Raw genomic sequence first — 142,337 nt, 5'->3', positions numbered from 1 at the left:
GAAATTCTATTTCACAGCTTTAAACTCAAGAGTGGGACCAATCCTACAGTTTTGGATTATAATGTCACCTAAATCATCCTACTCTTCTATTCTTGGTAGTCAAAAGGTTGTCTTGGCCCAAGAGAGGAATTCTCACTTGGATGTCACAATCTTGTAACAACACTTATGCTATATTCCAAAAGATAAAAATCTGTTGTGTCTTTGATTTGACACTTCACAACAAATGTGATGTGTACTCTATATGACATAAAAAGTGTCATGACATCCAAGCATCTCACAAGTGTAAATGCTGAGAAAATCCCTTTGTTTTTAGGGCGATGACTTGTTTGTTTGAAGGTCCTGTTGAATTATGGGATGTAGAATGTAGTATGTGTTGTTTTGAATAAATTTACATGAAAGTAAACTTAGATAAAAGGAAAGTATAAAATGATCAAAGTAACAAACAACATACGAAGAATTAATGTATAATGTATATTTTGAGTAACCTATACGTAATACTAAAATTTTCATTTGGATTTTTTAGTAACCTTAAGAAAAATAGACGTGGAAAGATAAGTTCTTTAAGTTAAGAGAACTTCCATTAGATGATGGATTGAGTTTGTGCGATTACTTTCCAGGAAATCTTTCTTTCATATAATTCCATATAGTTTAATTTTAAAATTTTTTCTAATTATAGTCTTAGTTCTTCTTTCCTAACAATAACAAGATTACATGAGTGGTAGATTTTCACTATAAACCACGCATAAAAACGCACAAATTTATTTGCTATAAAATACGCACGGAGGCGCATAAATTTAATTTGCTATGAACCACACACTAAGGCAGACAAATTTAATCTGCTATAAACCACACACTAAGGCGCACAAATTTAATTTGCTATAAACCACACCCTGAGGTACACAAATTTAATCCGTTATAAATCATGCACTAAAGCACACGAATTTAATTCGCCATGAATCAGGTATTAAGGCCGATGAATTTAATCCACTACATATCATCATAGAATGTACAAGTTCAGTTTATAAGGAAATCCAATAGAATTGAGCAACTCGGAACCATGAATAAAGTTTCTCAAAGTAAAAGAATCGACCTAAAGAACATTCACGATTACCTTGAATCTGTTCGATGTGACTCATTTAGAGGTATTGACACCATGTCCAAAGTTTTTATACTCCTTATAGAATAAGGGGCTAAGACCAAAACTGGTCCTCCCACTCAAACCAGTTAGTTGGGTGAATTATATCAGTCATAGAACTTTACATGATTATAATCTTGGAATAATTCTTGAAGGACCTCCCAAAATATGTTAGGAAATTTTGTTTCATGACTTCAAACTCAGGAGTCACACCAATCCTACAATTTTGGATTACAATGACACCTAGATTGTTCTCATCTTCTCTTCCTAATGTTTTGATGGCTCAAGAGTGGAATTATCACTTGGATGTCACAATCTTGTAACATCACTTGTGTTGTGTTCCAAAGATAAAATATATTGTGTCGTCGATTAGGCACTTCACAAAAAAAAAAGGATTACCTTGCATGAAGTAAAGAGTGTCTTGATATCCAAGAATCTCCCAGATGTAAAATGTTAAAAAAATTCCTTTTACGGCTAGGGCGATGACTTGTATATTTGAAGGACTTGGTGAATTTTGAAATGTAATGTTATTGGTCAGGAAACATGTAGTTTGAACAATTGTACCACCCATCAAAACAAGAGGTTAACTTTAAAATTGTTTATTTTCTTTCAATAAACATTTTTAACCATGCAAGGTCATAGTTAAATAGATTAAAACAAATTATTACTTTCAAAGGCCATATATCATCATAGCATGTAAGTAGACATGCAAAATCTCACCTTGGCAGTTTCCAAGGTTTTGAGACCATCACGCGTGTTTTTAGTTGCGGTAACGACGGTGATGCCACTTCCATCCCAAACCAAAAAAAGGTTAGTCTTATTAAAAGGAACTACCATATTCTTCTCATATGTTCCATGCTTAATTTTTATAATAAATCCGCCGATACTTAACACCAAAGCAACTTTGATAGCTTTATAGAAAGTAGTGAAACTACCATAACTTACCAGGCTCAAGCCTTTGAGGCGAAGTAGTGTAGGGGTCTTACGACTTAGTGTGAAGAAATTGTGGCATCCTACGCAAGATTTCCACAATAAACCACGCACTGAGATCACAAAATTTATCTGCTATAAATCATGCACAGAGCTACACAAAGACGCACATATTTGATCTGCTATGAACCACACGGTTAAACAGACAAATTTAATCTATTATGCCCTACACACTAAGGCGTACATATTTAATTTGCTATAAACCACACACTAAGGTGCACAAATTTAATCCGCCATAAATCACACACTGAAGCACACAAATTTAATCCGCGATAAATCAGGCATTTAGGCGGACAGATTTAATCCGCTATATATCATCATAGAATTTACAAGTCCAGATTATAAGGGAATCTAGTAAAATTGAGCCACTCGGAGATTTTAATAAAAGTTTCTCGAAGTAAAAGGCTCGGGTTTAGCATGATTTGTGATTAACTTCTTTTAGGTTTGGTGGATTGTAATAATCGAATAATAGCAGTTGTGATGTGCAGGAAAATGACGGGGACGGAGTATATGCTTAGCGAAGTTATGAAGCCACACCTATTTGTTATTCGCAAGCAGAAGAGAGATAGCCCCGACAAAGTTATGCCTATGCTCGCCTACTACGTCCTCGATGGTTCCATAAGTCACGCTCTAAGACGAATAAAATTTATCTACTATAAACCACACATAGAGGTACACAAATTTAATCTACTATGAACCACACACTAAGATAGACAAATTTATTTTGCTATGAACCACACACTAAGATAGACAAATTTATTCTGCTATGAACCACACACTAAGGCACACATATTTAATTTGCTATAAACCCTAAACTGAGGTGCACGAATTTAATCCGCTATAAATCACGCACTGAAGCACACAAATATAATTTGCGGTGAACCATGCATTAAAGCGGACAAATTTAATCCGCTATTTATCATCATAAAATTTACAAGTCCAAATTATAAGGGAATCCAGTACAATTGAGCCACTTGAAGACATTAATAAAAGTTTAACGAAGTAAAAGGCTCGGCTTTAAAAGGATATGTGATTACCTTCCTCCTATGTGACTCTTTTGGAGGTATCACCAACTCCAAAGTTTTTATACTCCGTATAGAATAAGGTGTTAAGACCAACACTAGTGCCTTCCCACTCAAACCATTCAGCTGACTGAATTATATCACTCATAGAATTTTCCATAATTACAATCTTGGAATAATTCTTCCAAGGCCTTCCTAGATATGTTTGGAAATTCAGTTTCACAGCTTCAAACTCGGGAGTGACATTATTCCTACAGTTTTGGATTATAATGTCACCTAAATCGTCCTCAACTTCTATTCTTTAGGAAGTTATAAGGTTGTCCTGTCCCGGAAGAGGAATTATCACTTGGATGTCACAATATTTTAGCACCACTTGTATTGTATTATATTCCCAAGGATAAAATTTATCATGTCGATTAGACATTTCACAAAAAAATGATTACCATGCATGAAGTAAAGAGTGTATTGATATTCAAGCATCTCATAGTTGTAAAATGCTTAAAAAATCTCTTTTACTACTAGGGTGATGACTTGTATGTGTGAAGGTCTTGCTGGGGTGATTACCCTGTTTGAATAAGTATACCACCAAGACAAGAGGTTAACTTCAAAATTGTTTATTTTCTTTCAAAAAACATGTTTAACCATGCAAAGTCACGGTTAAATAAATTAAAACAAATGATACCATCACTTTCAAAAGTCATATCCCCGTAGCTTGCAATTTAACGGTGATGTCACTTCCATCCCAAACCAAAAAAAGGTTAGTCTTGTTAAAAGGAACTACCATATTCTTCTGATATGTTCCAACTTTGATTCTTATAATAAATTTGTTGGAACTTAACACCAGGGCAGCTTTCATGGCTTCATAGTGAAACTACCACATCCTCTCAGGCTCAATCCTTTGAGGCAAAGTAGTGTAGGGGTCTCACAATTTAGTATGAAGAAATCGTGCCATCTTGTGCACGATTTCCACAATAAACCACGCACTAAGACACACAAATTTATCTGCTATAAACCACGCACAGAGACACACAAATTTAATATGCTATGAACCACACACTTAAGCAGACAAATTTAATCTGTTATAAACCACGCACTAAGGCACACATATTTAATTTGCTATAAACCACACACTTAGGTGCACGTATTTAATCCGCCATAAACCACGCACTGAAGCGCACGAATTTAAGGCGGAAGAATTTAATCCGTTATATATCATCATAGAATTTACAAGTCCAGTTTATAGGAAAACCCATTATATTTGAGCCACTTGGAACCACGAATAAAGTTTCTCAAAGTAAGAGAATTGACTTAAACAACATTCGTGAATACCTTGAATCCGTCCCATGTGACTTTTCTGGAGATATTAACGTCGGGTCAAAGTTTTAATACTCCTTGTAGAATAGGGTGTTAAAACCAAAACTAGTGTCCTCCCTCTCAAGCCAGCCAACTGGGTGAATTATATCAGTCATAGTGAAATTCATTTTCTATAAAGTTGTCAAAACCAATTTTGGTGGATTTGCTGTCTAGTTGAGTTTGACATATAATTTTGAGCATTTGGAGTTTTTAGTGCAGTTTAACCATTCATTTTACTTAGTCATACATATATAAACTTATCTAGGTCTTTTCCATTGCATAAATAATAGTTTAGCTCATTCAAGCATTTCATCAAACACTTGGTCAAAACTAAGTTTTTTTAGGCATTTCATCAAACCCTTTTATGTTTTGCATTTAGGATCCATTTTAGGACGATTTAAGGTCTGGAACATCTTTCATTCAAGTTTCTTGATAGCTTTACAAATTCATTCATCATATTATAGCATTCCATCATCATTTGCATATTGATTTGAGCTTTTTCGTATTAAAAATCCATTTTTACTAGTGTTGCCAAGTTTGGTTTCATGGGTGATTTTGTGATTCCAGCACATTTGATCATGTTTAAGCATTTCATTTCCATGTTCATGTATATAGAAACATGTCCAGACCTTTATCATTGCATCTAAACCCAAAAAACTGCATAAAATTCATTTTCTAAAAAGTAGTCAAAATACGTTTTGGTGCATTTGTTGTCTAGTTTAGTTTGACATATGATTTTGAGCATTTGGAGTTTTTAGTGCAGTTTAACCATTCATTTTACTGAAATTTACATATGTAAACTTGTCTAAGTCTTTTCTATTGCATAAATAATAGTTTAGCTCATTCAAGCATGTCATCAAAATACTTGATCAAAACTAAGTTTTCACTTAGGCATTTCACCAAACACTTTTCACTTTTGCATTTAGGTGAAAAGTTGAAGTGTGAAGGTGCAAATTATTTTGTATCTTTGCGGTTGATTTTTGACTTAGTTAATATTCTTTTTGTTAAGGTTGGGTTTCATGAGTGGTAAATTAATAATTAAACAAAATATGTTTTGATGAAAAAAATTAGATATTTTCGTTTTTAGAGAGACGTGTGCTTTTCAAATTAATCAGTTAACCTATTAGAAAGAAATAGCAATAACCTTTGCTTCACTTCTCTCAATTTTATTTAAAACTACAAATGTACTTAACTAAAATGTGTCCATGATCTAATTATTTATTGAAAACTTAAATTTCACTCTAAGTTATATATTTCTTTTAAGGGATCTAATTTTAATATTGAATAGAATTGAAAAAATTAAAATGTATTTCTTATGAGGTCTAGAAAAGCTTTCCCTTTCCGGTATGTTCCCTTAAAGCCCACAATATATTGTTTTATAATTTTTTATAGTTTTTAACTTTAAGCAAATCTCCCTCAAATAATAAATCACAAAAGGTTATGTATGTTAGAGGAAATCTGTGTTTCTAGAAGAGAAAGAGAGATACGATGTTATTTTTATATCAACTGAGAACGATAATGTAATAAATTAATATTTAATTTTAATAGAGAAAATTATAATTTTAATATATTCTTTATTTGAGTTTTTTTAAAAAGTAAATAAAACTATAAGAATAAAAATAGAAAACTTTTATCTTAATTTATATCTTCAAATATTTAGAATATATTATTTTCAATAAAAAAAGTTAAAATAATTAACAAAAATATAGGTCTATATATTATTTTACATATTAAAGTAAAACTTGTATTTGTTTATATGATTAAATAGTTGATTTAGGATGGTTTATATATTTTTCTCTCAGAGTTTGAGTTATAGCATTATTATTAGTATGTAGTTTATAAAGTTTATGATTTAAATGGTCATATTTGTGTTTAAATTATATTATTAAAATTCGAGGCATTTAAAAAAAAATCGTGATAACTTTAAATCTTTATTATTATAAATTTTATTATATTTTTAACTCTATTAGATTCACCTCATAATTGACTACTTTAATGTAGTTTGAAAACAAAAAAAAAATGAAGCTGATCAGTTTTTTAAAATTATGAACTATATGATTTATATGGTGAAGGGTGAGCCCAATTTCAATTACAACATCCAACCTGACAAGCTGATCATTAATGTTATTTGTTTGTATTAATTATATTTTAATTTTAAAAATTGAATAATTAATAAATTGTTCAAATTGACAAATTGGTCATTAATGTTAAATATAATAACTATGAATAATTTGACTTTTAAAATTTAATTATGATTAAAATAAATAAATAATAAATTTCATTGCAATGTATAGTTCAAAATATATTTTTGAATTTAGAAATAATTTAAAAATTTATTAATTATATCCATAAATGTGAAAGAGTCATTTCGTGGAAGAAAATTGTATTCTGAACTAATTCAACAGATAGTTAGGGTATGTAAGAATTCATTGACAAAATAATTGGTAGATTATATTATAGTTATTGTGGAATTTTGTTTGACTCATGAAAAATATTCCATATGTAATTTGTTAAGAAAAATATTCCATGTCATTTGTTAAGAAAAACATTTTAAATGATTTGTATAAAGTATAATGAAAGAATAGATATAATTTGACAAATTTTTTAAAATAATTTAAACACAAAAAACATATTTAATTATCATTTTAATATTATTAATAATTTTGTTTTATGTATAAAAAAATGATACGTTAACCCGTGAGATGTTTAGTTATTCTTTAAATAATATGCAAATGAATAATATGTACCTTATAAGTTTAAGGAGCTATTTTTCAGTTATATTCTACAAATTTAATAAATTAATATGTGCAGTATATCTTACTCTTGAGTGATTATTTAACTTTTCATTTGAAACAAATATTAATTAATATAGGCTAACAAAAGTAACAATTTTCAATTTTGGAGCAAAATGGAAAATAAAATTTATATGAAAACGTCTAAACTAAATTATTTATTTTTTTAGGAACTAATTAGAAAAAAAAATAAAAAATAAAACTTACAATTAATATCAATGTGACTAAAAAATAAATTATTTCAATATTAAAATATATTGTAGAAAAACTATATTTAATTATGGTACGTTATCACAAAATTTATATTCAATTATGGTGTGTTATCACAAAATTTGAGAGTTACCACTTAAAAAAAAAAAGCAACAAATAAAATAATAGTTTGAGTGTAAAATTATGAAATGAAGAACTTTAGTAGTGTTCACAATGCTTTTGTACCATAAGAAATACTTTAGAATATAATTTGTATCCCAATAATCATTCCAACTTAAAATTAAATTGAAATGCTTTATCACTCGATGCATTATTATTATTATTATTATTATTATTATTATTATTATTATTATTGAACAAGACATTTTTAAGTTTTTATCATAATATTAACGAAATGTAGAAATATAAGATTGAATTTGTTGAAGACTTAATATTCATTTGATAACGGAGATTTTCCATCTGTTCTATTATTTAAATAATCATGACACACTTCAGATGAACTATGTGAATGATATGACAAAAGAGTGTACAAATCTTTAGACTTCAGACGACCATCGCATCATAGTAAGAATATACGAGTGAAGATCAGAACATACGAGTAATTTTAGGTATTGACTTTGATTTTTTTTTTTCATTCAGTTTTGCTTTCCTACATTTATTTTATTTTCTTTTGCATCAATTGAAGTTGATGATAAGATAAAGTTTGGTTGATAACCCCAATTACTGTTTCTCAAATATAAAAAAAAAAAAAAAAACCATTTTCCCTTTTTAGCAAGTAAGTCTATTTTGTTAGGTTGCTTTGATTTAGAAGTTATAATTCTGCAGTTCTTTTCTTCAACTAGTTTGATTAATCTGTAAATGATGTTCACTCATATATGTTTTCAATTTGCATTGCATGGTTGAATCAGTCCAGCTGACAGAATTCACATTTGATAAACTGATATAAGCATCGGTGTGTTGTTTGCTGTCAAAATAGGTTCTACTTAGTGATTTTCGTTTCTGCATACATTTCTTGTGATTAAATAGCATTTTCCATTCATATTCATCATTTTAGACTTGTTCCATTCATTGCAGATTCATGTTCTGCTCGTTTAATTCATTTTAAGCATTTTCACAAATCGGTAAAACTGCACATTCATTCAAGCATTTTATCAAACAGTTTAAGATTTGTAATTAGGCATAGTTTTTCATAATTCCAAGCATCCAAACATATTAAATTTGTGCGTATTTGTGCGTGGTTTATAGCAGATAAATTTGTACGTCTCGGTGTGTGGTTTATTGTGGAAATCGTGCGCAAAGTGGCACGATTTCTTCATACTAAGTTGTGAGACCCCTATACTACTTCACCTCAAAGGCTCGAGCCTGGGAGGATGTGGTAGTTTCACTATGAAGCCATGGAAGCTGCCCTGGTGTTAAGTGCCAACAAATTTATTATAAGAATCAAAGCTGGAACATATCAGAAGAACATGATAGTTCCTTTTAACAAGACTAACATTTTTTTGGTTTGGGATAAAAGTGGCATCATTATCACATCATTTGTTTTAATTTATTTAACTGTGACTTTGCATGGTTAAACATGTTTCTTGAAAGAAAATAAACAATTTTGACGTTAACCTCTTGTCTTGGTGGTATACTTGTTCAAACAAGGTAATCACCTTCACACATACAAGTCATCACCCTAACAATAAAAGAGATTTTCTAAGCATTTTACAACTGCGAGATGCTTGAATATCAATACATTCTTTACTTTATGCAGGATAATCATTTTTTTGTGAAATGTCTAATCGACGACATGATAGATTGTATCCTTGGGAATACAACACAAGTGATGCTACAAGACTGTGACATCCAAGTCTGGGACAAGACAACCTTATAACTTCCCAAAGAATATAAGTTGAGAACGATTTAGGTGACATTATAATCCAAAACTGTAGTATTGGTGTCACTCCCGAGTTTGGAGCTGTGAAACAGAATTTCCAAACATCTACGGAGGCCTTGGAATAATTATTCCAAGATTATAATTATGGAAAATTCTGAGTGATATAATTCAGTCAATTGAATGATTTGAGTGGGAAAGCACTAGTGTCGGTCTTAATACGCTATTCTATATGGAGTATAAAAACCTTGGAGCCGGTGATACCTCTAAAAGAGAGGAAGGTAATCACGGATCCTTTTAAGGCCGAGCCTTTTACTTCGTGAAACTTTTATTAATATCTTCGAGTGGCTCAATTGTACTACATTCCCTTATAATTTGGACTTGTAAATTCTATGATGATATGTAGCGGATTAAATTCGTCCGCTTTAATACATGGTTCATCGCAAATTATATTTGTGTGTTCAAGTGTGTGATTTATAGCGGATTAAATTTGTGCATCTCAGTGTGGGGTTTATAGCAAATTAAACATATGTGTCTTAGTGCGTGATTCATGGCAAATTAAATTTGTTTGTCTCAGTGTGTGGTTCATAACAGATAAAATAAATAAATTTGTGCACCTCTGTGTGTGGTTTATAACAGATAAATTTGTACATCTCAGTACGTGGTTTATAGTGGATATCTACCACTCATGTCATCTTGTTATTGTAAGACAGAAGAAGTAAGACTATAGTTAGAAAATACGAGTAATTTTGGATATTGACTTTGATTTTTTTTTTCATTTAGTTTTGCATTCCTACATTCATTTTATTTTCTTTTGCATCAATTGAATTTGATGATAAGATAAAGTTTGGTTGATAACCCCAATTACTGTTTCTCAAATATATAAAAAAAACACCATTTTTCCTTTTTAGCAAGTAGGTAAGTCTGTTTTGTTAGGTTGCTTTGATCTAGAAGTTATAATTCTGCGGTTCTTTTCTTCGACTAGTTTGATTAATCTGTAAATGATGTTCACTCATATATGTTTTCCATTTGCATTGCAGGGTTGAATCAGTCCAGCCGACAGAATTCACATTTGACAAACTGATATAAGCACCAGTGTGTTGTTTGCTACCAAAATAGGTTCTAGTTAGTGATTTTCGTTTCTGCATGCATTTCTTGTGATTAAATAGCATCTTCCATTCATATTCATCATTTTAGACTTGTTTGATTCATTGCAGATTCATGTTCTGCTCGTTTAATTCATCGAAGCATTTTCACAAACTGTTTGGTAAAACTGCACATTCATTCAAGCATTTCGTCGAACAGTTTAAGCATTTCATCAAAAAGTTTGAGATTTGTAAATAGGCATAGTTTTTTCATAATTCTAGGCATCCCAACATATTACATCACATCATTCTTACAGTTTGAAGTAATAATTCTCATTTTCTAACTGGTCTAACATCATTTCATCATACATTAATCATCTACTTAGTGTACAGCTCAGTTTAGGAATAGTCCTTGAATTAGAAATAGTAATTTACATGCATTTTAATTCATTTTATCATTCACCATCTGTGCTTATATGTTTTAGGATCGAATCTATACAAACAATTCATTTAAAATTTCATCCCATCTCTTTTAGGACAAAAATATATCATTTTTGTCATCAAAACATATGCTGTTTAATTACTAATTTATCACTCATAAAACCAAAAGAATATTAACTAAAGTAATTTGAACATTCACACTTCAACTTTTCACCTTTCTATCAATTTAACTCACTTTTGCAATACAAAACGATAAGTAAATAAAAATAAATAAATAAATAAATAAGGTGAACTGAAATGACATGTCATTGAAAATAAAAGGCATAATCTTTGGTTATATTTGCAACCGTAACATGCTTCCCTATTGGCTACTTTACAACATTAGTCACTAACAATAATTTGAATTTAAAATTAATTATTTTATTTTTTAAACTTCAGGACAATTATAAATTTTTAATGCAGCAAGGTATTTGACAGATTTTTATTAGGAGAATGTTGAAGTCAATATACAAATGATAATGGAATGCTATAATATAATGAACGAATCAATAAAGCTATAAAGAAACATATATGAAACATGTTTCAGAACTTAAATCGTCCTAAAATGGTTCTTAAATGCAAAACATAAAAGTGTTTGATGAAATGCCTCAGAAAAAACTTAGTTTTGACTAAGTGTTTGATAAAATGCTTGAATGAGCTAAACTATTATTTATGCAATGGAAAAGACCTAGACAAGTTTATATATGTATAACTAAGTAAAATGAATGGGTAAACTACACTAAAAACTCCAAATGCTCAAAATCATATGTCAAACTCAATTAGACAGCAAATGCACCAAAATTAATTTTAACAACTTTATAGAAAATGAATTTCAGTATGATTGATATAATTCACCCAAATGGCTGGTTTGAGTGGGAGGACACTAGTTTTGATCTTAACACCCTATTTTACAAGGAGTATTAAAACTTTGACCTGGCGTTAATACCTCCAAAAAAGTCACATGGGACAGATTCAAAATAATCACGAATGTTGTTTAGGTCAATTCTCTTACTTTACTTTGAGAAACTTTATTCGTGGTTCCGAATAACTCAATTCTAATGAGTTTCCCTATAAACTAGACTTGTAAATTCTATGATGATATATAGCGGATTAAATTCTTACTCCTTAATGCCTGATTCATAGCAAATTAAATTCGTGCGTTTCAGTGCGTGGTTTATGACGGATTAAATATGTGCACCTAAAGTATGGTTTATAGCAAATTAAATATATGTACCTCAGTGCATAATTTATTACAGATTAAATTTGTCTGCCTTAGTGTATGGTTTATAGCATATTAAATTTATGCGTCTCTGTGCGTGATTTATAGTAGATAAATTTATGCGTATCGGTGTGTGGTTTATTGTGGATTTGGATTTGACACCCAAGTCTTTCCCTAAACTACATTAGGAGAATTTGGTTTTTGTATGAACTTGATGTGACTATACAAGTTCATCACTGAGACAAGCATGTAGCTATCCTATAATGTGATGGAAAAGGAACCGATAATGAATGTTCTTGATCATGGGAGAGCTCTGCCATTTATTAGTCATCATTACGAAGATCTCCCCATCTAACATTATGCCTTGCAGCAAGGTAATGTGCTCCAACCGGTCTTGATTAAAAAAATATACATTTTTTTTATGTTTTTTTACATCCACGGAGAACGATAATGTAATAAATTAATATTTAGTTTTAGTAGAGAAAATTAGAATTTTAATATATTCTTTATTTGAATTTTTTAAAAAAAGTAAATAAAAATATGAGAAAAAAAAACAGATTTTAACTAAAATATATGACTATATATTATTTTACATATTAAGCTAAAACTTATATTTGTTTATATGATTGAATAGTTGAAAAAAAAACTTCTCTATAACTTAAAATTAACTTACAAATTTAAAAAAATGAAAATATAAGATAAACTATATTTAAGAATAACCTCATTTTGATTTAAGAACAAAATTATTTTATGTTTCGTGTTGCTTATTCTTTTTTATCTTAAAGGTCCCTATTAGAAAAAATGATCTAAATAGGAATCAATAAATCATAAAAGATAAAATTAATAGAATTTAGATATAACTTTTACAGTACATAAACTCTTAAAAACTCCTAACATGAGTCTTTATTAAAAAATACTCCTAAAAACATAGGAATCAAGCTATCCAGATTTGCATGGACTCTCAAGTTTTGCAGAAGCTTTGTAATAATAGATTTTGCCAATGTATTTAACTGTTAAAGTGCATTGAATGCAAACAATTGTATATTTTAACACTTTGAGAAATGGGAACAGCTTGAATTTAATATTTGTGAATAAAAACAAAGTGGGTTTTCATATTTACATACAAGATTCTTTTCATCCTATTTAGCGATTAGTATGTATTTTCTAAGTCCAATGATGATATCATATCATTGGTGAATTACCAACATACTGAACAAGTTCTGAGACCCAATTCACTGCAGTACCAAAGAATAGCTCCCAGAACCACAGATCCAATGCTAAGACCGATGAAAAAAATGAACAAATGAATTTGAATATCACGATGATCATCTCGTTCATCAAAGTCGTTCTTCACATTGACAATACCAAAAAAAAAACTTGAATTTAATCATCTACACGCAATGTCATTAGTCTAATACAAAACCACGAAAGTTACAAATCAGTAGTTTGTTAGACTTGCATGAACATTTATGTCTAAAACCACCCTCATCAAACTCTTAAGTTAACATCTTTGATTTTCACATTTATGAGCACATTCTTTATAATTGGTTAAAATTCTTTGGAACTGCAGAATCATGAGTGAGACTCACTCACTAAATAAAAGACAGATCCACAAAAATTTTGTAATTTTCAATAAATTTCAAACCAAATTAGAGTGAGCATTTCTCACTCAACAAATACTCGCTATTTGAAATAAGATTACGAACTTCCTAAACAAACTTGAGAAAAACCCTCCCTGAATGGCGTATACCCCAACAAACTTGAGTCTTGCTCTAAAAAGTTAAAGGAATTGTAATAATTCTCTCCCTCGTGTTGAAGTTGATGATAAGACAAAGTTTGGTTGATAACCCCAATTACTGTTTCTCAAATATATAAAATAAAAAAACCATTTTCCCTTTTTAGCAAGTAGGTAAGTCTGTTTTGTTAGGTTGCTTAGATTTAGAAGTTATAATTCTGCAGTTCTTTTGTTTCAACTAGTTTGATTAATCTGTAAATGATGTTCACTCATATATGTTTTCAATTTGCATTGCATGGTTGAATCAGTCCAGCGGACAGAATTCACATTTGATAAACTGATATAAGCACAAGTGTGTTGATTGCTGCCAAAATAGGTTCTAGTTAGTGATTTTCGTTTCTGCATGTATTTCTTGTGATTAAATAGCATCTTCCATTCATATTCATCATTTTAGACTAGTTCCATTCATTGCTGCTCGTTTAATTCATCGAAGCATTTTCACAAACTGTTTGGTAAAACTGCACATTCATTCAAGCATTTCATCAAACAGTTTGAGATTTTGTAATTAGGCATAGTTTTCATAATTCTAAGCATCCCAGCATATTACATTACACCATCCTAACAGTTTAAGTAGTCATTATCATTTTATAATCGGTCTAACATCATTTCATCATGCATTAGCCATTTACTCAATACATATGCACACTGTGATAGCTCATTTAGTTACATGCATTTTAATTCATTTTATCATTCTCTCATCTTTGCTTCTGTGTTTTAGGACTGAATCTATACAAACAATTCATTTAAAATTTCATCCCATCTCTTTGGATTTGACACCCGAGTCTTTCCCTAGACTACATTAGGGGAATTTGGTTTTTGTATGAACTTGATGTAACTATACAAGTTCATCAGTGAGACAAGCGTGTAGCTGTCCGATAATGTGATGAGAAAGAAACTAATAATGAATGTTGTTGATCATAGGAGAGCTCTGCCATTTATTAGTCTTCATTACCAAGATCTCCCCATCTAACATTGTGCCTTGCAGCAAGGTAATGTGCTCCAACCGGTCCTCTACTACCATAGGGGTAGAGCTCTGGAGCAATCTTCTTGTTTTCAAGTTCTTTAAGCAAAGGAGTGAACAGAGCCCAAGCTGCATCAAGCTCATCACTTCTAATGAACAGCCTTCGCTCTCCTTCAATGGCATCTAGGAGTAACCTCTCATATGCATCTGGTATTTCACTTGGATACCTTCACACAAAATCAAAGTTTCGTATTAATGCCCTCATCAAACACATGTTAGTATTCCCTCAAATATACTAATGAGCATTCTTAGCATGTGGAATTTTTTTAAGATTGGTAAGCTATGTTTCACAAGCAGTAGTTATATCCAATTCAGGTCTAGTACCTTGCTCGGAAAAGCAAATTCAGGTCACTTCTGTCTAATCTCATTCCCAGACCTGGTACTTTATTGTTGATTTTCAAATATATAGCTTCATCAGGCTGTACACGAAGCACAAGCTCATTTGTAGCCTTGTCTAGATCAGTTCCAAAATTCCTCTTGTACAAGTTACCTGGGACATGTCTGAATTGTACTCTGATTTCTGCACTGGATACAAATTTTAAATTTTTCTTGAAATAGTTTCAAACCGTATAGAGAAAACTAGCAGAGAATCTGGACTCAAAAGGAAACTTGTGTACCGCTTAGTATGGAGAGCCTTGCCAGCTTTCATGAGAAAAGGAACCCCATCCCATCTGGCATTGTCTATAAAAAGAGCTGCTGCTGCAAACGTTGGAGTAAGACTACCCTTTGGAACAGTTGGATCATCCGTATAAGCAGGATATGATTTTCCACCCTTGTTGTGGCCCTTGTATTGACCAACAACAACATTTTCAAGCTGCAGTGGTCTCATTGATCTCAGAACCTTCACCTGATTTGAAACCATTCTCAGTAATAATCACTGAACATCATTAATATATTGGTTGAAAATTTTTCCATAACATTTAGGACCTTTACCTTTTCATTTCTGATGTCCTCAGCAGCTAAGCTGACTGGTGTTTCCATTGCAAACAAAGCTAGTATTTGCAGAAGATGATTTTGCATTATATCACGAATGATTCCATAGTGATCAAAATAGCTAAAGAAAACCACAAAGCCAGTTCAATTGGTGTGTGAATTATCATTCTCTGAAATACCATCAAGACAAGCATAAGACAAGATTACTCAGAACTCACCCTCCTCTTCCTTCAGTTCCAAAATCTTCAGAAAATATTATCTGCACATTGCGAATGTAATTCCGGGACCATAGAGGCTCAAAAACAAGATTTGAAAAGCGAAGCACTGATAGATTCTCCACAAGCTCCTTGCCCAAGTAATGGTCAATCCTAAAGAATTTCCAATGAGTCCAGGCTTTTCACTTTAGCTTGTTTAAAAAGAAAAAAGAACCAAGTGAACCTGAATATTTGGTCTTCAGTGAGGTACTGCTTCAAGCATTTTGTTAGCTCACTAGATGATTCAGAGTCACGACCAAATGGCTTTTCAACAATAACCCTTGTCCATCCATCTTTGGAAGAAGCCTTTTGGCTAGCGCATCTCACCACATCCACAAATATGTTTGGAGGTATTGACAAATAAAACAATCTGTTTGATAATTTTCCACCCTACAAAAGACCATTGTCAAATATATCAGTATAATCTCCAATTTTGTTTTATTTTTTTGATTTTCTGATATATGGATGTACAGGGCTCAGTGCAGCAGGGTAATATGGCAGATAGTATTATATTACCTCTTTCTCTTTGAGCTTGATATCCAATTCTGAAAAGTGCTCCTCAGAACTATATTGACCAGAATGGTAAAAACATCTTTTTAAGAACTGATCCATTTTATCTTCGCAATTTTCCCTGCAAGTTTAGACTAGTATCAATATACATAAAATGAAGGTGAGTAGGGGAAAAGTATAAGGTAAGGTTTAGTCCAATAACATAAAAGTTAAACTGTATGAATGTGCTTTGGTGATATAGACTTAAGAAAGATACAAGTGAAAAGAAAAATTTCACAGCATTTATTCAAATACCTGTTATGCATCTACTTTTTAAACCTTACACTTGTTTGTCTTCAACCATGATTTGTTACAACTTTGTAGCAAATAGGGTTGCTGTAATGAAATTTACCTTTTGTCAATTCTGCATGTTAAGGTTTTGCTAATCATGTTCCTTAGTTCTTCATTGGTCATTTTAGTCCGAGCAAATCCAAAAACAATAAAATTCTGCATAAAGATTACAACCAGACAGACTCATACACAATGCTCCAAAACATTTAAATCATCTAAAAGACATCTCAATTCCCAAGAGATTAAGTATCTATCACTACTAAGTGAAACTAAACACTATATAATAACGAGTCCAACCTCAGGTAGCCAATCTTCATAAAAGAGTGCAAACAGTGCTGGAAAAATCTTCTTTTTGGCAAGGTCTCCAGAAGCTCCAACAACAGTTATACTAAGATTGGATCCTGCACATTCTGAGTCTGACAATGGAAATACTCCATCAAGTGGTTGGAGCTTGCTATCTTCCTTAGCCAATGAAGTTCCAGCTAAACCTAATTAATTTATGAATATATGACATTTGACATTAGCTAAACTAATCAAGTTTAGTTAAATGCTAACTCTAACCTATTTGAAACATTTCTAATTGAAAGGAGAAACAATTGCTAGATCAAACAAAAGGCATGTTCAACCATTTCAAAAGGAAAAAAAAAAAAACAGATCATGTAAAAGTGAGGTGGAAGAACAAACCATCATTTGAAGAAACAGCATTCAGTGGAAGCCCATTTGAGGATTTGAGCTGAAAATGGTTTCTTGCAGATTTTCTAGGGCGAGTGCAAGAAAACCATAGTGGTGAATGAGAGTTTTCTCCTACTGCAGTGAATTTAGAGAAAAAAAGTGGCTCATTTCTTGATGCATAGGCCGTGACTATGCTTAAAGAAGGGCCTAGAATATTGGCCATGCAAGAAGTTGGTACTGAAGATTTCAGAAGAAAAACATAAGAACAACAGAGCAACAAAATAAAAATCCAAAGATCAGAAACAGTAAGTTGAACAAGGTGCAGGAGTTCAGTTAATATAGTTAATTGTTGATGAAAACAAAAATGGTTAAAATCTTGTAAGTGTTATGATTTATGAATGCGACATCATGCCAAAATTGCCCTTTGGATATGGGAAACGACCACATCAAATTGGAGGGGTTGCTCTGTACACGCATGACAAAATATCCTGAAACGTGAGGTCCAAATTTTCTTACTCTTTTTTATTTTTTTTCAAATTTCTGAAATAATAATAATAATAATAATAATAATAATAAATGAAAGGAAAGATGAATGCTGTGTAAAGAAAATTAGTATTCATTGGTTATGTGAAACAAAAAATAAGACATCTTCGAATGGGCAGAGATTGCTTCTATGTGTATGCAACCCACAAATCATCCATATTGATTATAGGAAAAAATTAAATGTGTTTTTTTATATGTAGAAAGTATAAATATATATATATATAATAAATTAAATATCTTTAGTTAAAATACATAAAGTAAAGATAATTTGATATTTTAATTTTACAGAAAGTAATTTTTTTTTTTCTTTTGAAGACTGTATTTTCATCATAGTTGTGATTTGCATAGAAAAATAAGAGTGGAAGCAAAAGTCACACATAATATATGAGAACTTAAATGAAGATTGTTTGGGTTTTACAACTGAAAGTAAATATGTAGGGGCTTAAAAGTGAATTATTAAATAGTGATTAAATTTAAAAATAAAAAATAATTAGTTATTACATTAACTCAATTAGAGATAATTTTATAAATTAAAATTTATAAATTAATTTAAAATAAATAATAATAAAATGTTAAAACCTTGATCATTGATAACCGATTAATTTAAATTCTAATTTACAAACCAATAAATTGTAATTTTTTTTATTAATAATAGAGTCTTTATAATAGTAATAGGTAAAACTTAATATTTAATATTTAATATTAGTAACCGATTTAGATTTAATTCAAAACAAATCATAATTTTTTATGATATTTAGTTTATAAAATTATCTATAATTTAGTTAATAAAATGATTAATTAATTTGTTTTAAATTTAATTATTATTTAATGATTTTTTTTATAGTGTGTTGAATGTATGCAAATATAATGACTAATATTTTTTATTTTTTAATTTAATTATTATTTAATAATAGTGGGTTGAATGTATACAAATAGAATATATGGTACATTTAGCTTGTTACCTATTAGTTATGTTGGTATGGATAGATATGCATTCAATACACAAATGTAATACAACAAATTTTCATAATTTCATATAGTAGTAAAAGAATAGATATTTTTGTATCTTTATATTGTATATATTTATTTTTTGTTAAAAATAGATGTGAAACTAAATCTATTTTATAAAATATGAAAATATACTTAAAGGTAATAACATTATCTTCCATATAAATTTTGTAGCAAATTATTATGAATATAATGTAGGAATTGAAGAAAAAAAATTGTAGTTAGAAATATAAATTTAAACTCAAATTTATTTAATTTTTTGAACATTTTAACTTTGAATTCTATTATTAGTTTTTGTATTGGTATTTGTAAAAAAAATGTTATTAACTTAAATAAAAATCATAATTACATTAGACATACTCAATTAACATTATATATCACTGCTACAAAAATTCATATTTTCTGTTAATTTTGTTTTAAAAATTTTTTCGTAAGAAATATTTACAAATTTTGTTGTGAAAAAAAAATTGCAAGAAATTGCTATCAATTTTCTTGCAAAATATTTTGTATGAAACACTTTTTGCAACAAATTTTGTAGAAAATACTTACAAATTTTATAATTTTATAGGAAATGATTACCCACGAAAGAATTGCCTGCCAATTAAAAATCTTAAAAAAATGATAGAAAAAAGTCATTTCTTGCAAATTTTTTTAACAAATTTACAAGAAAAATCCCATGTAATATGAGAATTTCTAGTAGTATGAAAAATTATGTAAAAAAGTAAGCATAAATATATATATATATATATATATATATATATATATATATATATATATATATATATATATATAGGGATGGCAACGGGGCGGGGTGGGGACGGGTTTCGCTATCCCATACCCATCCCCGCATAAAAAATTCATCCCCAAATTCAACGGGTATCAAACTTTTTTTCCATCCTCATCCCCACCGGGTAACGGGTATAATCTCGTACTCATACCCGTACTCGTGTTCTAACTACTTCAATATTAATTTTTATAAAAGAAAAAAAATTACGTTAAAGAAAACATAATATTATGAAATATTCAATATTAGGAGGATTTTCTTCGATGCCAAATACCTTAAAATAAATTATAATTGTTTACATTTTATATTAGAATACCAAATAAAATTTTATGTGAACCAAAACATTTATTAAATTTGCAAACTACAACATTGATGAACTTAGTTGATAAAATTAAAAAATATTTCAAAAAAATATAAAAGGAAAACAAATATTCAAATTAAAATATATTTTAAATGTTTGTTTACTTCAATTTTTTAAATTCTAATGAATCTCTTTTTTATACACTAATAAAAGTTATAATATATCCCTTGATCAAAATGACACAAAGAACAAATAATAAAAGAAAAACAAATATTCAAATTAAAATATATTTTAAATGTTTGTTTACTTCAATTTTTTAAATTATAATGAATCTTTTTTTTATACACTAATCAAAGTTATAATACATCACTTGATCAAAATGACACAAAGAACAAATAATAAACATAATAATAAAATTTTGACATAGATTTTGTATCTTTTGAACTTCAATATATGTTAGATAGTGACAAAAATATTCATAGAAATTACATTAAATTTTTATATTGTAGTAAATAAAAGTGAAAAAAATTACAGTATGATTAATAGTGAGTTATAAAATAACAAATAATTAGATAGAATATATCGAAATATTATTCTACATGATGAAAATAAACAATAAATAAAAATATTAAAAAACTAACAAATGTGTGTTTTAGAAATAATTTGAGAGACTATCGAAAGAAATCGCACAAAAGAAATCAAATGTATAATTAAGGTATGATAAAATGAAAAAAAACCTTATAGAACTAATTATTAAATTATGTTTGAAGTGGTTAAAAATAAATAGAAATATCATTAGTGACAAAAAGATTTGTCATTAAATTACAAATAAATTAGTAATTAAATTGGTCACTAAATCAAGTACCGATTCAATCATTGAATCGGTCACTAATTTAGTCTTTGATTCAGACAATAAATCAACTACTACCACCAATGACGAAAAATAGTGACTGATATGGGTTACTGACTAAATCAGTCACCATTTCATGCTTTTCTTGTAGTGAATTATCATATACTATTCTTAAATATCATTATATATATATATATATATATATATATATATAATTTTAACCACTTCAAACAAAATTTAAAGTGAAAAAATTACATTATGATTAATAATGAGTTATAAAATAAAAAATAATTAGATAGAATATATCGAAATATTATTCTACATGATGAAAATAAAAATAATAAATAAAAATATTAAAAAACTAACAAATGTGTGTTTTAGAAATAATTTGAGAGACTATCGAAAAAAATCACACAAAGGAAATCAAATGTATAACTAAGGTATGATAAGACGAAAAATATCTTAGAGAATTAAGAAAACTTTTCAAATATCAACATATATACTTAATGGTTGAAAAATAACGAAAATTATTTTAATGAAACAAAAGATTTCTTCAAATTAAACAAAAATTAATAATAATAATAATAATAAGTAAAGAATTTTATTTATATTACCTTAAATTGAGAGTATAAACATTCTCATGTGAAAGGAAAATTTATAATAAATAAAAATATTAAAAAATAATATAAATATTCAAATGTGAGGCATAATTTTTTTTTATTAACATACATCATTTTAACATAATTACATAACGGTTATGATAAGATAAAAAATATATTGGAGATGAGAATAAGTTTCATGACAAATGAAATAATTAAAAGAAAAAAAAATAGAAAAAAAATATATATATATAGGGGTTACTTGATTAATTGTGAATATTTTAATAATTTAAACGAGAATGGAGATATGGCGGGGATGGGTATTATGGCGGGTATATGTACATCCTCATACTTATCTCCATACCCAATTGAAAAAGTCGGAGATTCCCCATACCTATACTCATACCCAGTCAATGCGGGGATTCCCCTTCAAAACGGGGACGGGTTCGGGCAATACCCACGGGGACGAGTTTATTTGCCATCTATATATATATATATATATATATATATATATATTCACTAGTAATTGTAATAAATAAATTCTCATATATTCTAAATATTCTATAGAATTCTGAAATATTATGTAGAAATATAATCATAAAAAAAACGGGTTAGTCACTTGATGTCACTTTCTTTAATATTTGAGTAATTAAAAGTATTTTTACATTTTGGTCAAGATAACTACACTTAATTTAAAATATAGTGGATCATATTCCAAAGAATTAACGCGTGAATGGATCATATATGTTTCAACTTAGACAAATTCCATATATATGTTTTAAAACACAGAACTCATCAGGACTTAATCAGAGAAATGGTTAAACATTTTGTTCTGGCAATCTATCTCCTCTGTTTCACTCTTGAAACTCTTGTTCATGCCCAAGATCAATCTGGTTTGATCTTCAATTACATCTAGACATGTCAAAGTGAACCAACCCGTTCACATGGGTTAACTCATCACGAATTATGTTAAAAATGAGTGAATTTAACCTGACTTATTTTATGATAAACCAGAAATTTTATAATCCGACTTAATTCACGGGTTGGTGGATTAAGTAGTTTGATTAAGTGAGTGGATTCACCATAATCACTTTATACTTTATGTGTACCACTTTTCAGGATTCATCAGCATCGATTGTGGAGTGGTGGATGAAGAAAGCTACAAAGATGAAAGCACCAGCATTGAATACAGTTCAGATGGAAATGCCACAGACAGTGGTATAAACAGGAGCATATCATCTGAATACATGGTGAAATCCTTAGAGAGAAGGTTTTGGAATGTTAGAAGCTTCCCAGAAGGCACAAGAAACTGCTATACCCTTTATCTTCCTCGAATGAATAGCAACGTGCGTCTGATTAGGGCAAGGTTCATGTATGGAAACTATGATGGAAAAGATTCCCTCCCCAAGTTTGATTTGTACCTTGGACCCAACTTCTGGGACTCTGTGGAGTTTCAAAATGCTTCCACTGTCACAACCAAGGAAATTGTTCATGTTGCAACATCAGATTATATTCAAACTTGCCTTGTTAACACAAACGAAGGCACACCCTTCATATCAACCTTGGAGATCAGAGTTCTAAATGATGCTAACTATGTTTCTGACTCAATACAGCTTCTGCAAAGATTTGATGTAGCCTTACAAGAGGGTCAAATTGTCAGGTAACTGAAATCATGCACTACATAATATTCTCTTTTAAGTAAAAATTAGAATTATTTCCTCTTTCATTCAATTCATTTTTCTTTAGGTATCCTGATGATATTTATGATCGAATTTGGTCACCCTACAATCCAGAGGGCTGGAAAAAGATTAGTACATCCCTTGCAGTACCTAATGGAGGACTTTTCTCTTATGGGGTACCCTCCATTGTCCTGAAAACAGCAGCAACACCAGAAAATGCGAGTGATAATTTGGAATTTTCGTATCAACTAAGCAATAATGGTGCAGTCAAGTTTTATGTATACATGTACTTTGCTGAGATAGAGAATCTTGCAGCTGATGTAACCAGAGAATTCGATGTTTATGTGAATGGGAGGCTCCTTCAGAATAATGTCAGTTTACCTTTCCTAACTCGCGTTACTTTGATCTCTGAAACCCCACCTCAAACCATGTTACAAATTTGGATCAACAGAACAAATAAAGCAACCATGGCCCCTATACTGAATGGCATCGAGGTTTATGAAGGGAAAACCCTAGATTTACCAGAGACCCATCAAGATGATGGTACTTATTACATTACGTAAATACTTTACTTAATTTCTTATATATTATGCTTGTTGAAATATTCTCTGTCACAAATTAATACTCTCCTAACTTGTCTTTCTGATATTGTGACGTATATGTATGTTACTAATTTCATACATATATAAATATAGTTGGTGCCATCATGCAAATAAAGTCAACGTACGGCATCAAGCAAATGTGGCAAGGAGATCCTTGTAACCCTAAAACTCACCTGTGGAAGGGTGTAAACTGCAGCTACAATGGACACAACCAACCTAGAATCACATCTTTGTATGTTTGGTCTCCACAAAACCTAGTACAATATATATATATATATATATATATATATATATATATATATATATGTGTGTGTGTGTGTATAAACACATATTTACTTGAGTGCTGGTTTTCATTTGTGAGTCAATTTTTCAGGAACCTGTCATCAAGTGGGTTGACCGGGAACATAGTTGTGGCCATTTCCAATCTGAAATTGATACAATATTTGTAAGCATATATACATACATATATATATATATATATATATGAGTATTTTGGATAAACTTGATGATAATTTCCCATAATTCTCACATGAGTGAGATAATATGCAGGGATTTGTCCAATAACAGTTTAACTGGTTCTGTGCCTGATTCATTATCTGAACTGGAGTTCCTGAAGATTTTGTGAGTCTTAATCATGATTACATTTATTGATTTTGATATTGTTGTGAGAATATTGAAAATTATATGAGTGTCTTTCACTGCAGAAATGTTGGAGGTAATAAACTATCTGGCTCAATTCCTTCAAAACTCTCTGAGAGAACAAGGAACGGGTCGCTGATTATATTAAGGTATGCGTGATATCGCTGTCGCTATGTTTTATCTGTTAAAACTATTCTTTGGAGTTTTGAACAAGTTATATATTCCACTAATCCCATATATTAAATGATCCAATATAAATTTTTGAAATATTAAATTTGGGTTAAACTATGTTGATTAGGTTGGACCTGATATCCAATCACAAACCGACTTCTTGCCTTGTTTTTAGGATGACAAAATTTTTTTATCAGTAGGATGACAACTAAATCTCTTGTTTTCATTTTGAAAGAAAATACATGTTTTGACCGAGTAAAAATACAAATATGGGTAATAAATGATTTGTTATAAGAGAATATATAACTATTCTCTGTAAATAGATAAGATTTTTTTTTTTAGTTATATAAATTGATTTTATCTTTAACTATTAATTGATTATATATAGTTTTCATATTTATTGATTATGGTTCTGTATATTGATCTTGTACGTATAAGACATTTGACATAATTTTTTACTCTTATATAATGTTTAATTTTATATTTTTTATCCAATGTAAAACTTTGACTCATACTTAAATTATTCTGAACAATTACGATAATGATTCAAATATATATTAATGTTGAAGTCTAACTTAATTTGACGTACACTCAATTTCTAATGATTTTTTATATATAATATTTTTTATTATAAAATTTATTTTTTTAAGAAAAAATAATTATTAATATATAAGTTAAATCATTATGTTGTTTCCAATTTGTCCCAATTTATGTAGAGAAATCTCAAATCGGACTCCTTTTTATTTGTCTCAATTTTGTTCCTATTTAGGGAAATTCTTTTTATTTGTCTGAATTTTGTTCCTGTTTAGGGAAATTTAGTATAATCAAGTCATCTCTGTTGATAAGATGCGTTACATATGTATTACTTGTCACCTCGTGATTTTTTTTATTTTTTTATTTTTTTAATAATTTTTTAGAAAAAATAAAAAATTTTGAATATGGATGAAATTGTTTTAAAACTGTTTTAAAATAAATTTATTTAAGAATTATATTTTAAATTGTAAAAAAACTAGTTTAAAATTTTACATTTCAATTTATAAATTGTAACATCCCATTTAATAGTTTGTCAAACTATCAAACAAAACATTATATCATGATCAAACATAGCAGATAGTAGGGCGTAACGGTCATACGCACAAAGTATATGTATCTAGTACAGTCCTCCACACTGCTACATTTATATACACATACATACACCAGGTAAGAGTAGGTAGAAAGGATGCTAAACTACACCCAAACCCTCAATGTATACAGTAGAAATCTAAACTACAGTGGGCACTCCTTGCCAGGCTCCAACTTCTACTCAAGAGGGGGTATCTCCATCTGGTTTCTGCTCTGCTCCCACCAAACATAGGTGATCATTGCAAAGGGATATAATATGCAAAAGCAGACAACACAAACAAGAAGGGTAAGCTAACTGAAAGAAACAACATCAATACACTTCGCAATTAGAGAAATCATTCATAGCATATAATTCAATCATAATTTATAGACTCGATATCCGGATTGTGTAAGTGACGTTGGAGCTCTTGGTGGCTTGCACCTGTAACGGTTCTCAGACTCTACAGAGTCTGGACACATGGAGTATTCACCCGACCATTCCCAGGGTAAGTCCCCTCCACGTCTAAGACTTGATCAAGTCCGACGACGAGGACCTCCTGCTACTCCTCACGACATAATCCATTCTACTCTATCTGAGCTTGAATGTTTATTGGAGTTTCAGGATACCAACCATTATAGATTCCTTACATCCTTACACACACTACAATTCCACTTGGATTTCCCTTGAAATTCCATTTTAACCTCATCTTCTCATAACTTATATTCATCCAATTTAATCACTCAATACATCAATGATAGCATTCCAAACATACAGAGCCTAAATTGCACAAAGATGCATTAAAACATATATTTTTACCAAAGAAAATAGATTTGAAGCACTACTACTGCAGTAGCTTTGGCTCAGGCTAAAAAGTCTAGCCTAGGCGAGAGGTTATCTCGCTCAGGCGAGTCAGTCTCGCCTAGGCGAGACACTAACAGTGGCAAAAAGAGAAAACCTGGGCGAACTCTCGCTCAGGCTAGGCTGGTTCACCCAGACGAGGTCGTTATCTCGCTCAGGCGAGACTTCGCGCAGGAACAGAGGTGCGTTTCCTGGTGTTTTCACTCAGGCGAGCGTCACTCGCCTAGGCGAAAATACCAGGTCACGAACCTGTTCCTTCATGCAGCAAATCAGTTTTCCTTCAACACCATTCAATTACTCACCAAATCATACAATTCAACCATCAATCCATAAATTAAACATACAATTCAGGCTCATTCACGGATTATCTATGAATTTTAAGAAAAGGGGTTAGCTTCCCTTACCTTCTCAAAACAAAACCCAAGCAAGATCAGCTCTCAACGAAAGGATGGTTCAATTTCAGCACTTAAGGAGCTGAAAGGAAAATTCTAGACATGAGTATGATCCCTAATTCGACCCAAAAGATTTAAGGACCCTAAATTCATAAAGAAAAAAAGGTGAACTGAGGAAATTGAAAATCAACTTACGCGTAAGGATGGATCGAACAGCTTGGGGAGGAGATTCTGTGGTAACCTCAGGTTGGATTGCTGTTACAGAAAGAAGGAAAACAGAATTTAGGAACTGAATTGGAACTTAAACCTCTTTGGTGGTTAGAGAGAAGGAGGAGAATTTGTGTAGCAGAGAGGTGCAGGTGAGTGGAGCGTTACATCTGTGTGAGTGTTGGCAGAGAGTGCACTTAGAAAGGGGAAAATAAAAGAAGGTTCTCAAATAAATAATTTTTTATTTTTAAACAATCTCTAACATTTTTTCTTTGAAATTATTAGTATATCAATTTTGAAACAAAATTTAAATAAATTTTAATACAAAATATAAATTTAAATAAATTTAATCTTATTAAAAATTTCATTGTAACATTTAGACATGAAACACAAATTTTGTACTTGACAAAAATAAAAATAAGGATCAGCTGTATGAAATTTTAGAACAATTAAACTTTAGGCTTAAATAGTCATTTGATTCTAGTTTTGGTCGACTTTTTTCACTTTGGTCCTACTTTTGAAAATGTTTTCAATTTGGTCCTACCTTTCATATTTTTTTTTCCAATCAACTCCTTTTCGTTTACTCAGTCTAAATCATTAACGGAACAGTGGCCAGCATGGTGATTTTGTGTGACGTGGATACTGTTAAGTGATGTGTCTGTTTGCACTGTGCTGACCATTTTATTGTAATTGCAGATTCATTTTAGGGTTTAAGTTGGATTAAATTGGGTTTAGGGTTGTTTATGTCGAATTGGGATTTGGGGGTCGAATTGGGGATTTTTTTCGTCGCTCTGTGAAATTCTGGAATTGCGCCTTTGAGATCAATTTCTGGCATCCAAGGTTTACGCTCATCTTTGTACAATCGTTGCGGAGGGAAAAACGTGTTCATCGCGGAGGTATGTCCTGCTTTAGGGTTTTATTTTTGCTCAGTATTGATTGGGTTTAGTGTTAATGATTAGGGTTTTTTTTATGCATTCCATGGAATATTTTAAATTGTAGTTGCTTTTTCGGTGGTGCATTGTTTATTGTTTTCTAAAAGTGAAAGAAACACCCAAAGTCGAACACTAGGAAACAAACCTTAAAGTTCGCACAACTCCAAAATTGTTTACCCAAGTTCTTTGTAGTTCTAGCTGTGCGCATCACTACAATGTCTCCGCAATCGCAAATTGGGGGTGAGCCTCGGTGAACCCGGCTATTGCAAGAAGATGAAGATGTCCCACGAGTCATTCCTTTTCAGTTGAACTTTAATGGAAGACAACCACAATGAACACAAACCCTAAATTTCAATTTAAAATCTGGGTTATCACAGTGCAAACGGACATGTCACTGAACAGTATCCATGTCACACAAAATCACCACGCTGGCCACTGTTCCGTTAACGATTTAGACAGAGTTAACGAAAAGGAGTTGATTGGAAAAGAAATTACGAAAGGTATGACCAAATTGAAAACATTTTCAAAAATAGGATCAAAGTGAAAAAAGTTAACCAAAACTAGGACCAAATGACTATTTAAACCTAAACTTTATTATAGTCAGTTCTTTGATAGTATGATCCGAACCGATATAATTTTCATATCACTATTAAATCATCGATGTTTTGGGAAGATCAAGACTTAAAGTAGTAGTTGATAAATGTAAGTTACTACAGTATAATGCAGCAACTATAATGTTACCTTTTTTATTAATTTTAAGTTATTATTATTATTATTTAAACTTAAATACATTATTAAAATAATATGATAATATTTAAATTAGTAAAGAATACAAAAGGACTAACAGCACCTTCTGTCTCAATTGGGCCTGTTTTGCTTCTAAACCACCAAGGAAAAAAGAAAGAACTAACTTACATGTACAATATTATTTAATAAATTAATATTGATGTAAATTTTACATATGAAATTACTAAATTACAATATTGAAACTTATTTATAAATTTGAATAATATAAATTATAAAAAAATTAATTATTTAAATATTATTTATTTATTTTTAATAGATTAATGTTCCGCATGACTTTAATATACTAAGAGAAATCAAGTAACTTTAATTAGCAATTATTCTCAACTTATTTTTTCAATTGAATTCATGTCAACCATGCAAAACTTTAATTTATCTAAAAAAAAATTAAAAATATTATTAATCAAAATCGTGTTCCCTAAAATCATGTAGGATTACTTATATGTTATATCATAAATTAACAAAAATTACTTATATTTACAATTAAATTATATCTTAGACATGTCAAGCACTTTTTCATAACAACTTTTAAGGTTTCTTTCATAATGTTATGCAAGTCTTGGTGGAAATCCCGATCTCTGCTTCTCAAGTTCTTGTCACAAGAGGAATAGGATAGTAATTCCGTTGCTCGTAACAGCTCTTGCAGCTCTCGTTCTTTCTGCAGCACTCTCATTTATTTGTAGAAGAAGACTTCAAGGTACATGTAACAATTTCTCGGAATTCGATTTATTTGTTCAGTTTTTTTATGTTATTCTCTATGTAACATTAAAAACAGACTGTTTTAGTACTTTAAAAATAATTTTATTATATTTTGAAATTAATGATTATTCGTATATTTTAAAGACACAATAGAAAAAAATCAATAAAAAATCTAAATTCAATTTTTCATTGGCTTTTTTTCTTGAACGAAGAGTTCTACCTTGGCCATGAAGAATCTTCATCATAAGAAAATAATGATTAATGATCCACAAATGTTTTTTCTTTCACTCCTATCTCATTTTTTTCATTTCTTTTCTACCACATTACATGCCATATTTGGCTATACCACTATTAAATATACTTATATATACTTTTCTTCTATATTAGTTGTGATGAATAGGCACAAGGTGAGTTTTTTGAACAACACTGTGAGTGTGGATTCAAAGAAACAAGAGTTCAGCTACTCAGAGGTTCAAAGTATTACCAATAATTTTGAGAGGGTTGTGGGTAAAGGAGGATTTGGAACTGTCTACCATGGTTGCATAGGTGAAACACAAGTAGCAGTCAAGATGCTCTCTGCTTCAACTCAAGGGTATCAGCAATTTCAGACAGAGGTATAATCAGTTCATCAAAATTATTATATTTATCACATAACTATCTTTACTGGTTTTTCGGTATTGTCTTCTGTTAAATATTAAAAATACACTGTGCTAATACTTTAAAAATCTTTTTAATACGTTTTAAAACTTCAAAATCAATCAGTTATCTATTTTGAAGGCACAGCACATACAGTTAAGATGATAATGGAATAGACTCTGATATGATATGCAGGCAAATATTCTCACAAGAGTGCACCACAAATGCTTGACTCCACTTATTGGATATTGCAATGAAGGCAATAGAACAGCACTCATCTATGAATACATGACCAACGGAGACTTATCTGACAAACTATCTGGTTAATTTCAAATGTCATACCTAAAAGTTTTTATTTTCAATGTCATATATGCAGGTTAATTTCAAGTATATGCAACAAAAATGTGTATCTTGGTATCAACACTTTCCCTTTTTACACCTTTTCTATGATGCAGGTGAAAGTCAAACTTTCTTAGATTGGAAACAAAGACTTCAAATTGCACTGGATACAGCAATAGGTGAGGAATGAATTTGGATTCTTTGTTGAGTTTTTATGTTGTTCTTCAGTTGACTATTTAAAACATCAATATTATCTGCTATGTAACACACTGAACTTTATGTGCAGGCTTGGAGTACCTTCATAATGGTTGCAAGCCCCCAATTGTTCACAGAGATGTTAAGACCAGAAACATTTTACTAAATGAAAACCTACGCGCTAAAATTTCTGATTTTGGATTGTCAAGGATGTTTTCAGATGAAGGTGACACCCATGTATCAACAGTTATTGCAGGCACCCCAGGATACCTTGACCCTGAGTATGTATTCTTCTCATCTCAGTTACCATTTCAAATTTAATATGCAATAACTTAACCAACTTAATAATCCTTCTTATTTTATCAAAGTGTTCAAAATTGTCATATCAGCTATGATGATCAGACACGCCTCATAAATTATGTGTCCCGTATCCGATACATATCGGATACCGACACTCGTATGATATTTGTAGGACATACTATATCCAATTTGAAAGATATTTTTTTTATCTTTGACATGATTTTGACAATTAAAATAAGGAACAAATTTTATATTATCACTACTTTTTGCATATTGGATGTTAGATAGATAGATTAGATTCTATTTCTGTATTAGTTGACAATGTGTTAGTTGACAGTTTCAAACTTAACATGTATATACATGCCGTGTCCAGTATCCTATATTTTTTTCAATTTAGCCGTATTTCCGTGTCCGTGTTCGTGTTCTATCTGTATCCGTTTTCGTATCCAGGCAACGTAGCATATCAGCATCTATATCAGATGCTAAAAAATGGATTACCTTGACACACATGTTAAACTTGTAGCCACTTTTTCTACACCTTTTTTATAAGTACTGATATCAGTGTATTTTGAAGGCTACAACACAAAAAAAAAAAACTCAGTAGAGAATCTGAAGTCAGAAATATGTGTTTTTCTTGCAGATACTACATAACAAACAGGTTGAATGAAAAAAGTGACGTGTTTAGTTTTGGAGTTGTTCTTCTAGAGATAATGACAGGGAGAAGAGCCATATCGAAAAGCAGTGAGAAAAGTCACATAATTAAATGGGTGAGTTCCATTGTGGAGGGTGATGGTGAAATTGATGGTGTTATGGATGGAAGGTTAGAAGGAGATTATGACAGTGAGGGTGCAAAGAAAGTAATAGATTTAGCAATGGTTTGTGTGGCTCCAAGTTCTGTTAATAGGCCAACAATGAGTGAAGTGGCCATGGAACTAAAACTATGTTTTCCCATTGGAGAACTTAGGAGTGCTTCCACTGGATCCATTGAAGTTCCCTCCATTAATGAAATCAGTGGATTTAGTTCGTTAGAAAGGTAAGAGGATTCAATATTTGAAACTTGTGAACATGTTCTGTTACTTTTGGTAGTACTGTCTGCTATGGTTGTATTAATTATTTATGTTAAAAATGATATTTAGGTTTACTCATACATTTGTCCTTTCCATTAGTTTAGACTTTTTCTTCTTTTACAAATTTAAAACTAGATATAAATAAAAAGGAATACTCGATCAAATAATTGAATCAAAACAAAATTATAATAAAACAATAAAAAAATGAAGAGTTTGATGAAATTTAATAATTGCAAAACTCTAGTCCGATATAAATAATATATTTTTCAATTTTCAAATGTGATGCCGACTCAAATGTGGACTTTTCTCTTTTAGCAAATGTTGTTCTAACTAATCAAGATAACATCATTGACCACTTCCCTAACTCATTTTCTTTGGGTAACAATTTTACTTTTTCCCTTATTGATTAATAACCCTAAACAATAATTTAGGGATTTAATCAAGTAACAACATTAGATTTTAAAGGGACTTAATTCTAGCCAGCAAATTTGCCCTTATAATCTTCTGTTTAGTTTACTTATAAAAAATGAAACTTTGAGAGTTTTATAAATATTGAATTTTGATTTAAAGGATGTTGGACAACTAAGAAAAATGAGTTGTTGCAAATATATTTAGGCAATGGGGAGAATCAACAGCTACAACACAACTGTTTGTGAAGCAAAGTCTAGTCTTTGTCATATCTCTCTCTCCCACTTGTGAAAAGCCTACAAAATAATTGGTTATCTATTGACATTTTCAAGACCCAAATGGGTGCTTATTCACATTTTCTTTATTAATTTATTACAACATAACTTGCTCCAAGAGATCACTATTCCATGTCACAACAAAGTTTCCTAATTTGGCAAGGAACTCAACCTCTATAACCCTTTTGATCCGATCATGACAACTCATCGTGATGGATGCTATTACTTTTTTTCAAAAAAATTCACATCATTTTTCAGATAATGATATTTTAACTCATTTTTCTATCCATTTTTAATTGAATTAAATATGTTTTTAGTCTCTTAATTTTCAATCAAAATTTAGTTTATCCTCAAAATTTTGAACCAATTTAGTCTTTCATATTTAGAGATGTGTGAATTTAGTCATTTTAACTAAATTTTATTAAATTTATTTGACGTTTCAAGCATATTTTATGATAGTGTTTGAGTTGTTTACACCGTTTGACACATTTTTGTTTCATGATAGTGTTTGAGTTGTTTATACCGTTTGACACATTTTTGTTTCAATGTTAACTCAAATATTATCATAAAACGTCTTTGCAATGTCAAATAAACTTAACAAAATTTGATTAAAAGGACTAAATGTACGCATTTCTAAAGTTAAAGACTAAATTGGGTCAAAGTTTTGAAGAGTGTCTAATTTTAATTTTTACTTCAAGTTAAGGAACCAAAAATATATTTAAATTTTTTTAATTCACCACTCCAATCACCCTTCAATTATCTATTTTGATTTTTTTTAGTGGTGTGATATGATAATTGAAAAGTGGTTGGAGTAACAGGTTAAAAATGAATAAAAAAATGAATCAAAATATCATTAAGTAAAATTAGATAATTTTTTTGATAAAAAATCGTTGAATCTGTCTCCGCCAATCGTCATCCCAAATCACTCGAACCTTCACTAACTCTGTTGATCAAGTTGTTGATTGACTTCAAGTTTCTTTAATTTTCTTAAAGTACAGTGAAATCAATAGCTTATATGATATTTATTTAGAGTTTGAATTCTCTATTGAGTTTTTTTATTGTCTTCTATTGAATATTAAAAATACACTATTTTGGTGCTTAAGGATAATTTTAAAATTAATGATCTTCGGTGTAGAAAATTCAAACTCATTTATTTATGTTTTTCTGTCAAACGTAACCAAACAGTTAGTATTAGTTGTTAAAGAATCGAAAAAGCATTCAAAAAACGCTATCTAAGACCTTAAAGCATAATTGTACAAAGCAAGAAAAGTAGTGATAAACAAAATGGCAGAGTAGAGACAAAAAAAAAGTGAATTAGTGGGAGAATTGGGTTTTGTGTTCGTGATCAGAAAAAGTGACCAAAAAGTAGAAATGTTTCTTAAACAAAAGGGAGATAAAGGGGGAAGAAAGAAAAGAACTTCACTTTGAAAAAACCACATGCATGATGCATACACAGTAACAATAGCTCCAAGACGTGCTTAGTGAAGAGATTTCAGCACATTAAAATAACCCCTGTTTGATGACAATGCCAGAAGCCACAAATCACGTTTTGTTGTAGCCGTCGTTGTCATAATAATCATCATTAACAATATCATTAGTTGCATTCACAAAAGAGAAAATGGTAGGTTTAAATAAGACACAGAGAGCTTTTATATAGTGTTACTTGTGACAAACACTTCTGCTAAAAAAGAAGAATATGATAAGCACGTGCTGCTGAGCAATGGAGTGGGTTTCAAGAGCACGCGTTGGGTCGAATCAAGGAGACAGGACCACTGACTATGCTCACTAATCCTAAGAGAATGTCTCGTGCATTGGTTATCTAACAAAGCACATCAATTATAATATGTTGTTAAAGGTTTCTCCAAGAAAAATGCACCTTAAACTATAATATTAAACACTTAAAAGTCACAATCACTTTCTCTAGCCCTTTATCTCAATAATAGGCCTTTCTGCATGCTAAAAGTTAACTAGTTTTCATTGTTTTCACTACTTCGGGGTAGTCTAAATCAATTCATCACCACAGTTATAAAATTGCAGTGACAGTGGTGGCATTATAAGTAACACTGTAACCGAAAAAAGTGAGAATTGTTCATGCAAGGTGGTGCTGGTGGTGCTGGTGCAGTTGATTAATTATGATAGAAACCAGAGAGAGAGAGAGAACATCATCATTGATATGTAATTCTAAACAAGTCATTGATGATTACACTAAAGGCAATTACAATACAATACAATGCAATGATACAAGTCATTATAATTAGAGTTTTCTTTGGCTAGAAAATGAAGATCAGATATGTTAATCATTGTGATTGGTAACGAAATGATTAGAGTTGATGGGGTGATAGTAAGAAAACAACATCAACCCTGGGAATGATGGATTGTTTGCATGGGAAAAGAAGGGTTGAAAGAGAAGGCAATGCTTGTAGGAGGACAATTCATTGCATCAACTTTGTTTCCTAGACATTCCAGTGCCTTAACCTGTGATCTGAGAAACTTGAGGTAGTTTGCAGCCTCATCAAGCATTGATGCTGTGTCCATTTTGCTTCCACCAGGCACAAGCTTCTGCAAAACCCTAATCCTCTCACTTATTCTCTCCCTTCTGTGCCTTGCAGCCACAGTTTGTGGATCAGTTGATATTCTCACATTCTTCCTCTTTGGCTTTTCAGCAGCATCCAAGCCAAAGTTCACAGGCCTAAAGGCTGCAGCCCTATATATCATTTCCTTCATTTGTGCAATGGCCTCTGGATCAGGTTCCTCAATGGATGAACACATGGATGAATTTGGTTGCTGGAAATTGATGTTATTTGAAGAGGAACTCTTCTCCCATCTGGGTTTCTTGCTTTTTGATGGATTATCAATGAGTCTGAATCCACCTTCCTCAACAGAAGAACAATTCTGCACAATACTGAAGCAGGAACCACTGCCAGTGCCACCAACTTTGATCATTTCAGTTTCCTCATGGCTCCTCTTTGAACAATCAGCCTTTGATTGTACTTTTTTCCCTCTATCCAAGGAGCTTTGAGAAACTGTTTCATCAACTTCATTCACCGGACACTTCAAGTCCTCCTTTCTACCATTGGAAGCATTACTCTCAGATTCACCAGTGGAAGCTGCACTGCCATAGCTGAAGTTCCACAAGTTTTTTCTACAGTCAGATAAAATCATTGAGATGCCATCATCATCTTCAACAGATGTGTCTGTGTTGCTATTGGTAGCTGAAATCAAGCAGTCAAAAGACTCAAGAGAACAAGCACCCTTCCCATTTTGTGAGCCATTGACAAGTTGTTGTTGGTGGGCCATGTTGAAATCCGGCATGTAGTTGCTAATCAGGTTCATACTTTGAGGTCCATTGACTGACAGAGACGGATATGATTGAGATGTGAAAGCTTCTCCCCAACTGGCTCCAGTTCCTGATTTCACTGGCATCATCATTCTTGGTGCGTGCTGTAAAAGATTTGTGTTTTGCCTTTGCATTTGCATCACATCCATTATCTCTGAAGAAGTGGTGGTAGCATCTGCTGACTGATAAATCACTCTTTCAGAATTTGAATCTGCATGACCCGTTTCAGCTTTCTGCAAATCCTGTATTTGATTTAGAACATTGGGCATGGAGTAACCTCCTTCAAAGTCTGCTGGTGGCTGAATAGTACTCCACAGGATTGGTGTGTTTGCTTCAAATTGAGATGTATCCCAGCTCAAACCATCCATAGATGATAGTAATTTTTTGATAACTTGGAGGAGAAACTGATCCTTGTTAATTACCTATCATGTTAAAGACAATAATATATCAGATAAAATAAACAAAACCCAGATACTTATCTCAGTAGAAAAAATAAAAATTGACCTGAAGGGCCTTATGGCCTTATGGCCTTACTAGTTCACACTGGTAGAACAACTGCTGCCAGAACAAGATTAGAATCCTTGATAATTGTTCAAGAGTCTTCAATGTTAGAGATGAAACAGAGGACCAAACCCAGCTTTTATATCAAGATTTTGCACAATCTGGTTGTGGCATTAACTTGCCTCTTAAAATTCAATGTGGAGGTAACTGTTAGGAGGTGGAAAAAAAAGAAGCAAAGGGTTAGGTCAGATTGAGAAACTGAATTTTATGCAGTACTCTATTCTGAAAGTAGTACAAGTTGGAGAAGAAAGAGAATTTATGTGTCCCTTATAAAAGATATATGGTCCTGGTACATTTAACAAACTGGAAAGAGAAGAGAAGAGAATAGAAAGTGAGACAACAAGGTTAAGGTTGTACCTTGAGCTGCCATTGAAGAAGTGCAGAACTGATGCACCGTGTTTGTTGTGGAGAACCTTGTATAGGTAGGAAGAACAAAAGGTACATGCTTTTATAATAAAACAAATATTGGTACTTGAGCAATTACGTCAGGAAACTGTATAATAAACAACTCCTTCAACACGAATATAAAAACACACAAAAAAGAGGCTATCATTAACTATAATGTTATAATAATCTGGTTTTAACAGTTTAGAGCAATTTCAAAAAGGATAATGCTTTTTTTTATCAGTTATGTGGGTCTATAAATAAAACTGTTTCTGCAGACAGTGAGCATGAAACTTCAGAGTGGTATTTTGAATGTCAAATCCTCATATTTTATCGTATACAAACATTTTTTGTATTCTTTTCAAGTGCGGAAAGCTCTGAACCCCTTTTAGTTGCTTAGTAAAAACTGCACTGTAAGTGAAGCATCTTTTAACACCAACACCCTCTTTATAAAAAAGCTTTCTGTGTTAATCATGGTTTTAATCATAACCTGCAAATGTTTTCACTTTCTACCACCATATTTCTATATGTTCATACACACCCAAAAAAATAACTGTTACAGTAAGAAACTCAGATTAACATATGAAATGGTAAAGATATACATATATATGCAAATAGCATAATAACTCCTAAAATTTGGTGTGAGAATTAAATAATGTATAAAGTAATGTTCATAGGAGTGACACCTGAAATCTTATTAGAATAAACATATACACAATCTGAAAAGATTTTGTTTTTGCAAAATATAGTTTGATAGAATTGTTTACCTGATAGTGGAGAAAGCCACAGTGGCAGAAACAAGTTGCAGCAGACAGATTAGCACAGAGAGAAAGTTATAATCTTTTGTTTAGATTTATTTGAAGTTCTGTTGTGGCATTGTTGTGTTCATAGTGAGGATCAAGTTACTTCTGATCTCTCCTGATTAAACTCATATAATATATATATATATATATATATATATATGTGTGTGTGTGTGTATGTATATATAACATGCACATGCATCCCACCTTTACATTGTTCAGGTGAGTGAATGGGTTCCCATTTCTTATGCTTTCTGCAGATGGAGTGATGTTTATGAATACATGTCAAAGAGTAATGCACCAGAGAGTCATTTGATTCTGTTATAATTTTAGTTACCACATTATAATGTTTAATCTGATATTTATGACGTCAATTTTATGGTGTTATAAAGATGTTTGAATAATATTATGAAATTAATCCATAGTCCATGCACCAAAATAGAGATTTGTTTTTGTAATAAATTAAATTTTATATATTTATGAAGCTTTAAGTTGTGAATCGGGAAAGTTCCATTGCATAGTTATTGGGGCATTTGGGTGGGCCCACAGATTGGGCCTAGCGGGTTTGTCTTCGATGAGGATGTCAAAATCTCAATCAATGCCAACACGGGCGTGAGTTGTCGGCTCAGCATTGCGTCATTTTATCGGCTCGGCTCGGCTCAATCACAAGAGACCTCGCACGTGAAGGGAAGGGTTCTCTTCACACGTGTCAACCATCTATTGGTGGAAGCTTGATTTGATAGGTCTTGACCCACGTGGCATGCAAGATGAAAACAAGAAACATGTCATGCAGTTGCATCTTAGTGGCTTAAAAATGATGAGATTTTTCGAAATGTTACAATATTCTTTCTTTCATATATTCATTTTAGATTTTGTCTGATGTCACAATTATGAACTTAGACACATTACTTATAAACATTGATAATAAATTAATTATTAAAAAGGAAAACAATCCTCGTCTTGCAAAAATTTTATACAAAATATGGGTTAGAGATCTCGGACTAAATATAAAGTTATTTTATATGATACTTTTAAGTATATATATATATATATATATATATTTCTCCATCTTTTTCATAAAAAAATTAATATATTTTCATGTATAAAATATTAACATTTATGAAGAGTAATAAATGATTATTTTTCTGAAAAGATAATATTTTAATAAATTATTGTAATATTTAGTTATATATTAGACATCTAAAAACTAAGTAGGTCTTTCTTAGGGTGGAGTTTAAACAAAAATTTAGATAGTTTGATGTTTTATTCTTTTGTAGTAGTGAAGTCTTTCTTCAAATTAATTTGAACTATCAGAATGTATTAAACATAGTTTTGTATCTTGTTTTCTATAGTTTCTACGTATGCTTGTATTTTTTGTTATATTTTAAAATACACGTCTTCCGAATTATATATATATATATATATATATATATATATATATATATATATATATATATATATATATATATATAGTGTGTGTGTGTGTGTGAGAGGTATAAAGTATTTGGCTAATTAATGTTATGATAATAAAAGAAGACATTTATTTATAAAATTAATCAATTTAATAATATTTTTTCAACAATAACAATAAAATTATTGAATGGTTCAAATCTAAATTATTTATCTTTTAAAAAATTATTTATCAATTAAAAATTTTAAAACAATACAAAATTTTATAATAAATTTGTAAAAAAATAATGAAATATAAATTATTTATTAATATTTATTTAAAATTTAAATATTTTTATATTATATCTTTGTATGGAAAAACGGGTCAATGTGTCCAATTTGATTTCAAGCAAAGTGAGACGTATTGACTTGCAGATGGAATTGAATGAAAAGAAATGTAACCTACTCTATTTAAAAGTGAATATAAAATTGATGTATCAAATATATGGTGATGTAAAATACTAATTTGTTTCTTTTTAACAAAATACTTGTTTTATTTTTTTAAGTTCATATACATGTTATCTATTTTAAATTAGTTAAAATAAAATACACAATTTAAAAATTACGACTTAGTTTTTTCTTTAATAACTGCGAATTCTATCTCTAGCATATCTTAAATTTTCTATTATTTTAATGTCAAAAGTATTTGAAGTTTATCTTGATTTCGAATTATTCTATTTGCACCGAAAATAATATTTTATTCTTAGATGTCTATTTCAACACAAATAAATACAAATTAGTCAAATATATCGTGCACTATATGAATATTTTCACATAAAATATAAAATATGAATTAAAAAACATAAATAAAAACTTATTATAGTAATAGAAAAACTATAAGTAGAAATGCAAAGTTAATTCAATTAAAACGATCATATACAATATAAACAAACTGTTATTGCAATTACTATTAACAAATCAATATTTATTATTAAGTGACTTTAAAATAAATTGGTTTTATTGTGGGACTTCCAACTATATTTGCAATTTATTAAAAATAAAACATTTTAAACTACATAAAAATATATAATTTATTCATAAAAGGTGTATGTATCATAAATTGAGAGAAAAAGAAAAGTAAAAGAGAACACCCTAAAAAAATTGTTATATAATATTAGTCCACCTAAATAAATCACAGAAACTTAATCTTTCACAATTAAATCATTAATTTTCTTCAGTAAGAGTTCCACCAAACTAATAACTAGTACTTCTTCTAGAAGGAAAATAATGGTGATGTTCTGAATGCAATTAAGTTCAACTTTTATGACAGAGAAAAAGAATATATCTGAACCCAAACATAAAATATATGTAATTTAATTTTGTTCAGATTAAAAGTTTAGGGTTTAGGGTTAGCTTGTTAATTGTTTATACATGTTTGTTAAAATAATTTTAACTTCACAACTAATAAAATAAAAAAAATCCAATAAATATAAATATAGTAAATACGTGGTTTAAATTTAATAGAAATAGAAAATGAAACTAAACAATGGCCAAAAAAAAAATTGTTTGGTGATTACTTTTTCCACTCCCGAATCAAAATATTTATAAATTTAAAACCACTATTATTTTGAACACGTATAAAACAATTACGTTGGTATGTTTGAATTTGTTTATTAAAAGAACATTTTACAATATGTTCACATTTTGAAAAGTATATATTTCTCAAAAGCAGCCTAAAATATAAATAAAAAACATATAGAAGAGAGGTTGTTGGATAAATTAAATAAATCAAACTACTTTTTCACATGTGAACATTCTTTTTCAACAATTACCGCAACAATTTTGACTTTTTGCTTTCTGTTGAACAGAAGGTTCAATAATTGAATGGCTGAAATTCAATGTAAAAACAAAAGGAAAAAATTATATATATATATATATATATATATATATATATATATATATATATATATTACATGTACATGTATATGTGTATGATAAAGTTTTTGATAAAGTGATAAACTCAATCAAAAACCAACCAATTGTTGGAAGACTTAACTGAGCAGCAACTTTGATGTGTATATAAATATTAATAAAATAAAATTTGTTTATGTATAATTTAGAAATAAAAATTAAAAAAAGAAGACGAAGGTGTTTTCTACTATTATGTATAAGCAAAACACAAGTTAATTTTAGTTTATAAAAAAGATAATTTATTTTAGCTTCTCTCTTTCATTAGTCTCTCTAAGAAAATTCGTTGGAACAAAATTATAACCTCGTTGAAAATTTAAAAAGGATAAATATGGAAAATCGATAGCCATCAAAATGAACAAACCGTTTGTTAAACGATTAAGAAATCTTTATTAACAAAGTAAGAAAAAAATTCTAAGTGAATTTGATAATATCTAAATTAGTTATTGAATTTTGACATGAAGTTAGATTTATTTGTCTTTGATATATTTATTAAAAAAATACATGTTAAATGGTGATCGAAAGAATTTCCTTCGATTTTTCCAAGAAATTGTGTACTTCAATTTTTTTTATTGTAGAATTAGGTTAGTGACAACATTGAATGTCCTTAGGTCAACAACAACCTAATAATTGGGACTCTATTATCACTTTCTCATAATAAATCACATTTTTCTATTACCTTTTTTAGAAATATATTATATGGTTTTATATTTGAATTTCCTAAGCTGGCTTTGGCCTAAGGTGGGTGAGGATAATATGATGTTGACTCCCACGTGCACAACACAGGCCCACACAATCATGTCCTTTTTTTTTTCTTTGTTTGTTAATACTTCTAGAAACGAATTCACCGTTGTTAATTACCGTTATTACGGTTTCATTCATCATGAAAAATATTTGTTGTTTAATTTGTTAATAAACAACATTGTGTTATGTAACCATTGTTGTTAACAAACATTTTTCACTTGTCATACTGTTGTTAAGCAGTTTTTAGATATCATACGAACATTTTATAAGATAATTTTAATGTTGTTGAGTTTTCTTATTTTGCAATTAGTATGACACTAACTCTTTTGGTTAATTGTCGGTTTAATTTATATGTTACTAGCGTAAACACATACGCTATCACGTATGTGTGTACATATTTTTTATATATGTATGATATTATATTAATAATTGATGATATTGTAATGTTATTAAGTTAATAAACAAAATAAAAGTATATTTATAAAAAATAAAGTGAAATGTATGAGAAAATATTTGATGGATAGTAGGAGAAGAAAAAAGAAGGAGATAAGTAAATAGTTTTATAAAAACTTGTAAAAGTAACCATTAATTTTTAAAAATTTAATAAATAATTAAATTGTAAAGGATAAAATTGGAATTATGAAATGTGGACACAAAAATAAGATTATCTCCTTTATATATAGTTATAGATATATAAAATAAGATTATATTTATTGAAAATAAAATAAAATATATCAGAAAAATGAAAGAATAACGGTTCATAAAAAAAGAAGAAACAAAAGAAAAAGAGAAAAAATAAGATAGACGATTTTATAAAAAGTTTATAAAAATAACGGTTAATTTTTAAAAATATAATAAATAACTATATTTTAAAGGATAAAATTGATATTTTGAAATGTGGACAAAAGAGAGAATTATGTATTGTTATAAATATGTAATTGTGTCTAAAGATATATTAGTTGAAGTAGATTTTTCATTTTATCAATCAAAACCTCTTTCAAAACTGTACAAACTTCTTAAAAAGCATCACATACTATTTCGTTAAAAATAATATTTTACATGATTTTTATAAATATAAAAATTAAAGACAAAATATAATTTATTGTAATAATTTAAGAAAAAACTAGATTTAGCCGTTACAAAATTATGAAAATACCCAAAGAAAAAGCCTTCAATATACTGTTTCAAACTTGATTGAAAACACAATCTACGACTAGATTGCGCAACATGTTAGGATTGGGCATTTGCTTTCTGGATCCCATCAATTTCTTTTTGCACTCCGTCAATTTTTTAATGAAATTTTATTTCTGTAAAAGTAACTTTCGGAATATTAATTCCGAAACAAAATTTCAGAAATTTTTGGAAAAACATATGTTGGAACGAACTTTCCCGGGAACAGAAGTTCTTGAACTAAATTTTTGAAATAAAATTTTCGGAAATAATGAAAAATAGTTTGGAATATATTTTTTGAAACAGTTTGTTAGAACACAATTTTCAGAATGTACATAAAATCTTCTGGAATGAATATTCCAAAACATTATTATATGATATGTGTTCAGGATTTAGAGTTTCGAGTTTTATTTTCTGTAATGAACATTCCAAAACATTCTTATGTGAAACTTTTAAGAACACATGAAATATTTTTGGTAAAAACGTTATAGAATGAGTTATTTTAGCATTTTTTTTTTCTCTTTTTCTTCCTCTACAACGTTTGGTAAATAACGTTGTGTAATATTGAAGGGTATTTAAGTATTTTTCTTGTATTGTGGAACGCAGAAAATAAATTAATGGGTACAAGAACAAAATTGCCTTATGATTGGGCTCGTATTCCTGGTCCAATGATACTGTACACACAAAAAAAATCAATAAAATTACGTATTTTATCTTTTAAATAAAGATTATGTTAGGAATTAAAAAAAGAAAAAGGCAAGAGCATAAGAGTTAAAATTTAAAGAAAGTTATGAGAAAATGAACAGATATTCGAAGCTGTTTAAAATAAGGAATGAAAGAAAGAGAAAAGATGTGAAAGGCAAATAGGTTCTTCATTTATTTGGTTGAAAATAAATTACAAAAAAAAAATCCAATTGAATAATTGTATTTACTTTCTTTATCATTATAACTATTAAAGTATAATATTAATTGTAACTGTGCAAAATCAGGATGGAGAATGAGAAATTTTGAGGCTCAAAAATTTGTAATGAAAATGGAAAGACAATAATATCTTTGACGACAAGTTTCCTAGCTACTCTGAGCAATATATATCAAATAATTCGGATAAAAAGTATAATAATATTTAAAAAATTTCATTTTGATTAACCTCCTTTTTTTGATTAACATCAATGTGGATTCTCATTATATTTTTAAGCACCCAGAGACGTTTTTCTATAAATATTTTTTATGAGAGAAAAATACCAAAAAAAATAATATTTAGCATCATGAGCGTGTGCCACGTAACCTAAGTAAGATCGAAAATCCTCACGTGTCTGAGATGAAATAATAAATATCCCCTGCTTTTTATATTAAAAAAAAAAAACCGATCATGTTTATCTTAAGACAAACTAATCACGTGTTAGTAAAAAAAGGAGACAACTTTAAAAAGAAAAACAAAAAAATCAAACATCATAACCTTTGTTGTTGAAGGAAGGTTGAAGAGAGACACGGTTCAAAACATTAAAAAATGCTAAAATAGAAAGACAGGATTTTTATTTTTTTCATGAGATTGGGGAAACACAACGTGTGGTAACCATGCAGTCTCTTACCCTTTGGTGTTGCCTTGCACTTCGCCAAATGCAAGAGAAAGTGAGTGCGTGCAAAGGAAAATAAGAAACAGAGACTCGGTCACTGCCTCTGTCTCCAATCATCCACATTCATTATGCCATGTTACTCTCCCTCTTATACTCTTTGCCTCCGCTTCCTCATCAATTCAACAACATGGTAGGGTCACTCACAACGTTCTTGCATGCTGCTTCTTCATACTCATTCCGGAACAACCCTACTTTCTCTTCCAACAATATTCGGTATATTATTATTTCACATCTCAAGTTCAATCCCTTCTCACTTCTTTTACATTATTTTGTTGGTGAAGCCCTCGTGGTTTCATGGTGGCCTTGTTTTCCAACTCAATCTATCTATTTATCAATCTATCTATCTATCTGTTTCAGATATTCCTTTTTCTCTGTGATAGACAAAATTATCTCTCTCTTCTGTGCTTGCAAGATTTAGCCTTTGATTTTCTTGTCGTTTACGTCTTAACTGACCTTCATTAGGGTTCTTGTGCTTTCCAAGTGTTTGTCGTTTGTTTTCAGCTAAAAAGTTTAGTTTTTGACAACTGGGTAGATTTGTGATTTTTTCTTTAATTTCTGCTATGTTTTGAGATGTTTTCCTCTTCTTGTCAATAATGTGGGATGGGATCAGAAAAACTGTTGCGTTGGAGCTGGTGAATTTATTTTTTTGCTCTTTGTTTTGATTTACTAAGAATTGCTTGTGGATGGATTGATTTGTTTTTGCTGGTTAAATTCGCCAGCAGAGCTTGTTTCTGTTGTGTGGTTTTGAGTTTCTGATGCTTCTGAAGTGGTTTTTATGCTACTGAGAAATACTATGAGAGGATTGAAAAGTATGTTTTGTGAAATTGGCAGAGATATAAAATTGTTGCATGTGGATAGTGTGTAGAAGGATGAATAGGATGAGAGGGGGAATTGAAGAGAGCAAGGAGATTAGTCCAATGTTTCCAAGATTGCATGTTAAGGATGCAGAGAAAGGAGGACCAAAAGCACCCCCAAGGAATAAGATGGCACTCTATGAACAATTCAGCATCCCTTCTCAAAGTTTTGCACCAGCATCACCATCCTTGTTTCCACTCCCGCTCAGAAACTACACACCTCATACATCATCAAGCCACGTGAGTCAAGTGCAGTTCTTCAAATTCTTGCCTTTCATAATTTTCTGTAACATAGTATCTTTCTCTTATTTCACAGATACTTGGACCCCAACTCTGTTTTTCTTATCTCTATCCTTTTGATAGATGTATTAAGCTTGAATAGAGGTATTAAGTTGCGTGAATTCATTTGAGAGTACTAGACATTTTCAAACATAGTTTAAGTAATAGTGATAAACAAAATACACAAGTATTCTTTTCTTTTAGCTACTTCTTTCTCTTATTCTCAAATACCTATCTGTTTCTGCCCCCTTAAATTTTGTTTAGGATCTTTGAATTATGAATATCACTCTTTTTTTCTTATGGAAGTGGCAGTACCATCTTTTTGATTCTCAAGTAGTTATGCTTTCTATCTAGCATGGTTTTTGAGTTAGGAAATAATATAAAATGTTTTGAATTAGAGAAGCTTACAAATTTTATGGAGTTTAACTTGCATCTATGTACGCTCAAATAACTAAATATAAATTTTGCTCCATGATTTTAGGAGTTGCTAATGGTGACTGAATAATTGAATCTGAAATTAAATTATCCACTAACAACTAAAATCAAGATACTATATTCTTATGAATTTAATAATTGACTTATTCAAAATTAAAATAATAATTATTTTGACATCATCCTAGGAACATTTCCAGAACTCCTTCTCTTGGAGGTTGTAAACTCTTATCTTCCTAAAAAAATTAACTTGCTGATTTAGAATGACTTGGTAAAGACATGATCTCCTGTTCTAGTTTAATCTTCTCCTACTGAAGTATTATCGTCTCCCTCTGATATATTTGGGCCGTAACATGCACAACATTTAACTTCTTAGTAAACTCTTTGATTTTCATCCTTGGGTGATTTTTTTTTTTCGCATCAAAACTTCTTATCTTTGTATCAATAGCCTTCAATTTTAAATTCAGAGTTTTTAGACCCTTCTCCACATGCTCAACCTTTTCAACTTTCTCTGAAGCATATTTTGTCTTTCTAGTGACATACCATACTTCCTTTTCTTTTACCATGTTCTAGCTTGTTGGCTTTTAGCTAGTAGAGCATCTTCAATAGCCTAAGGATGAACATCAAAGAGTTTATTAAGAAGCGACAAGCTAAGACTAGAGGTGTAACTTGTGAGAAATTTGATTCAACATCCATTTTCATAGGTCTCTCAAGAAGAAACTCGGGTACCACTTGTTGGTTTTTGTTTAAGGATAGAAGAAAAACAATCGAGCAAGGAAATAATATAAAACTTTTATTGAATATGTCTTGTACTTAATTACATTGACATAAATTAAGAGAAATCTTGCTCCATGATTTTTGGAGCAACTACTAATAACTGAATTATAAAATTTAAAACTAAAAGACCGCAGATAAAATCAAGATATTACATTCTTATGAATTTAAAATTAATATGGAATGCTCGGTGAACATTAAAACTCGTTGAGGAGCTAACGCGTAAATGTTCACTGAGCATTCCATATTATTTGGCGTGAGACTTAAACACTCCACACATACTACTCAAGTCCTTGGCAGGTTAGAAGCATCCATAACACAAACGTGATACATGGTTAGATATTTATACCAATAAGTTTTTCTGTTCATCCTTTGCAACCATTTTTAATTGTTATGTTTTTGCTGTGCTGCAGATCAGTAGCAACCAAAGCATCCAATTCAACTCCAGTGCTCCTTCTATTCTGGCTGAGAAGAGTCAAGCTTACAATTTTAGAAGGACTAACTTAACCAAATACACGGTGAGTCGTGAGTGAGAGAAACGAAGAAGCCTACAAGTTACCAAATTTAAACTTCTTATGCTCATTGTCATTTACTAGTAAACACAATTCATTTCAGCAAGACAATTTCATCAATAGTAAGAATTCTCTGAAAGCACTTGATGGTGAAGATGCTTTTATAACTTCTGGTTCTGCACATGGAAAAGGCTCATGCTGTAGCATCATCCAAAATAATAAAGATGAAGACGGTTGTAATTTGAGCTGTTCTCTTAAAAATCTGAATTCATTTAGAAAGAAGGTGAATTCACCTGGTGTTGTAGACCTGAAGTCAGCACAATATGGGAAGATCCAGATGGAGGAGCTTACAAAAGTGAGTCAAAATGGTCAGAAGCCAGAGGAAGTGCTCTCGTTAGATGGTTTTGGTGACATGACAGATGCATCATTAATCTCATTGGTGCAAGGTAGGGATTCTAAATCAATGAATAAAGAACATAAATCTTTGAAGGATGAAATTAGAAGTATTTCAGTAGATAGCTTGAAAACGTTGCAAGGTAACAGTGTCCATACACATGAAGAACATGCAGCTTTTGGGGACAAATTCAACTCAAGGGACCATCACATTGAGAAGCCAGCTGCCAGTGATGTGCACAAATGTTCTGGAGAGTTAGAGATTGGTAGAAGGTTCTTCCTTGACAAGGGAGCTGGGAACGAAGATGAGGAGACATCGGTTATGCATATTTCCCCTGACAATGTTGTAGGAGCTATAGGTGAACAACAATTTTGGAAAGCCAGAAGAACTATCGTCAAGTAAGTTTACCTGTCTAGTAACATGTGTTTATGATTTGGCCTTGCTCTCTTTCTGTTAAACTACTTCTGAACTTTGCTGATTTTGTTATTGTTTGCTGAAAATCTTTATAAGTTTTTGACGAACTTACAGCCTTGCAATTCTCAAATTTCAATGCAGATTGAATATAGTGATCTAGTTCTTGGTGTGTTCATTTTTCATCCATTTATTTTTTTTGAACATGGTATTTATATTATGTTCCATACTTTGACCTGATACTGACATTGCTATTTTCAGCCAACAGAAAATCTTTGTCATGCAAGTGTTTGAATTGCATAGACTGATAAAGGTAATTGCCAAACTAGATACTCTTAACTGTTTGTTCTATTAAATATATGCACCTCGTCTTCACTCATCATAACATGAGAAGTAACTTCACATTTCTTGGAAGCAGGTGCAAAGATTAATTGCAGGCTCACCCCATATATTGCTTGCAGATAACCTTTTGCTTAACAAGCCACCACCCAAAACATCCACAACCAAGAAATTTCAATCTGATTTTGTTAGTGAAAAACCATCCTCAGTTGCTAAACTTGACAGTAAATCCGTGAAGGCCCCTACTGCTGAGCATGCTACAAACAGTGCAGTTGAGAAGATTCCCATTCCTTGTGTCAACAACATAACCAAAGGCCATGCTAATCAGCTGCCAAACTATGGCCATCACTTAGCAAACCTTCCAATAGCCTCCTCTGATACAAATTCCAAACAGTCCCCAAGCTATGTCTACCCTCCACCAGGAAACCAGTGGCTAGTTCCTGTCATGTCACCATCAGAAGGCCTAGTATACAAACCAGTCATAGGGCCATGCCCTCCAAATGCAGGCTTCATGGCACCCATATACGGCACTTGTGGCTCAGTTAGCTTCAATCCTTTAAGCAAAGATGCTTCTTCAGAAGCAGCTCTTGCTCCAAGTTCTCACCAAAAGTTTGGAATCCTTTCTGGTTCATCTTTGCCCCAGTTCTTACCACCACCATTCATCCATAATCCATCTTCTATGTCAGCTTCAGCCGTTGAGCAAATGGGGCAGTCCAATGGTCCTGAAAACCACAACTCATGTGGAGAAGTCAATTCTGCCATAATATACCAAAGCTCATCTAACATATCCAGCCCCACAAGCCAAGTGATGTCAAGAAACATTTCAACTCACCACTCACCGAAAGATAAAGAACCACAGAGAAGCACAGCTAGCAGTCCTTCCAAGAGGGGGAGTGCTGGGGAAGTGCTTCCTTTGTTTCCTTTGGCTCCAACATTTTGGCAAACAGAAGATAGGCACACTCAGGTTGAACTGCAGCCAAGAGTAATCAAAGCCATGCCTCACAATCCAAAATCAGCTAGTGAATCAGCTGCAAGGATATTCAGATCAATACAAGAAGAAAGGAAACATTTGTAACTAGTAACATGTTCTGTCTCATGACAAGACATGTCTGTTTATTCCTGATATTTCTAGTTTGACACTCTAACACTGTATGTACCTATAACCATTTTTGTCTGATAATAATATTGCATGGGTGGAAGCAGAAGCAGAAGCAGCATTGTAAATTCATGAAAACAGATAAAAAAAAACATTTGTACCAATCACTTGAAGAAATGCAGAGATCTCGGCAGCTCTTTCGGCCTTGTACAAACAAGTTATTCAAATTATTTATAATATCTTAATTGTATAAATTTGGTGATCCAAATTTGATTCTCACTCAAATTTTAAATGTGTAATTTTTATTTATTTATTAACTTAACATTTAATATATTCATTTAGGAAATGTAGCAATGATGTAGAGTTGGAAACTAAAGATATTCATTTAGGAAATGTAAAGAGAAACGTTAGTTCTTAAACTTAGATCCATAACCACACAATTGTGGATCAGTATAAACATCTAGATCTAGCAAATGTAGAATAAAAATAACAAAATTATTATACGTTAAATTCTTAAATAGTTTGAGTTAAAAACTAGCATAGTATTTTATTGAATTAATATATGAACTATAAATATATATAAATCTACAAAGTTGATTCAAATTTATGTGTCCGATTTCAAAATGTTTATATGTTAAGCTTTATCTTTATTTTGAAATTATCTGTTTTAAAAATTTCTTTATTTTAAATTTTATAATTTTTTATATAAAAAAACAAGTAAACTACTTTTTTGTCTTTAATATTTCCTAAGTTAAGTTAAATATACCCATAAAGGAAAATTGATGTTAAATTAAGAATATTTCATATTTAAAATAAACAAATAAGTTTAGAGTGACTATAAACTTTTATCTTATTTCTTATTAAAAAGTTATTTAATTTTGTTCCTAAAATAAGTTGTTTAGATTTAATTAAATTTTAAGTTGAAGATAGATTTGAGGTGGATCTTTATTAAAAAAAAATCATTGTCTACTAAAAAAATTATATTTCTTAATTGAGTTTCAATCATTTAATATTTTTTGTTGATTAGATAATGTGATTATTATTTTATCCTGTTATCTTTTAAGTTGTTGTCTTCACATATTATTTGTCTTAATATACTAATATAATAGGCAATTCTTATGATTGAATAAGAGTAAAATAAAATGAAAAGGGAAACGAAAACTTAAATATAATGTTGGGAGACTATAATTTGAATAATAAAATAAACGTTAGATGAGATTGAAAAGAAAGTAATAACGAAAACATGTTGGATAAAGATAAAAATGAAAATAAAAATAAATGAAGAGAAAGTCTTTTGTCACTCTATTTTTTTTTTCAGTTTATCTTCATAGAAACACCACGTGTTGTATTAACACATAATTAAATTATTTAATATTAACACAAAATAACATTTGAAAATAAATAATAAGTAAGTATTTTTAATAAGTATAATTAGACTTGAAACTTAATTAAATATTTTTCTTTTCTTTTACTATATGTTATACTAACTTATATGATTTTTTTAAATGACAAACATTTACTAGTGGCCGATAATGCGAACATTTAATATCTTTAAAAAATATTTTTAATTTTTTAAAATAAATATTTACCTTAAAATGAACTTCAAGACTTAAAGTAGTAATTTTTTTTTTTCACGAACATGTTTACTTTTAAGCTAAGAAATATGTAAAGCACGTTGAATGATTATTTCCGCCATTTTGAAAGAACTAAAAATAAAGAAAAATATTTTATGCAAACCAAGATTAAAATTTATTCATTTCCTAAAGGGAACAAACAAATCATTATTTTTAAATTGTGAAGTATAAAATATATAGAATTTGATATTAAATCGAATTATAATATTTTTGGTTAAATATGTTTTTTGTCCCTTAAGTTTCAGTGAAAGTTAAAATTAGTTTTTTTTTTCAAAATTTTTGACCAATTTAGTCATTCATCTTTAAAGATGTGTGAATTTAGTCATTTTAACAAAATTTTATTAAGTTTATACGACGTTTCAAGCGTATTTCATAATAGTATTTGAATTGTTTATACCGTTTGACACATCTTAGCTTCAATGTTAACTCAAATATTATCATAAAATGCGTTTAAAATATAAAATAAACTTAACCCTAAAAAGAACTAAATCCACGTATTTTTAAATATGAATGATTAAATTGGTATAAAGTTTCGAAGAATGACTAGTTCCAAAATTTACTGAAACTTGAAGATCAAAAACATATTTAACCCTAATATTTTATAGTAGTAAAAAAATGATTTCCTTTTAAAAATTTATCAATTGTTTAATAAAAAGTGTAACATACTATCAATTAAGACTCTTAGGCATACTTCAAGAAAGAGCATATTTGAAGCATTAATTAACAAACAAGCAATTTTTATTTTTTATTTTTGGCAAGAATCTTTAGTGAAACGTTGCCATCATCACCATCAAAACTTTGAAGGAAAGGAAAAAGAATAATTTGGTGAATGTATTCTTAATGGACTGAAAAAGTTTGGTGGTCCACCAATTATTCTACCATGCCTCACTATGATTGGGGAAAAATGTTCACAAATAAACAAAAATCAACAACAATAAAAGGAAAACCCTACACTCACCCTACAACAATTTCACTTTCCCAAAGAACTTGGACTCAAATAATCAATTAATGAAATCAAAGAAAATCACATTACAAGTACAATATGGGGCATAATGGGGAATTTTCAACCAATAACATGTGCTTGTACAAAATTCTAACAACATGGACATAAGGTCTAACACCTATAATCATAGATGGTAAAAAACTACAAGAAAAGTTGTATTTTCTTTACAAGATTCTAACTCAAAATTGGAGTAAAGTATTTGCTCTTAATTTCTAATATTGGTAATATGGTATAAAAAGAAGAAAAATAGAAAAAGGAAATGCATCAAATAAATGTTTATATTACTATCTAATTCATTATTTTATTTTTATACTTGTGTAACCTTGAAGTTTTTTTCTTTCACATGCTTGTAAACTATAATTTTTATATGCATTACATTTTTTTTAAGAATTATATTTTAATAGTATAACGGTCTTTTTAACTTGTTCGAATAATTAAGATGCATTGAGTCTTACAAAAGTACATAGTTATGTGTGATATTAAATAAAATGTAACCTAATAAACATGAATATAATTTTATTTGATTTAAAGAACAAAAATATTCATAAATGTCGTATAAATGTATTTAATATTTTATTTAATGCTCAACAATAAAAATTAAAAAATAATTAAATAATTATATTTTGATGTTGTTAAAATTTAAATATAATTATACATAAAAAATTTAAATTAACAAAAAAATCAGAAAAAAAAAATAGTGTTAAACATATAAAAAATTTATAAAAAAAATAAAGATTTTTTTTACCTTTTAGTAGAGACCATAAAAATTTTAAATTACTTGTTTTGTATCAGAAAAAGTTAACAATTTAAAAAGTTACTTTTGTCTTTATAAGATCTGTTATATATATTTATACTATTTCAATTAATATATTAATTATTTCAACTTTTAATGTAAAAATATAAAATTAATGTACATTAATTATTCTTTAACCGAAAACTGATTGGCCTTCTCCATAATATAATTTAAAGGCTAATGCTAAAATTGTGGGAAAGTCTGTGTATGAAAACTAGATTAATTAGCTTTTAATTAAGTATTATAGTTGTAAATGATTTGAATAAAAAATTAAATGTAAATATGAAGGTTGAAACTAGAAATCAACGTGAATGGCGTGGGCCGAATCCAACCAAACCCAAAACGACAGCAACAACTTAAACTCAAAAAGTAAGAGACAAAAATCTATGAAACTGATCTTAGGTTAGTAATAATAGGTTTTAAAATAATCATGCTGCCGTTTATTTATTTATTTATTATTATTTGATTTTATTTTTCTCTCTCCTACCTAGGAGTACCCGTTTGGTTTCAACCTTTAACTGAGGCTCTATTCAAAGCCTAAAACAGAGAGAAAATTAGACAGTGATGAATGAAAGTGCAGAGATAGCAGAAAATTCCCACTTCCATTGAAATCTGGCGTTATTCAAGAGCGAGGGAAAAAAGTGTGAAGGGATCCACCAAACGTTATTCTTTTCCATTGATTGAACCGTGTATGTAACTTGCTTTTCAACATGGCATCATGGTAATGCGCCTCTCACGCTTTTCTGCGTATTTTTTTCTGGTTTTTCTTCCCTCACAAATCCTCCCTTCAATGCCGTTTCCACCCTTTCCGAGAAAACGTGACACCAAGCTTTTGATTTGTTCGTAAGTCGGGAAATCCTGGTTTTTGAACGGTGTGAGCATTGTTGGTTTTGTGGGAAGCTGATTTTGTTTCGTTTTTGAAGTGATCTCGTGCTTGGTTTGGGTTTTGATCTGTTATTTGATATGGCTTGTCATTGGTTGTCCCAATAAAGAAGTAAGGATGCCCCATGTGGTGGAAATTTGAATGGTGTGGCTCGTTTGTGTAGATTTGGTTTCGCGTTGAAAAGTGAGGCTTTTGATGCGTATGAGGTGTTTGTGAGATGTGATTATGTGTGAAGGAACACGAGTTTTACTGTGATCCTTGGTTTGATTGGTAGATAGCTGAGGAAAAACCATGCAGTCTAGAATGGAAGAAGGGAAGGACCCTGCTGCATTGAGAACTACTCTCTCTAGGCCCTTCCCTTTGAGGCTTCTGAAGTTCTTCTTGGTATTTTTGGTTATTGGCCTGGGTGCTTCGTTTCTTAGCATGTACATGATTAGGCATTTTGGTATTCACAATGTGGCTTTGATACAGTCTACCATTAAACCTTGCTTTGAGCAGCCGGTGACCATAGAAAGTTGGATTAGGCCTCCATCCAGTTTGCTGCATACCATGAACGACACTGAACTCTTCTGGCGAGCTACTTTTGCTCCGAGGATCAAGAGTTATCCCTTTAAAAGAACTCCCAAGATTGCCTTCATGTTCTTGACCAAGGGACCGTTGCCAATGGCACCACTCTGGGAGAAGTTCTTTAAAGGGAATGAGAGGCTTTATTCAATCTATGTTCATTCGCTGCCATCCTATAGTGTGGATTTTCCATCATCATCAGTTTTTTATAGAAGACAGATCCCAAGCCAGGTATAGTTCAGCTTTATTCGATATGAATTTTGCTTTCAATGTCTCATGGTGTTAGGTGCTATACGTATTCATTTGGAAAATCATTATCTATATGGATTTCCATGTTTCAATTGTTCATCAGCACATTTTTCATCCAAGCTCTATATTATTAGCCGTAGGCCACAGCAATGCAATGCCATTTATTTGTAGGTGTTTCAACCCATCCACATTTATTATGGAGTTTTATGATGGGTGCTGCTAATTTATGGTCATATTAAATGATGGTCAGATCCCATTCCTATGTCTGTTAAATTGTCTATAAACTTTATGATTAAGGCTTAATACAACATTTTATTCAAAGACTAACACTCAAACACTTATGTTGACTAACTAATGGACTCTGGTAATTCTACTTAAATATGGAAACAAATCACGATAATTGCTAAGAAATATGTAAACAAATCCTAGGATAAGAGACTATTCTAAAGCATGAGATATATGTATCTGGATCCCATCTTCCTGCCACTCCTACTAGCCCTCTCCATACTCTATATTTCCTCCTTCCTATCTTTCTTTCCCACTTTAACCACTTACTTCTCTATTCTCTCTTCCTTCCTCACTTTCTTTCTGCTAGCTGCAAAGGCAAGAGGCCAACAAGGACGATTTGATAAGATACTCTAAGATAACAATTTAATGCTAAGAGGTAATTTTAGACATTCTATAATAAATTATAGATATTGTTTTTAGATTCTGTTGTTCTCCATCAAACTAAAGCTTATTAAGTTTTAATCTTGTTACAAATATAACTTTGAGATCTTAAATCGCAAGACCGACTTGTCAACCAAATCAATTATGCAAGTTGGCCAAGTAGTTGTTGAAGGCCCTTGGTCAAAAAGAAAAGAGCTTGGGTCTCAAATGAATAAGAAAAACCTCCGATTCAGCCACAGACACAGCAACTAAAGACCAAAATATTTCCGACAAATGCAACTAGCAACTTAGAAACGGCTGCACAGGTAGTCAAATAGAGGATACAACATCACAAACCAGCACCTATAAGGAAGGTGGCACAACTGGCCCACATATTGACGAACTCCCAACGGAAAAAGTCACGGGAAAGAACCTCTAGTCACGGCTCTTGAACATAAGGATGATCAGTGGCCTCTGAATTGAACAGTGGTAGCCATTCTTTCCCTTGATGGCTTCGTAGCAGCTGAAACCTTAACGAGCAGAGGAGAAAGCACTGAAAAATGACACAGTGGTCTAGTCACGCAAGTGCTTGCAATGACTAAAACCTTAACAACAAATGAGGGTTGATGGACCAAACCAATGCTACAACCTGACAAACTGACAAGGAAAAATATCTCTCTAGGACGAACTGCAGTGACATCACACAATAACAAGGAAAAATTTCCCCCACTCTCTTAACTAGTTGAATATCATCTACTATTGACAACAAGGTACTGCACTCCATATTATAAATTGATTGAATTTATAATTTGGTCTTGTCCAAACCTGTGATTTTGGTCTAATAGATCTAGTGTAGTAACAGTCTGTCCTAATTAGGAGTAAACCCCTTGTATAATATTTCTATATTTATAATAGAACTGGGAGACTCTTCCAAACAAGTTTGTCTCACTCAGATTTTGTGCTTTTCTCTGCATTTTAAGAATGGTATTATCCAACGTATGGATCTGTGACATATTTTCTTGGAATAAGATCCTATTAGGGAAAGAAAAATTCACATTACTGGTTCTTCGTATACGAACTATACCCTGGTAAAGGGAAATTTCTTCTCTTTGGTCTGTTTAATAGATTTTTCTTAAAAAGTACTGCATTCCAGCTGTAGTATGCTACATATAATGTGTAGTAGGGAAATAATTTTTCCGAGGATAAACATATATGGTTAATTTGACCATTGATTTCCTTTACAAAATTTTTGGCTGTTTTGTAATTATGCACAAATTTGTGATTGCTAACAGTTAAAAAGTGATGGACCGGTTTGAAGGACTAATTCAGTTTGTAGTTAGCAAATGGTTATTAAGACTAGCATATTATTAAAAAAAAACAGGCTTAAGTCCACTTCTAGTCACTGTAGTTTCTGGATAAATTTTTTATTGCATATTTAGTTCTCCTGTTTTCCAAAATCAAGTTTTTTTTTTTTCATAATATATCATTCATCATATTCGTCATAATAACATGTATTAGAGTTAATTGTCAAATTTATTATAAATATATCACGTAAATGAGTAATTGACACTGTTATCACTTACATACATGTAGCATTTTATTAGATGGAAGATTAATAGTGGATTAAAATTACTCAGTTTTTTTAAATTGGAGGACAAAATGTATACATTTAAAATTTTATTAGGACCACAATTGCATATTCATGAAACTATTGGGATCAAAAGTATTAGGTTAAGGTCGAATATTTTGTGATTTTAAGAAATTTCTAATCAGTATTCTCCTTCACAGGTTGCTGAGTGGGGAATGATGAGTATGTGTGATGCTGAAAGAAGACTTCTGGCCAATGCATTGCTTGATATCACAAATGAATGGTTTATCCTCTTATCTGAATCCTGCATTCCTCTCCAGAACTTCAGCATTGTGTACCGTTACATATCACGCTCGAGGTATAGCTTTATGGGTGCAGTTGATGAACCTGGCCCTTATGGCAGAGGACGCTATGATGAAAACATGGCACCTGAGATCAACATGAGTGACTGGCGTAAGGGATCTCAGTGGTTTGAAGTTAACCGGCAACTCGCCGTTAGGATAGTTGCAGACATTACTTACTATCCCAAGCTCAAAGAATTCTGCGTTCCACACAAATGCTATGTTGATGAGCACTATTTCCAGACAATGCTAACCATTAATACTCCTCATCTTTTGGCAAATAGAAGCCTCACTTTTGTGGACTGGTCGAGGGGTGGTGCTCATCCAGCTACTTTTGGAAAGGATGACATCAAAGAGGAATTCTTCAAGAAAATTTTGCAAGACCAGACATGTCTTTATAATAACCAGCCATCTTCACTCTGCTTCTTATTTGCAAGAAAATTTGCACCTAATGCTTTAGGCCCTCTTTTAGACATAGCAACCAAAACTCTAGGAATTTGAGAAGTGCCTAGTTGATAATCTGTATCTTCGAAGGAGTGCTGACTGGAGCATGTTAGTTACCCTTCTGCTACTCCATTACAGTCACATGATTCATTATCCCTGCATTGCAGAAATTTTGTGCTGCTCCTCCGGCATTTAGTTGTGTAGGACATTGAATCTAAACCACATTTTTTTACTGGTATTAGCCAAAATATTGGCTAATACTTTATTGGATCTCTCATTAGATAAATAAATATTGTAGTTATCTTTTTGGAAACACTAGTTGTTCTGGTCATTGAAAAATGCATTAGATCATATATTAGTCTACTATTTTGAGGCATCTAGTTTGTGGTTCTTTCAATTGGCAGTTTCAATCTGCTACTTGGTTTATCTTGTAACTAAGATGCTAAGGCCAGGGCTATGAAACATACCCAGATGTCAGAATTATACTTTTGTTTCAAGTTATCAACAAGCCCCTCTGTTTACCTTATTTTGCTGCATAGTTGTGGTACCAGTGTCTGTGCTAAACATGACAAAAACATAAGACATGTTTTAACAGTTGTGAGTGCATTTTAAGTAAAAAATCGCCTTGCAATATTTTTAGGGTGGCTAGTTTCTTACTAACTACTTGTAAACAAATTATTATTTTTCTATAAATTAAAGTCTCTCATTTAACTTGTTCAGAAAGTGAGGTATATAAATTATAATTTCTAAGAAAAGTGGAATTTTTTCCTTTTCCATTCATTTTTCATCTCTTTTTGCCCTGAGCTGTGTTTATTGATCTCATTTGCCTAAAAGCTAAATCCACATTTGGTGATTTCAAAGGTAAAGTACTTAAGAATCTAACCCAGGCGACAAATAAAAATGAATTATAATGCCACATGTATGTGAAGCTATTGCTTCAAGACTACATTACTTTTTAATAATTTTATTAGCAATTATAATTCATCATGATATTTCCATACTACCTTGGCAACATTGTGCTGGTATTTATAATGACAGAATGAATCAAATGAAAGTGTGGAATGACAGAATGGTGTTTGAAAAACTTGGGAAAGGAAACACAACTCTTTCTGCTGTCTTTAGCCTACTCTGAAACCAAATCAAATGAATCAATATGTTTTTATTTATTATAAAATAAGTTTGTTTTATTTTAGTTTTTTGTTAAAAAAATATTTTGACTTTCATATTTTAAAATTAAGAAATAATTGTTACTTCCCCCAATTCAATAAAAACTTTAAAGTGATATTTTTGTGTACAATAACCACTTTTTCATCATTATAATTCTTCATTGTCATAAGTTCACAAAATATACTTCTGAAATGCTCAAAATAGGAAGCGTCACAAACTAAAAGAAAATTAAGAAAAGCCCAACAATAGAAAAATAATTATTTGATAATTAATATATTCATATTTTAATTAATTTTTATTTAATATATATATATATATATATTATTAAATGAGTTATACGATGAGTATATTTTTAAGAATATCAAAGTATAACTTTTTCAAATTTAAATGAAAAAATATTATTTGACGCCACTTTTTCTATTTATATTTATTTGATAATTTTTTATAATAAAATATTATGTCAGAATAATGTAAATGAAAATAACAATTTATAAAATTGTAATTTGAATGTAACAAAAGAATAAATTTTAGAAAACATTGACTAATTTTGGATACAAGATGGAAAAATTTTAAATACAATAACACGACCTGCAATAAAAAGAGTGTCCTTACAATTTTGTTTTACATGAACTAAAAGCAAACCAACACAGAAAGTAAAAAAGAAATTCACAACCCATCTACCCTATATACCATTACATAACCTATTTAAATTTTAAATAATTTTTTATTAATTAACTTAAATATAATTTTTTTTATTGAAATGAAGTTGTTATTATTTACTAAAAGTGAATTGCAAAAATGTGTTAATTAAATTTTATCATTTATTTATTTTATATTAACCAGGTTTTTTTTTTCATAATTAATTACATTTTATAGTGGAGTATATGAAACAAATAGTAACATTTTCTTTTTCCTCATTATAAAAAATATAAATTCACTTTAAAATGTGTTGATTATCTTTTATTCTTTATTTATGAATAAATTAATAACGAGATATTTATTCATTCTTTCCTCAAATCCCACCCCTTATCCCTTCTTTCATCTAGAAATATTAATAACAAAATAGTTTTACAAAACTGATTATTTCGAGACATAATTACTCCACTTTGCACACATTCAAGTACTAAATTAGAATCTTCATATGTTGAAGAACTACACTAACACTCAGTAGACCCAGATGACAAATGTGACAACTTTGAATGGAAGCAAGAAGAAGGGTAAAAGTTCACAAGAAAAAATTGGTAGTTTATTAAAATGTAAAACAGCTTTATTTTCTTAGCTCATGCATAAACTCAACACCAGGTTTAATAAAAATTTAAATACAAACCAGTTCATAATGTCATTGCTACAAGAAACAATATATATATGTATATATATATATATTGCTATTATTTTAGTGACTACTAACGGTCATTTTTTCCAACAAAAAGTAAAGTTCTGTTACAATTCATCATGATATTTCCCCTCTGCAGGGGCTATGTCCTGCGGATTTTTCAGAAGATAACTAACAGCTAATGAGGCATGAAGTGCAGCTCCATAAGGAAGAACATCTTCATTGACTTTGAAATAGGGTGAGTGTACCTGCTCAAGTTTTTCATGTGAAGCATTCTGCATTCCAACCATGAAAAAGTAGCCAGGTATAACCTCTTGATAGAATGAAAAGTCTTCAGCTCCCATCAATGGTTGCATGTCATTTACTTTATCCACGCCAAGCAAATTCCCTGCAACACTCCGAAAATGTTGATGCAAGTCATCATCGTTTATGGTTACGGGAAAGAAAGGATTCAGGTCTTGAAGGAAGTTCACTGTTGCATTGCACCTCTGCACAGCAGCTTGTGCAATCACAACCTGCATAAACGAATCAGCCTTAGCATCTGCCAATGAAAACTGTATGATGTGAGTGAATCCATTTTCTTAGTTGAAATTATCATGTAAAGGTGTTTCTTATTTTTATTGTAACACGTTTCTGTTGATAATTACAAGTGCATTCAAGAGCATACGTTGACTTTAATATAAAAGGAGAAACCTAACTAATTTTATTTGCTGATCCTATAATTACAATTCAGAAATGTACTAACAAGACTAAAAACAAAAACAAATTCTGAACATTTTCGTTCTTTTAGTTTATGCATACAAAAAAATGTTATTCTTCTCCATGACATACCTGCTCAATGCGGTGTCTTAATTGCTGGAAGCTTTCTTTTGAAAAAGCTCGGAAGGTGCCACCGATCGTGACAGAATCTGGAATGATATTGAATGCACTACCTCCTTGGAATTTTCCTACAGTCACAACCTGTGCGGAGATGCTTTCTATTTTAGGAAGGCACAGAGGATTCAAATCAAATTCCTTCTCGAAACAGCACTTCGTAATATTTAATAAGTAAAAATCACAAACCCTTTAAATCCACTCTCATCAAAAGTTACTCTCTATAGCACAGCCCTTACTCTCTACAATCCAAACCCAAGTTTAAAATCAGCTGCCATTAAATTTTAACATTTGGAAAGAGAAAAAAACTACCAGGATAAATTTTCTCTTCAAGGTTTTTGCACCTGCATCAATGTCATGAGAACCTCTTCTAGTATTTAGTACAAGAATATATACATATCTAAGGTGTCAAAAAAGTGACCAAAAGGTAGAATTGGTACTTTCAAAGTTTATGTGGATAACAGAAGGAAAAGTTTACTTAAATGACAAGGCAAGTTTGATTGAAGTGTAAGCAATAAGTTTCTAGCTCAATCACAAATTTTGCATAGCCTTGGGTTCAGAAAACACTATAAATTCTTTTATTTAGCAATCAAATAAGAACATCACTAATTAAGTGGGAGCTTTGCGTTTTAAATCTCAGTTGTAAGCATAAATGAGTAGTTGGTGGCAAGGGAAAAGGAAGAAATGAAGTTGAAGCGAACTTACCTGGGAATCCAGAGGGTCAGCCTCGCGAGAAACAAGATTCTGTAAGCTAATTATAACATTAGAAGTTGCCAATATAGGGTCTATAGATTGTTGAGGAATAGCTGCATGACCTCCTTTTCCCCTTATTATAGCTTCAAAAAAACCATTTCCTGCCAACATTGGACCAGACCTAGAGCCCACTTCACCTAATGGGAAGTCACGTGACACATGCAATCCAAAAATAGCTGTAACATTTTCTAAGGCTCCAGCCTCCACAATTTTCTTGGCTCCCCCACCTCCTTCCTCTGCTGGTTGGAAAACAAGAACTACAGTTCCCTATTTAGACATCAAAATAGTGAAATTATCATGGATGCATGACAGGGTGAAAACAAGAGAACACGACAACTAACTGAAATTTCATAATAAAGAAGCAGATGTGGGAGACTGTCCTTGTCAAGTAGAATGATATAGTAGCCAACTTTCTTTAACTTTTCATTCACAAATACCTTATAAACAGAGCACATGCTTGATACTGACATGATTGGAATCATAAAACAAAAAGGTTTGCATAAAAGAAACATATAAAATCATTAAGAGGGCCAAATTTCTTGAGCATATGACAAACTGGACAGCAATGAGTAGTGATCATATGTTTTAAACGGAGATAAGAAGTTCAGTGTCTGCAAAAGTAAGCAAAACCACAAAGCAGAAGATCCAGGAATCGAAAATAAAGAAGTCAATATAAAAAGTCAAACTTGTATCTCTTTTTCATGATGTTTAAGAATCTTCGCAGCACCGAGAAGCATAGCCACATGAGCATCATGACCACAAGCATGCATCTTTCCAGGTACTTTACTCTTGTGCTCCCACTCCACCATTTCCTAAAGTTATATACAGTAATAAGTCAATGAAAAAAGCACAAAACATTACAAAATTTTGAGAAAAGGCAAGCAAAAACTCTTTTGTTGTCTTATCCCATAACCAACCGATAGAAGTAAAACCATCATAATTCAAAAGTCAAGAGTGTTGGAAAGGAATCACACACACAGAGAGAAGAAGAATATTACAGAAGTAAGTTTTTGTATTGATTATGTACACACACATATGCGCACCTATATCACACTTACAAAAAATTACAATCTGTTCATTACTCTAACTAACTCATAACATAGTTAACTACAATAGATATTTGAATTATCTAATAACATTCCCCTTTAATTCAAATGATTCAAGGAGACAATTCCTAACATATCTCTTAGCTCTCTGAACCTTTCCCCATGCCTTTGTAAAGATACCTGCTACTCATAATTTTGTTATGTGGTGTTCTCGAATCAGTCTCCCATTAATCAATTGATCTTTGAGGAAGTGAAATATTATTTCTGTGTGTTTACTCCTCGCATGTGCTGCTGGATGTTTTGCTAAGTCAATTGTTGATTTGTTATCTACAAATAGCTCGACTTCTCCTAAGTTCTTCACTTTGATCTCTTGCATTAATGTAAGCCACACAAGCTTGACAAGCACTCATTGAAGCTCACATGAGGATAGGACCACCACGGATTCCTTTTATGAGCACCAAGAGGTTGGTGCTTATCCACACATAAAAACATAACTAGCAGTACTCTTTGGATCAGATTTATAACCATATCAATCAGAGTTAGAGTACCAAAGCAATTCAATTTCTGAGTTATCACTTCCTTTAGGAAATAGAATTCCGTAATCCAAGGTTCCTTTCACATAACACATTACCATTGATTACCAATAAGTGAGCTTTCCTTCGTGTCTCCATGATTTTGTTCATTAAGCCAACATTAAATGCTAAGTCAGGTATAGTATTGCATTAAGTGATCCAACAATTAGTTTGAAGCAGGTAGGATAAATAAGTTCCTTAGTCCCTTTTTTTTCAAGTATCAATCTAGATGCAGCTGGTTTGACAGTGAAGTTGCACTTAAACATGTTGAATGTCTTTAATAAGTCAGAGCATATTGAGTTTGAGGCATCACAATACCATTCCCTGTTGTTTTATATTCAGTGCCAAGGAAATAAGACAAAGGCTCCAGATCACTCCTTTCAAACTCTTTAATCATCTCTTGCTAAAAAAAGGTCTTTAATCTCCCCTTGATTGCTACCTGTCACCAATAAGTCATCTACATAGAGACAAACAATTAACAAATCTGTATCAGTGACCACATCCAAGACCTTTACAAACACTCCATGCTCAGATATGCATTTAACAAAGCCTATTTGGCTAAGAAAATTACCTATTCTCTTGTAGCAAGCCCTTGGGGCTTGCTTAAAAAAGCCTTCCTCGATTTGTATACTTTCTCTTCCTGTCCCAATATCTCAAAGCCTACAGGTTGAATCACATACACTTCCTCATCTAGCAGTACATTTAAGAAAATCAATTTCACATCTAATTGATGCATAGACCACTTTCTTAAATTTGCTATATCATCCATAAATTTCACTCTTTCTAATATTGTAACATGTGCAAAGACCGCCCCATGGTCAACTTTCAGCCTTTATAAAAAATCTTTGACTACTAGTCTGGCCTTATATTTGATCACTTCATCACTTAGATTCACTTTCACTTTATACACCCACTTTAACACTATAGGTTTCTTTCCATAAGGCAAACTGACAAGTTCCCATCTTTCATTCTTTTCAACAGAACTCAATTCTACTTCCATTGCATTGACCCATTTAGGCTCTTGCATTACTTTCCCAAAACTGATTGAACCAGATTCAAAAATGGTGCATAGCGCACCAATTCTCCTTCTGAACCAGCAGCAGAATCTTGCATCATTTCATAGTCATATCGGGCTGATGCTGGAGCTGGTTGATCTCCTCAATCCAGTTGCTGTGTCAGTTTCATGTTCATCAAGACTGTTAAGATCTATTAGCATCGCATGATCCCTTCTCAGCTTCGGTGTTCCAATCACAACATCTCTAGTGATTAAAGATAGCATTCATCTTCACCCACCAGTCTTCATAGTTCTTCTTGCCAAACAACGGTAAGACTGCTGGAACAACACCACTTGAACCCACTATGATTCACCACTTGAACTCTGCAAAGACTCACAGCAGAGGAATGCCCAAGACAGAGATAAACCACACTTTAATCACGCAGCAGAACTCTCACACTTTAGTGGGTAATTCATGCACACAAATTTGTTGGGAAAGGAATAACACACACGGAACAAGAAGAAGATTTATGTATTGATTTTGTACAGACACACGTATTGTACAGAGAAATGGTGTTTCTATCACACTTACCAAAATTTACAATCACCCCATACCTCTAACCTACTCAGAACATAATTTATTTGGATTATACAATAACAAAAAGCACAATAAAACATTTATATGCAAGTTTTTAAGAAAAGGCAAGGATTTCCTTCAAATTCTCACTATCAAGAAAAAACTGCCACCAAACTGTCTAACCATAGAAATCAAGAATACGCAGAAGTTATGTGACCTGCATGGGGAGAGCATCCATATCAGCTCTGATAGCAACAAAAGGCGATCTTCCAGTCCCAATGAAGCCAATTATACCAGTTATTGCAAGTGGGTGTTTATAGGGTATACCCAGTTGATCCAATTCTGCTCTAATCAATTTACTGGTCTCAAATTCCTCATAACCCAATTCTGGATTCTCGTGAATCTTCCTTCTGATTCCTACCATATAGTCAAATACCTCAGGCTTCTTGGCAGCATCTAGAAAGTTGATAGGGGGTTCTGTGGATGAATCTGTTAACGAGAAGATGCGAGGTGTTGCAGCAAAAACGTGAAAAACAATGAACAAAGAGACCAAGTTGAAGAAATTCATGGTGAATGGGTGTGAGCAAGAATAACAATGAACCCAAGTAGATGACAAACAGGGAGTGATCAGAACTCTTATATTAAAATTTGGAAAACTTGAATAAACAATAAAATTTTATAATAATTAAAATAAACACAGTAATATGAAAGTATTTAAAAATAAATAGATATAATTAGTCGGATGACACCCACTTTTGTTCGGTCAATTGGTATTTATCTTTGAAAAATTGTCTTAATCAAGTTTTTTCAAACAAAAATATTAAAGATCGTTAACTTAATTTTCATTATTTTAATCACTAAATTTTAATATAAATATTAATACTTAATTTTGTAAATTATTTTAAATATTTTAATATATGATATTAATAACATTTTATTTTAAATGATTTAATTGAGATATTTTTTCAAAAATTTTTCTCAATTAATAATTTTTTAACGAGTATTAAAAACAGGTATCGCGTCAATAATTAAAACAAATAAAGTCTCAATAATTAAAACAAATAAATAATGTAAAAACTTACTTTCTTCAAATTCTATCCATTCAATATAAGCTATTTACATCAACAATGACTGCAGGAACTACACAGATTGAAAATTGTAGACCACAAAGGGTTAAAATATTAAAATTTAAAAAATGCTTCACAATAATAATAATAAAAAATGCTTCACAAAAAATGCTTCTCAAGTTTCAGCGAAATTTGGAATTAGTCTATCATCAAAATTTTTGATCAATTTAATCCTTATCTTTCAAAATGCATGAATTTAGTCCTTTTAACTAAATTTTGTTAAGTTTATCTGACATTTCAAGCGCATTTTATGATAGTATTTAAATTATTTACACTGTTTGACACATTTTTGCTTCAATGTTAACTTAAATACTATCATGAAATGTGCTTGAAACGTCGTATAAACTTAAAAAAATTTGGTTAAAAGGACTAAATTCAAACATTTTGAAAGATGAATGACTAAAATGATATAAAGTTTTGATAAAGGACTAATTTCAAAATTCACTTAAACTTGAGGGACCCAAAACATATTTAATCCTTATTTCTGTATAATACTTACATATGTTTCTGTCATCCTCCTTTTTTCACTCTTATTTTAAGGAAAAAATGGAAAGAGAGGCGAAAGAGAAAGAAAAAGAAAAAGAAAAGTTAAAGAAATTTTAACCCTTTTCGTAATAAATAAAGAGAAACTGTTAAATTAAATATATCACAAAGTGATGAATATGAGATTTTACAGAGCTTCTCCATGCCATTTCCACAAACTTTGGAATTTGAGAAACAGAGTTATTTTGACTAATATTAATTTTAATATAAATACTGATAAAAATTTGTGGCTGAAGTTTCCTAGGAATCCAATGAACAGTAACAGATAACAGCCACATCATAAATGAATTTTCTCTGCACATTTGGCAGCTTTTAATTACACATAACATAAACATTCTCCACATTTATGTGAGTTTGAATAGCTACATATATATACCAATTTTCTTTTGTGACAGATTAAATTTTTGTTTAATTAGGATTTCATTTATGTCTTAGCTCATAAGTCTCTTTCATGGGGAGAAATTAAATGCACCTCTGTATAATTTTTTTTAAAAAACTACATATTGGATTGGGTTTTTTCTGAAATCCATAAATCAATTAATATTTGTTGAATGTAATTTTGATTGTTTAATTTTTAATCATGTATTGATTCAAATTGAAAACGTTTTTTTCTTTTTTTTCTTCATTCTCGTGGATACCATCTTCTCTTTCATTTCTCTTTCTAAATTTTCTTTTCTTCATTTGTTTAGAATTTTTCATTTCGTTTCTTTTTTTTCCTTCTCTAGTTTATAGTAATTAGTAAGTTTGAAATCATTCATAACCGACAAAAAAAATAAATATAACTTTTTGTTTTAGAATGTTTTTATTCTTTTTTCTGTTTGTGTTATGGTTGGGGAAAGTGACATTTTCAATTAATTTGTATCCTTGAAATTCAGTTTTAATTGGTTATAAATTCTAGAACTCCAAGGTCTTGAAATTCTTTAATTATTTCATGTGTTTTTATTTTTTTAAACTTCATTTTCTTAAAGGTAAGTAGAGTTTTCTCGTTTTTTAAATTTGATTATGTTAAGACTAGATTGAATCTCAAATTGAAGAAATGAAAAAAGGTTAATTTGTTAACTTTAGTTAAAGTTGTTAAAATTTATTAAAATTTTATATTAAGTAAAGTTTTATTTTAAAACTTAAAGTCTTCACAAGATTTGTATCATTTTCTTTTTAGATTTTCTTTTACGAGTTATGTTTGAGAACGAGTGAAACTTGATATCAATACGTATCCTTATTTATTATAGCAAAGTAATTTATATATTACAAGCTGTTTTAGACTTGTTGCAGTATAATAAAGTAACATCATAATATATTATATGAAGATTATGTTAAATATTATTAATTTATTTCAATATTTTTATATTTGTAATTTTAATTTATTATAATAAAATTATAACTATATTTTACATATTTATTTTTAATGTTTGAAATTAAACAATTAATGAGAATTGATTAATATTATTAATAAGTATATAGACCTTAAAATTTATATATATATTTGTAATTTTATTTATATTTGTTTGAAATAAAGACCAGTAGTTATGTTTAAGTGTATAGAATATAGTTCATTGTTTCAAAAAGAAAATGTATTGTATTTATTGACAGATATTTTCATTTTGTAAATTTATTGACGACTATATTTGTTCGTAATATTGTGAGAATTAATTATCAACGAAATTATCAGTCAATAAATGGTTTTCTCATTTATCCATAAATATTATTGGTAATGTTTTCTATTGACAATTATTTTTTCCGTCCAAAAAAGACATTCACTAACTAATGTTTTTTATCTTCAAAGAATTTCAGCTGTCAATAATACCGATTACTTTTGTGGTGGTAGATTAATGTAGTATATTGCTTACAAAAGGAATTCTTACTAAATAAATAATATGTGTATTTAATATGCATATATTAGTAAATTCAACAAGGGAATTCCGATTAGATTACTTAACAAAACCCTACTAAGGAAATTATACAAAAATTATAAAAAGTAAAGTTTATTTTACTTTTATTTTTAATTGTAACATCCCATTTTAAATAGATAATTCCAATTTAAATAAACACCATATATATATATATATATATATATATATATATATATATATATATATATGTATATATATATATATATATATATATTAAATATTTAGAGAGTGTGGAAAGACGGAATATGACGTACACAGTACCCCAACATATCCATAATAAAAGGAAGTGGCTCCACAGGCCTAAACGAGGTACAAAAACTTGCCAAGAGCGAGAGAAACTACTACTACTACTAAACTCCAAACGCTAAGACCCCCATAGTGAGCCTGATAGTCGTCCAAGATATCATCAAACCGCAGCATCTCTATTATCACCACTGCCAGGTTCTCACATCTGCTCACATCAACAAGGTTGATGATCATCGCAAAGGAAGAAACCACACACAATCATACAAACAAGCGAAAGGGTAAGCTAGTGTAACAGATCCTTATATTATAACACTCAGCAGGTAAATTTAAAACCAATCATAATTAACAAACATCCACACATGATATACCCAAACCACTTAGGGCTTTTAAACTTGACTAATCCGGATACATACGATGAGGCACCACCACCAAACTGTGAAATTATGTCCTAGCAGTGAGGCATCACCACGAGGCCTTCGCGGAATTACATCCTTACATGAGGCACCACCACGAGACCTCCGTGGAATTACGTCCTGGCCTTGAGGCACCACCACGATACCCCCGTAGAATTAGTCCTTATGTTGAGGCACCACCATGAGCTATCACCCCGAGGTCCATGGAATTAAGTCCAATAGATGAGGCACCACCATTGACTCCCCCCCTAAGAGGGTCCATAGAATTACGCCCATACGATGAGGCACCACCATTGACTCCCCCTAAGAGGGTCCATGGAATTAGGTCCTATTGTTGAGGCACCACTGGGGACTCTTCCAAGAAGGGCCCGCAGAATTACGTCCGTAAGATGAGGCACCACCACGAGCCCCGCTACAAGGGTCATGGAATTATGTCCTAAACCACCCTTACCCATACATTATCAATCAATCATGAAATTCCTATGCATACCCTTAACATGTCATTTAGTATGAGTGATCAACCATCAAATATATCTCATGCCAAGCTCATTTTCAATTCATTTGTTCTCACCCATAACATACATAGCACATGCATATCCACCCCCTTTGTACTTAATAAGTCAATGAACCAGCCAATCAAACAACCATCAACATTCAAGAGACAAAGCATAGCAAAAACCCAAAAGAGGTCTCGCTCAAGCTGGAGTCCTTGCTCATGCGAGAAGAGTGCTCTCGCTCAAACAGCAGACTCTCGCTTAGGCGAGACTGCAACAGTGGCTCCGGGAAAATGTCGTGAGCTCTCGCTTAGGCGAGACTGTTCGTCGCTCAAAAATACAGCAGCTCGCCTAGGCGAGCGCTCGAGCAAAAACCTGAGCGAGTTCCCGCTGTTCTCGCCTGGGCGAGATGAGCTCGCCTAGGCGAGTATATAAGTTTCCACCACTGTTCCACGCATGCTCAAACACAGACTCACTCATGATAGCACCCAAGGCATTTTTACATCATCATAAGCAACATGCTAGCACCAGAACTCGAAACAGAACCAACACATACAAAAGTGAATCAAAACGCGAAGTCTAGCTTCCCTTACTTGGAGAGGGCTTATACGGGACCTCGACACCAACTACGGAGTGCAACAGTTCGAGAAGTGGTTTCAGAAAATGGAAGAACAGCGGGGCAAAGGAAGAACAAAGTTATTATGGAACCCTAGAAGGAAGAACACGAAAATAAGCTTTAGGGAGTACAGGTACGAGCTTGAGAAACACTTACACGGAGCGAAAACAAAGCTGAGCTAGAGAAATCTTTGGCCAAGATCGGAGTCAAGCCCTAGCAGAGCGTCCTGAAAGGAAGGGGGCAACGTTTAGGGTTCTATTTTGCAAGAAATGAATCAGAATTGGAAACCCTAGCAGCTTTAGGGCCTTAGCACCCTATGGGCCAGCCCTTAGGCCCAACAGATTAAGGCCAACCCTTAAACATTAGGGCAGAAATAAAACTGGGCCTTACATTAATTCATATATTGCATTTATTATGAAAGAAATTAATGAGTTTTTTTTTCATTTTTGGAAACGACATCTATATTAAATAATATGGTTAAATATGTTCTTGATCCTTAAACTTGAAGTGGATTTTGGAATTAGTCCCTTTCAAATTTTTGGACTAATTTAGTCATTCATCTTTCGAAATACGTGATAACGTGAATTTAGTCATTTTAATCAAATCTTGTGTTAAGGTTATTTAACATTTCAAACGCAAACGCATTTCATAATAGTATTTGAATTAACATTAAAACAAAAATATGTAAAACAATATAAACAAGTCAAATACAATAATCAGATACGTACAAAACATCAAATAAATATAATAAAATATGATTAAAATGACTAAATTCACGTATTTCAAAAGATAAATGACTAAATTGATCCAAAATTTTAAAATTGACAAATTCTAAAATTGACTGAAAGTTAAGAGATAAAAACGTATTTAACACTAAATAATATTCATCTCTGAAAAGCATACAAGATAGCATAATATAAAATGTACATGTTCAAAATAGAAAAATAAAATAAAATAAAATAAAACTTAAAAAGAAAACACGATGGTATAATTCATAATAAAATAAATGTATTAAATTTTATTTTAAATACCAATGCATAAAGTCATTTTTCAAACAACTCATTAAAAACGTGTTACATTCTGTAGTGTGAGTTTTTAAAATACTTCCAAGTCTTCTCTCATTGAATAAAAAACATAAAAACATGTGATTTACTCCATTTTGGCCGGAGCCATACACATTAAATAACCCATTTTTAAGAACAATTTATTCCAAATAAAGTCATAAAGAAAATAATGATAATTAGTGAATGAAAAATAATATAAAAATTGAGAAGAAAAAGATGAGGTAAAAAGATTAATAACAAGGAGCACGAAGAAATCTCACAATCCAGTTTTGTAATATTAAAATTAATCAACAAATTAAGAACTCATATAGTATTTAAAAAAGTGTAGAGAAAAATATTTTAAAATTGAGGTTATAAGATAGTATCACTTTTTTTCCTCATCTTTCTTTCACTCTTTTTCTTTTCTTTTTTTCTTCTACTTTTCCTTTTGTCTAAACTAAGATTCTTTTTGAACGTGTACATGATTCATAAAGGGAACAACCATGACTCATGCAAGCATATTATACTATTGCTAAATCTATTTGGATTTTCTATTGAGATTTTTTTGCTATATTTCAACTAAAATAAACTAAATTTTCAGACATTAAGATGAATCGATTAAAATGTAAGATTTAAGATTTAAGGTTGAATTTCAAGATTTTGAGATTAAAATTGTTCTTGGTGTTTTAAATTTAGTTTTGAGAAACTAAAGTTCTACTTGAATAGATTTGAGAGACTAAAATATTTTTTTAATATAAAATACTGAAAATATATATTTCAAATTTCAAAGACATGAATAAACCAATACTTAGTTACATAGTTAAACTATATATTAAATCATAATTTATTATAGATCTATAAATTACCTATATAAATTTTATGATTAATCTGTGGAATTAAATTTATATTCTATATTTAACTTTGACTTAACATGAAAATTAAATAAAATATGAAATTATATATTGTTAAACTATTCCACCATACACCAGAATAAAAGTATAGGTTACAGTTTATGGTAGCTTAAATACTGTCCATGTTTATTGAAAAAACTAAAAAAAGAATTCATGTGGACATTTTATCTCCCATACTATAAGGAGAAGAGAAATTTATTCTTAAAATTGGAAGTTATCATTTATAATTTTAAATTTGAAAATATGTTTAATTTTTATTATCCAATAAAGATAAATATTTTTTAATATCATATTTTCATTTTTTAATAATTAATTATCAATGTTTAATTTTTGTTTACATTTATGTTTATATATATATATATATATATATATATATAATATAAAAGTAATGTTTGGAAGAAAATTATTTACTTCATGCATCTTGTTTTTATATATTAAGAAATTATTTTTAATTTGCGTCTCGGTGATTAAAACAGTGATTATGACAAGGAAATTTATTATAGATGATAGGTTAACAAATAAAAAAAATATATAAATCACAACTCGCTTAAATTAAATATATATATATATATATATATATATATATATATTAGTTGAGATGATAACATTAGTTATAATCATTTTTAACTTGTTTTTAAATAATGAATATATAAAATAATAAGTGTGGTAAAATTCTAGAACTAAAGTCTTAAATTTTGTAGTCTTGATTTATAGCAAAAGAAAAAGAAGATGTCTTGATATCTATTATTTTGAACCGAGATAATTAATGTAAGGAAAAACTACAAAAAAAAAAATGTAGAATGGATAAGAAAGTTCAAATAAATTGTATGCACTGAGAGAAAGAGTATATAATTTGGGAGAACTTTTTGAAAAAATAAAAAATAAAAAAGCACAAAATAGCAATGTTTGTGTGTCTGTCTCTCCCTCATGAGAGGTTTTTGGGACACCTTCCTCAAATTTGTTCAAATCCTCCTTCATCATCCTATTTTTCTTTTTTCTGTCATTTTCCTCACGTTTTAGTTTGTGTTTATAGTATTCAATTCAACCGTTTCCTTTGGAATTCTCGCAATTCGGGTTTGTTTGAACCCACACATACTACACATTGTCTTAATTTTCCATCCCCTGGACGGTGACACCTTTTTCAACGCAATACACCCATTCCTCCTGGGAATTCTTCATCTTTATGTCATTTTTTAAAAATCTTTTTGGCCAAGACTGGATCTTTCTGGTGCCCATTTGAAGCTTTGCTTTGCTTTTGAAACAAAGTCCATAATTTGGCTGTTTGAATTGGCGAAGGGGGTAAGGGGTGGTGGATTTGTTTTTATTTGGCTCTTCTCACTTGCATTGGGTCAGTGAGGTTAAAGATGAGCGAGGATGAAAATGAAGAACGTGTTTTTGAGATGGGGGTGGTGATTCCTAGGAGAGTGATTCAGGAGGAAGACAAATCATGTGACTGTGCACACGTCCTTGTAAAGGAGTTTGAGAAGGTGGGGTTTGAAGTTGAGAGAGTTATTGGCATTGCAGATGAGTTCATCAAGGTTAGGTTTTTCTCATTTCTTCTGTATGTTTCATTCATGTCAGTCACTTTCATCCAATGCTATTCTTCTATTCTTTACAGTTCGTATCTTGAATTCTTTTTTTTCCTATTTGGTATGCATAAGAAAATCCTTTCTGTTAATCTTTTTCAATCTTTTTCATCAGTGTTGTAGTATAATCAGTTTTCTTTGTCTAATTTAAGTTTTTTGATGAGTGGCTAAAACTTATTTGTATTTGTTAAGTTGGCTGCACCTTTGGAAACATTGGGGAGGGCTGCAGCTGAACTGCAAATCAAGAAACGGACTCATATTGGTATATTGCAAAAATCCCACAAAGGGGATATCTGTTATGCCTATTACTATTTTAAGTTCACTATGTCAAATGGTGGTAACCAGCATGTGACTGGTTATGCAATTCCTATGCTGGTGTTAATGTGTCTTGTAATAAATGGCAGGTATGGATTTGCAATTTGAGGTGGAGGAGGTCGAAGCTTTTGTGAAACAACCGGATGGTTCCATTTTCAGTTGGTGTGAGCGTTTTCAGTGCTACTGTCACTTAATATATGGAATAGTGAGTTTTTTCCGTAGCTATCCTTTGTGTCAATGAGTCAAAATTTCTCTTTCTCTATTATGTTTGTTAGCTAGCTCCACACATACCGCTTGTTGTTTCATATGATTCTCAGATTATAGGTGCCTTAGCTTTTTCTAATTCAAGAAAATGTTAGCAAAGTGCATTCTCAGATTAAGGCCATGCAGTCTTGTGTGAACTGCCCTATTGGCATGCCGTAACATTTTTGTTATCTTGTGACTTGAACTTGCAGGTAAACGACAGCAAGTCCGCGAAAGCCCTTAAATTTGATGGAAAAGAAATCAATTGGGAAATTGGGGAGAATCTGATTCTGAAATTGGAATCAGAGAACATTGTTAAGCAAGTCTTTCCTTTGCATGGTGTTTTTACTCACATGTGCCATCATTTTTTTCTCTAGATTAGTGTGACTTGAAGCCTGAACTAATATTGCTTTTGGTTGATAGATGAAAAAAAGAGAAAGAAGCTTCTCAGGAGTTGGGCACTTCATTGGTGGCACTTCACAAGTCAGCCAATAGATGAGATTTATACATATTATGGGGCAAAGGTTAATGTGGCCCTGACTCTATGAGCTTTATAATATTGTATGAAATTGATGTTGTCCATTCTCCTTATCCAATGAAGGAATGAATAATCTGCAGATTGCAATATACTTTGCTTTTCTTGGAATGTACACACGGTGGCTGCTCGTTCCTGCTGCATTTGGGCTTACTTTGCAATTGATAGATTTTGGGTGGGCCAATCTATCTGTTGGTTTTTGTTTATACTACAACTTCTTCTTTAGTTTTTGCATCTAGTTAAGCAGTTTTAGGACTTCTTATTACCTTTTAGGCCATTGAAATTGGTGTTGCTCCCTGTCTTCTTTATCATGGTGATACTTTGGGCTATAATGTTTTCTCAGTTCTGGAAGCGTAAAAACAATGCACTTTTAGCTAGGTAATGTTTTACTTTTTACTTCTTTTGAGATCAATGCGATCAATTTTCTCTTTTACTTTCTTCGATTCTTCTGCCTTCACACCCTTTCTCTTGTGTTTTGGTGTTGTGTTGCAGATGGCCTATTAGTTCTGTAGATACAACTGATGGAGGATACAAGATCACTGGCAGAAAGGAAAGCACCTGGCAGCCCCCAATGGAACTCATGAAAGTACTTGAGTCTGATAGAATTAAAGCGAAGGAAGCATTCCAAAAATCTGAGTGGCTTGAGCGTTTCTTGCGATTCAGAAATGATACTTTTATTATCGTCACCATCATATGCCTCCAGTTACCATTTGAGTTGGCATATGCCCATCTTTATGAAATTCTTGATTCTGATGTAATTAAGTAAGAATGCATATCATCTTTATGAAATACTTTTTAGTTAATTGAATATTCTGTTATTTCAGTTTTGGAATTTCTTTCAGTATAGTTCTCTTTCCAATAATTCTATTTTTTTCTTGAGTCTCAATTAAATATCTTCTGTTGTGTTCATATAATTATTAGAGTTAGAATGACTTTGAAGTTGTGGAGTTGCATCCTATTAGAAGGGGACTAACTCTTCTCCACTAAATAATCCATAATCTGATACTAAAAAGTATCTTTGGTTAATCATATAAATTCTTATATTTAGTGGAGTAAATATTTCATTGATGAGACTCTTATATTAGTTCTGGGTTTTTCAGGTTTGCTCTCACTGCTGTTTACCTATTCGCCATTCAGTATATTACCAAGATGGGTGGCAAGCTGTCTGTCAAACTTATCATGAAAGAAAACAATGAAAACACAGAAAAACGAGCTGACAGCTTGGTCTACAAGGTAACTAATCCGAGTTTTTCCCATTGTCCTAAAAATGGAACTTAAGGGTTTACATTCTCCTGCAGGTGTTTGGTCTGTACTTTATGCAGACATACATTGGAATCTTTTATCATGCCTTGTTGCATCGCAATTTTTCAACTCTTCGTCAAGTGTTGATTCAGCGGCTTCTACTGTCCGAGGTTGTTGAGAAAAAATTTCTGTTGTCTGTGTCTCTTCCTTCTCCCATTTTCCCTTTACTTTCCTTCTGTCTAGTTTGAGGTTTTTCCTTTAACATAATGATGTAAGAGAAAACGTCTTTCCAGGTGCTGGAAAACTTATTGGAAAATTCATTGCCTTATCTCAAGTATACCTATAAAAAATACAGGGTTCGGTAAGCCTTTTCATTCCCTTGGACATGGACTATGCTAGATCTACTTTGTTTAACATGTTGCCACTATACAATTGCTAAACTATCTTTTATTTCTCAAGACATAAGAAGAGAGCGAGAGGAGAAGCAAGAGAAAAAATCCAAATTACTTCTAGAGTAGAGAAAGAATACCTTAAGCCCCCTTACTCTGCTAGCATTGGTGATGAACTTGAAGATGGATTATTTGATGGTACTTCTAAATTCATTACACTCTTGATTTTATGTGGTATTTAATTAATTTATCATATGGAATACAACTATTTTCACTTCAATATACATGTGTATATTGAAGTAGAAAATAAATAGGCTCAATTTCTTATCATATTTGAGAAACATCCAAGATTGACATTTACCTGTACTGTTTGCAGATTACTTAGAATTGGCATTGCAGTTTGGCATGATTTTGATGTTTGCTTGTGCATTTCCACCTGCATTTGTTTTTGCTGCTGTGGTATAAATGCCGTCTTCCACCTCCCTTTTTTTGCACTTGATTTTGCTTGCACTTGTTGACATCTTATTACCTTGCTGTTCAGAACAATATTATGGAAATCAGGACAGATGCTTTGAAGCTGCTAGCCATTTTGAGGCGCCCTGTTCCTCGGGCTGCTGCAACAGTAGGAGCCTGGCTTAACATATTTCAGGTATTTGTTTATTTACACTGGAATTTTGAAGGCACTTATCAATTATCTTGAACAATTCACTTACCATATTAAGAAAGAAGTTTAAGCCTAACTCGTCCTCATAAAGTAAGGTGAGAATTGCATCTACTTATATACTATAATTTATCATTATCTAATCAGTGTGTAATATCCAATGCGCTCCTCTCACGCCAGAAAATGTACGTTTTATTCATGGCATTGGATATTTGTGAATGGTCTAAAAACATATTGAAATAAATAGAAAGATTTTGAATGAGCTTTCATCTGTAAACTCTACACTTTCACGAGTCATTCGCACTGACTTGAGGGAGTTCTGAATATTGCAGTTTCTCATATTGATGTCTATATGCACCAACTGTGCCCTTTTAGCATGGCTATATGATGAGAAAGGGAAATGGAAAATAGAGCCTGGACTTGCAGCAATCTTAATCATGGAGCATGTTCTCTTGTTGATTAAGTTTGGTTTCTCTCGATTCGTTCCTGAGGTGGCTTCTTCACTTCCCATCCACAATTATTCCTTCATTTTAAAGCTCCTTTATGAAAGATAACAGGTTATAGTACTGTATTCTTTGCAGGAACCTGCTTGGGTAAGAGCGACCCGTGCAAAACGCACCACACAGGCACAGGATATGTGTTCTAAGAAGCTTCTAAGGACTATTTCTGGAGTGGACAAGAAGTTTGGAATGAAAAAATTGAACTGATGCTTTTCCAGCTTATTATTACTACTTTATTGCCACTTACACACGAGATAGTGAAAATCCGTATGCTGTATTGTATTTTATTATCTTAGTTTCTTTTCCCTTGGCTGAATTGTATATTAAGAAGGGATTTTGCTTTGATTGGCCTGTTTTGTCCCGTTTTAAATTGTAAATATTAAAACTACAAATTACTTCAACTTTTATCAAAATGTGAGTGAAAGAAATGTGTTTTAGAGAGGCATTCAAATTATGAACAAAGTAGCTGTTGTACTCTGACAGGAAAATTTTTGGCACTTGGCAGTTCAATGCAGAGAAAAATATTACTTCTTAATTCCAGATTATATTTACAGTAATACAAAAGGTATCATAACACAAATGGATGCAAGACCCTCCCAAACACAAGCATTTGATCCACCCTTGCGTTCATCACTTTAACATAAATGCACAAATTTCTATGTACAACAATTTAATGTAAAGCTCATTTTCACACTTTACCAACATTTCTTCCATTATCAAAATCCAAAACCAGTGTCTGTGATCTTGCCCTTGTGCAACAAAGTGGTATTCCATCATGTTGAATTGGTGAGTTAGCCACGAGACTTTCCAAAACTGCCACTGATTTGGCGTGCATAAGCAACAACAGCCTTAGCCCACTTCTTGATATCAGCCTTCAACTTGTTGGAATCCATGTCCTTCAGCTGCTTCCCTGGCTCTATAGACAATTCAACTGAGGAGAAAGGACGATCAAAACGCCTACGTTTTGAGTATTTCTGGCCCTTAAGGTTGGCAATGGCATTGCCACCATTCAGAGACACTGATTTCTTCACAGACATGGCTGCTGTGGGATCAGCAGCCAGAAGAACAGTGTGTGAGAGATTTTGTACCAATCGAATTATGAAACTTTGTATTGCGTCTAACATCATTTATAAGCTTAGCGAATTACACCAAGACAAGTAACGTGCTATTCCAATGCGTGTAATAATATGCTTTCATTGACTTTAGACTTTGTCAACACTTCTTTCTAAGGATTCCTTAACAAGTTTAATTAGTACGTTGTAATATTCAAATTTATTTTTCTAATTTTCTTCCTTTTGTCCAAAAAGTAACTATTTAATTATTAAACGAAAACAGTATCTTTTAATTGTGTATATAAAATAAACATTGCGGTACATTTTTTCAGCACAAATCATCAATGACAAGAGGAAATTTGTACTATTAGCATAGACCGCGTTAACTTAACTAAGACAAATATTAGAAGAACGGTAGATGATTTTATTATTTGAGAAAATTCAAAACAAACATTTTTTTAAATGCCAAACTCATTAAGAAAACAGGAAAGAGGTTGAAAGCAAATAATTGATTTGTAATCAAAATGTTTTTTTAATTAACACTAAGCAGCAGAAGGTTTAAGACTACCGTGATGGTCACGCATGGACAAGCCAGTCAACCATGAGGCCTGACCATGATACAACCAAATGCTAACGACAGACATCAACATAGAACATTCATTTATAAATAAATGTAACAACTGAAGGTAGGTGATTTTATAGTTTCTAGATGTTTACTTTGTTATTAGATAAACACTTAATATAGAAAATAATTTTTTAGTAATTAAAAACTATATACTTAGTTAAAAAGCTTACAAACAAGCTCACTTGTTCCGTTAAAACTAAAAATTAAAGGAGTAACTCAACTGATTTTTTTATCTTACATAGTTATTCTTATTTTAAAGCATTGTGATCTATACGTGCGAAAACTTGCTTTCACAAAAATTGCCATCTTTTCCTGCAACGAAATGGCAAAATCTTTCTTTGCTATAGTTTCTAAATCAAACCCACCAAAGGTCCCCATTTTTAAGGTCATTATCAAATCAATATTTACATCATAAAGAACAACCATTTGTGCAACTGTGTTGTTTATAATGTTTCATTAACCCCAAACCTCGAGCCAACTCCAGTTTAAAGTTCTAAACAAATTACGTTCTTTATCAGCGTGAAGAATGAAAAGCAAAAGTAAAATTATCTTTCTAAATATGGATTTTAATGCAAAAGACAAGCAATGAAAACCAGCCACTTTATCAGCTGACCTTCAAGCAACAACCACGATTATACCATGAAACAAATAAAGGTGAAAGCTATGAAATACTAGTTCAAGTTCATATAGAATCCTTCATAAATAATTGCATATTCCAAAACAACTCGGGAAATTTAGACAGGAGTTCTAAAATCACAAAAAGTGGGGCAAAAACGAGGGTTGAATGCAAGTTAACTCGGTCTCGATTCCCTTTCACTTCCTACCAGAGACCTTCACGGCCTGTCTGTTCCTCTTCTTGACACCGGACTTGGCAACTTTGAGACTTCTGTTAACAGCACTCAACCTTGCAAGGGCGGCATTCTTAAGATCAGGCCTGTAGTAATTATCCGCAACCTGAAATTTGTTGTATTGTTTTAGGTAAATGAAATCCGATAAATGTAATATACAAGGTAATAGAACAAAAAAAATTATTGGCAGCAACAACTAATAAAATACGAGAAACCATTAAGTATTTAACATTAAAACCAAATAGAGCAAGCAGTACAAGACGAAGTCGGTTAAAATTTAAGAGTAAAAGCAGTACTATTGTCAATGCAAAAAACTCAAATAGGCTTGACTCATGGGAGCAAGCAAATTCAAGCGAACAATAAAAATAGGGTTAAGATTTCCTCTGTAACTACGAAATAAATTCAATAATTAATTCCTGAATGATAAAAAGCTCAGAAGCCAAGCGTAACATGTATATTTCATTAAAGAACCCCAAAAATAAGGATTCTTCTTATATGTTAGAGCCTCATCACCGCTGCTGAGTGTGGCTGCCAAAAGTCCATAAAGGTACATTGGCCAACAAATACACACACACACACCAGGTATGTCACCTAGTGACTATGCAATGACCGAATAAAAATTAAGAACAAATTCCATTTGCCTTTTAGTTACATTAGAAGCAAACAACAATTAATTGAAAATAAAGCAAACAAGAAGAAACATATATTTGATGAATTGAATCAAATTCTCAGAAGAATAAATTAATGAATGAATTCCAGAGTGATCGAAGCTCAGAAGCCAAGCGTAACATGTATATTTCATTAAAGAACCCCAAAAATAAGCATTCTTCTTATATGTTAGAGCCTCATCACCGCTGCTGAGTCTGGCTGCCAAAAGTCCAGAAAGGTACATTGGCCAACCAATACACAACAATCAACAAATACACAAACACACCAGGTTTGTCACCTATTGACTATGCAATGACCGGATAAAAATTAAGAACATTAAGAACAAATTCCATTTGACTCTTAGTTACATTAAAAGCAAACAACAATTAATTGAAAATAAAGCAAACAAGAAACATGTATTTGATGAATAGAATAAAAATTCTCAGAAGAATAGATTCATGAATGAATTCCAGAATGATCGAAGCTCAGAAGCCAAGCGTAACATGTATATTGCACTGAAGAACCCCTAAAAAGGGACTCTTCTTATATGTTAGAGCCTCATCACCACCACGGGTCTTGGAAGCAAAAGCCCCAAAAGACATTTGTTTAGCGCACAATGCGCCCAAACCAATACACAATAATCAACAAATATATGGGCATCAATAACATAAATCTTCTTTTCATTTATGAAAATGACACCAATGTTGCGACCTTAGAAGTTTTCATTCACTGACATTACAGAGTAAAACGTCTAAGAATACAACAAGAAGGACGTTAAAGAACGAAATAGTTATAGAAAATAGCAAACGAATCAAGCAATAACGAATTAGAACGAGAAGATCATACAAAAAACATACAAACCACAAAGCTTTAAGCTACATTTTTTTTATTTACCTGATTTTCAACAGCCTTTGCCATCCTACGGAACTCCTTCTTCATAACAGATTTGTGGAGCAACGAAGCAGGTTTGTTCTGCTTCTTTGTCTTTGTTGTAGCCAACAAAACAGACAGATCCTTACCAACAGGCTGAATGGTAACAGTTTTCTTGTTTGACAAACCTAACATGCCAGTGAAAGAACATATTTAACTTCAAACCATTGAAACAATGTGATCCAATGAATAAAAGATTTATTAGACGACGCAAACTCGGTGATCAACATACATAAACACCATTTTAGAAGTTTCAGAATTCCAATATATGCCCAAACTCTACCTACATACCCAAATCTTATAACTTGAAAAGAAGAATTAGTTTTTCACGTACCCAATTTCAAAGATCAAAATTATCCATTATTTTCCAAACAAAAGAAAAATTGGAGAGAGCGAGCAACATACCAGAGAATTTGAATGAATTGAGGTTGTAGAGATTGTTGGACTCTCTGCTGAATTCGATGCTCTGGGTGCCTCTTCCAAACTGTTTCACTAGAAAGGAGTTGTTCTTCTTCACGATCTCCCACACGAGTTGCCCTGGAACTGTCGCCATTTGCTCCTTCTACCTGCAACTCACAACTAGGGTTTTGTGTTAGGCTCTGTATTTATATAGGACAGTGAAGAAACCCTAAGTTTATTAAAATGAAGAAACCGGGTTCGGGAGTTCGACCCATTAATCCGTAAACAAGATCCGTGAAGTGTTGGTTTGGATCTGATTCACATAGCCCATTAACAATATTAATTTATTTTACGAAGATAGATTAATAAAAGTCTTAATCTTATTCTTCCTTATTTCCTTTCGTTAAAAAAAAACAATAATAACCACTGCTCTCATTGAACATAATTTTAAATTAAATTATTAGTATTAAAAAATTATTGATAATTTTGTCATAGAGTAAAATAAAATTCTTGAAATCTAAGCAAATTCAAACATATGCTAAGTAACTAATTATTTTATTTAAATTTTAAATACAAGATGAAATTAAAACAACGACGTGATCCGAACATGAATTATAATGAACCAATTTGTTTAAATTTGATATAAGTACTTTTTGAAAAGTAAATAAGATTTACTTATTAAAATAAGTTTAAAAATCCTATTTATTTTTAAAAATAAGTATATTAAACGCAGAAAATGATTTATTTTATTAAATATATACAAACATACCCGTCCAACAACTATCTCTCTTTTAGGATTGTTATATCAATTAAAATTAATATTTTTCTGATCTTGTTTGCAATTTTAGTTCACTGATATAGATTACTCATTGTCATAAACAGTTATTATTGGATCAACAGTTTAGTTAAACATGCAATCTCTGAAACAAGATTAGTTATTGTCCTAAATTTAATTGTCATAATTTATTAGTTTTTTCAAAGTAAGTTTTTCAGCACAAAAATTCCATCCGAAAACTGACATAATTGATGAATATAATTCCATATAAAATACTTAAATAAAAAGGTAAAATGTAACATAAGTCTAAATTGTTTTATTTACATTGTTTTTCCTACACAAGTTAATGATATATAATATATTTGTCAGAACATTTTATGAAGCTTTGGTGGCTGAGACACTTCATTCCATCAATTGGAAAACCATGAAGAATAAACACGAACAGTTGCAACAAGAAAGACCAGAATTAAAAGCACAGAACAGTTGCAACAAGAAAGACCAGAATTAAAAGCACAGATAAACAGTTTTTGTTCTAGAACTATCAATATTCAAACATCGTATTGTAGTACAACAATTGTTCTCTTGTTTCTTTCACATGTTACTTAACAACTGGTTAAATACTTATTCTGATGAAAAAGAACACCAACAATAAAGAATAAACATACAGAGATGAAAGATGAGAATTTGATGTGGGGAAGCTGCATATGTATTGATGTGATAACAAGTTTGCATACAGAACACAATAAATTGAAATGGGGATTGATCCAAATGTTCTCATAATTGCATTTTTGTTTGTTTTTAGCCTTGTAGGATTCATAGAGGTGACTTCGACAGAAAGCATCGAGAGTCCAAATCCAACGTGAGTATAAAATGTGGTTATTGAACCTCCGTAACATCCTAATTCATTACTTTTTAAGAACCTAATATCAGGTAAAACACCTGATACTAGACCATCCCTCTTTACACCTCATCCAATGTTACATTATTTACAGAGCCAAAGAGAAGCCTCAGATGATTTAACACCTACAGTTCTACATGAAAATGGTCTTCAACTTGTACAGAAGATTCAACCTTCATGGCAGAATTTGTGGGGCTGCAGCAAACTGTGCATATAGTTAAAAGAAGTAGATGATAACATTATGGTCTGCAGAAGTAAACCAAAATCTCTCAAATTTTACCAAAGAAGCAACTATCCGCACCACCATTCATTGTAACTCCTTCCCAACAACACAAATCATGGGTTGGTCGATGATGTTGGTAATGCCCGGTGCGTAGACCGTGCTTGACCACTCACTGCTTCATTTATCCTACTGAACACTACTTTAAGGGGAATGCAAGCTATGACAGGGCCCTTGAGCTTATCTACCACTGGTTTTCTCTCCTCTTCTGACTGTTTGTGACCTGTCAATGAAGACAACTTCCGAATCTTTTTATTCATCAGTCCGGTTTTTTTCATCCTCGACGATTTAGGCGAAAATCGTGTCGAATTCTTGGAATGTATTCTTCCGGTTACCAAGTTTGGCTTGGCCATGCAAAAGACATCACTAGCTTCCATGTCACATCCACTGCCACTCAACATTTTATCACAATGACCCTCTTCAAGAACCTCAACTGTCAAAGGGTGTCCAATAAAGGCTTTTCCATTCAGTTTACTCACAAGAGAAACCAAAGGAACGTGTTGTGGCCGGTAGCTGGATTTAACTTCTAGCTTAACATCGTATAATGAAGCATCAGAACAATAGTTTCTTCCAGGGAAATCTGCCATTTGATATCTGGAGTTGACAGTGAAGCGTGAATGGCGATAAGGAAGTAATCTTTGAGGTGTGAGAGATCCATCAGGTGATAGCTTTGCCTCTGTTGTTGTAGCCTTGATATGCTTGTTCAAGTCCCGAAATCCTTCTAGTTGGCCTTCTGCAACAGGTTTGTTTTTAACTTGAGAATTACAATTGTATGAAGTATGCAGTGGATCCATTCCATTCCAATCAACTTTTGAACCAGCACCCTTGTAAGAAGTTCCATCTGAATTTCCTATTCCTGGCAAAGAAGCACTAGATTGGTGGTCTGTGTCCGCATATTTTCTTGAGATATGTTTTATGTTTTTACTTGTATGTCTTGAATTCCTTTTTCCTTTTGACTGCCACTTTGAACTACCTTTGTCTTGTCTATGGCCAACAATATTGTGAGCAGCAGCAGAACTGGTACAACCAGGTTCGTTCTTGACCTCATCTCTCAGTGACACAGCTTCACATTGACTAACATTACAAGATTGTTGTCCCAATGCACTAACTTCAGGCTTGTCAGGTGAACAAGAAACCAAAATGGGTGACAAAGCTGCCAAAAGAAAACACAACAGTGAATGTCAATTATTGAGCTCACATCTTTTCAAACCGGTACACACAAAAAGGTAAAGTTGTAGTACGGCTAAATTAAAGAACTAGAGAAAAAATATAACTTGCAATATTTTATAGCTTTCAAGTCTTAACGAGGGTTCTATTGATTAAATATAAAACGGATAGGAATAGATATGCAAAACACAAGGAAAGGAACACAATCACATATAAAACTAATATATTTACACTTACACTACGGCTCAGTAATGCAACTTTAAACAATCAGTTTGCACACATAATATTGGGACATAAGCAACAACCATGAAAAAGTACACAAAAGCAACTGACAGTGGGGAAGGGGGGAAATTATACACATCAGATAAAACGGTTTCTGAAGAATGAGCAACACAAGTGCCACTTGCTCAAAAGGTCAATGAATCTCTATTCTCCTTCCAAAGAAGCCAACGATAAAACCATGCTTCGACCTAGTTTATTCAACTGTTCTAATTAATATGTATGATCACTGCGCCTCTTCCAGGAAACACTTACATTTCCATCTGTTTCTAAGTTATTTGTTGTGGCTAGGGCCTCACAACACAAACTATTTGGCATGCTTTCACAACATACCATCTAAAGGCCTAAATCTATCTTGAAATTAAAAGGGAAAATTAAGTAATGGAGAAAAAGGAAAGAAAATTTTATCAGTCAGCGAGGGTGGGGGGATCACAAACTGCAAGGCATTTTTGATGAAAATTGTAACCAGGGGATCACAAACTGCAAGGCATTTTTTATGAGAATTGTAACCATTATATGTGGCATACCAGGAGTGTGTTTCTCCTCCCCAAGATCCCCAACAAATGGCACATCAAATAGTTTATCAGGAGAATCTTTGCCAACTAGTGCTGGTTGGTCAGAAGTTTCTTTCTCCTTGACCCCATGATTGATTTGTGAACCATCATCTCCACTACCATGGTCAGGAACAATTGATGAAGTCCCATTCTCACAAGCAGCCTCAGTACTATCTGAATTATGTGTTGCCATTGGAAAAGTTTTCTTTGAATCATTAGAATCTAATCCTGAAATTCTTCCATCAGTTACCCCACATAGTGGAGAACTGTTTGAACTGGGAAGCTGATCACAAATGACAGGAACTGACACCATGGCTGTACTCTCCAGAACTTTAGTCAAGGGCCGGCGTCGATTTTTCCGTTTCAAAAACTCGTGAACATTTGCCACTTGTGATCTCTTCCTTTTCAATGTTGAAGAATAACCTTTACCACCATTTACAGATGTTCCATTTGACAGGCAGTTCCCTGTGGTAGAATTGTTGAGTGAAGCACTAATGTGTTGACCAATCTCAGTTGCACCTGTAACTTGGACCTTTTTCTTTGATACTACACCAATGCCCAAGTCCTCAAGTCCTCTCATTCGCTTGACTCCTTCAGATCCATCGTCTTCTGAATCATTAGGTGTTCTTCTCCTCCTTCCTTGCACAGAATGCATCTTTAAAGAACCATTGTGATTTGGCACTTCAAAAGAAATAACAGATTGTGACATTTCTGGGGCTGAATTAGAATTGTCATCAGAGTCACTCAAATCACCAGTCACATCTTCAGAATTAGACATGAGTGGTAATTCCTCAGCTGACTCTCCATGTTCACTACCAGGTTTATCTAATCCAGAGCACAAGCTTAATGATTCTTTGTCCAGGTGAGCACTCTCTAGTTCAAGAGCATGAAGAATGGCATCTTCCCTGCGAGCATACTTCACTGCCTTCTTGTTTGAATTAGCAGCCGATGCCTTTGCCTTCTCAATGCATTCATCATACTCTCCACAGCGAAAAGCTTTTACCCGCTTTGATTTTTCAAGATTATACCAATCCCTATATCACAGAGAAGTTTTTCTCAAAATCAGACTTTATACAAATTTAAATACACCTTAATAACTCAAACAAATTTGAGAAAGTCAACTGTATTACACAAGCTATAGTTTTTTTAATATAGTGACAACAAATCAAATTTGAAGTTGCAGTGGAAAATGGGTTAAGTTCCCAACTAACAAACAGGTTATAGTTCTGCTGGACAGGAAAGCCACATCCAAAATAGTGGTGACAACAACCAATTTCTTAAACAGGTCTAGTTATTCTGAAAATCTGTCTGTAGCCTATATGGCCATATAGGAAGTAGTCATCATAATTTTCCTCCAAAAGACTGTATCGTTCAACTTCACATTACATTCCGGATGCATGACACCCTGTACATTAGATCCACTTATCTCAACAATAGAGAAAACAACTTTATAAGTCCCACTCTCATCAAAAGAAGTTTATTCGAAAAGACCTTTTAATACCTCTTCCACCTTTAATACCTTGTACAATTTTAAGTAGACCAATAATATTCATTTTCCGGTTTTAAAAGCTCCACAGCTCAATGGCTTAAAAATTTCTCAGCTAATTCTGGGGAAAAACAAACCCTCAATAGAGAAGATGAGGTAACATAATTAAGAAGCTAAAAGAAAAACAAGTTTATCCTATAATAATAGGAACCAGAACTACCTAGAAAATCACGTTAAAGCAATGGTCCACATCGATGGCAAAAACCAACATCTCATTAAGGTTACAGAAAAACTTGTCCTGTGTATCTCGAATTCCCAATTCCCTTATCAACCAAAAACAGCTCCCCTCAGACCACCCAAAAGAAAAAACATAAAAAATTCCAATGATCAAACCAATATTATATGATTCATATCATGCAGCTACAACTCCAACACCTTCTAATTAAGGATGAAGATAGATGGGAAAAAAGTTCAGACATGAATACAAGTAAAAACATTAAAAAAAGTTGAGTAGTTAAGGACGAAGATAGATGGGAAAAAGGTTCAGACATGAATATAAGCAAAAACATTAAAAAAAGTTGAGACAAACAAAAGAAGAAGGGACTGACACGCTTGCATCCTCACGACCTAAGAGCTTGACGGGAGTACCCGATCTCGGAGAAACCAAGCAACTCTCCGACAATTCGTGAAGACCCAATATCCGACCCGGCCACCAGGACCCATTTCTTCGCCGGACCCAGACCAACCCACCCACCGACGCATCGATTCCGTTCACGTTCGACTTTCCCGAGCTACCCATTTGAAAAGGAAAAAAACCCTTAAACCCTTTTCCCTTCTTTTCTTAAAAAGAACATATCAATCCCAACGCGCCATCATTGCAGAGGTACCCAAGTTGAGAAAGCGCCGAAAGGCCTCACTTTTGCGCAAAACAGAAGAAACCCAGAAAGACCAAGAGGCTAAAACCCCATTAGAATTGGTAATGGTGCATGCAGGTAGAAAAGGGTGAAAGATCTAGGAGCTGTGAAGGAGAAAAGGGCGAGGAGGGATCTAGCTTGAAAGTGAGGGTTTTTTACATTCCATGAGAGGATGGTGGTGGTCATCCGTGGCAAACACAGAGGGTACGGACAGCATAGAGTGAGTAGCAGTGAGTGAGGAAGAGAGAGAGAAGCGGTTTCTTTGTTTCCGTGAGAAAGAGAGAGAGAAAGGGGTTGAGAATTGGGGTTGTTGTTTGGATCAAAACGTGACATTTGGTATCTTTAGGCGATGGCCCATTACACATTACACTACAGAAACAGGGAAGAGAGGCACTGAGGCGATGTGTTCGTTTTTGGTGTTTTGGGTTTTTTTTTTTTTCTTGAGAAAAAATAAAAAAATTAGTGTATCGTAGTACAGGGTTTGTCAGGTTTCACCTGTGTTGTCAGCGTTCGTGTATTTATTATCGTTTTCATCTTTTCAATGTTTTACACTTCTATGTGTGATTTGTGAGATATTTAGGTTTTTAATCACTCTGTGTTTTTTTTTTTTTTTCAGTTTAACACATTCAAATCTCAATTCATCTTCTCTTCTCCTTTGTTCTGCTTATGGTTTTGGAAAGTGAAAAATCTTGGTTGAATGAAGTTACAGCTAACAAACAAGCATACCAAAAGAGAAAAACATGATGGATGAAAAAAAAACATGTTAAAAATTAAGTAAATAGATTGAAAAACGGTTAAATATATTTTTTTCCTCGACTTTTATAATTAATTTTAGAATTAATCTTTTCCGAAATTTTAAACTAATTTAGTATTTTATTTTCTAAAATACATAAAATTAGTATTTTTAATCAAATTTTATTAACTTTATTTGATATTTAAAGCGCATTTCACAATCATATCTGTCTTAATATTAATACCAAAATGTGTCAAATAATATAAACAACTCAAATATTGAAATACATACAAAATATTAAATGTTATAAATAATATAAATAAAAATTTCAGGTAATTAAGTTTTTATTGTTAGTCTACTATTTGTTGTCATCAAAACGCAAACCTAAAGAAACTTGAGCAACAACAAATAGTTTTAACCTTTTATAAGAAAAAAAAAAAGTGGATAAGTGGTTATTTCAACGTACAAGAGTCGCTAAAGTTCTATTAATCTTAGAAAAATGTATTGCATATTAAACAAATGGGTATAGTAGTATGACCTTGTTGTTGCAGGTAGATTATTGATGTTCTATGCCTTTTTGATGCAATTATTTTTGCATATTAATAGTTGTGATTAATGTCTTTTATGAAACATTCATCCAGGGTATAAAACGGGTAGATTTTTCATAATATTTGTGGTTATTTACTAAAAAATGGATTAAAAGTGTGAAGAAACTTCTTCGTAAGATAGATGGTGGAAAGATATTGATTATATATATATATATATATATATATATATATATATATATATATATATATATATGGCACATATATATAATAATCTCTACAATTTTCATATATTTTTTTATTTTCACCTCCTAAATGTTTTATTTTATTTGTCAAAACCATAAAATTGTAGACATGTTACATAAGTTAATTGAAAAGATTGTATTATATTTTTGTATTGAAAATTGTGTTCACACATAATGTTACAAATTATGTCACAACTCCAACCAAATATTTATGTTAGTTATAGATCGAATTGTTATTTTTTTACAGTTATGTTCACTTTTAAGATGAACTTAAGAGAAAATAAATCTAAAACGATCTAAAAATGAAGTTTGTGTTATTTTATTTTAAGAGATATGAAAATAAAAGTGAATAAATTTAAAATAAAAATTTGCAAGAGATTGTATGGATGTGATATATAAAAAAATATTTTAATAAATCAAAATGTAAGATTACAATTTTATCCTCATACTTGAAATAAATATAAGATAAAATATTATTATTATTATTATTATCAATAATAATATTATTATTATTATCAATAATAATATTATTATTATTATTATAATATTATTATCCCATAGGTTAACAAGATGATAATGTCACTACACTATGATTTTTGGATGTCATCAAAAGGTATTTAAGTGGAGTTATTGTGTTGCAAGCAAAGTTAGTAAGTAAATGAAAGCATTTAAAGTCATGAGCTATATAATTTAGGAGATGCCATCCTAAGTTATTTTGATATACATTTTCAAACACTTGCACCAATACTTAGCCATGAAATTAACTTAAATGCACTGTGATTAAATTCTCAGAGTATTAAAATATTAATTGTTAGTATACACATGTTCCATTTCAACTCATGGACAAACTTTCTGGTTCTGATAATCTTTGAAAGCTAACTTCCACTATAAAAATTAGGATTGATACTACTAGATCATTATAAAGTTAAGTTTCAGGAGTCTGAATTGTTTATTGAACTTTTTATGTCTTTTATTGAACAATAAAAATATATTAATATTTGTGTATTATAATTCTTTTAATATATTTTTAATCAACAAAAACAGTATCAATATATTTGGAAGGTACATTAGAAAAAACAATACAAAGATATAATTGAAATTCTAACTTTCAACATTATCATTAGATACATTGATTTTCAAAAATATTTACATACACTTTAATCTCCTTTTGTCGCCTACATATCCACAGTATGTAAGAAATTACCTCAGTTTTGACTACTTGATATGTTAAATTTTTGTTAAAACAATTTTTTTGATATATTAGATTTGTTGTTAAAACATAAAAATTCAAATGAAGATGTAACAAAAATTGTACAAAATAACTACGGCCTAAATTATTTTTGTCTCAAATGGACAAGATTGATGATATATAACAAACTTCATTCAATCAAATTATACAAGTATGATATCAAACTCAAACATTACAAACATTTTTTATGGACAGAGCTGCAAACTCTTCTCATACAATCTTTTATTGACAAAACTGCAAACTTGATATACAACTATCCAATCCTCCCGTACACACATAAGAGATCTATTGAGCTGTGATAATAACTCTAAAAATAATTTTTTTATAACACTACTATTTTCTTCTTTATATTACTCATGTAATATTTTTGTTATACTCGTTCGAATAGACAATTCTTTATTTTAAAGAAAATTTCAACTAAAGCAAGAAAGCTATTTAAAATCCAAAGATTTATAACAAAATATTCAAGCATAATCAAAATAAAGTATGAGTTTAAATAAGTTGAGATGATAACTTGTTTTCAATATCCCACAAAGATTGATGACACCAACATCATAAATAAAGAAAAGAAAATATAAATATTTAGAATGATCAATAATTCACCTATTGAAAATTATTATTATACTCCGACTATTATGAGGTATAATCAAATTTTGGAATGATGATGAAGATAAAAAAAATTAATTTAGAGATAAGATGGAAAAGAAATTGTTGAAAAAAAAGGAAATATATATAATAATAATAATAATAAAAAGAAATAAGATTTATTTAAAAAAAAACATTTGCTTGTTCACAGAGAACTAACATTTCAGTTTTTAGTGAATAAATAATTATTTTACAAACTTCTTTAAATTTAAAGAATAAACTATCTCCGTGAACATAACAAGCTCAAAAACGGAGGGATTAAATCTCGTTACTGGTCGAATCACTCGTCAAAACGTACCGTTTCAAGGGAAGCAGTGTTTCAGTGGTTAGGTTTCTCTGTGCCAAGCTGCACCCTCTACACAGTGCTATTTCTAGTTCTAATGCTGCCCTGACGTCGCTTTGCTATTCCAATTCTATCTCTTCACTTTCACTCACATCAATTTCCAACCATGACTGGTATTTCTTTGATCTTAATCTTTCTACTTTTTCCCTCTTTCTAGTTTTTCATTCCCAATTACATGATATGTTAATTTTTTCTATGGGTTTGGATGCAAATTGATTATTCTATTATGTTTGGACTCTGGGTAAATTCCAACACCGTTAATTAGGACTTATTTGTTGCCGTGTTTCGTTACACAGACTTCAAACAAGAACAAGACATGGAGATTGAAGCATTAGAAGCTATACTTATGGATGAATTCAAAGGTTTTTTTGTTTTTATGTGAATGATATTTGAAGTATTTGTACATTATTATGCCAATTTACTTGGCATTCGGAATTTTTTTTCCACTGAGTAAAAAGGTTTTATTTTTCGTTTGTTCCATGGTAGAAATACACTCTGGTGAAAGTGGCTTAAATACTTCTAATCGGTGCTTCCAAATAAAGGTTGTTGCGCAGGTAAACGTTACTCCTCTTAGTATGGTTTATCATGTTTCTTTATGTTCTTCTTGGAAGTGTGTAGGGTTGGTTTGTAACAGAACAGAGTAGTTTTTGTTAGATTCATACTCCATATAGCTGGCCTCATTCTTACCTGGTGGGAAGTTTCTATGTTGTTGAAATTAATGGCATGGATAACTTCCTTTATGCAGCTTACTTATGATGGAGACATTTGGTGTTTTGTGTTGTTCTAATCGATATATTTGGAATATTAGTTTACTTTCCTTTTTCTATTTAGTGAATTTCTTCTCTTACTGAAAAGAAGAGAAGAAAAGAGAAGAACATGTTCAACCCGATGGCACTAGTTGAAATTAATTGGAATAATATTAGTTTCTTCTTTTGGTTAAATGTAGCTTGTTGTGCAAAGTTTCCTGTAGTTTTAGCTTTAGGAGATTTAGAAGTTGGGTTTATTTCCACTCCCCCTGACTGATGCAATACATAGGGAACTGAGACGTCTTCCCAATCAAATAACTTAGCTAAACCCACCCTTATATTTATCTAAATACTGTTCATCTGTACAGGACGACGATACTGATGGGCCAATAACTAATCCAGGTTTGTTTTTTCTTTCTCTTTAGTATATTTTCTTTTCCATGTTGGTGTTCAGTTTGACTGAACTCGTACTTTAGAGTTTGGAATATCTTGTTTTTCTTCCCAAGATACTGCTTTACTTTTGGATGGAGATTATTTACTGCATAATGTATGAAGGACGCATTTGATATTTTTGTTTCAGCTCAACTGGCTTTGATATTTTCACACACAGAAAGATATCCCGATGAACCTCCCCTTTTAAATTTGAAAAGGTTATTGCTATTATAATTGTGTAATATTTATTATATTTTTGGTTGTCTGTCCTGTTAACTTCATGTGCATCATGATGTTTTCGTTTCATTTTATTTAACACTAATATTATGATATGATTTTTTTGTTTTCATTTATATTAACAGTTTGCAAGGAATACATGTTGAAGATCTAAGGATTTTGAAAGAAAAACTTCTACAAGAGGTAGTCATTTGCAATGTAGTGTTAATGTTTGATCAGATATTGTCTGTGTGTTATTCTTGCACTGGTTGTTATTCAGATTGAAAGACATGTTTATAGCCACTATAAATTTAATAGGTTTTCAGGGATTAGTGAATTTTCATTTTGCACAAGAACTGATGGTTATGCAACTCTAGATTTGTGCTGGATTCTGTCTAGGTTATGGATATTTTGATGCAAAACTTGTGTTCCACAGGCTTCTGAAAATCTTGGTATGGCTATGATATACACACTTGTTACCTCAGCTAAAGAGTGGCTGTCTGACCGGTTCTGTCAAGACTCTGTTGATGGAAGTACTGAAGTAGAAGAGGCAGCCAAAGATGATGTAAGAATGTTGTCTGTTTTGTAAATTTCTTTAGAAATGTTAGTTAGTGTACTTGAATTGAATTCTTTTTTAGAGACTATTTCGATTATCACTTATAGATATAGTCTATAATTATTATAATTAATATTATGATATGTTTTTAGTTTTGGATGTTGGATATGCTGGGTGAAAAATAGTTTTAAGATGATATATTTCATTTGAATCGTCTAAAGTAATACATTTTTTTATAGTAAAATTACGATAAAGTTGGTATAGATTAAGAAGTGATTTGTAGGAGTTGGCTCTGCATTTAAATTAATCAATTCAATTGTTGGTGTTAAATTGAAGAACAGAAGCTGGCTAGAAAATAGTTTCTCAGCTTTTCTTTTGATTGTAAACTTCAAAATCTTGCTAATTTGGAAATAACCTTTTCCGTAATAGAAAAATTTAAAATTATCTGATTTTCACCAATTTTACCAAACAAGAGAGAATAATGTTACAAATATTTTTTTTATGAGAACAGATTATAATATCTAAAATTTATCTAATCCAAACACGGATCTAGTTGAATGCTTTCTACATTTCAAGTGCACAAATAGTGTAGTTTTTTTTTTTTCATTTACTTTTGTATGTCAGTTAGCTGCAAAGCATGAATTAGTGCACATGAGAAATTGTTGGAATTGGATATTATCCAATATGGATACACTTATGTAGAGAGTGTCAAGATATATAATAAATAAATGATTCAACTTTAGAGTTCAGATATATATAGCTTGGATGGAGTAAGTTAACATGATATGGGAGAATACTTAAGCTAATACGTGTAGACCGGTGAAGATTCTTGATAGGACATCAATGTCAGAGAATGGTAATTTGATCCCTTTAAACACTAATGAGAAATAAATGAGATTGCTACAAGCTTACAATTTCAACAAATTTTAAAAGCATAAAAATGAACTTCCACATACGAAAATAAGATAAGAAAGTAATTGAAGCTGTAATTCTTGTTATCCCTAAAACGTTTTAAAATTGTTATTGTTACACACTGACTATATTTTAGGCTAATGTATGCTTCACATATGTATCCTATACTTTTAAGAAATTTCTCTATCCCAGTTATTAAACTTAAAATTCATGGCTCATTAATTAATGAGTAATGCTAACAAGATCGCTGTTGCTGAATGTTACGCTATCTCCAATAATACTTGTACCTTGCATCTGGTCAGTGAAAGATATTATATTAGCTTAAATGCCTAGTAGCTTCCTATGTTTTTTATTATGAAGGAAAATAATCATCTTCTCTGTAATATATTGCATTCAATAATCACTAGTGTTCATTATCCTATGTGGTAGATGTTTTCATTGTTTGATTTCCTCCTTTGGGATTGTCACAAAAGCTTTCCCACTAGATTGCAGTTAGTAAATGATCATGTAGAATTATAGACTGGACATTCATTTTTTTTTTTGTATAATTACTTGTCTATTAATGTTATCTAAAGGATTTTCCTGTAGTTCTTAATTATCATATTACTCATTGTAGTAACTGGATTCATTTTAGGATGTCGTATTTCCTCTGCAATATATTCTTTTTATAATTTTATGCATTTGCTTATTAAACTGTGTTTTAAAAGCTCCTGATAATTTTATCTATCTAACATTTTAGATAGTGATACCCCACGGAGAACCAGTTACTGTTGAAACATTTTTGGCATGGAGAGAAAGGTTTGAAGCAGAACTAGCATTGGAACGAGCCAAGTAAGCTCCTTTTAGTTTTTAAAGTCTTTTCATATCCACAATTTTGAAAGACAAAGGTTTTCTGTTGGCTAATCAATGTTCTTCACAAGTCCATGTGATGACACCTGATTCGTGATTATCTGATGGGGTAGAAGACAGGGGAAAGATAATGGGGGGTGGGTGGATTATAAATTTGAAATGTAGAATTATTAACGAGTTACTCAATCTCTTACCCAAGTTCTTTTTATTCATGAGTTCTAACTGGAAACTACTGAAAATCAATCTAGTGTAACTACTTTCCTTTTTAATGCCAAATCAATTTGTTCTAATTTCAGGCTAATGCCCGAATCTGTGCTCACAGCGCCTAAGGAAAAGAAGCTCAGTGGTAGACAATGGTTTGAAAGTGGAAGAGCGGTACCTTCTTTTCCTAACTATTCTTATTCGTACCTAGTTGTCCTAAATTAATATTTGTGGTGTTAACGTTTTCAACTCAAGCGAATTCTCTTAAAATTCCACTTGGTTAATGGATCATGTTTTGTAGAATCTACTTCCCATTATTCTCTTAAATTTTTGTGAACATATAAATATAGCAGCTGTTTTTGTTCATTCACAGAAAGGTGTGGCTGCTGTCAATGAGGAATCTGATCTGGAGGATGAGGAAGATATCGACTTCGATGAAGATGATTTTGAAGGTACACTTCTCATTCTTTCTGTTTCTTTGAAACAAATCCTCTTAGTTTGTAAGTGTTGTACGTTTGTCTCAGCAGATGACGATGAGGAGGATATGCTTGAGCATTATCTGGCTGAAAAATCTGATTCATCAGCACATTCTTCCAGGAGAGCTAGTTAAATTGAATATGCTGCTGCATATCCGGCAGAGTTTTACAGTTTGCATATCTGGCAGAGTTTTACATGTTGCCTCTCACTCTGAGGGAGAGGGAGTTTCTGCCATCTTTCTAGAAGTGGGTGATTTGGTTTATTATGATATTATCAGGTACAATGCAAAATGTTTGATGTGTGATATTCTATTTCACATGCACCGCTTTGATATAAAAGAAATACTTTTTGTTTGTAGTCATCATCCTTGAATTGTATGGAATCAGTGTCTTATGGATAAACAGCTTGATAACTCAATTTGATGTAGAACAAAATAAGATCAATTTTGTTTCAATGGTTATACATCATGAATGAAATACGAACCTCTTGGCCAATTTGGTCGCCTGAATGTCGTCACCAGAGTAAAAAAATATTTAGCATTACATTTTATTTTTAACCACTTAACAAGACAATTATCAGGAATGCGTTTTACCATTGAGATAATAGCCTATCTTGCGTGTCTCCTGCCAAGGCTCGTTATGCCAACAGCAAGAGGCATTTGGCCTTTATCTTTCTTTCATCCCATCCATGATGTTATGTGTGAGGTGAAAAAAAAACTCCTTTTAACGTCTTTTAACTAGGATAATAAGTTGATGAATTTAGTCTTATCTCATCGGTGAGTAAATGAACATTTCTAACTTGTCCACGGTAGCACTTTTTATTACAGCATTTAATGTAAGTTATAAGCGTGTAACAACTATTGAACCATAATTATATATTTTTTTTAAGAAATAGATTACTGTTTAATTTTAAATGCCGAGGGATTGCCCTTTTTTGTAATAGCTTCCAAAGTGCATGGCCGCCGGAGATAGGTAGCTTTTCCCATAAATTATGATTAATTAACAAAGTCGTCAATTAACCACATCTTTTTTGCTTTTCATGTAAGTGTCTATGTATTGTATTTCAACGAACAATTTCTTTTCCAAATGTTAAGCTAACAATTCTGACAAAAATCAAGAGAACCATTAAATATAAGTATAAAACGTTAACAAATAAGATTTTCAGTAAATTTTAGTAAATATTAATGCGTTTAAAAGGAAGTGTTATATGGTGTATGGGTAGTCTTATTTTTTTTTAAAGAATATGAAAAGGTCAACACAGTTCATGAAAATATTAACAAAAATGTTCGTAAAGTTAATTGAAATCAGTGGGTTCTAGAAACTAGGTTAAAAAAAATTGAATACCTTATAGTTTTTAATTAGTGAACGTTCTTTTCTCGATGAAAAGGAAATACTTCAAATTTAGCATCCAAAATCGATTGCTAATAAAAGGAATACAACCGAAGTTCAATATCCTAAGGTATCTAATTGCTCACAGTTTAAGTTCAATATAGGAAAATCTCTGGAAGAAAGCTATGAAATAAATATAATAAGCAAAACTTGATGAAGCCATTCCTCTCATTTCAATTACACTCAATTGACTGATTTTCTCACTTTAATTTCAATTTTCAACTCTAAGCTTTTATTTCAAATCTCAATATCCAAATATTTCCCAAGCCGGATTTAAATAGCCAAGGTCAATTTCTCCTTTCTAATGGCAATAATATTTTCCGTTGTTAAACTAAACTTGTCCTCTAAATTCTTTTCTAAGTCTAATTTTTCTTACATTTGATTACATATTTTACAAGTAGTGTCACCTATCATTGACAACTTGACACTAGAATCAGCAATGCTTTGGACTATTCCGTGAATGAAGATTTTCAACTATGGTGCCAATTGCAAACATCAATATTTGGACGCATTCAAAACTCTGCAATATAAACTTCTATATAGAACCTTGATCTGTCATGGCTTGGGCAATGGTTAGAAAGGCAGAAATGACTGCTCCATGCACCAGAGCCCTGTCATAACAACAAGCATATAATAAACATTAACTATGGCACCATATTTAAAAGAAAGACACTTCAAGATGAATGATCATTCAAACAAATCCATTGCATTTACAAGAATGTACAGTTACCATTACAGCTTTATGTTATACACAAATGCATTTTACTTTTGGATAACTGGTCAATACAAGGATGGTTAATGTAGTCCTGTTAAGTTTGTTTTTTCTTTTCTTTTATAATAGAAAAAAATTGCATCTCACATGCTATCTTGCTCACTAAAGAATAAACTTGGTCAAGAACGTGTCTTGAAAGAAAATAAAAGGGTGATTTTCTTTGCAATTGCTCATATTACTCAATACACAACATCAAGACAGCTTCATATAGGAAAACCATATATTTCTTTTCTTTGTATTAATGGAAGACCGCAAATTGAAAGAGGGTAGAAGAGAACTAATCAATTAGGATGCGTATGGAAAAGCATTAGTTTTTGAAAGTAAATCATAGAAAGCTTGCAGCTTTCATCCTTGTTGTAATGTTACTGAAAAATAAAAACTTACTCAGGGCTTTCTTTCTGATAACCAAAGTCAGTTGCAGCTTTGATAGCTCTCTGATATGTCTGTTTCATTGCTTCCTGCCCAAAGGAACAGCAAATTTGATGAGTTGGTGTAGAAACAGTGTGTGACTAATGCACAATGTGTGAAAGAAAAAATATTAACATTGATGACTCAATTTCTACTTAAGCTATATGTCAAATTTCATCTGGCACCAGTCATAACATTCTTAATGTGCTCCATGTACACTATAGTTGTCAAACTCCTAGCCCAAAACCAAAAACAGAAAACCGCAAATACATGAACAGATATACACAATACAATCCATAATGTATTCCTTTGCACATATTAGACATAACCGAGTTCATGTAAATTGTATAATTCTTTTCAAAAAGAGTGGAAGAATGAGCTCAATCCAGTTTGAATAGGAAGTGTAAATAAGAGCATTCATACAACAAAGGTGATATCAAACCAAAAAACCATTTACTATTCTTAAAAGGCAAACAATATAATTTGTAAAAGCAATTTGATTTCACAAAAGTACCTGCAATTTAGATTCAAAGTCCTCCGGTGACCAGTGCATCAAACTGCATTCATGATTCAGTTCAAGTTCTCCAGCTACAACCTGCAGGCAAGGAAAACAGAGACGACTAAGTCTCCAATTCCAACTGATGGCTAATAAACAAAATACCATACAGAACTAACTTTCCATCAACATTCTCAATTAAGGTGGATTAAGTTAGCATTTTCACATGGTTGCATTAAAAAATAAAAGTGGCCGCACTATGATCATCAATGTTGTGTTGTTTTGGTTAAGGTGGGGGCAATAGTGTGCAATAATTTTAATCTCACCCCTCCAGCACCAGCAGCCATTGCAGGAGCAATGAGAACACTAGCTTTTCTGAAAATCTGAACTGCCTCAGGGGTACAAGGCATGTTTGAACCTGGTATTTGAATTGAACAAGTAGCTTTGTTAGAATATACGAGAAAGAAGAGGAGGGCGAAAGCCATATATGTGGGAACTTAGAAGAACAACTACCTTCTACAAGTATACGACAACCTGAATTAACCAAATTAATGGCATCAGATTGATCAATTTCATTATGTGAAGCACAAGCAAATGCAACATCACACCTTTCACTCCACGGTTTTGCTTCATCATAGTACTTCGACCGAGCATAGGTTTTTGAATAGTCTCTACATATTGTCAATTTATGAACCAGTGAAATTATACACCATAAGCAAGCATAAAGCATAAACAAACATCAGAAATGATACAAACCGCAAACTTCTTTGCTGAGCTTTGATGTCTCTCAAAAATGATATTTTCATGTAGTCAAATCCATCCTCATCAACCAAATATCCTCTGGAATCTGACAAATACCTTTTTTAAAAACCATACTCCTTGACCAGGACGATACACAAAGGTACCCAAAATGATATGAGAAATCTAGATTCAATTACTACAATTCTTAATGATGATCTACATATAAGATGAAAACTTATGCAGTAACATAACACAAATTTTCATTCTTGCTAGAATAAAAGAACAAAGGCAAATCATCCTGGAAGATGTAGTAGACCCATTATATTCAAAATCATTAAAATACAAAATTACCTGATACTGAAATGGGAAGTGCACCATAAGCAATTAGCTTCTCCAAAACATGCATTGCAATCTTCCCAGAGCCGCTCACAACACATCTACAGGAAATTATAAATTAGAAGAATATTCGAGGATCACATAATGAGTGGAAACCAATTTAGGAAGCAAGAAATTTCACACTAGAAAATTGTCTTAAAAAGAACCTAATAAGTTAACAAATCAAATTATTGAAAATGAGAGTTTTCAAGTTTCTAACATTAATGGAATTCGTAACTCAAGAAAAAAAAGACTACCAAGTTGAAAATAAAAGATTCAAATCCTCATAAAGATGCTTAGTTATAAGAAGGAAATGAGGGTCAAGAAGGTAGCACCAATAATTAATGAGTCAATAGCAACAATTTTGATGAAATGATCGAAATTAAAATAGAAACCTTAATCCTTTAAGTTCTTTATTCATGTCAGCAAGCATGATCTGCGCAAAGAAAACCTGCAGAAGAATGACATGTTAAAAATTTAATAACTTTAAACTAGGAATGCATAACTTTTGTATGATGATCTTGTAGGCTAGAATGAACTTCCATCTTACATGCTCTTTGCTCTGATATGATGAGTTGCCTTATATGAGATTTTAAAAATAGTGGTTGGAGATTCTCTTCTTTTTTATTGAACAAGGAAATAAGGAAATGCATAAGAAATTGACAGGACCTGCTGTAAACATTTCTCTAATAAAGGGACCAAAAAAATGGAATAGAAAATGGAAGGCTACCAAAGAGCTTAATTTTATACATAATCACTCCAAATTTCATATCCCACCATACACCCACAGAGATCAAGAATTAAATATTGGAAATTACCAGTCCATAGCCAGTAGCTTCAGGTCGAAGACTGGAGCCAGACCAAAAGATCCTTGGCCCTGTAAAACTTCCCTGCATAAGTGAGGGATACATATGAAAATTACCCAATAAAAGAAATAGTTTTCCTTTATCCACAAATGTCATTATTTGTAAGTGTCCTAAGCTAAGTACATAAGCTTATATAACAACAAAAGTCAATAAAAAAGAAACAAGGTAGTCAGGTGGTCGATCAAGACTCAAGTTAAAATATATAAGTAAAGAAGAAAAAGAAATACGACAATACAATGAAGGGCACATGTCAATTTGATGGAGAGAAAACAGAACAAAAATGTAGAACAAGATGTCGATTTCACCAAAAATACAGAAACAACACCACAACTGCCATAAGAGCTGTGAGTTTCCATAAATGGATATGTTTACCAAAATCAAGGTGCTCTTTGCTCACAATGCTGTTGGGTCTCATGTTTGTTCTGAACTTCTCACAACTTAAACCTAGCCATTCTTATTAAAAAAAACCTATCTCAGACTAAAATACCAAAAAAAGAAAAGACAAGAAAAAGGGTAGTGAGTGAGGGAATTTTCCTTTTGTCAACAGTTGCAGGCACAATGGCCACAAATTTCTAGGCTGAAGGCCGCAATTCACAGCTGTGACTCCTGCTAGGCTGCTGCATAAAAATGCTCCACTATAGGTTGGATAGCATTCGAGGCTACTTTGCACTGCGACATGACTATGGTGCCACTAAAGGGAGCTATTAACAACTATGGTGTAGTAATTACATGAATCAAACAATGTCCTAATTTTGTATCATAAATCATGCCCATAAATACTCATTGATAGTTTTCATCACAATTTTTTCTTAATCTTCCCCTGCCACCAGTGATCTACTCTCCTAACCAGCGCTTCTGCAGATCTTCTCCACCTTAACCATAAGGACATCGAGAGATTCTCTAGAGGATAGGAAAAATTAAGGGAAAAAAATAAAGCAGATCTACATCATTGTACTTCAAAAGAGATAAGCTAACAACAAAAAGATGATCAAAATTACAAAATATGTAGACATACTTACTCCAGGTTTGCAAATGTAAGATGCATGTCTTTGAGTTTGTTCTACCTATTTACTCACTTTTCCCTAGGTCAATGAGATTTATTCTACTGACATTTTACATAAAATGCATCAAGCGAATCAGGTTTGAGGAAAATACATAAGAAAAAGGTAAAATATTTATTTTTACACCAAATAGTGTGTTAGGGTTGCATTACCTGAAAATGACCAGCTAGACGTCTATACTGTCCAAAGAGATATCCCATTTCTCGAGTACCAACACCCATTTCCTCTGATGGAAGGTCCTAATAGAGATTCATCACAAGAATATACATGAAATAGGACTTGGATGTGGCACAGTTAAAAGATGTAGAAAAATAATATGCTTTCAGTTACCTTGTCAGGCCCTAGGTAGCGATACATTTCACTCATGAAACTTTGGCAAAATCGCATAATCTGCCAACTTATCAAAGTAACATTTAGTAATTATAAAACTACTAGAGATGAAATTGAATAATTTGAAAATTTACCTCATTATCACTTTTTCCTTTTGGATCAAAATCACTTCCACCAGCTGCTCCTCCTAATTTGTATGGCGATAAGGCATTCTTTAAAGTCTGTAGAGAAGATTGTATTGTATAAACTAAAAGTGGACCAAAACAAAAATGCAGCTCAAAATAAAAAAGAAAGGCTTCAAGATACATCGTCACTCAACTAAACTCTACCCCTTATTACGGGAACAATTAATATTTTGAATGAATGCAGGTTTCCTGTCACAATCATTATATCTCCTAACATAAAGTACATAGGCCACAAAAGATCTATCCATGTTAGAAATACTTCGAAGATCTTGCCAATCTTTATATTAGGAAATATTTTAGAGGTATGGCATACAGTATTGATTTTCACATTTTTAATTTACTGTCTCAAATAGGCAGATAAGAAATAGGAAGGTTTGCTTATCAATTGCACATAAACAGCATACCTAAATGTGTAGTTAAAACACATTGGTAGAAGAAATCAAACACAAAAGAAAATGAATCAAACACATGCATCCTATGTTAGTGCAATACGTTCCAACGATTCTTAGGCATCTAAGATATCCATGTCCCAAAAGTCACCCAAAGAGAGTATTTAACAAAACTCCAACACTGACCTGCCCCCTCCGTATTCATTATATACTCTCACCATCTTTTTAATATCATTCTGGCATTTATTCTCTCTCTCTCTCTCTCTCTCTCCCTCTCCCTCTCTCTCTCTTTTTCCCTGTTATTGTTTTACTCCTACTCCCTTTGTTAGATATTATTAAGATATTGTTAGATATTGTTAATCACAATATCAAACAATATCTTTTATTTACTTTATTTATTTTCCGTTACTTTTTTTAATTGTATTTCTTTCTATTATAAATAGATTATCCTATGTGTGGTTTATACACAAGGGAGATTAATCTCAAACCCTATTTTCTCCATATTCAACACCCTTCAATTCTATATGGACATTGCATATGCCAGCACTCGATTTGCTTATTTATTCTCTCATTTATTATGTGTTTGATCTCTTAAAATCAGAAAAACAGACAACTACTACTACCATCTCCAACAGTGACATCAGATAATGTTAAAAGAATAATAAGAAAAGAAGGTGGGTTCTACCATGGTGATGAAATGTAAAAAGTAAGTGTTTAACATACAGCCCAAATGTAGGGGATTAACGATTACTTAGATTCCCCCCACCTTGTCCACCCAAAAAAAAAAAAATGGAAGAAAAACTTTTACACATGATGTGCATTCTTGTTGACCAATAGCTCAAAGGATTAAAAAGGAAGTATATTAGCTTCCAATTCAAGGAAACAAACTGCGATGGCATTAAGAAAGGCTTAATTCTGCAAGATTTAAGTCATTACTTACAAGAAATAATGTTATATATGAATACCAAAAATACTCATAATACCTGTTCAAAACCAAGGAACTTGGCAATACTTAAATTCATTGATGGATGAAAACGAATACCTCCCCTACATGGACCCATTGACTGGTTAAATTGTACCCTAAAGCCCCGATTTACATGTGTCTCACCCCTATCATCCACCCACGAAACTCGAAAAATAATCATTCGTTCAGGTTCCAACAGGCGCTCCATGATGTTAACATAACTGAAACATGAGAATATTCATTAGATGCATCCAAAACTAAAGGAATGACTTTGTCATTTGTTGATAGATAAATACATAATTATAGCCATTGGAATAAAAGCACACCGAGAATTTTTTGCTATGACTCTTTCAAGGGCTTGAACTGCCTCCTGGACTGCCTGAATGAATTCAAACTCATGAGGATCCCTTTTTAGTGTAGCTTCAAGTATTGATCCTGCTGTTTTTGACATGGCAAGTTCATTTATAGAATTGTCAGACAATACCTAAAATATAAGTACCCTCATAAGAAAGAAGATAACTTCTTATCAACTCAACATACTATATAGTGTGTAGATAACCAAAATGTTTTAATTTCAAGAAATTGAATATGTCAATTGTAAAGTAGAAATTCTATCATATATAACAACTGAAATAAACTGAAATTTGTCAGAGTAATGACAATCTGAAGTCTGACTCTTCAGTATCAGGAAAGGATAGAAACAACTCAAATAAGAACTGAAAGTATTTCTATTGTTTATGTATTCAGATTTGAATATTAAGGACCAGGTCCAGAGAATGTAGCACTTTTTAAGTATATATAAGGAACTAACAAAATTGATCAGCGAGGCAGATTCCTGTTATCCTATAAAATTGATCAACTGCATCTTTTGTAAAATTCGAACATAACTTACAAACATCTATTAAGAACTAATGACCACAATGTAAAATAAATTGGGAAGAGCAAAGCAAGTGATATAATTCAACTATTCAAAAACACAGTATACCACCATCAACATTTTCATAGACAATGCTAAAAATATCATCTTTTCATGCTAGTTAGCATACTGAGATGGCCAACCTTTTACGTAAACAGGTTTGTCAACCACAATTTTATCTTTGGAGGCCATTTGAAGACGAAGAGCCTCTTTGTGAAGCAAACTATTATTGTGTTCTTCCAGAGCACTCATTTGCATATTACGACTGCCCTCATTCCCATAAGGATTTCTTCTATGCTTTCGCCCATACTCCCTGCAGACAGAGCAGAAAATCCTAGGTGTCCCATCCTTCATATCTACAAAAGCCCATTTATAGGTGTCTGCCCATTCTTCTCTCCATCTTTTAACAACCTTTTTCTTCCTTTTCACTTGCTGGTTCTTGGACATATCTTGAGCATCATTAGAAAGTTGAGAAACCATCCCCATCTGCTTGCTCTCACCATGTTCTTCTGCAGAAGATTCCCGCATTGGTGCACCAATTAGAGTAGCGTTACCAAATGAAGGGTCATCATCCCCAGGTCCAATTTCTAAATCAATCTCCTCACCAAGTTCTCTTACAACCAAATTATGCCTCTGGCTTTGCTGAATCAAAGTCATATCATCCATTACAGAATTCATCCCTACTACTCCACTGGTTGGCAACAACATTCAGCATGACAGCCCTCAAAGCGAATTTTAAATGATTTGCTTTCTGCTAAACAAATACATCAAATCACCAACTTACCTGTTTTAGAATTAACAGAACAAACAAATCAAACTCATCTATAAGACAAACACATGTCTGAATCGGTTGGCGCAATTGACTTGGAATAGACACGGACAACATAAAGTAACCTACCACTCGAATTGACATCAAAACAGTGGCACTGTCTAGGCAATCTTGAGTTCTTCAAAATAGAAATTAACAAAAATCTCAAACATGAACACCATTTCTAGTACGCAGACAACATTTAAATTGAATAAACTCTCTCAAAACTTCCCTCAACCCCATTTTAGCTAGCACCCATCGGAACTTACAATCATTTAAACCCCAAGGCGTAGCACAAAAAGGCCAGTGTCCACAGACACCACACCTGATGGAGGAAAAAAATGTATTTTTTCCAACAACCAACAAATGATAATTAAATTTGCAGAAATACCCAGAATTGAATTTGACCACTGAGCTCAAATACCTTAAGAAATTGAACCAAAGTGACAGACAAGAAAAGCGGGGGTTTTGAGCATCTCGTTGCAGGTGAGATCAAAGAGGGGAGATTGGAGCAGTAAAAGGAGGAAACTTTAATTCGAAATTGAGGTTAGAGAGTGGAGTTTGATGTGTGTGGAACAAAAACATAGTTGGGGAGTTTAATGATTGTTTGTGGAACTGTTTGTTTTGTTAGGTATTTCAGAAATCGAAGAAAGTGGGGGCAGTGAAGAGTGACGAGGATGTATATCTTTCAGAAATGTTTTTGTCAGGAAATGATTTTCACATATACTTTTTTCACATTATTTAAATTTTCAATGCTTTTATTTATTATAGAGCAATATTTTTCATTTAAAATAAATTAATTTATCTTCAAAGTAAGAAAAATTAATTTACTTTTACTTAAAAGTATTACTTTTATAAAAATTTTAATGAAAATAGTCGATTTTTGTTTTCGTTTTAAAATGTGAGCATAAAAGGTCGCTGTGAACTAAGTATTGTATTCCTTAAAATGCAAGGTTCCTATTTTAATTTTATTGAAAGAAATTATCTAAAATGATTTCAAGTTATTATGACCCATGAATATATCAAAACGATATTTTTATGGTAACTTTTTAAAAAAAATAATTAATTAGTTGCAGTTTTAGGAACATGATATCCAGCATAATATTTTTAATTTACTCTTTCATTAATTAAAACTTATTGAAAATCATTCATTAAAGAAATTGTGCCATGAAAAAATATGTACGACTTTTTTTAAGTTCCAAAATTTATCTTGACAAGACGTTCTATAATTAATGCGCTCGAAGAGATGGAATGTAGATTTTATTTATCATATTTTAATTTTTAACATTATAAAATTTGCTATCTAGAAAAAGCTAAAAATACATATCATACTTCACAGGAACTTTGATTTGATAATAATGAAATTTCGTTAAAAAAAATTATAATATTGTCATCATCCCACATCATATTAATAAAAGCTATGTTATATATCACATTGGAATTTTCATAGAATATTTAAAATATGAAATTTTATTATGTATTAACTTTTAGTTAAACTCATACACTATGACTTCGATTTTTTTTTTTACCATGAATACCACTTATTTTTAGTTTATATGATTTTTTTTAACCACCCAATATCCTGATATATGTCCACGACCAAGTCTTCTGAATGATAATTTAACTTTAAAAATATAATTAGCAAGGAACTGGTTAATAATTAAATATTTCTTACATTATATAATGTGTATAATACATGTGTTCATCCTTCTCATTTGGATCAATCTCCATTGACTGATTTTCTCACATTGGCAGAAAGACTTCTAAACAAGAAAGCATATTCAATTTCAATGCTAACCTTTTTATTTATAATCTCAAGTTCAATAAGCTAAGGACACTTTCTCCTTTTTGTTGGGAACAACAAAGATTGTTAAACTAAATATGATCCTCTAAATATCTTTCTTTTCTAAGCTTAATCTTTCTTATATATTTTTCAAGGAAATATGCTTTGGCAATAGTGCCATCCTAGCATTGACAATTTGACACTAGCAGCAGCAATGATTTGGATTATTCAGTGAATGCAGATCTTCAACCACGGTGCTATCAGCATTTGGATGCATTCAAAACTTTGCAATATGAACTTCTATACAGAGCCTTGATCAGTCATGGCTTGAGCAATGGTTAGAAAGGCAGATATGACTGCTCCATGCACCAGAGCCCTGAAAATTTAGAAGACAATTCAAATGTTCATTCAAACAAATCCATTAAAGGAAACAACACTCACAAGAATCTATAGTTGCCATTAAAAGTTTTATTTTACTTTTTCGGATAAAAGAGTAATACAAGGATGGCTAATAGGTGTTTTAAGTTTTTTTACAATAGAAAAACACTGCATCTCAGACACATATCTGCTATGTTTATTTATACCGGGGAGTGTTAATTCTGGGAATTAAAGTTTATGTAGTATAGTAGCCTTCATTGTTGTTCTAAGGTTAATGAAGAAAGCACTTACTCGGGACTTTCCTTTTGATAACCAAAATCAGTTGCAGCTTTGATAGCTCTCTGATAAGTCTGCTTCATTGCATCCTGCCCCAGGAAACATTTAGTGAATTTGAAGACAGAAGTTGACATAAAGTTGTAACTTTTAAGCCGTTTATGCATGTAAGATTTCAATTTAAAACCAACTACATTTAGTGTCATATCAGATTTCAGTTTAAACTAATTTATATTAAGTGAAGTTGTGCAACAGATATACAAGTCACATTCTAAGCATTGAGGCAGCCGATTTAGGATTTCCTTAAAAAAGTTCACTGAAGTGTGAAAGAAAAATTGTTAACTAAACATGAGTAACTAAAAGAAGAAATGTATTCCTCTGCAAAGAAGAAACATAACTTATTTTAGGGATATTGTATCATTCTTTTCAAAAAACTTAAGAATGAGATAAGTTAAATGGAATAGGTGTTGGGTTTTTAATAAACTTAAACATATTAGCCATTATGGGTAACTAGCCGTTGTAAGAAACTAGCTGTTGTGGGTAGTTAATGCACTAACCGTTGGAATCTAGGTAGTTAATAAGTTAGCTGTTTATAGCCATTTATAGTCGTTTATTGTCGTTGAGAGTACAACGGTCAGAAAATGTGAGTCTATATATTGTATTGTGTATTGTATGAATAAATAACAACAAGAGGTGAATAAAGTTTTTTCATAAGTGAGGTTGATTGTCTACAAAGTGGTATCAAGAGCCAGTTAGCTTGAGTGTCTGAGAAAAGAGCTAGAGAGCTTGAGTGTTTGAAAAAAAAAAGAGAGCTAGAGAGCTCAAGTGTTTTAGTGTTTGAAAAAAAGAGTGAAATGGCCAGTCTTACAAATAGTGTCTCCCTACCCAAGTTGACAAAGACAGTCAACTATGACAATTGGAGTCTAAAAATGAAGGCTCTTCTTGGCTCCCAAGAAAATTTGGAGGTGGTTGAAGATGGTTTCGATATACCAACCAACACTACAGGTTGGTCAAATGCCCAGTTGAAAGTGCTGAAATACGCACGTGAGAAGGACAAGGCAGTTTTGTACATCATGTACCAAGCTGTGGACGAGACTAGCTTTGAGAAGGTTGCAAGTGCTAAATCTTCAAAAGAAACGTGGGACATATTGGAGAAGGCGTATAAGGGGGATGACTGAGTGAAGTAGGTGCTACATCAAACACTCAAGGGTGAATTAGAAAGCATGAGGATGAAAGAGATAGAAGGAGTACCCGAGTACATAACTCAGGTTGAAACCGTGGCGAACCAACTTGCTAGAAATGGAGAGACGTTGCCCGCTAGCCGAGTTGTGGAGAAGATTTTGAGGTCATTGACAGATGATTTTGAGAACGTGGTTTGCACGATTGAAGAGTCCAAGGACCTATCAACGCTCACGGTTGAAGAGCTTGTTGGGTCACTTGAGGCACATGAGCAGCGGAAGAAGAAGAAGAAGGCGGAGCCACTTGATAAACTACTTCAAATGAAGGGAGAGGCTCAGACCACTCAAGGTAGAGGACAATACCGAGGAGGTATAGGAAGCAATCCTAGTGGTCAAAGCTGAGGACAAGAAAAGAAAGAACAGTCCAGTCAACAAAATTGGCACGGAAAAGGACGAGGTCCATGGAGAGGAGGTCGATCGAGCAACTCATGTTGAGTGCTTCAAGTGTGGCAAGTGTGGCCATTATGCGAAGGACTGTTACTCAGGCAAGTGTTTCAATTGTGGTAAGGTCGGACATTTTGCAAAAGATTGTCAATTTGAGAGTAGAAAAGAAGAGACGATTAATCTCACAAAAGAAGGAAAAGAAGAAGCGACATTGTTGATGATGGCGCGTAGCTCGGGGTTTGAGCATAAGCAAGTGGAGAATTCGGCAAGAAGACCGAGTAGCATGGAGAATTCAGCAAGAAGGCTGAGTAGAGTTGATAACTCAACAAGACAATCGAGTAGCGTGAATAGCTTGGCAAGACAACCAAGTAGGTTGCATAAGGATGGTGAGACATGCAAATAGCCCATACAAGGTGGTGGAGCATGTAGATACCCCGGACAATATGGTGAGCATGAGGCTAGCTCAATTAACTTGGTAGGGCGCCTACATAGCTCGGTTAAGTTGATGGAGCAAGTAGAGTACTCAGATAGCTCAATGGAGCATGTGAAAAGCTCAAGTAGCTCCTCCTTTGCAACAGAGAATTGAAAAGGAGTTTAGAGACAATTCAATTCTACAAGCAAGCGTAGAGAGAAGGAAACGGACTTTGCAAAAGTGGCGCTTGAAACTTGAACAAAATGTTTCAAGTTTGCAAGAACAGTTGCAAGTTGAGAAGGATCTGAGAGCTGCACTGGAGGTGCAAGATGAGAAGTGGCGACTTGAAATGGATGAGGAGATTGAGCACAACAATACGTGGGTGTGATCTGATCTTTCAAAAGGAAGTCGACCTATTGACAAGAACTCAGTTAACGACAAGTCGGCCACAAAGACAAAGAACCCAATGAGTAACAAGTCGGACAATGAGAAGAACAAGTCTGCCACTAAGAATGCAAAAATTGAGAGAGCAAAGAACAAGTTAGCCACAGGGAAAGCGAAGTACAAAGTGAAAGCGAAGGCAGCACTGAAGAAAGTGAAGAACTTAACTATTCATGAAAGGGACAAGTACAATGTGAGAAGAGTTATTGATCATGGAAAGCCGGGATAAAGAATAAAGGAACGAAGACGGAGAATAAAAGAAACATTTAAATTTACGGGAGAGTTTTGTTGGGTTTTTAATAAACTTAAATGTATTAGCCATTATGGGTAACTAGTCATTGTAAGAAACTAGCTGTTGTGGGTAGTTAATGCACTAGCTGTTGGAGTCTGGGTAATTAATAAGTTAGCCATTTATAGTTGTTTATTGCCGTTAAGAGTACAACGGTCAGAAAATGTGAGTCTATAAATTGTATTGTGTATTGTATGAATAAACAACAACAACAAGAGGTGAATAAAGTCAATAAGAACAACATACAACTAGACAACACCAAATCTAGCAACCATTACAATTCATTAAAAATGTAAATACCTAGTCTCATGCTTGAGGTGTCAATTCTCAACATGAGTGGGTATATTAGAGATTCTACATTGACTAAATATATGATTTGGCAAGCCTTACTTTAAAAACTGATTTTTTGGGGTGAATAAACCACAAATGTTAAGAAAACTATATAATTTGTGAGAGCAATTGATTTCACCAAACTACCTGCAATTTAGATTCAAAGTCCTCCGGTGACCAGTGCATCAAACTGCATTCATGATTCAGTTCAAGTTCTCCAGCCACAACCTGCAAGCAAGTTAGCATGGAGAAGAGAAGATTTAAGAAAGACCCACACAAATGTCATAGCTAATATTGATTTCAAATTGAATCTGTCATCAATTGAAAATAAAACCAATTAAATGATTTTAACCAATCCTATACATCATGATCACGGTTTCAATCTGACTTTTTATGTGGTGAAATGAAAAACGCTCAAAATGAGCCTATTCAGACATGGCTTAACAAGAGATTCTAATAGTAGTCCATAAGGGTATCAAGTCAATTGACTGCTTTGTGGTGCTAAATCACAGTCAAGTGAAACGTTCAGGTCAATGATTATTAGTTTAAAAAGACAAGAAGTGCACCTCACCATTGTAGGGTTTCAAGAAAGTCAAATAAACACAAACTCTGATGGACAGAGAGAGGGTGCTTCCATGACTAACCAATGACCATAGGTCGTAAACTTATCATCGAACCAAGCCTCGTGCTCATCAATTTCACAAGTAACCACTAAATATTTGCATATAATGAAAGTTTAATAAACCTATTATAATACATAACTATCTTTGCATCAATATTTTCAGTTAAGGTGGATATAATATACATTTTCAGTTAAAGTGTTTACATATTCAGTTAAGGTGGCTCTAACCACCAACACTAGCACAATCATTAATGTCACTGTGATTACGGTGGGAATATGTATGCAATATACATAGGAAAACAAAAGCAAAAAACCCACCCCTCCAGCACCAGCAGCCATTGCAGGAGCAATGAGAACACTAGCCTTCTTCAAAATATGAACTGCCTCAGGAGTACACGGCATGTTTGAACCTAGGATTCAAATTCAACAAGTCAATTCCACTAGTTGAAATGAGGAAGAAGGAAGTGGAGGCGGGGGCAGCATGGGGACAGTATTGCATTTGCATCTTAAGAGAACAACTACCTTCAACTAGTACACGACAACCTGAATTGACCAAATTAATGGCATCAGATTGATTAATTTCATTCTGTGAAGCACAAGCAAATGCAACATCACACCTTTCATTCCATGGCTTTGCTTCATCGTAATATTTGGACCGAGCATAGGTTTTTGAATAGTCCCTACATATTGTCAATTTATGAACAAGGACAGTAAAATTATATAAAATCGTAAGCAAAAAGCATAAACAAACAAGAGAAATGATACAAACCGCAAGCTTCTTTGCTGAGCTTTGATGTCTCTCAAAAATGATATTTTCATGTAGTCAAATCCATCTTCATCAAACAAATACCCTCTGGAATCTGACAAATGCATTTGTTAAAAAAGTACTCCTTGAAGAGACAGGATACACAAAGGTACTCAAAGTTATAAGACAGTGAGAATCTTAGACTTATTTACCAAGCATAAAATTTCATTTTTTCTAAAATAAAATAATACAGACAGCCTCCTAGTACATGCAGTAACCCCCTATATTCATAAAAAAACGATATTACCTGATACTGAAATAGGAAGAGCACCATAAGCAATTAGCTTTTCTAAAACATGCATTGCGATCTTTCCAGAACCACTCACAACACATCTACAAGAAATTATAAATTATAATTTATAAAAGTATTTCAGTAACATGAATGAGTGAAATCAAAGTAACAAATTTCACAATACATAATTGTCTTAAAAAAACTAACAAGTTAGCAAAAGAAATTACTGAAAATGGGAGTTTCCAAGTCTCTAATATTGTTGGAATTTTGAATTCAAGAAAAGAATATTATATCAACGTGAAAATAAAAGATTTATATCCTCGTAAGGATACTTAATTATAAAAATAATGATGGTCAGAAAGTTAGAAGCACTAAGATTGAACGTCAGTAGCAACAGTGTTTATGAAATGGTCTAAATTTAAATAGAAACCTTAGTCCTTTAAGTTCTTTATTCATGTCAGCAAGCATGAGCTGGGCAAAGAAAACCTGCAGAAGGACATGCCAAATTTGTTAATTTAATTACTTGAAACAATAGATGCAGAGAACCTTTTATGATGATCTTGGACAGAATGCTCTTGTATGTTACATGCCCTTTATTCTGAAAAGATTTTAGTCAATAATGGTTAGGGATTAGTCTTATTTTTTTATTGAATATATGCACAAGAAATTGACACGACCTGCCATAAAAGGTTATCTCATACACAAATACCAAAACATAAAGGGACAGAAAATGAAAGGCTACATGGGTTACGTTTCATACTTAATCACTCAAATTTTCACATCTAACCATGCATCCACAGAGAATAAGAATTAAATATTGAAATTACCAGACCGTAGCCAGTAGCTTCAGGTCGAAGACTGGAACCAGACCAAAATATTCTTGGCCCTGTAAAACTTCCCTGCATAAGTAAGGCATACACATGAAAAATAGCCAGCAAAAGAAAAACAGTTTTCTTTTCTGCCACAAATGCTAACATGTTTGTAAACTGATTAGACATGTTACAAGTAGCACTATACATGATGTTTCAGTTCAAGATATGTAACATTCTTTTCTGCAAAGTAAAGCAATGATCCCAAGCCCATAAAGGCAAAAAACAACCAGTTCTTTTACTGTTAGATTTGGCAATTAAGTCCATAGTTGTCAATTTCGGATAGAAGAGAAGAGCATCCAGTCCCAAAATCACCATATGGGATAGCACATAGAAAGACAAATGTTATTTTAAATATTTAAATATAATTTGTAATTAAAATATTAAGGAATTATAACTAATAGTTGAAACACACAACATAATAACCACACAAGTTGAAAAATAAAAGAAATATGTAAAGAGGTAAAGACTCCAATTAGAACTTAGAAGACAGAAGAAAAATAAAAGACCAATGTCAATTTCATAGATGGAGGATAGAGAAAGCTAGATTGAGTGCTCTTTGCCTGCAGTGCTGTTATGTCTCATGTTTGTTCTTATCTTATCAGAACAGAAATGTAACAGTTCTTGTAAAAGAAACACCAGCATCAGAAACGGTGGTAGTGAGGGTTTTTCTTTACATCAACAGTTGTGGCAACAATGACAATAAATTTCTGGGATAAAGGCTTCAGGTCATAGTCGTGATTCCTGGAACACCACACATTACTATTGTGCCACAATAGGGAGTTTTCAGTAATAACGGGGAATAAGTTACATGGATCAAACAATGTTGTAAAGTTGGTTGTATCATAAATCATGTCTATAAATTAACCCTTCTCGATGGTTTTGACTCTAATATTTTATTCATCTCTAGTGGTTAGGCTATCCACCACCATATCTACTCAGCCAGCAGGGGCTTCTGAAGATCTTCTTCATGCATACCCAACCCAGCCCATTAGAACTTCTACTGGTCCTCTAAAGGATGAGAAAGAAATAGGGAAAAAAAATGTAAACCCAATCTACATCATGTATGACAGGATAGACAAAAGGAAAATACAAGTGGGCCCAATATTTGGCATATATATTTGAAGAGAGGCAAGAAAGGATAAGAAAAGTATGAGGATGCTCAGTATTGAGATAGTTACTGGATAAGGGGAAATACATGTGGGATAAAGAATATCAAAGTGGGGTGAGCGGGAAGAATCAGTGTTTTAGGGAAGCTTCTATTAGTCAGAACAAGAGAATTATCTCTGTGTGAGGAGCTTGACTTTGGAATCCAGAGGGAAAGGGTTATTTACAAGGGTTACTTCTAATATTTCTTTATTTTCATAATGATATTTTCTGCTGCTTGGACTTGTACGTCATTTTGCTTCAAAGGTAATAAGCTATCGACTAAAGAGATTATGAAATTACAAAATATGTAGAAAATAAGGCTTACTTATCTATTCAATTTTTTATTGGTCATTAAGATTTATTATATAAATGTTAATACAAAAAGTGCATCAAGGAACTCGGATCTGAGGGATAAGCATGCAGGGGGGAATACATAAGAAAAAAGTAAATTATTAATGTTTCTACCAAATAGTTAGGATTTGAGAGTGTATGAATGAATTACCTGAAAATGACCAGCTAGACGTCTATACTGTCCAAAAAGATACCCCATTTCTCGAGTGCCAACACCCATTTCCTCGGATGGAAGGTCCTAATAGACATCCATCTCAACAATAATTCATGAAATAGGCCTTGAATGTGAAAAAGTTAAATCGATAATGAAGAAAAGTGTGCTTTTAGTTACCTTGTCAGGTCCCAAGTAGCGATACATCTCACTCATGAAACTTTGGCAAAATCGCATAATCTATCAAAGTAACAATTAGTCATTAGAAAACTAATTGAGCAGAGAACGAGTTGAATAAGTTGAAAATTCACCTCATTATCACTTTTTCCTTTTGGATCAAAATCACTCCCACCAGCTGCTCCTCCCAATTTGTATGGTGATAAGGCATTCTTTAAAGTCTGTAGAGAAGGATGTCATATAAACTATAAAGTGGTCCAACACAGAAGTCAAGCTCAGAATCTAGGTTCTTAACTTTTCCCAATATGTGACTCTCTGTATATTTGTCAAATTTAAACAAATAAAGGCTGTATATACATCCTTTCTCAACCAAACTCAAGACATTGTATAGTTAGTATTTTGAGTGAATAAAGGTTTTCTGTCTCAACCATTGTGTTTCCTTACAAAATGTACATAGATCACACAAGATAAAGGCATGTTAGAAACATTTCAATCCTTAATATTTATTTTGCCACATTTTAATGTATATATTCTCCTTTCAAAAGAAGGAAAGAAAAAACAGACTACTATCAAACAGTCCTACCAGTGACATCACATTCAATATTAAAAGATAATAAAAAAGAAAAAGGTGGCTATACCATGCTAATGAAATGAAAAAAGTAAGTGCATAACATATCTCCCAAATATAATTGACTAACAAAATCGTTTACGCTTTGCATTTTTGTGGTAGACAAATAGCAAAAGAAGCATAAATTGCTTCCAAGTCATGGAAAAAATGATAGTATTAAAATAGAATAAATTCTACAGAAGTTAAGTCATTAGTCATGAGAAATAATGTATTATATGTATACCAAAATTACTCATAATACCTGTTCAAAACCAAGGAACTTGGCAACACTTAAATTCATTGATGGGTGAAAACGAATACCACCCCTACATGGACCCATTGACTGGTTATATTGTACCCTAAAGCCCCGATTTACATGAGTCACGCCCCTATCATCCACCCAAGAAACCCTAAAAACAATCACTCTTTCAGGTTCCAACAAGCGCTCCATGATGTTAACATAACTGAAACGTGAGAATATTGGTGAGAAGAATCCAATACTAAAGCATTGTCTTTATCATTTGTGTATAAACAAATATAAAATTATAACCATTTGAATAAAACATACCGAGAGTTTTTTGCTATGACTCTTTCAAGGGCTTGAACTGCCTCCTGGACTGCCTGAATGAATTCAACCTCATGAGGGTCCCTTTTCAGAGTAGCTTCAAGAATTGATCCAGCCGTTTTTGACATGGCAACTTCAATTATAGAATTGTTAGACAATACTCAAGAACATAAGCATGTTTATAAGAAATATTACTTCTAATCAATTCTATATATTATTCCGCATGTAGATAACCAATATTTTTCAAGAAATTGATTGTCAACTCTAAAACAAACTCTATCACACAGCACAACAGAAATGAGCTGAAATTTACCATGGTAGTGATAACACAAATCTTGATTGTCAGATATCAAGATTACTTCTAATCAATACCATATTATTCGGTGTGTGGATAACGAACATATACTCATTTCAAGAAATTGACTATCAACAGAAAAATACAAATTCTAACACAAATTCTAACACTCAGAACAGCAGAAACGAGCTGAAATTTACCATAATAATATAATACAAATCTTGATTGTCAGATATCAAGATGATGCCTGATAAAATTCCACGTATTATTTAGTATGCAGATAACCAACGTATACCCATTTCAAGAAATTGATTATGTCAACTGTAAAATACAAATTCTAGCACTCAGAACAACATAAATGAGCTGAAATTTACCATATTAACGATAATACAAATCTTAATAGTTAGACAATACAAATCTTAATTGTTAGACAATACAAATCTTGATTGTTAACACTCCTTGATTGTCAGATATCAAGATTACTTCTAATTAATTCCATATACTCATCTCAAGAAACTGACTACTTCAACCGTAAATAAAAACTATATCACTCAGAAGAAAAAATGAGAAGAAACATATCGTAATAACGATAATACAATCTTGATTGTTAGATATATATGGTAAAGAGAAAAAAGAACTAAAATTATATGTATCATTTACACTGAGGTCAGGGATTAAGAACCAGATCCTCTAATACAGCACTATATGAAAGGAGGAAACAGTAAGAGAAAAGGAGATGAACCCAAGAGAAAAAGTTGAGAGAGAGTCTGAAAATGGTCTATTCCGTTTCTAGTAGAAAATGAAATAACCCTATTGTCTGACCACAGCTCCGAATATAAAAGGAAACTGTGTATGGTATACTGTTGCAGCTGTAGTTCAGTTGTAACAGTACAGTTGAGCAACTAACTAAACAGTTAAACTGATCTGCTGGTTAATTCTCTTGGCTAACAGAATGAGTGTGCACATACCATGTTTTTAAGCTAACAACATACAACTCCAGGATACAGTCAGCATACAGATACAGTTGTAAACAAAATCTAAAACTAATATTATATTATTCGGTAAGAAAAGGAGAAAGCAAGCATTTGAAATTAAAAGTGTCTAGGGAAACTAAGTTTTGTAAAGCAACCATTAAACCAGTGGATGGAACAAAATAAAATTAATAAAAGGGTTGTATGCCATAGGATGCTTTGAAATCACTCAGTAGTTTAACCACTAAAGGAAGTAGCATAGTAGTTTACAATATCTAACAAACAACATAATGCTTGCACTTCATGAACTAAAGATCATTTGAAATGTTGAATGCAGAAGTGAAGCATATTCTTATTATCCTATGTAATTGATTGAATGCATCTATTTTGAAACACAACTAACAAATATATTTTTTATAAAACTATGACCAGAAAATAAAATGAATAGGGGAAGGGCACAACAGATGATTCAAGTCAACTATTACAAAGCAGAATATACAACCATTATAATTTGAAAAGAATAAAAGTATTATCTGTACATAACAGTTATTGCAGCATTCTGAGATGGCCAACCTTTTACATAAATAGGCTTGTCAACCACAATTTTATCTTTGGAGGCCATTTGAAGACGTAGAGCCTCTTTGTGAAGCAAACTATTATTGTGTTCTTCCAGGGCACTCATCTGCATGTTTCGGCTGCCCTCATTCCCATAAGGATTTCTTCTATGCTTCCGGCCATACTCCCTGCAGACAGAGCAGAAAATCCTAGGTGTCCCTTCCTTCACATCAACATAAGCCCATTTATAGGTGTCTGCCCATTCTTCTCTCCATCTTTTGACAACCTTCTTCTTCCTTTTCACCTGTTGGTTCTTGGACATATCTTGAGAATCATTACGAATTTGAGAAACCATCCCCATCTGCTTGCTCTCACCATGTTCTTCAGCAGAAGATTCCCGCATTGGTGCACCAATTAGAGCACCATTACCAAATGAAGGGTCATCCTCCCCAGGTCCAATCTCCAAATCAATCTCCTCACCAAGCTCTCTCACAACCAAGTGATGTCGCTGGCTTTGCTGAATCAAAGTCATATCATCCATTGAAGAATTCATCCCTATTACTCCACTCATAGGCAACAACATTCAGCATGACAGCCCTCTCGAACTAAAAATTATTTGCTTTCTGTCAAAACAAATACATCAAATCACCAATTTACCTATTTAAGAGTTAATGGATCAAACAACAAAAACTCATTTACAGGATAACAATATGCTACACTGCATTGCACAATTGAGTTGGATTAGACCCACAACAACAACTAACCTACAACGCAAAGAAATCAAAACAGTGGTACTGTCTGGGCCAGTCTTCACCTCTACAAACCGCAATTAACTCAAAAATCCCAAATATGAACATCATTTCTTGTAATCAGGCAACATTTAACAAACTCACTCAAAACCTCCCTCAACCATTTGAATTGACAATCTTTAAAACCCCAAGGAACAGCATGAACCTCAGAAACCTCACAAATACAAAAGGCAATAGCCCACAAACTCCAAAAGTGATGGAGAAAAAAAAAAAAACCTTTTTTCGCCAAAGACCCACAAATGATAATTAAATTTGCAGAAATACTAAGAAGTTGAAAATGACCACCGAACTCAAATACCTTCAGGAATTTAACGAAAGTGACAGACTCAAAAGGCGCAACTTTTGAGCATCTCGTGGTTGGAGTGAGATCAAACAGCGAGTTTGAAACAGTGAAAGAAAGAATCTTTTATTCGAAATTGAGGTTGGAGAGTGGAGTGGGATGATGAGTGGAACAAAAACGTAGTTGGGAGTTTGATGATTGTTTCTGGGACTGTTTCTTTTGCTGGGAATTTCAGAAACCAAAGAGAGTGGGACGAGTGAGGAGTGACGAGGATATACGCATCATCACCATCATCATTATCATCATGTATGGATGGTGATGTTATGTGATGTGATATGATGTGGATTGTGCGCGTGATCATCATCCATCAGTGTGCAAAGTGCCACGATCGCGATGTTATTCCAAAAGAAAGTAGAGACCGTCTTAATGGAGATTGACACACGTAATTGGATCGGCCATGGATGAATTTTTAAAATCCGCATGCATTGCTTCATACGAAGTAAAAGAATTTTCGTACATAAATGCCTTTTTCAGAAATGTTTTTTCTAGTGAAATAACTTTCTTATTTTAATCAAAATTTGTATTACTAATAAATATTTTCACATGGTTTATGAGAATATTGAATATCTAAAATAATTATTTTAAAATAAGCAAAATCATTTTTTAACTCTGCCCCAGATGTTATTTTCCGACCAAGTATTCCCAATTGTAATGAAAAAGAGTGAAATGTTTTAACGAACAGTTTACTTTATAGGTTAGAGACTATTGAGACATTATGATTCATAAAATTTCTAAAACATTTTTTAAGATGATTAAATAGAGAGAGCATTCTATATTATAACTAGTTCAATGTGGAAACCTAATCTATGTGGGTAAATAAAAAGTAGAGAAATAAAAGAGAAAAAGAATAAAAGAAATTATACTTCCATACATGAATAAACTTCTAAAAGGTATTGAATGAAATTAATTTTTAAGATTTATATAACTACAAAAAACAAATGCTGTTATATCTTCGATCAAATATAGAAAATGATTAAATTGTTTTTTTAAATAAATAATATAACAGAATAATCCTTGAACTATAAATTGCTAGTCAATTTCACTACTTTATTTTAACTAAACAAATCTCACATTTCAACGTTTTTAACAGTTCATAAAAAACCTAATTTCACCTCTAGGAGAAACAATTGTTCAAAGTGAAATGTATCAAATCAAAGTTGGATTAAATAGCGAGTTCATTGGATAATAAGATGAAAAAAAAAAGCAATTAGATTGGATTAGTTATTCTAAAATTTAATTTCAATTTAATCACTCTTATCTTTTGACCCTTTAAATTATTATACGAACAGAAATTTAACTAAGAAAAACAGCAGCAAATTATGCTCGTAATTAAAATTTGAATCATACTTAACCCACGACTTAAATATTACGTCTTTACAAAAATGAATATTGCGATTTCAGTTAATGTAAAAATTTCGTTTACATTTTGCCTCTGAAAATTTTAAAACTAATAAATCTTTCAGATTTTGTTTTTTCTAAGTAAAATAATATACATAAAAACAAAAGGAAGGACAGCCTGAGCTAAAAAATATGGCAGACCTATAGCTATAATACCAAAAAAGACAAAATTTCATTTATACACAGATAGATGGCTCTACCAATAAATAGTATGAAAAAGAGCATACCCAACCTACACAAAAATTCATCTAAACTGCACATCGTGTATCTCCCAAAAGTTCTTAACCTTCATCAATATAGAACTCTTGCACTCTCATCATTTATTATACGAGTTTGCAAAGTCCGTGATCCTTCGTTTAATATTCTGCAAAAAAGCGAGAACAAAGAAGCGTTAGGAACATGTACAAAGAAGCAATAAAACTAAGCAATTATGAGAGAAGATAAATAATTACCTCCAATTCCAAATGAAGAACAACAAATATTTTCTTCAACCTTTTGTGTCTCTGCAAGTCCATCATGCTCACAAGTTAAAAAGATATATTACTATATACAAGGAGAGCTATACAACATGAATGATGAAACACCAGGAGGAAAAAAAACTTCAATATTCCAAACACAAACTCTTATTAAGCAAAAGATAAATCACTAATTAGTTTAATGTTAAACTCAACTAAATTACATCAAGTCGAACTAGGGAACTGGCAGTCAGTTACCACTGCTGTTAACGGAATACAGGTTGCCATTTAATATAATAAGACTAACCAGATAAAGACATCCACGTCAACTAGGGTATTAATTTCCTCGTGTACAATCACTTTAAATAAACACAAATTCCTTCAAGATTATCGTATGCGTGATTTAGAGAGTACAAATATTTTCAAACACTATATCATCCAAAACAGAAAGGTAAATGAATGAGATTATATAGAAAAAGCTTAAGCGTGTCAGTGTTTTGAGAAACTGTTAAATGCAGACAATGATGTATTAAACATGATTTGTCCAACTCTCTGCCACAATTATACAAAATACTGCATCCATTGAATGGAGCAAAATAGAACATACCGGTTCACAACGTCGAAAGGATTCCTTCAGCTGTCCCAGAAGGTCATAATATCTATCCGTATCCCTGGCTTTAGCATGTTCTAAATCATCACCCAGTTTCTGAAACTCGTCCCTATAAATTATGGGTAGCGGTGTTAAACAGAACATCAGACAGGTAATCAAACTAAATGTCTAAGAGAAGAAACAATGAAACCTTGATTTGTAAGGGCATTTACCTGTAACTATCCAAAATCTTGTGCAAGGAATTGTAACTTTCATATTTGTCACGGAATTCCTCGACATATTCTTTATATCTACCATTGCATAGGAAAAAATATATCAGATGACAAAAAGAGCAAGTGCAAAGGCGAGGAGTACCCTATCAGAACATGAACTACTCGAACAACAATGTAATTGAAAAAGCTTAAGATGCTTACTGAGAAAAACTCCTTATCGGACCCTTTAATTCAGGCTCATCCTTTTCGTATTTTGAATAAGAGCAACTATTTTCATCTGAAGATGACTCTCTCTTCTTTTGATCACTATGATTCCTATCAGCAAACCCAGAATCCTTTCCTCCGTCAGCGATCTCTTCCACTGAATTAGATGTTTGCCTTTTACTTTCTTTTGCAGGGTAGAAAACTATTCCCCCTTTACCGTCTTGTTGTTTAGATGCATTTGCAGGTATTCCTCTATTGCTTTCACTGCGACCTTCCAAGTCAGTATCTCGGTTCACTCCAGATTCATTAGTTCTATATTTACTACTCGTTTCTACCAATTTGTTTTGAGATCCAACTTCTGTATTATCAGCTTTCAAATGTTGTGAATGAGTCTGCATAACTCTAGAACGAGATTTTGTTGAATCCTCAAAATGATTATCTGAGTTCTTTTTGTAAGTGCTGTCCAAATTACTGGGAAAACCCGAATTTACAAAGGCTGAGGACTGTTTTCCTGAATCTGAATTTGCCTTCAATGATGGTTTTACTCTAGTGATATCCAAATTCCTATCCTCTGACGTGTTTCCTTTCTTTTCCAACTGTTTAAAGGAACCTTTTCGTTCAAATTGCTTTGCAACATGAGTTTCATCTGGAGTGGACTCACGAAGTTCACCCAACTCCAAATCTGAAAGCTCTCTTTGAAGAGATACACCTTGCCCATTAGTTACAGGGGATTGATCAAGAATCATTCTGTTGCTTTCCTTAGGTGATGTTCCCAAGTGGGACTGTGAACTTTGACGGCGTTCCCTTGATTTACCAACCATTTCACCTTGTTCTTGGTAATAAGAATCCATAAATAGTGGCTCTTTGCTTCCATTACTACCATCCCTGGGATTCCTTGAAACCTTTTTCTCAGAGGCATTAATATCTTCATGTGATGCATCTTTATGAGATTTATCTTTCTGCACGGAAGAAGCTTCACGGGCAGGGAAGTCATTTGCTGAGTGTTTTTTGCTGTGCCTTACACTTTCGCCTTGTTTGTCTGATTTTTCCCATGAGTAGGAAGGGTTTTCCAAAGGGGTTTGAGCTGAGGACTTTTGTGGAAAATCTGAACTAGATTTCCCAGGAAATGCTCGATTGGGTCCCTTTTGTAAGCCAACACTCAAATTCGCTTGTCTGTCAGCTCTGTTCAACACTTGTACACTAGGTCCCTTACCAATGTCTTCAGTAAATTCATAAGGAGACAAGTTCCGAGAATTTTTTAATGTCTGCGCATCAATACTGGGAGACATTTCTGCTTTCAACCTCTTTGCAGATTTCTCATCTACATTCTTCACATCAGAAACCCTCTTATGTTTACCTTTAGAGAACCTGTCCGAGCTGTCAGACTGTTCATGCCTAGAGTTATCTTTAACATCATTTTCTTTTTCATCAAACAAACTCCCTATATAATTTTGGCGTTCCTGGAGTTGTTCATAGTCAATTGAAAATGGTCTTGCCTCTTCTGCATATTTTCCACCTCTATTTGGAATGGTAGCTGGAGGTAGATCCAATTCAGCTTCCGGTTCCTCAGGTAAGTCCTTTTCAATTTCAATTGGATCAGATTCATTACCATCTTGCTTCTCATCAACCTCATTCTGCATTGATCTTCCATCAGGAGAGTTTCCTTGAATGGGTAAGGGCATCCTTTGATCAGAGACTTCGGCTTTTTGTTTTGACTCTTTTTCATCATCACTAGTCATAATATCTACATCCTCATCTGAACCCTCCAGTCCCTCCTTGCTGCTAGAAGATGCATCACTTTCACTCTCACTACTACTCCCGCTCCCTGATCCAGCAGGACTTCTGCTCCTACTGTGGCTTCCACTGTCAGTGCCACTATCACTGCTGTCACTGTCACTATCACTGTCGCTACTATCACTGGAGCTGCCTGCCTGGCCTTCACTGTGATCAGAACCTTTTTTGTCACCAAGAATATCAGGTGAAGTATGTTGGGCATCAATTTTTTCCAAACTGTTTGTATCTTCTTCCACTTTGGATTTTACATTAACCGTTTCCTCCATATCAACATTTGGAACTTTTTCTTCAGATCCTCCCTGTGGGGCTGATGTCTGATCATGAAACTCTTCACGAGTAGGCATCTGGCTGTGACTATCATCAGGAGAACTGTAACAAAAAATATAGACCTTAAATGCACGAAGGGGCCCACAAAAGTGAGATACTTGTTGTACTGGTCTATTTAAAAATTTTTTAAAAATAAATAAAAGGCACCTTCCACTTTCGATCTGAGGCTTATTTAAGCTTTCCAAATCCACTTCCGGTTTCAATATATACCTTCCTGGAGCTTGATATTTTGCAATCTGAACATCGACATTAAATGAAATATTAGACAACAAGAGTATCATAAAACAATAGACTCAAAAAAACCCACCACTTACCTTTTTTATTATTGGCTCAATTTTCTTTATGGAATTCGGAAGTGTGTCTCCAACAGCTTTCTCCAAAGCCTATAAAATAAAGGGGAGGCAGTTAGGAAGATAAATTAGATGAATCAAAGTTAAAGAAATTAAAAATAAGCCTAAGAAGAATCAATTCATGGACCCTCTACAGCACCTTCAAAGTCATTCCACTAGGTTTATCCTTTAGAAGAGAAATTAGCATGCCCTGCAAATCTGCTGGTTTAGACCCATTAGGCCCCTTGCCTCCTGGTGTGTTCCTCACAGCATTGTTTGTCCTGGTAGAGATTTCTTTCTCAGAGAGAACATTAGTATCTTGTTTACCTGTCATTTGTACAGGCATAGCATCCTCAAAGCTCTTAGACATATTTGCAACTACCGGTGGGGAGGAAGGAACAGCAAAAGGATCTGGTGGAGATGGAAGAGGAGAGGAATTTCTGCCCTTGGTATTGGTATTAGTAGAAGTCAATCCAGATCTATGGGAAGATTTTGGGGGTCCACCAACTATTAAAAAATATTCCATACATTACGGATAAATTACATGAGCTAACAGAAATTTATAAGGAAGGTTTCAATACTGGTAAGTGATGCTATCTCGAGATTGATTGAAACTATGTCGGAAAGATGTAAACTTCAATCACCTTGAAGGGTTTCCACTTTTCTTTTCTTAAGTGCAGCAGCCTCTTTCTTCTTATTGTAACTCTTCCATGATGTAGCTGGACAAGGGAGGTACAAGGCTATTTAGAAAAATAGTTAAATATAATTTTTATTAAAATAAAGACTGTAAAAGTAAAAAGCCTTGGCAGAAGAAAATATAGTGGGGATACCCATGTAATCATGCTCAATATATAAATTAAAAAAAAAAAAATCTACTTACTCAGCTCAATGAAATAAGAGAATAACAATACTCTGGAAGTGTTACAGGAAAAATAAAACTGTAAAATACAAGAAACAAAAGAAAAATACAAGAAACAAAGAAAAGTTACCCTCAACAGCTGCTAATGCCTTTAACTGACTTTTCATAGGCGGGTTCCCTGGCTCTAAGACAATGGCTCTGTTGGAAACAACACAAATAAATGAAAAACTGGCCAAAAGAAGAAAACAGGGTAGGGGGGAAGAGGATGAATACACCATAAACAATCACTGTGGAATAAAAGAAGAAAATTCATTGAATGACAAGAAGAATCTAATCAACCAATTTAGAAAAGAAACAAAAAGAAACAGATGAGTTGATTGATTTTAACATTAGAAATAGAGTATATACTGACCAAGAACCTCTGTTACATTTGGCTGAGTATAACGCCAACTAAAGTTCATTTACTGTTTTAAGAGAAATGTTGAGTTGAGACTATGCAAGTACTCTAATTTACGATAAAATATTTTCTGTTTCCTGTACATGTTCCAGAAGTATTTGTAATTATTAGAATATATTGTACAACCATATTTCCTGCCTTCTCATTTATTAGGGTTAGCCAACATATTAACATTAGAGCTTGAATATTCTGAATCACAGAATAATATGTGAAAACCATTCCTCATATTTCAAGCAAATAAAGCTTTAATAGAATGTTGGTGTCATTGTATGTCGTAACGTTACATAATTGATTAGTACAAGGGCAGGAAAATGGACAGATTAACATCAACTCGTATCCTTGGATCTGAACCAAGAATCAAGAAGACTGCAAACCCGAGAAGAAAAGATATGATGAAACCTCTCTAAACTCCAGGGATTCAAGACTCTCAAAAGTCAGTCCAACACCTACAATTATATTACTCTCCCTCCCTCACCCCTATTATTTTGGTTCAAGCTCCCGTTCAACAAATTATTTAGAAGCTCCACCAAACTGAGCGCTGCAAGACAACTGAACTGCTGTGTAGTAAATAGCAAACTGGGCCAGAATCTGTTCCCCCTATGCTCACATATATTGTTTGCCTATAATATAAATTCAATCCACTATAGACATTTATAATGTAGAGCTTGTAAAGGATAGGGCAATTCTCACAACTCTTGGTTTTAAGGTTGAGTAAGACCTAACCAAATTCAAGATGGTACCGCAGTCTATCACAGATATGATAGTGGGCAACCTTTAACTATCAAAAGTTCTACCTAACCAGACAGCTTTACCAGGGCAATATTAAAAAAAAAAAATCTACTTAGCCCTGCAGCTTTATTAGTGGAATCTACCTTGTCACGTGGTGCAATAAATCGTCACGCTTTAGATGTCAAAATTCTAATCCAAATGAGGCCTGTGTGTTGATATCTCACATCTATTATAGTTGACTCACAGGTATTGCAGAGCACAGAAAATGGAAAAAAACCAATAATCTACTATACCACATAGCAAATAGCCTCGCATAAGAGTTGAGGTCACAGTGGTTCAAATATCAGGTTGCATGCCAAAATCACAGCGACCATGACAACCACAATAGCAAACACAGAATCATAATTTTGGATCCAAGGAATCCCTAATGTAATAGCCCTACAATGTTGTTGTAACGGATATTTATAAACATTGTGGAGCTTATAAATGCTTGAATTATTTTATCAGCAGACATTAGTTATTAATGTTAGTTTTTGTTAGTGGGAGGACTCAAACTTAGAACCTATCCCTCCCTCCCTCCCTTTCACTTTTAGCTGAGTCAACCTTATATCCCCTTATAAAGGGTTGAGTAATTCTTGCTTCATGAACTCAATTTTAGGATCCAGTTAAGTCCAACCCTAACTCAATAACATCTACTATCAAAGCCCATAACTCGTCTTACGATTTCCTTTTATTTAATAAATTGCAATGAAATCTGAAAGAAATAGAAGGTGTAGCAAGCATAGATAAGACTTACAAAAAACTAAGCAACAAAAGTTCAAAACTCTAGCTTCAATACTATTACCCTAGTGGTTGTTTGAAATTTGGACTTGGACCCTCTAATGAATAAGAGTGACACACGACTAATCATGCATGAGGCTCTAGCATCAACCATTAATTTGCCACCAATAATTGATATTGCTTACTTTACACTAAAAAGTGAATTGCTGACTTTATGTATCAATTGACTTTTATTGCATACCTTCAAATTCTGAAAATACTTTAATAGATTGCTCCACGAGATACCATAGAACAAACATATTATTCTTTTTGAGCATAAGTGTCATGAGCATTTTCTTATAAATGCAAGCAATAACAAATTAATAAGGAAAAATACGAAAGATCACTGAAAAGACAAGGTTTTCAAAGGATAAGCGCATAATATGAAGTTCATGAGGTAAAAAGTAAGGAATATCCCCAATTATGGTGGCTACATACTTGCGAGACTTCATTTTGCGTTCAGCTTCCTCTGACCGTCTTTTGACATGATTCTTGGTCGACTCATCCAAGATACGCTGCACGTTCAGTTTGCGCCAGGCACATCCAGATTCAACAAGCAAACCATTACCTTCTTCACCACTCTTACGCTCTTCGTAAATATCACAGAGGTCACCCAATTCCCTTGACCACGTAAACCTGTACTCCTTCCCACCAACATCTATAATCTGACACAAATAAAACATTCATTCCAAACTACAAATCAGAAATAACTTAACAAAAAACCCAAAAGCACAGAAACAGAAGACAAAAGTAACCTGATTTCACTCTCCAATAGAGACAACATTGGTAAGTTTAAAAGTCGGTGATTTAGCATATATCATTGCAAACTGTAGCAAATTAGGAACACAAACACACAAGTAAACAAACAGACCCTCCGACTTCCTAGTAGGACTATCATTACAACACTGTTCAAAATGAAGTAACGCTGATACAGATTTAGAATCAGTAAAATTCAATTTCCGTGCATGAATTTCACAAAAACTTCACAGTATGCATACATTTCACAATATGCATACATTTCACAAATAGACGTATAATTTCAAATTCAAATTCTGTTTTGAATTATGAAAACGCGATTACCCTAGTCTATATTGCCATTACTCTCCATAACGTTTGCTTTTTTACTCCAAATAAACTTAAATGAGCATAACTAACAGCCAACAAAAAAGAATAAACAAACACTTCAACGTTCGATTCGATGCAATAACCAGTCGAATGCTGAAAACCAAACAAGTAGAGCGTAAAGCGTTACGTTTCCGCCTGTATTGTGAGGATTGGGGCCGAACTTCATACGCGCAGTGCCGCCCTGTGACTCCACGCGCCTGATCTCCTCCACGAGGTCGGGTGCAAGCCGTATGATCATCGAAAATGCAAGCGGGTTGCTGCCGGATGTCAGGCTGAAAGTCTCCTCCACCGCTGCCGTCGACGCCGTCTCCTTCGCGGCGTTGCGGGAGGATGCGCCAAGGGAGGGGCGCCGTCCAGGAGCGGATGAACGGTGAGGCGCCGGAGGAGGAGGGAATGAGCGGCGGTTGGGGGCGCCGCGGCCGATCTTGGAGGAGCCGCCGCCGCCGTACATGTCGGGATTGCCAGTTGCGTTGTTTCGCCTCCGAGATGTTATGATGATGATGAAGAACGCACCACTATGCGATAAAAAAAAATGAAAATACCACAGCAATAAATAATAATACAAATTTATCTCTTATCTCCAATTTTTCTCTCACTCTTTTCTTTCTTTCACTCACTCTAATGCCTCTACCAATTGGATGATGTCCTTCTTCTTTTACCCTAATTTGCTTTTTGTAGGGAGGCAAAATTTCACTTGTTTGCATCTTTCATTGTAATTACGAACATTGTAATTGCATTTTTATTGAATAAAAATAAAAGAAAACTATGAAAGTATAAGTCATATATATGGATACTTCATGTAATATGAAATCTCTTAAAATTATCTTTAGTGGAAAAATATAGTAGATAGTTTCACTAAATAAAAAAATAAGGTTAAATTATTTTTGTAGTTTTTGTATTTGTTTAATAGTATCAAATTGGTCATCTAATTTTTCGTTATTTCAATTTGGTTATAATGTCTTATAAAGTGACTCAATTTAGTCATATCCGTTTAATTTAAATAAACATAGTTAAGATAGTAGTGAGGTGGCAAAATTGAACTAATATGTCTAAGCTTTTAAAAGCGGGGTGCAGTTGATGTGGCATAAGCAGTAAGTGGTATTCTATTTTTGTAAAAGTTAAATGTGAAACCCTAATAAATGTTGTTGGGGTTCCTAAATTCATTATGTTTTCTCTCCTTTTTGGTTTTGTTGCTCTTGTCAATTCCTGTAAGCATTGTCCCCAGTTTGTTGTGTTCCTCTCATCAATTCATTTAGGCTTGGTTATTGTGAGGCATGTTCCACATTAACTCATGTAGGTCTTGCACATGTTCAGGTTCAGATAATCAAAATCGTTGCGTCTCCTCACATGGTGATGGCTGAAGGGGGATTAAGTGTAACTCCTGTTTGCCGATGTGGAGAGGTTACAGTGATGAGAACTATCAGAACAACTAGGAACCAAACTACAAGGTTAGATTCATTTTTGTTCTTTTTTTAATTATTGATTGAAAATAATGTTTATTGGTTTGTTGTTCCTTTGATGAACAAAGAGGAAATGAATAATATGTTGGGTGCAATTATTTCAAGTGGTGTATTGAATATGATATTGACGAAAGAGATGATGTTATCTTTATACATTTAGACTCATAAGGTCACGGTTCTACCGATTTTCCTATCAACCGAGTTAATTCTCATATTCCAACTAAAAAATATCCCATCTAAACCAATCCCCTTACATAGTAACCTCCATCGACAATCATGATTAAATATCATATTCTATATGAGTTGAGATACCTATTAGAATGTGGATAATTCCCTTTTCGAGTCCTTACTCAATATATATTTACACACAATAGTAAAATGGTCCCATCATTAGGAGTTGTTCCACCTTCATCAAACAAAAACATTCATTATCACACTCAACAACACACCAATAACATGTATATATATATATATATATATATAACTTCTTCAAGTTAAAACATGCAATAATAGCCATTTGACTCCTACCTAATGCCCACAAGTGTCGCTCAGCAAAACTTAAATAGAGGTGCCTCAGGAAGAATTGCGCTCAGTGCCAAGTAAATGGTGTCCAACGACCTAATAAATGTCCACGGAGAGCACCCTTGGAGCTAATAGGATTTAAATGAAAGAGTCACGACCAACAACACTAGGTGACGCCCAATGGTGTATAAAATTTCTAAACTCCATCTTTGAGCTTTGGTTGAATAATTTGACACTTCATGAGCTATTTTGTACTTCGCAAACTTCATAATACCTTAAAAAATTAGGTTCTTGGCTCAGGGAGTGCCAAATTAGTTCAATTCAAATGTTTCATAGAGGAGTTCCTAATAGCAGGTACACCAATATTTTACAACCACAATATTAACTTTCTAATACCAATTTGAATCACACTTACTATTCGTTTTAGAAAACCATTTATTCCAACGAATCATACATTCATTACAATCAGTTCAATATCATTCTAAAACAAATTCATATACTAAATTCCTCATCAATAATCATTATACATATCACTATTCATCAATCCTTAATAAGAATATAATATAAAATTAGTTTCCATTGTCTTGGTTAAACAACTCCCTATCTTATAATTGCTCCTTAAAGTTATATTTCTCATTGATTGCTCTACTTACACACATAGAACTTTAATCAATGATCGTAATATATCTTTACAATCCTGACTGAACAAAGATTCAACTTAAACCTTTTAGTATCACATGCAAAACCTTATACCCATATGCAAAAAATTCTTAAAAGGCCAAAAGAATTGCAAAGATGAACTTATTATGTTTGAGATATTGATTGGGTAGAATTGTAGACATCGACTTATGGCAATTTAATGTTTCACGAAAAATGTCCTTTAACATTATTAGTTAGGGTTCACAATTTGGGATTATGTGTTTTACTTGATTAATTCACATGATTTTTGTTTGTATTCTCAATAAAGATCAAAACAAATCATTTAACATCATAACATTACTATTTCATTCATTTTTCGATGAAATTCAATCATGTCATGCACATTCATACACGAGCATTCATGAGCTTTTTTCATATTTTGTATTTTCTGCATATCATCATCCAATTTCATTTCTAATGGTTTTTTTTAGTTTAATCCATGTATTAGAAGTGTTTCACATGTTTAGATTGTGTGTAGGATAATCACAATATACATTGCACATGCACTGGTAACTAAGACATTTCATCAAACACCACATGTGCATTTTAGTTTACTTAAGCATTTTATTAAACACTTTGCATTCGCACACATTCACATAAATTTAAGTTAATTTTAAAATCAATTTTAGTAGATTTTATATACACTTTCTCCAATTCACAAATCACATTCAAGAAACATTAATATTTCTTGCCTATCACAAGATTGATCCTCACCATACTATATTAGTTTGTGACAAAATCAAGTTTTGATTAAATACATCAATCTTCAAACAAATGAAGAATAAAGTCAAAGATCTATAGATAAGGTGGAGAAAATATTTTTAATAGATGGTAAATGAACTCGATTAAAAAAGAATTATATTTATAGGCTGACTTTTAATAATAAAATAATTGACTATCATAAAAGATCACTCCTGTTATTGACTATTTTATAGGTCCATATATATATATATATATTTATATATATTTCAAATTTATTCTTTAAAAATTATTATTTGAAATTAAAATATTCACATTCCTATTTTTACCCTTAAATGACCGTTTTCCAAATTTAATTATTTTAAAAATTAAAATAATTATTTTACTATTTTATTATTTTAATAATTATCTTTTAAAAATTAAATATTTAATTATAATAAAAACTATTTAATAAAAAATACAAACTATTCATTTTTATAATTATTTGCTAAAATAAAAAAAGTAGATACACACTCGTGTGTAAGGCATATGTTTCCATTAGTTTCAATAAATTCTTTTGTATTTATTTTTAGTTTGAGATTACTAATCCTCTTTCTTGTTAAATACGGTAAAGGTGTTTCTGAGATGAATTAGGAGGCTCTCAAGAATTTAAGGATATATAAAATATATATTAGCTGTATATATTAACTTAAGCATAAAAATCTTTTACATACGAATCTTACATATTTTGAAACTTGAAATTTTTTGACAAAGGACGATAATTTTCACTCTTGTGACTCTCATAATAATCCATTTGGAAACTTGGAAGACAACTCAACCAAATTTGGTAAAAAAAATATATAATTAAAAATATTTTTTTTGACACGATTAAATTGATTAATTATAAACATTAAAAATATAACGTATATATTAAAAAAAGGGTTAAATATGTTTTTGATTTGTTAACTTTCGGTGAATTAGTCGATTTTGAAACTTTGAACCAATTTAGTTATTCATCTTTCGAACTACGTGAATTTAATTAGTTCTTTTAATCAAATTTTATTAAGTTTAGGTGACATTTCAAACGCGTTTTATAATAGTGTTTGACTTCATAATAAAAAAAAATGTGTCAAATAATATAAACAATTCAAACAAAATCCTCAAAAATGTACAAAACATCAAATAAATCTAACAAAATTTGATTAACATGACTAAATTTACGTATTTCAAAAAATAAAAAAAATTAAATTAGTCCAAAATTTTAAAATAAACTAATTTTAAAATTAAGGGACAAAAATATATTTAAATCATATTAATTATGAATTTTAACGATAATTGTATAAAAAAAAATAGTTTAAATGCCGGTGCTAAAATTTTGTGAATGTCTTTGCGAAGGTTGATTTGAGAAGAGTCTGGTGGGGTTGGGTAAGGTTCGTGGAATAGGAGCAAAACGAAGTGGGCCAGAGAGTGTTGTCGCCCCAAATATAAGCCCCCAACACCAACGAGAGAAAGGCCTCAATTCCTTTCCCTTTGCCCTTTCTTCAAGCCAACCTCTTCTCTGTTCCTTCTTCCTCTCACTCGATCCTTCTGCAATCATGATTACAGGTCTCGCACCGTTTCTCTCTTCCATTTTTCGCAAGCTACTGTTCCTTTCTTCTCTGTGCATTCGTTGCCTCTTCTCGATGTCTTTTCTTTTCCAATTTTATATGCTGCTGTTTTCTTCGATTTCTGCTGCGTTTTCCAATTCAGAGAGATGCGCCGCCCGTAATTTAGGGTTTGTGCCAGAGAGATAAGGAATTTATGTTCATTTTGAATTCGGATGGGATGTTGCCTTTTGAACTTGATTTATGTTTTTTTTTTTAAATTAATCTGTTCTGTGTAAGCTAGGATGATTCAGTGTTGTCTTTGCTTTCAAGTTTGGCGGTTCGTTCGGTGCACTTTGTTACTGACTTATTATCGATATTTAATGTTTTTTTTTTTTGGTTTAAATTCGAACTCTCGAAAATGGAGATGTAGCTGCATTCAACTTCTTTTGAAGTATAACTAGGCTATAGGAGCAGTGAAGAAATTACGCTGGGTTTCCTGCTGATTTTGAATATTTTTCACTGTGCATGGATGTTTGCCTCGTTGTACATCTCTTAACGGATGTTATGGTTAAGCTGATGGAATGCTAGCGATAAACGGAAAGTTCTGGTTTTCCGTACGATTTGGGGTTCCGTTAACTGATATATTGCATTGCGGTCTTGTGGATTGCTGTTTTCTTTTATTTGATTTTATTATTCTGATACTCTACTGATGTTTTCTCCGCAGTAAGTGTAAAATGGCAAAAAGAGATTTTCAAAGAAGTGGAAATTGACACTACCCAGTCTCCTTACGTTTTTAAATGCCAATTGTACGATTTGACCGGTGTGCCTCCTGAAAGACAAAAAATTATGGTCAAGGGTGGTCTTTTGAAGGTAAGTAGATTGTTGAAGTGATTACTTTAAGTAATGAGAAAAAGAAAACTTAGGCTCATCTTAGTAGGTCTTTTTAAAAAGATCTTAACAGTAACCAGGAATGAAGTTGTTTCGAAGCTTTTTTCTGCCTTTGATTTCCTCTTACAATGCAGGATGACGCTGATTGGTCAACATTAGGAGTGAAAGAGGTTAGCAGTGCTAAGCATGTGTTTTTGCAGTACCGTTCTTCTATGTTCCATGTTGTCTTACATTTAATCGATCCACAAAATCTCCTGTTTTCAGGGTCAAAAGCTAATGATGGTGGGTACAGCTGATGAAATAGTGAAGTCTCCAGAGAAGGGAACTGTTTTTGTTGAAGATCTCCCTGAAGAAGAACAAGTAGTTGCTGTTGTAAGTTTGAACTCTTACACACACCTCAGTTGATAAACTGGAAAATATCCGTGTTTGTAATTTTTATGGTAGTGGCGTTCTCAAGTAACGGACATGATTTATAAGTATCTTAACTGATGTTTAATCTATTACTCTTGTATCTTTTCCTTGTGTTATCAGTCATTTATAGAACACACAAGGCGAATATTTTTTTTTTCCTTTAGTTTAAATTTAAAAGTCAACACTTTCCTATAACCCACCCGTGAAACTGAGAAACAGATCGACAATAGCCCATCTGTCTTCATTTTTGTTATCCTTCTCTTAAAACTCTAGCTAACCTTCCCTGAGATGTGATTTGAAAAGAAACAATTCAGCGCAGTTCACATTTTTCTTCCACGGACCATCTTGGGAGATGGATGAGAAGCCTGGGCATGTTAAACAATGCATACCTATCGTATTGAGTTTTTTAATGTGAGGCTTAGCTCAGAAACTTAAATATAGCAGCTTATGAGCAAGGAAGTTGCCATAAAATCAATTTTTTAAAGCTTAAATGGACTCTTACTGTCTTGTCTATATCAAATTTTGTGTTTTCTTTCTCAATAGAAGTTCTTTAGGCTGAAGATACTCACGTCTTGTTCAGTTGGTCTGGGTTCTTATGTCTGGTTCTCTAAAGATATACGTGGCATTGCATGGTCATCCATTTAAACAGAACATCGTATCAGTTCTTGATAACATGAATCAAGTTGGTACTTCAGTGTCATGTTTTATTTCTCAATAGAAGTTCATTAGATTGAAGATATTCTTGTGTTTGATCTCTTGTTCAATTGGTCTGGGTTCTTATGTCCGGTCCTTTAAAGTTATACATAATACATGGCATTGCATTGGTCATCCTTTTAAACAAAACATCAAATCGGTTCTTGATAACATGTATCAGTGTCACATTTTTTCATTACTTTGGTTAAAAGGGCAGCGATTTTATCTTGAAAGGATGAAACACTTGTGGAGTGAATTATTATAATTGAGTGACTAATTTTTACATAATCGTTTTTGGGGATATTCTGAATTTAGTGATATAAAATTGTCCTTCGGTTTCACATTTTGCCATCACTTTTATCTATAAAGTAGCAGAAATTCAGTCCCGAAAGGATGAAGCACTGATGGAGTTAATTTATTATCATTGAATGACTAGTTTCAGCTGGGTCTTGTTTTCATTTGTTTGAAGGATGTTTAATTTAACATCTTTTATTTGTTTATTTTCATCTTTAGTTTGGCTTAGTCGTACACATTTTTTTCTTTTTGTTTTAGCATTTGATTTTTTTCCTCTTTTCTCTGGGGGTGGGTGGGGTCTGTGTGATGGATTGATTTTCCCAGGGACACACGGCTGGTCTTTTCAATTTGGGAAATACATGTTATATGAACTCAACATTGCAATGCCTCCATTCTGTGCCTGAGTTAAAGTCATCTTTGATTAAGTAAGTCTTTTTCAAGGAGTATGAATTTACATCCTATTTGTTAGATTTTGAGGCAGACAATGACATATGATGAATATTTTATGAACTTTCTTGGAATCAGGTACTCACATTCAGGACGAAACAATGATGTTGATCAATCTTCTCATATGTTGACCATTGCAACCCGTGACTTATTCAATGAGCTTGATAAAAGTGTCAAGCCTGTGGCGCCAATGCAATTTTGGATGGTACATTATGTTTACAATGTTCATCACATAACCAGTTATTCATCTTCTTTAAAAAATTATTTATCTCTGTAATATGTTTGTGGGTGGGAGTACTTTTTTTTTTTAATTTGAAATGTTGCAATAAAACCACAGAATTGGGGAGTGCTGGTTGATGTATATGTTAGTTTCTGTATTGAAATGTTTGTTTATGCCCATTTTTTTGTGGCCAATATATTCATGACCTCCTTTTGAAATTACCATCCAAAGTGGAGGCTCTTGACTTTTAGAATGTGATTTAGGAATTTATTGATGTTTATCTTTGGCTACTTTTTATTTTAGGGCTTTTATGCTGTCTAGTCATTCTCTGTCATTGTACATTAAAAAGCTATGTTTTCGTAATTCTTTTGATGTTTGTTTGCTGCTCTGAGCTTGCCTCACTCCGTTTTGGGGATGGTGAATGGCCAGGTATTGCGGAAAAAATATCCTCAATTTGGTCAGCTGCATAATGGAGTGTTCATGCAACAGGTTTGTAAGTTGCATACCAGCTTATGGAATTAGTTTTATCACTCTAGTGAATTGGTTTACCTTACCCAATTTGTTTTTCATGTCTAACAGGATGCTGAAGAATGTTGGACACAACTTCTATACACACTCTCTCAGTCTCTCAGATCCCCTGGATCTAGGTAACGTTGTGCTTGTTTATTGGGAACTGAATGCAACTGTGACAGTATTTGCAACTAATACTTATTGTTTAGAAAAAGGTGTCAGATTTAAATGAATTGCTAAACAGTGGGTAATGATAACCGTTCTCTGTTCTTCTCACAGTGGCTTACTAGATCTTTCGAACTCCTGATTTATAATATATTATTCAATATTTTTCATCCACTTCTTTGATTTCAGAATGTTAATTCAATCTAATAAAATTTATTCTTTGTTTTCAGTGAAAATCCTGATGCTGTGAAGGCCATCTTTGGCATAGAACTTATTAGCAGGTACACTCCAATGCTCTTCAATTGTTGGCTACTAATGTGCAATATGTTATTACATCCGCAATGTACTCAATATTAATTTTTGTTCTCATTTGTAGCATTGTTATTGGTACTTTTTGAAGCTAGGGATCTGTCAGGCTTTAATACATTAAAGCATTTAAATTGTCGGCTCTTTATTCTTCACCACCCTAATTTTACAAAATAATTTTCTAGCTCAATCTTAGTAAATTTTCCTCAGATACGTGTACTAAGAAATTTCTTATGATAATAATATAATTTTTAAAAAGTTTAAAATATATTACCAATAAACACTCATGAATAAAATTTAGATATTATTTTTATTTGCTTAAGAAATGACCACTGTAGAGTTGAGTCTGTGGAAGCTCGTGTGTGTTATAAATATGTTTTTATGTATTCTAATTACACATATTCGTGGTAGAAAATCAGAATTTTTTGAGTTGCGGTTGCCATGCTGCAAGGTAATTGAAGTACTTTTATATTATATGGACAGTACATGAGTGCGTTAATTTCGATCCTCCCCCTTCATATTTGAAGTGGTAACCTAGCTAGGGTTTGGGCTTATATTGTAGCTTATCCATGACTCTGTCAGTCTTTTGGCTGGAAAAAAAAGTTGTTCTATACGTACTTGTGTAGCATTGTAGTTCTTGCTTTATAGTGCACTCTGGTCAGTTCACTTTATTATTGATTAATAGAAACAACAGTTCACACTTTTTTTTTTTTTAAAATATACTAAAATGCTAATTGATGTCCCTTAAATCGCATCCTGTTAATTTATAGACGTTTTCCATTTTTTTTTTGGATAACATGTCAGGATTCATTGTCAAGAGAGTAATGAAGAAAGCTCGGAAACAGAGTCTGTTTATTCACTTAAATGCCACATATCGCAGGAGGTGAACCATTTGCATGAAGGGATTAAACATGTAAGTGCTAAGCCATTTCTCTTTGTCTTTCTTTACACTGAGACAGGTGTTTGTATGTTGGGGATGGGGGTTTTGAGAGGATGTTTTGTCCTTAGTGACCCCCTTTATGCATTTGTTTTTCTAGTATAACTTCATAAATTTTCTTGATAAAGTTGTATAACTGTTATTATGCAGTGAAAGTTCAGTGATATGTTGCTTTGCTGAAAGTTTGCTTTATAATTTTCTTATTTGGTCTGTAACTTATGTTTCCTTTCCTTCTACTGCTGAAAAATAATTGGCTCTTGAGAAGTATGTTATAATTTATCTCTAGCACTGTTACCTTCCGCAAAGATACTTTCTTGGTTTCAGAGGTCTTGGGCTTGGGCTATGTTTTTTGGGAGTGTGAGGTAGACACAGGTTTTAGGCTGGTTCAAATGAGTGTAGCACGCTTGTGCATGTGCACACACAAACCAAAAGGAAATTAACAACAAAGAAATTATTGGTAAATTTTTTCCTGTTTAGAAATAATGATCTGGTTAATGATGTTCATGCAGTGGTTAAAATGTAACATGTTAACTTTATTAATCATTGGTATGCTACAGGTTACTAATTTAGAATTACTAATTTAGAAAAATCTAAGAGCTTTTCTCCATCCCCTCATATAAGTAGTGCTGCTAAATGAAAATTCAATAGTTTGACTAATTTAGGTCTATCAAATTGTTTAATCTTATTAAATTTTGTTTGCTATGATGAATACACTTGTGAGCTTCTACTAACCTAGCTGACTTTTGTAGGGTTTAAAATCCGAGTTAGAAAAGGCTTCACCTGCTTTGGGTCGTAGTGCTACGTACTTGAAGGAATCACGCATTAATGCCCTGCCAAGGTTGATGTTATCCTTTTTAAATGATATTTTTTGGATCCTGTTTTCTTTGATGCCATGTGATTTCAGTTGGATTACACTTTGAGCTATACATGTATAGGATTACTTGTTAGGCTTGGTTTCTGCATTGACTGTGCCAAGACATCCTTCTTCAGCTGTGCATTCTAATTCCTATGGGAATGTGGATGGTCTAAACTAACAATACTAGTAATGACTCATGAGACCTTGTTCTAAAGAGTTCTTAAGACTACGGTATAACTTATGATCTGTCTCATGGGTTATAATTAAAATATTGGTTTGAGTTTTGAAAAAGTTGTTTCTCAAATACTGGCCTCGTAGTTGTTCAGATGAAGATTAGTTGCTTCTTTGTCATATTTTATTTCTTCATTGGTAATTGCTGAGTGATGCACTTTTCGACTTTTGCCTTCTCAAGGTACTTGACTGTTCAGTTTGTCCGTTTCTTTTGGAAGAGGGAATCCAACCAGAAGGCTAAAATTTTACGGGTAACGTTCAATATTTCTCCTTTTGTTTTTTCTTTTTTGATTTTTTGATGGTCAGTGTTGGGTTTTGACTAATTATCCTTCAAAGATTTTTCTTGCTATCTGAAATTTATTTTACTATGCCTTTGTGCTTGGTTATCTCAGAAAGTGGATTATCCTCTGGAGTTGGATGTTTATGATTTTTGTTCAGACGAACTTCGTAAAAAACTGGATGGTCCTAGACAGGTATCCTTTTTGTCTTTAAATATGAAAATCTTATGGTTGTTTGTAAAAAGAAAGATGTTTGCTTATTGTGGGTTTATATCATTTTGTATATTGTACCTTTAGATCCTAAGAAATGAGGAAGGCAAAAAGCTTGGTTTGAAAGTGAATGATACAAGTTCTGCTCAGAAGGAAAATGATGTCAAAATGTCCGACGCTGAGGTAAGGAAACAGCCCAACTTAACATCATCTTTGATATGCAGTGATTGTGATTCCCTTCGATGATTTTCATGCTTGCTATCATAAGTATGAAGTAGTAATTTCATGCCATCGATCAGCAATCGAATTAGGACTGGAGAATTGAGTTCTGTTCCTAAATAGAATATTGTGACAGGGGTTTCATTCTCCGTGGAATACCAAGGGCTTGTTTCTGTACTGTTTTTAAAAACAGTTCAGTTTTTTTACTTTTTAAAACTAAAAATTGTTGGATTACTGTTTTAGGTTTCGAAAACTGTTTTTGTTTTTCTGTTTTAAAAGCTAAAAAATGAAAAATGATT

At 32.3% G+C, this 142,337-nt stretch overlaps 15 protein-coding genes and 3 non-coding genes across 31 annotated transcripts in view; 6 read left to right on the top strand and 12 right to left on the bottom strand.

Moving 5' to 3' along the window:
* Positions 1–14,684: 14,684 nt before the first annotated feature.
* Positions 14,685–18,033, bottom strand: LOC114166078 (glucose-6-phosphate 1-dehydrogenase, chloroplastic-like). Its single transcript, XM_028050732.1, has 10 exons — positions 17,690–18,033; positions 17,303–17,493; positions 17,067–17,161; positions 16,682–16,796; positions 16,350–16,555; positions 16,130–16,279; positions 15,912–16,032; positions 15,596–15,825; positions 15,303–15,503; positions 14,685–15,145 (listed from the first exon to the last, which is right to left on the bottom strand). The coding sequence occupies exons 1-10, from the start codon at positions 17,898–17,900 to the stop codon at positions 14,896–14,898; spliced, it is 1,770 nt and encodes a 589-aa protein (XP_027906533.1). The 5' UTR covers positions 17,901–18,033; the 3' UTR covers positions 14,685–14,895.
* Positions 18,034–22,560: 4,527 nt separating this feature from the next.
* On the top strand, positions 22,561–32,453 carry LOC114166568 (putative leucine-rich repeat receptor-like protein kinase At2g19210). Its single transcript, XM_028051317.1, has 13 exons — positions 22,561–22,655; positions 22,882–23,422; positions 23,509–23,984; positions 24,137–24,275; positions 24,417–24,488; positions 24,593–24,664; positions 24,748–24,831; positions 29,706–29,845; positions 30,235–30,461; positions 30,679–30,805; positions 30,939–31,001; positions 31,109–31,298; positions 31,958–32,453. Exons 1-13 carry the CDS (start codon positions 22,577–22,579, stop codon positions 32,352–32,354), a joined length of 2,607 nt encoding a protein of 868 aa, XP_027907118.1. The 5' UTR covers positions 22,561–22,576; the 3' UTR covers positions 32,355–32,453.
* Positions 32,454–35,235: 2,782 nt separating this feature from the next.
* On the bottom strand, positions 35,236–37,049 carry LOC114166494 (transcription factor bHLH87-like; the record flags this gene model as incomplete). The annotated part of the gene is made up of 2 exons (XM_028051234.1): positions 35,236–36,826; positions 36,939–37,049. Coding segments are annotated over 2 exons (1,515 nt in total), but the record flags the coding sequence as incomplete, so codon positions are not given.
* Positions 37,050–44,954: 7,905 nt separating this feature from the next.
* LOC114166161 (ELF3-like protein 2) lies at positions 44,955–50,430 on the top strand. 6 transcript variants are annotated; one of them, XM_028050840.1, is made up of 7 exons: positions 44,955–45,267; positions 45,913–46,148; positions 47,807–47,911; positions 48,009–48,351; positions 48,475–48,697; positions 48,972–49,023; positions 49,129–50,430. In XM_028050840.1, exons 1-7 carry the CDS (start codon positions 45,210–45,212, stop codon positions 50,122–50,124), a joined length of 2,013 nt encoding a protein of 670 aa, XP_027906641.1. In that variant the 5' UTR covers positions 44,955–45,209; the 3' UTR covers positions 50,125–50,430. The 6 variants fall into 6 exon arrangements, with proteins under 6 accessions (XP_027906641.1, XP_027906640.1, XP_027906639.1 ...); XM_028050839.1 differs by having other exon boundaries at positions 48,466–48,697; XM_028050838.1 differs by having other exon boundaries at positions 48,442–48,697.
* Positions 50,431–54,071: 3,641 nt separating this feature from the next.
* LOC114165895 (glycosyltransferase BC10-like) lies at positions 54,072–58,795 on the top strand. The gene is made up of 2 exons (XM_028050519.1): positions 54,072–55,253; positions 57,708–58,795. Exons 1-2 carry the CDS (start codon positions 54,750–54,752, stop codon positions 58,347–58,349), a joined length of 1,146 nt encoding a protein of 381 aa, XP_027906320.1. The 5' UTR covers positions 54,072–54,749; the 3' UTR covers positions 58,350–58,795.
* Positions 58,796–60,683: 1,888 nt separating this feature from the next.
* Positions 60,684–66,235, bottom strand: LOC114166728 (IAA-amino acid hydrolase ILR1-like 4). The gene is made up of 5 exons (XM_028051514.1): positions 65,825–66,235; positions 63,105–63,230; positions 62,371–62,685; positions 61,624–61,752; positions 60,684–61,307 (listed from the first exon to the last, which is right to left on the bottom strand). The coding sequence occupies exons 1-5, from the start codon at positions 66,173–66,175 to the stop codon at positions 60,900–60,902; spliced, it is 1,329 nt and encodes a 442-aa protein (XP_027907315.1). The 5' UTR covers positions 66,176–66,235; the 3' UTR covers positions 60,684–60,899.
* A 7,546-nt stretch (positions 66,236–73,781) lies between these two features.
* On the top strand, positions 73,782–78,724 carry LOC114167652 (anoctamin-like protein At1g73020). Its single transcript, XM_028052765.1, has 16 exons — positions 73,782–74,448; positions 74,689–74,758; positions 74,901–75,016; positions 75,267–75,393; positions 75,478–75,578; positions 75,673–75,764; positions 75,863–75,967; positions 76,082–76,351; positions 76,690–76,822; positions 76,888–77,001; positions 77,125–77,192; positions 77,291–77,418; positions 77,597–77,679; positions 77,762–77,869; positions 78,214–78,372; positions 78,463–78,724. The coding sequence occupies exons 1-16, from the start codon at positions 74,275–74,277 to the stop codon at positions 78,586–78,588; spliced, it is 1,974 nt and encodes a 657-aa protein (XP_027908566.1). The 5' UTR covers positions 73,782–74,274; the 3' UTR covers positions 78,589–78,724.
* A 162-nt stretch (positions 78,725–78,886) lies between these two features.
* On the bottom strand, positions 78,887–79,541 carry LOC114167653. Its single transcript, XM_028052766.1, has one exon. It carries the CDS (start codon positions 79,506–79,508, stop codon positions 79,173–79,175), a length of 336 nt encoding a protein of 111 aa, XP_027908567.1. The 5' UTR covers positions 79,509–79,541; the 3' UTR covers positions 78,887–79,172.
* Positions 79,542–80,606: 1,065 nt separating this feature from the next.
* On the bottom strand, positions 80,607–83,101 carry LOC114167474 (60S ribosomal protein L28-2-like). Its single transcript, XM_028052565.1, has 3 exons — positions 82,890–83,101; positions 82,449–82,612; positions 80,607–81,012 (listed from the first exon to the last, which is right to left on the bottom strand). Exons 1-3 carry the CDS (start codon positions 83,035–83,037, stop codon positions 80,872–80,874), a joined length of 453 nt encoding a protein of 150 aa, XP_027908366.1. The 5' UTR covers positions 83,038–83,101; the 3' UTR covers positions 80,607–80,871.
* On the bottom strand, positions 81,334–81,425 carry LOC114167993. Its single transcript, XR_003600591.1, has one exon. It is a non-coding gene; the product is annotated as a small nucleolar RNA R24 (small nucleolar RNA).
* On the bottom strand, positions 81,673–81,764 carry LOC114167994. Its single transcript, XR_003600592.1, has one exon. It is a non-coding gene; the product is annotated as a small nucleolar RNA R24 (small nucleolar RNA).
* Positions 82,035–82,125, bottom strand: LOC114167995. The gene has a single exon (XR_003600593.1). It is a non-coding gene; the product is annotated as a small nucleolar RNA R24 (small nucleolar RNA).
* Positions 83,102–84,417: 1,316 nt separating the features above from the next.
* Positions 84,418–89,618, bottom strand: LOC114166744 (uncharacterized protein At1g51745-like). Its single transcript, XM_028051533.1, has 3 exons — positions 88,931–89,618; positions 86,810–87,870; positions 84,418–85,989 (listed from the first exon to the last, which is right to left on the bottom strand). Exons 1-3 carry the CDS (start codon positions 89,119–89,121, stop codon positions 84,893–84,895), a joined length of 2,349 nt encoding a protein of 782 aa, XP_027907334.1. The 5' UTR covers positions 89,122–89,618; the 3' UTR covers positions 84,418–84,892.
* Positions 89,619–92,888: 3,270 nt separating this feature from the next.
* LOC114166519 (RWD domain-containing protein 1) lies at positions 92,889–97,845 on the top strand. The gene is made up of 11 exons (XM_028051266.1): positions 92,889–93,109; positions 93,293–93,358; positions 93,483–93,550; positions 94,111–94,144; positions 94,323–94,392; positions 94,537–94,594; positions 94,827–94,955; positions 96,598–96,689; positions 97,004–97,082; positions 97,282–97,360; positions 97,436–97,845. The coding sequence occupies exons 1-11, from the start codon at positions 93,103–93,105 to the stop codon at positions 97,516–97,518; spliced, it is 765 nt and encodes a 254-aa protein (XP_027907067.1). The 5' UTR covers positions 92,889–93,102; the 3' UTR covers positions 97,519–97,845.
* A 1,132-nt stretch (positions 97,846–98,977) lies between these two features.
* On the bottom strand, positions 98,978–107,760 carry LOC114166518 (NADP-specific glutamate dehydrogenase-like). 5 transcript variants are annotated; one of them, XM_028051264.1, is made up of 17 exons: positions 107,509–107,759; positions 107,175–107,223; positions 106,420–107,060; positions 105,687–105,798; positions 105,380–105,581; positions 103,957–104,043; positions 103,823–103,882; positions 103,645–103,731; positions 102,384–102,455; positions 101,961–102,016; positions 101,542–101,627; positions 101,206–101,296; positions 100,963–101,120; positions 100,776–100,867; positions 100,468–100,548; positions 99,930–100,003; positions 98,978–99,384 (listed from the first exon to the last, which is right to left on the bottom strand). In XM_028051264.1, exons 3-17 carry the CDS (start codon positions 106,982–106,984, stop codon positions 99,309–99,311), a joined length of 1,899 nt encoding a protein of 632 aa, XP_027907065.1. In that variant the 5' UTR covers positions 106,985–107,060; positions 107,175–107,223; positions 107,509–107,759; the 3' UTR covers positions 98,978–99,308. The 5 variants fall into 5 exon arrangements, with proteins under 5 accessions (XP_027907065.1, XP_027907066.1, XP_027907062.1 ...); XM_028051265.1 differs by lacking the exon at positions 107,175–107,223 and having other exon boundaries at positions 105,687–105,795; positions 107,509–107,760; XM_028051261.1 differs by lacking the exon at positions 107,175–107,223.
* Positions 107,761–108,864: 1,104 nt separating this feature from the next.
* Positions 108,865–121,511, bottom strand: LOC114166517 (NADP-specific glutamate dehydrogenase-like). Of its 5 annotated transcripts, none has more exons than XM_028051258.1 (16): positions 121,069–121,509; positions 119,980–120,584; positions 118,144–118,273; positions 117,838–118,039; positions 117,103–117,189; positions 116,972–117,031; positions 116,792–116,878; positions 115,099–115,170; positions 114,702–114,757; positions 114,287–114,372; positions 114,004–114,094; positions 113,757–113,914; positions 113,553–113,644; positions 112,760–112,840; positions 109,537–109,610; positions 108,865–109,243 (listed from the first exon to the last, which is right to left on the bottom strand). In XM_028051258.1, the coding sequence occupies exons 2-16, from the start codon at positions 120,542–120,544 to the stop codon at positions 109,168–109,170; spliced, it is 1,917 nt and encodes a 638-aa protein (XP_027907059.1). In that variant the 5' UTR covers positions 120,545–120,584; positions 121,069–121,509; the 3' UTR covers positions 108,865–109,167. The 5 variants fall into 5 exon arrangements, 2 of the variants coding, with proteins under 2 accessions (XP_027907059.1, XP_027907060.1); XM_028051259.1 differs by lacking the exon at positions 121,069–121,509 and adding an exon at positions 120,726–120,954; XR_003599944.1 differs by lacking the exon at positions 108,865–109,243 and having other exon boundaries at positions 113,757–113,777; positions 113,852–113,914; positions 121,069–121,511.
* A 1,122-nt stretch (positions 121,512–122,633) lies between these two features.
* LOC114166834 (dentin sialophosphoprotein) lies at positions 122,634–130,980 on the bottom strand. The gene is made up of 12 exons (XM_028051694.1): positions 130,556–130,980; positions 129,742–129,968; positions 127,429–127,496; positions 127,084–127,158; positions 126,600–126,946; positions 126,425–126,493; positions 126,258–126,346; positions 123,987–126,152; positions 123,786–123,863; positions 123,571–123,682; positions 122,961–123,011; positions 122,634–122,872 (listed from the first exon to the last, which is right to left on the bottom strand). The coding sequence occupies exons 1-12, from the start codon at positions 130,877–130,879 to the stop codon at positions 122,825–122,827; spliced, it is 3,654 nt and encodes a 1,217-aa protein (XP_027907495.1). The 5' UTR covers positions 130,880–130,980; the 3' UTR covers positions 122,634–122,824.
* A 4,202-nt stretch (positions 130,981–135,182) lies between these two features.
* The window catches only part of LOC114167005 (ubiquitin carboxyl-terminal hydrolase 6-like), an 8,878-nt gene continuing 1,723 nt past the window's right edge, over positions 135,183–142,337 (top strand). Inside the window, exons 1-14 of the mRNA XM_028051896.1 lie at positions 135,183–135,392; positions 136,098–136,243; positions 136,396–136,431; positions 136,526–136,633; positions 137,984–138,084; positions 138,185–138,311; positions 138,756–138,815; positions 138,906–138,973; positions 139,232–139,282; positions 140,112–140,220; positions 140,994–141,082; positions 141,513–141,582; positions 141,724–141,804; positions 141,907–142,002. Coding sequence (XP_027907697.1) covers positions 135,383–135,392; positions 136,098–136,243; positions 136,396–136,431; positions 136,526–136,633; positions 137,984–138,084; positions 138,185–138,311; positions 138,756–138,815; positions 138,906–138,973; positions 139,232–139,282; positions 140,112–140,220; positions 140,994–141,082; positions 141,513–141,582; positions 141,724–141,804; positions 141,907–142,002 — 1,152 coding nt within the window. The 5' untranslated portion in view covers positions 135,183–135,382. The remainder of the gene's footprint in view (positions 135,393–136,097; positions 136,244–136,395; positions 136,432–136,525; positions 136,634–137,983; positions 138,085–138,184; positions 138,312–138,755; positions 138,816–138,905; positions 138,974–139,231; positions 139,283–140,111; positions 140,221–140,993; positions 141,083–141,512; positions 141,583–141,723; positions 141,805–141,906; positions 142,003–142,337) is intronic.

Source organism: Vigna unguiculata, chromosome 10 (genome assembly GCF_004118075.2).
Source record: "Vigna unguiculata cultivar IT97K-499-35 chromosome 10, ASM411807v1, whole genome shotgun sequence".
Lineage (NCBI taxonomy): Eukaryota > Viridiplantae > Streptophyta > Magnoliopsida > Fabales > Fabaceae > Vigna > Vigna unguiculata.
The sequence above is the reverse complement of the archived record's forward strand: the minus strand, read 5'-3'. Positions and strand labels throughout refer to the sequence as shown.

Excerpts from the sequence above, each read along its gene's own strand:
- LOC114166517 (XM_028051258.1), bottom strand. The coding sequence starts at position 120,544 with ATGTTGTTGCCTATGAGTGGAGTAATAGGGATGAATTCTTCAATGGAT. Across the intron at positions 114,758-115,098 it reads AAGCTACTGGCTACGGTCTG|GTTTTCTTTGCCCAGCTCAT; the intron begins GTAATTTCAATA and ends GTCCTTCTGCAG. Across the intron at positions 114,095-114,286 it reads TCTTCCTATTTCAGTATCAG|ATTCCAGAGGGTATTTGTTT; the intron begins GTAATATCGTTT and ends TGCATTTGTCAG.
- LOC114166834 (XM_028051694.1), bottom strand. The coding sequence starts at position 130,879 with ATGTACGGCGGCGGCGGCTCCTCCAAGATCGGCCGCGGCGCCCCCAAC. Across the intron at positions 129,969-130,555 it reads CTCACAATACAGGCGGAAAC|ATTATAGATGTTGGTGGGAA; the intron begins GTAACGCTTTAC and ends TATTTGTGTCAG. Across the intron at positions 126,947-127,083 it reads AAAAGTGGAAACCCTTCAAG|TTGGTGGACCCCCAAAATCT; the intron begins GTGATTGAAGTT and ends ATTTTTTAATAG.
- LOC114166744 (XM_028051533.1), bottom strand. The coding sequence starts at position 89,121 with ATGGGTAGCTCGGGAAAGTCGAACGTGAACGGAATCGATGCGTCGGTG. Across the intron at positions 87,871-88,930 it reads GGTCGTGAGGATGCAAGCGT|GGATTGGTATAATCTTGAAA; the intron begins GTCAGTCCCTTC and ends TCTGTGATATAG. Across the intron at positions 85,990-86,809 it reads GGAGGAGAAACACACTCCTG|CTTTGTCACCCATTTTGGTT; the intron begins GTATGCCACATA and ends TTCTTTTGGCAG.
- LOC114167474 (XM_028052565.1), bottom strand. The coding sequence starts at position 83,037 with ATGGCGACAGTTCCAGGGCAACTCGTGTGGGAGATCGTGAAGAAGAAC. Across the intron at positions 82,613-82,889 it reads CAATTCATTCAAATTCTCTG|GTTTGTCAAACAAGAAAACT; the intron begins GTATGTTGCTCG and ends CTGGCATGTTAG. Across the intron at positions 81,013-82,448 it reads CAAAGGCTGTTGAAAATCAG|GTTGCGGATAATTACTACAG; the intron begins GTAAATAAAAAA and ends AACAAATTTCAG.
- LOC114166078 (XM_028050732.1), bottom strand. The coding sequence starts at position 17,900 with ATGGCCAATATTCTAGGCCCTTCTTTAAGCATAGTCACGGCCTATGCA. Across the intron at positions 15,826-15,911 it reads AGGACATCAGAAATGAAAAG|GTGAAGGTTCTGAGATCAAT; the intron begins GTAAAGGTCCTA and ends GTTTCAAATCAG. Across the intron at positions 15,504-15,595 it reads AAGGCTCTCCATACTAAGCG|TGCAGAAATCAGAGTACAAT; the intron begins GTACACAAGTTT and ends ATTTGTATCCAG.
- LOC114166519 (XM_028051266.1), top strand. Across the intron at positions 94,145-94,322 it reads TGGGCCAATAACTAATCCAG|CTCAACTGGCTTTGATATTT; the intron begins GTTTGTTTTTTC and ends TTTTTGTTTCAG. Across the intron at positions 96,690-97,003 it reads CTAGCATTGGAACGAGCCAA|GCTAATGCCCGAATCTGTGC; the intron begins GTAAGCTCCTTT and ends TTCTAATTTCAG.
- LOC114165895 (XM_028050519.1), top strand. The coding sequence starts at position 54,750 with ATGCAGTCTAGAATGGAAGAAGGGAAGGACCCTGCTGCATTGAGAACT. Across the intron at positions 55,254-57,707 it reads GAAGACAGATCCCAAGCCAG|GTTGCTGAGTGGGGAATGAT; the intron begins GTATAGTTCAGC and ends TCTCCTTCACAG.
- LOC114166568 (XM_028051317.1), top strand. The coding sequence starts at position 22,577 with ATGGTTAAACATTTTGTTCTGGCAATCTATCTCCTCTGTTTCACTCTT. Across the intron at positions 23,985-24,136 it reads AGAGACCCATCAAGATGATG|TTGGTGCCATCATGCAAATA; the intron begins GTACTTATTACA and ends ATATAAATATAG. Across the intron at positions 31,002-31,108 it reads TGCACTGGATACAGCAATAG|GCTTGGAGTACCTTCATAAT; the intron begins GTGAGGAATGAA and ends CTTTATGTGCAG.
- LOC114167652 (XM_028052765.1), top strand. The coding sequence starts at position 74,275 with ATGAGCGAGGATGAAAATGAAGAACGTGTTTTTGAGATGGGGGTGGTG. Across the intron at positions 76,352-76,689 it reads CTTGATTCTGATGTAATTAA|GTTTGCTCTCACTGCTGTTT; the intron begins GTAAGAATGCAT and ends TGGGTTTTTCAG. Across the intron at positions 77,680-77,761 it reads CATTTGTTTTTGCTGCTGTG|AACAATATTATGGAAATCAG; the intron begins GTATAAATGCCG and ends CTTGCTGTTCAG.
- LOC114167653 (XM_028052766.1), bottom strand. The coding sequence starts at position 79,508 with ATGATGTTAGACGCAATACAAAGTTTCATAATTCGATTGGTACAAAAT.
- LOC114166161 (XM_028050835.1), top strand. The coding sequence starts at position 45,210 with ATGCTGCTTCTTCATACTCATTCCGGAACAACCCTACTTTCTCTTCCA. Across the intron at positions 45,268-45,912 it reads TTCTCTTCCAACAATATTCG|TGTGTAGAAGGATGAATAGG; the intron begins GTATATTATTAT and ends GCATGTGGATAG. Across the intron at positions 49,024-49,128 it reads AATTGCATAGACTGATAAAG|GTGCAAAGATTAATTGCAGG; the intron begins GTAATTGCCAAA and ends TCTTGGAAGCAG.
- LOC114166518 (XM_028051264.1), bottom strand. The coding sequence starts at position 106,984 with ATGTTGTTGCCAACCAGTGGAGTAGTAGGGATGAATTCTGTAATGGAT. Across the intron at positions 103,883-103,956 it reads AAGGAAAAAGTGATAATGAG|ATTATGCGATTTTGCCAAAG; the intron begins GTAAATTTTCAA and ends ATAAGTTGGCAG. Across the intron at positions 101,628-101,960 it reads AAAGAACTTAAAGGATTAAG|ATGTGTTGTGAGCGGCTCTG; the intron begins GTTTCTATTTTA and ends AATTTCCTGTAG.
- LOC114166728 (XM_028051514.1), bottom strand. The coding sequence starts at position 66,175 with ATGAATTTCTTCAACTTGGTCTCTTTGTTCATTGTTTTTCACGTTTTT. Across the intron at positions 62,686-63,104 it reads ATCATGAAAAAGAGATACAA|GGAACTGTAGTTCTTGTTTT; the intron begins GTTTGACTTTTT and ends ATGTCTAAATAG. Across the intron at positions 61,308-61,623 it reads TAAGACACCGCATTGAGCAG|GTTGTGATTGCACAAGCTGC; the intron begins GTATGTCATGGA and ends TCGTTTATGCAG.